Raw genomic sequence first — 144,179 nt, forward strand, 5'->3', positions numbered from 1 at the left:
TTTGTTATTTAGAAGTTCATTAATATTCTGATCTTCTCCAATCTACAGCAATGTCTTAAGGCAAAGGCTAATTATAAAAGCCACATCTCAGATCGTTTGTACTTGAATTAAGAAACCACCTGGAAGAAGAAAAGCATATTGAATTGCTTTGTAGAGGTGATGCTGTTGTTGAGATTCTTATGTCTCCGTGGGACCATGGCCATGTTTAACATATTTAATACTTTGCAACATTCTAACTTTCAGAAAAGCAATTAGAGATCATAATGGAATACTCTGATTAAGTTAATGCTGTATACAGTATAAACATAAGTGGAAATTATTAGGGAAAGGGAAAATTGAGTCTGAAATCTGCCTCAGGGAGTAGTGTATGTGCGACAGAAAGGAGCATTTAGCTTTTAGAATTGTGCAGCATGTGGCAGAACAAGACTCAGAGTGGAATGAATAGCTCGGCCCTGGTAATGTTCTTTGAGTTCAAATCCCAAGGTTCCACAGGCTTTGCGCAACCAATTTGGTTAGAATAGAGAACACATTATGTAGAAGTAAATAATTTACAAGGGTAGAGACCCTTCCACAATCTGGAAATATTAATGCAATAGTGATTCACTTGTAAAGCCTAAGCAAGCTCTTAGTGTAGTTATATCTACATATTTAATAAATTTATTATTCAATGCACATTAGTATTGGAAACAAATAACAGACAATACTGGAAGCATTAATAAATTTAGGACCTTAATGTAATAAGACATGCTCTGTGTGTTAGTGCTAGTTCCCTGTGTGTATTCAATTGTGTTCTCTTCCTCTGAAAAGTTGACAGTAATGTTTGCTTTGGCACAAAATAGAGAAAGGTCCATATTCTTTAGTCTCAGCAGAAATGGGCAGCAGGCCCCCCTTCTGGGACAGATGAGGCGGATGAATTGTCTACTGTGTCTTGCCAGACTGAGGCCAAGTTGCAGTTCAGCTCCAAAGGGACAAGATATTTTAATTACCTGCTTTAGATCACAGTCATGATTTGATGCTGATAACTTCTATGGTGCTCTAATATTTTTTTCAAAAATATTACCAAGGAAGGATTTTAGATTAATTGCTTTCTACCATGCAGAGAAGAAAAAATATGGGGAGCCGTCACTTAAACATATTTGCCCTTTGGAAACGTGTCTAGCGCCTAATTCATTCTAATTTTTGTCCATTGCACGTTTCTTATTTGAATAATCTGTATGTGTTTTGCCCCTCAATTAGATCAGAAGACATTTTGAAATAAGAAATTTCAAGAAAAGACCCCAATTAAATTTACTTATATTGTTTGAAGATGTCCACATTAAAAATCCAGGCTATATTTGAATATGTGTTAGAGGATAAAAAGCAAAATCACTCACACTACAGATATGCAAAAACATAGAGCCTCATTATTTTTTTAGTTCGTCCAAATTTCTTATATCCCCCTTCAGCCGTTTTCCAGTAACTCAGTGTCTATTGTATAAATGTAGAGTCACACTATTTATCCTTCCCCTTTGCTACACTGTCCACAGATGCCCTGGCTATAGGGATTGTAACTGCCAGTACCCACAGGCAAATCATCCTTACTTCAACTCCCACTGATACTGAGAGTGTTTTCAGTTTGGAGCATGAGTTCCATTCATTATTTGTCCTGGGCACCTGCCAGGACACTTCTACTTGGTAAGGTCATTTGTATTAGGATTCTACAGAGAAGCAAAACCAGTAAGATATATATATCTCATGTGCACACTGGGAAACGTGGTTCTGCCACAATCTAAAAGCCAGGGAAAAGTGTGGGTGCAGCAGAAAGATGCACAGGAGTAAGTCCTGGAATCTGAAGTCCTGAATGTCTGGCTCCAGTATCTGGAGGGTAGGAGCAGCAGTGATATCTGAGGTGAAGGAGAGAGAGAGAGAGAGGGAGGTGTGTGTGTGTGTGTGGAGAGAGAGAGAGAGAGAGAGAGAGAGAGAGAGAGAGAGAGAGAGAGAGAGAGAGAGAGAGAAAGCGAGCAAGGGGGATTTGCTCTTCACCCACTTTGCTCTCTTCGGGCCCTCAGTGTACTGGATTGATGAGGATGGATGGTCTTTACACATTCTACTCATTAAAGTGTCATTCTCTTCCAGAAGCAGCACCCCTTTCCCACTGCTCCCCGCTACAAAACAAATAATTTTACTAGCCCTCTGGGCATCCCTTAGCTCAGTCAAGTTGAAACAGAAAATTAACCAACAAACTTTCCAGCCATCGGGCACCACAGCTGATTCTGGACCCTCTGTGAAACATAGGAGAGTTCAAGTCACTCCCAAAGCATTTCAAAGCCAAGGGAGGAGTAAGGCATGTGTGCCACATTCTCTTTCTTGACTATGGAAGCCCATTTAAGTCTTGGCCCTTGGGTGGCAGACTCCTATAAAATTTCAAGTGGAAAACAGGACAAGGCTGATTCTCTTCCCAGTGTTTGGTGGAAGTATTTTATACTGGCTTCACTGAATTTTATCTCAGTGGGAGTAAGGAAAATTTACTCTGATGTCGTTTTTTTGCATGCCTTACTTTGTAACATGCCAAGCTTTTAATCTGTGTGTCTGAATTTTTTTTTGGGGGGGGGCGGGAGGAGTCAGAGGGGAATGAATACAGTGCTGTATCACTAAGATACATCTCTGACCCTTCTTTTAAATTTATTTATTATTATTCTGAGACAGGGTCTTTCCTAAGTTACTGAGGCTGACTTTGAACTTGTTTTCCTCCTGCCTCAGCCTCCTGAGTCACTGGGATTACAGGTGGGTGCCACTATGTCTTGATTGAAAATTCTTTAAACTATTAGCTTCTGAGAGTATTTTCTAACTATGATATAAAGATATTTAAAATGGTGTTCCACTTTTAGGTATAAAGTTTAAATCCCTTGTCTATCTTCCAAAAGGCTGAAGAATTCTATATTGGCCGGCCAATTCTTTATTTGTACCTGGTCCTTTACAGCCACAGATCCTTTAGGTCATTTACTATCTCTAGTTAATAAAGATGATGGTCTCATATATACAAATACCAAAGGAAAAACACATCTTTATATTTCAAAGGCATACAAACACACACATGCACACACTCATATAAACATGTATACATATAAGTCACACATTTATAATAGAAGTAAAAAAGAATAGAAATTTTCTTATAATTTTCAGTCTTTATCAGCATAGTAATGTAAACAAAAAATACTTTCTATATAAAAGAATAAAGGTGAGTTATAAAACAAATAGAACTTTTAACATTGCAAAGTAAAGGGAAACAACCAGAAACAAATTTGCTCCATCTCTCCAAAAGGATCTCATGAATTTTTTATTTCTCTTAGAAAATAAATCAGACTTAAGTTAATTTGTTGTAATGTGTAAATGTTGAAACTCTATTAAAAATTTATGCATTGGTAAAATAGAAAATATCGTATTACTCATAATAATATAATGATAATCATATACTCATCTATCGAACCTTTAAGAAAACCAGCCCTATATAGGTCTTCCAGTGAGTTTTTTTCAAAAAACATAAATTAAAATGCACAATTCATTAGAAATAAAAATTTAATTGAATTTTAAGCTACACTAGAAAACTTCTTGTAGGATTGCATACAGGTCCCAATTACTTAAAATGAGAACCATGTTGATAGGGCTCTCAGGATGCCAACAAGGTACTATTAGGATGAGAACATTGTTTAATATGCCCTTATATTGGGAGCATAGTTTGCAAAACTGAACCATATCAGGGGAATTCTAGGAAATGGATCTGCCTTCTCACTACTGAGATACACACACACACTAAGATACATCATATATAACCTGCTAGGTATGGCCTGTGTGTACCTCACTAATATATTAGCATGCTTAGATAGGGTCATGGAGGTGATTAGGTTAAGAGGTTGGAACCCTTATGCATGCAAGTAGTCTCCTTATATAAGAAAGCCTAGAAAACTGTCTTGCCTTTTACATCAACTGAGAGCTCAGCCAGGAGTTGCCTCATGTGAGCCAGATGCATTCAGATCTTCACCAGACAGGAATCACCAGTGCCTGATGTTGGAGTTCCTGGCCCCTAAAATATGAGAAATAAATTTCTGTTGAAAAGCTACCTGATTTATGTTTTTGTTTGTTTGTTTGTTTTTGTTAGGAAGTTTGAACTAAGACATTCTCCTACCCAATTTAGAAAAACATGGTTCTCTAATTGCTGGAGATGTTGAACATTTTTTTCATATATTTGTTGATTGATTGTATATCTTCTTCTGAGAAGTGTCTATTCACTTTCTTGGCCCATTTATTGATTGGGTTATTTGTTTTAATGGTGGTAAGATTTTTGAGTTCTTTATATATTCTATCGATTAGTGCTATATCTGACGTGTGTGTGATAAGAATTTGTTTACAATTAGTAAACTCTCTATTCACCTCATTGATTGTTTCTTTTGCTGAGAAGAAGCTTTTTAGTTTGAACCCATCCCATTTATTGATTCTTGATATTAAATCTTATGCTATAGGAATCTTGTTAAGGAAGTTGGGGCCTAATCTGACATGATGGAGATTTAGGCCTACATTTTCTTCTAATAAACTTGGTATCTGGTTTAATTCCTAAGTCCTTGATCCACTTTGAGTTGAGTTTTGTGCATGGTGAGAGATAGGGTTTGAAATCAAACTACTCTAAGATTTCATCTCACTCCAGTCAGAATGGCAGTTATTATGAATGCAAACAACAATAAGTGTTGGTGAGGATGTGGGAAAAAAGGCACACTCATACATTGCTGGTGGGACTGCAAATATGGAAAGCTGTATGGAAAATCCTTGGAAAACTGGGAATAGAACCACAATTTGACCCAGCTATCCCACTCCTTGGTCTATACCCAAAAGACTTAAAAACAGCATACTACAAGGGACACAGCCACTTCAATGTTTATAGCAGCATAATTCACAATAGCTAAACTATGGAACCAAGCTAGATGCCCTTCAGTAGATAAATAGATAAATCAAATGTTGTATATATACACAATGAAATATTACTCAGTATTAAAAGAGAATAAAATCATGGCATTTGCAGGTAATGAATGGAATTGGAGAAGATAATGATAAGTGAAGTAAGCCAATCCCCCAAAAACAAATGTCAAATGCTTTCTCTGATTTAAGGATGCTTATTCATAATATGCTGTGGGGGGTGGGGGAATGGGAGGATTAAATGAACTCTAGATTGGGCAAAGGGGAAAAGGGGAGGGAGGGGAAAGGAGGGAGCAAAGACAGTGGAGTGTGATGGTCATCATTACCCTATGAATGAAGACATGTATGAAGACATGTATGAAGACACGAAGGATGTGACTCTACTTTGTGTACAACCAGAGATGAAAAATTGTGCTCTGTATGTGTACTATGAATTGTAATGCATTCTGTTTATATATATAACAAATTAAAATTAAAAATAAAGATATTATGTGCCCACATAAAACTGAAAAGTAAATATTTAAAAGTTAATGACAGAAAAAAAACATGGTTCTCATAAGTATGAAAAGGAAATGTACATGTGCGTGTATATGAACACAAACATTCTTTACATAATCTCATGCATAGTGTATAATGTTTCAAGAGTAGAAAACCAGCTTAATACTGTGAGGACTCTGGTTACTTTAGACTTCAAATAGGATGCTTTATTAGCAAGACATACTGAGAAAATACTTTCTTCAATTGATTTTGCAAACCAGTCAAAATTTCTTATTTGCCTTTTGCGAATTTTTAATCAAAATTACACAAAATTATGAATTCAAAAAAAATCAACAGTCTAAGTCCAATAGGTTATAATTCTACCCACCCCCTCTAATTTGGGGGATGGTTAAGTTTCTCAGCATATTAATTTCATATCACCACTATCCATTTTCCTAGCACACAGTTACCCATTTTCATACAGTGTGGAATGTTCTCCATTTTTTGATTTACTTTTATCCTGAGTGGTATTGTGCTAGAGGAATCAACAGACCTGTCTGGAGGTCTGGAGTCATCTATGTTGTGAGCTACTCTGTCTTTCACTCAAGAAGGGCTTTACTTCCTGTGGTAGAGATCACGCAGTCTTGATATCAGAAGAGGGAAATGAAAGAAACATGTTGAACTTCTTATTTTGTTTTTGTTGTTTGGACAGAGATTGCTGTTCAGAAGTAACTCAGGGAATGAGGTCTGTTTGTGGAATCTTACTTTTGTTATTTAACAACAACAAAAGAATTTGCAAATTCTGAGTCTCTGTGGTGGGTTCTGAGTGTCTGAATCTCAAAGGTCAATGCTAATGCTTGTTCCTAGTTGAGGTTTAAATTGTGGAAAAAAAGAAAACAATTAAACACAGCTAGTGTAAGTGCAAATAATGCAACAGAAGCCCAAACAGAACTAAGTTAACAGAAGAAGCAGGAGTCCATGGTGAAGGAGCACAAAGGGGTGCCAGTTTGTTTGAATTCTCCAACATAAACTTAATGGAGCTTTTCTCTACTCGTTCTTATCTAATAGTTTGTCTGTGGCTCAAGAAAACACAAAAATTAGATGAAAATATTTCCTTGTATGCTTTGTGGAGAGATAATTATCATAGAAAAGAAAAAGACATTTTCAGTGAATTAATATATTGGGCATGTATGCTAATGCATTCTATATAGGTTATTTAACAAAAAATATCATTGAGTAATGAGAATTTTTTTCTGTACCTACAGAGGTTCTGAGTATGTCATTTCTGTGGGTAATTAGCAGCAATGTGAATGATACATAATACTAATGAAAAAGAAAATGTTTGGCACTCAATATTAGTGATAGAAATTGAACTGCTGCAGAGATAATGTAAAAATGAGAAGACGTGATTTGAAAAAGCTACTGGACTCATTGCTGTGTATATATATCTAAGCAGTGATAACATATAAAGTAATAAAAAAACATCATTGGCCACCAAGTATAAAGTCCCTTGGTTCCTGGGGAGCTCATGTGAAATGGAGAGCCAGTGCATTGGGATGGCTAAAGGCCTGGAGTCAGATCTTACTTGTCTGAGTTTGCATTTCAACTGTGCCACCTGTTAGGTGTGTAACCTGACCTGACCGCCTCATCAGTCTGTTTGCATACAAGTTTCCTTGTTAGTACCTTGTGGGTAATAACCATATTTTCCTTGTTATATGAGATGACATATTAAAACACTTAGAACAGAACTCAGAATTGTAACTGCTTAAAAAGAGTGACAGATCAATAGGCCAGTTTTGCCTGATGTATTCAGGGGGAAATAAAAGGAGCGGGGCGGGGACGGTGGAGAATACAAATGATTTTATTTTTACATAATTTCCCTTTTGATGCAGTAGCATAAGTCAGTAAGGACCAGTAAGAATGAGAGACACCTTTGTGAAGCCTGGAGGGAAGCCTGTCTGCAATGACATCTCACCCTGGCTGCATCCTCTCCCTGAACCTCCAAGTGTGCCTCATCATTTTTCAGCTAGGATGCAGGTTATCCATCTTGTTAAGGTTCTCTGGAGCATTTATCACCTAGAAGTCAACGTGGAGAGGCACAGTGGAGCTACTTGTATAGTAGATGCTACCTGGATAACGTGTTTGATGTTGATTATTTACTTAGTGTTCAATGAATGAACACAAGCTTGAGAATTTTTGAGAATTTTTACAGTGAATATATTTTCCTACTACGTCCCTTGATATAATTTTTTTTCTGGTCAGAATGTAAAACAATAAAGTAAAATGTGTGTGCATTCTATATTACAAAGAGGGAGAGAGTTTTGCTATTACAAAAAAAATATTTGGACACATTATTTTAACAGCAAGTTGTACCTGTAAGTTATTGTGGATAGATATATTGTATATTGTGTTGACCCCTAATTTTAGTTCCATAATTAATAAAGCTTAAACATATTCAAATAATTTGGTGAAATGCTCTACATATTATATGAGTATTTCAAGGGTAGAAATGGGTTTTAAAGAGAGTTTAAAATAGATAATTAGCTCTGCAGAGAAATCTTCCAGAATAACTAAGGGGTCATCTGGGATGAGAATGGAGTTTTGAAAACTGTGGAGTCCTACAAGCTGGAAAATTGCCTGGAACTTGCTTAAGCCTCAAGACTGACTCAGATATGAGAGGAAAAGGTGATAAGGGTATGTTAGTTAGAGAACATATGGCAATGTGTCCTTAAGTTGTTTTTTTTTTTCTTTTTTTTAAGAGCAAGGAAAGTAAATGGAAGTTCAGTTTCTAACTTTGAATTATATCCTGCTAAAGATGATGATAATAACTTCCTTAATAATCTATTTTTTATCTCTTATTACAAATTTAGAATTATGAGGATCACATGTTAGATATTAACATGTTTGAAATACTTTCTGTTGGATCCATTCATATGTTTCTTTTTTTCCTTTTCTTCCATGTAGAAGTAATTAGTTGCCAAGTGGGCAAGACCAACTCCATTCTTTGGCAGATTTTTCATTTAGAATATCTATTCTTAGAAAAAGTGACCACAAAAAGCCAATTGCCAGTTAACTTCACAGTTTTTCCCCTCCCCAAATAAATGCCATAAAGAAGAATTTTTCCACCAGAACACTTCATATATAATGTCTGAATTAAGCCATCGATTTCTTCCTTTGATAATGATACAGAATTACTCTAGGAGGGTCAAGGTGAAGAGGCAGGAATGGTGAGCTTAATTAATGTCCCAAATTAATTCATTTTCCTTTTTGTTTTTATCCATTTTGTTTTTCTAGTACTTGAATAAGGAGTTAGGTCTATAAGCCTTTATAAAGGCAAAGTCAAGGAAGTCATGATCATCATTGTTTTAGTAATGATAACAGGTGAACTGTCAACTATTTGTTATATATTTGACATGGTGCTATATTCCTCACATATTATGATTTCAATGAATTTCAGTAGTCTTCTGACTCATGTACTCTTTATATCCAGACTGTACAGATAAAGGTATCAAGAAGAAAGATTTTGGGGCTGGTGTTGTGACTCAGTGGTAGAGTGCTTGCCTAGCACATGCAAGTCCCTGGGTTCAATCTTCAGCACCACATAAAAATAAATAAATAAAATAAAGGTATTAAAAGAATCAGGAGTCATATTAAAAAAAGAAAGGTTTTAAATAATTTTCTTTACACAGAAAAGTTAGCAAGTAGAAAATAATTAAAAATGGATTTCCTAGACTGTTCACTCTACTAGCATAAAAACAAGGTACAATAATGGAAATAAATGCTCATATTGCTTTGATATTTCCTGTTTTTTATTCTTCTGTGATAAATTTTAGGACTTTTTTTAGTTCCATGTAGAATGTCATTGATATTTTGGTGGGAATCACAATTATATCACCATGAGTGATCCTGCTGACATCACAATATCTGATCTCAAATTAAGTATATATGGAGAAGAGATAGCAGATTTACCAAATGGTGCTGGGAAAACTGGACATCCACATGTAGAAAAGTGAAACTATACTTTTACCCCTCACCCTTTGCAAGAATCAACTCAGTGTGGATCAAAGACCTAGGAATTAGACCAAAAACATTGCAAGTTCTAGAAGAAAATACAGGGTTAAACCCTCCAACATATTGGTGCAGGCACCAACTTCCTTCATAAGACTCCTAAAACTCAAGAAATAAAGCAAAAAAAATCAATATATAGGATGGCATCAAATTAAATTCTTCAGCACAGCAAAGGAAACAATTAAGAAGCAGAAGGAAAACAGAGTGTACAGAATGCGGGAAAGTCTTTGCCAGCTACTCTTTTGACAGGAGATTAATATCCAGAATAGATATAGAACTAAAAAAAAATAACACCTAAATAACATAACCCCACCAGTATATGGGCAAAAGTATTAGACAGACATTTCTCAAAAGGAGAAATGCCATTGATCAACAAATACCTGAAAAAGTGTTCAACATCCTTAGCAATCAGGGAAATGAAAATCAAAACTACAGTGAGATTTTATCACATTCCAATTAGAATGATGTCCATTGAGAATACAAATAACAATAATTGCTGGTAAGGATGAAGGAGGAGGTACACTCATACATGGTTCATGGGACTACAAATTAATACGACCACATTGGAAAGCAGTGTAAAGATTCCTCAAAAGACTAGGAATGTAATTACAGTATCCCACTCCTTGATATTTATCCCAAAGTACTAAAATCAGCATACTATAGTGATACATGCATATGACTGTTGATAGCAGCACACTCTACAATAGCCAAGCTGTGCAACCAACAGTTGAGGTGCCCGTCAACAGATAAAAGGGTAAGGAAATGGGGAATCTCATGAAAATAGAAAGAATAACAGTGGAATATAAGGAAGGGATTGAGAAGATACATGGGAAAGAAAAGGAATAGGGGAATTAAATTGACCAAACTGTGTTACGGCTGGCATGAATATATCACAACACATTCTACTTTTATGTATTGTTATAATGTATCAGCTACAAATAAATGTTAAAAAGATCATTAAATTTTAATATAATTATAAATGGTAATATACATCATTCTATTTCCTTTAGTAGATAAAATGTTGTGTTGAATTCTGCCTCTCTATAATCATGAAAGCATTGTAGTTACCATGTCCACCCTTATTTGTAGCTAAGAGAAAAGGTTTAAATATGTTGCCTTTAGGTTACACAGCAAGGAAAAGTTAGCAAGTTGAAAATAATTAAAAATGAACTTCATAAACTATGGAATTCAATAGTACATCTGATATTTTATACATTAAAAGAAAAATGCAAGGAAATGTGTGAAATAAATTTGTGTAAATCACTTTAATAGACTTTATAAACATTGTACATTAAATATAATTTTATTTATTTTGCTTATTATTCATGTTCGAAAATGGAGTTTCTAATTATTATTGGAAGTATTAGAAATACAAAGTGATTTGACATCTTAATGTCTCCAGTATTTATTAGGGAATCATCATGAAAATATTTGTTTTTTTAATTCAATTTTAGACGCTTAAACATTCTTCCTTCCTTCCTTCCTTCCTCCCTTCCTCCCTCCCTCCCTCCCTCCCTCTCTCTCTCTCTCTCTTTCTCTCTCTCTCTCTCCTTCCTTCCTTCCTTCCTTCCTTCCTTCCTTCCTTCCTTCCTTCCTTCCTTCCTTTCTTTCTTTCTTTCTTTCTTTCCCCACCATGACAAAATATCAGATAGTTTCCACAGCTTCTGGGAATTTTCAAATATTAAGATAAACAATCTATTTTCCATTTAATAGAAGACCTTAACTTCACACCCAGGGTGAGTTCTATGTCTTTCTACTGTTTCTGGTTCTCTGGGTCTGGATTGGGGTGGGAAAAGAGAGATAAGGGGCATGATAAGTATGCTGGAGCAATCATAACTTCACAGCCAGTGTCCTCCATGATGACAGGCAGCCGGGTCCTGACCCTCTATCCTAGGGTACATGCATGCATGGGGTAGTCAGAGACACATCTCAAAAACTTGAGGTTTCTGTTGTTCCTTCAGCTGTGTGGCATGTTCTTTGGATGACTGGTTTAAGCTTCCTCCAAGCATCTACCATCTGTGCAACCTTTCTACAGAAGCAATCATTTAATCTGCGTGAAATTTACGCAGCTTTGCCTGGTTGAAGACTGGGACTTGTATTGTCCCCAGCTATCATTGTCCCCTTCCCTGCCAACTCAGAATCAGTCAGCCTTCCTTAGAGCTCTCTGGATTCAAAAGGCAGCAAAACATTCTAAGTTTCAAAGTACTACCTTGTGATTGAGATGTCAGTAGATCCTTTTCCAGAATATCACAGTTCTCATTGGTGGATTGAAAGATAGATACAGACATATCTGAATATATAAAAGGTCACAGAGTTCTTTTCTCCATTTATCTCATTAGCGTCCTTGCCTTTCAACTCTTTGATATCAAATACATTTCACAGCAGACAGGAGAACCTGAAGCTACTTTGTGGGTTTTCATTAGCCTCGTGCACTTATTACCAAACTGTACTCCACAGTATGAAACAGAGTTTTAACCAGAGGCACACTTTTTCATGGTACTCACACTTCATTGAAACTTATTCACATGAAGCTTACTACAGTGATTAACAAAGAACTTGTTTTGACAGAATAGGAAAACTCCATCAACTTTACCCCCACCAGGTATTTTATTAATGAATTCAAAGGAGCTGAAATGTCAAATTCCTAAATTCTTAGGCAGATTTTGAAAAACAATTGCTGTACTCGATAACTATCTTGAAAAATACTCATGTATTAAGTAATTCTATATCACTATTCCACATTAATATGCAGTGAAAAATCAATAGAATTTCTATACATGACTAAATAAAATAGATTGGGATTCATTACTATATTCAGTCAAGAAATATTTATTGCTTATTTACTATGTGCCGGAGACCTTTTTAGACAAAAGAAAGGAACAAGACTGATTCCTTTCCACATACAGTTTACTTTTTAATAAGGAGAGAGATAATAAATCATATATTATATTATACTTATTTTACTATACTATGTTATATTATATGTGATTTGATTTTTAAAAAGCTAAAGCAAGTGTCACAAGGTTGAACAGTGTTCAATAAATCTTTCTGAGGAAGTCGCATCTGATCACTGAACGTAGTGTGAGAATGAAAAATACAAGTGTTTGGGAGAAGATTGTTTCAAGCACAGAACAAGAGACTGAAAGAGTAAATTACGAGTTGGGAAGAGGAAAGAGAACAGACCTCATAAGCAGATAAAAGAAGATAATATGTGATACATAGGTCAGGTCAAAAGTTGATTTATATTTTGAGTGTGCAGTGAAGGCACATACTAGATCACCACATACTAGGAAATAAAGGGGTTCCCATTCTAGCAGAGCATATTAGCCATGATAATGACTCCCTATTATTTATGGAGTGTGCATGTTTTGTCAAGCACTGATTTTGGGATTGGTTTTACATATTTTATTGTTTATTCTGTTTATTCCCCCTCATGTTAAATAGCCAGACAAGACCTTATTTTTTATTTTTTAGATTGCAAACTGAGGTCCAGAAAGATCAGGCAGTTTGACAAAGTTCAAATGATTATTGAAATAAAAGGGACCAAATTCAAACTTACTTCTGAGAGGCTCAAGTACATGCAATGCATAAACTATATTTTCTGATTCCTACAATAAACTTTAAGTGTTTTCTTATTTTAATTATCAGTACTTTAAAGCTTACCTATAAAACTGCATTTTTCTCCTGGGGGCTATTTCAGTACTGTGGGAAATATCTACAAGCATCTACATTAATTCAGACTTTATTAAAATTTACGAAAAATAGGTCATGATTTAAGCTTAAGAAAAAGCTATATGTGTGCAATATCAAATGAACAGATTAAAGAAAAAAATTACTGAAATACTATGAGTATAATTTCTAGGAATTTGTACCTTCTCTACTAGAATTGGATAGCCTTATTCGATATGATTAAAAGTGACAATTTTGGACCAGGTGCAGATGCTCTTTTCAGTGAATCCTGTAGTTGACAATCCTAACATCAACTAATCCAGAACCTGCTTTAAGACATCTGCTTAGTGTTACTGAACACAAATATCATATCTATTCTTGTAGATATTGCATCCTTTATATAAGTTGTTATTCCAAACACACCAGCCTTTCATCCAGGGCAGAACCAACTGTGATCCCCACAGACCCCATTTCTGTTTTTCCAACCTGTTTTCCATGGATTGATTCATCCGTTGTTTATCACACTTTCCAGTTCTGTAGCCAAGATGACATCACCCTGCTTTGTGAACACGATGAGCAAGCCCTCTTGGAGCAAATCACCATCATTGCCCTAAGTACACTTCTGATTTCTATGTCAGTATGATAGAAGTACAAGCTTTCTATCAGTTGATACATTGCTATTCTACTTACAAGTTTTAGCTTTTAAAAATAATTGTGTTCAGCGTTTTTTATGTTTTCCTTAGTTCATAATGATGCTAATGCATTTGAATTTATTGCATCTTCTATCTTCAAATTCAATTATACTAGCTTCTTAAATTGTTATTTTTCTTATCTGATTTTCTCATCTTTTTGTAAAGTAATAATGTCGGTGTCACCAACTTAATGATTCCTAGATCCTTATGATAAAAATAAATTTTTAATTATATAAAATGGATGTTCAAGTTTCAAAGTCTAGAGGGAAAATGCATAAACATTCCACTACCCTACCAAAACTCAAAATGACTTGAAATATTTGATTTTGATTTAAGAATCTATTGCCAATTTGGTTCAGATCAGTCTTGCATGCTATTAATAAAAAAAGGTCATATGAAGCATTTTGAAGAGCACCATATTCGGTGCTTTAATTTCAAACTATAATTTTTGAAGTCCATCTTGATTTGGATATCATAAGGGCCATTATTTACAAGTTGATGGAAATTAAAGTGTTGTGTTGTCTTATAGTATAATATTACCCTAAAGTTTTATGCCAATGGCTTAGCATTTATTTCCTTTACAATATCACAATAAAAGTAACTATTGCACCTCATTTTCTATTTTTAAAAAATGGCACTGAACATCAGTTATATTGCAAGCTGTTAATAGAAAAGGAAATGCTGAGAATCATATCACACTTTATAATATGAGTGGTATGAGTCTGTGTGGTTTATTATAATATTTAAAAAGAAGTTCAAATTTGCATCAAAATGAATCCTTTCACTTATTTCTCATTTTTAGTAGAAATAAAAAATCTATTTAAATTTTTTCATACTTTATACCGGTTTTATAAAGCTTAAATTTAAAGATAAGTAAATGTTGACATGCTTTTCACCATTGTATTTTGGTATGATAAAAGTATATATTCGGTTGCAATATGAAAATAATCTATGAAAAATTCCAAAGTATATTTTCCTGCACCTTTTTAATGTCAAACTATAATATAAAAAACAGCACAAACTTATAATATATAAATCTGAGTAATTCATTTATATCAAATATATGTACAAATTTTAAATGAGGTTTAAAGAGCCTTCTTGGCAAGAATTTTAAAATATCAAACCCAAATGATTCATAGAATCTTTCACAGTCCCGCTTATTAATGTAACATAAATGTCTTTATATGTCTATGTAACCATCAGATTCTCCAGATGATAAATTTTCTCTCTATATATCATCAGGAACCTCACTCATCAATGCTTTATTCTTAATTTGCGGGAATACAATAATTGAACGAACGAAACAACATTGGAGGGTCTGATTCTCTTTCTCAGGTTAGGCAATTAAACACTTTGAGAATTTGCCCTGGATATAATGGGATCTTATGAGGAACATTCCAGTCATGAGGTGGCACTGGCTTGCACTAGCATCTGAGGTCTATTTATGTGCATCTCTTCCAACATTTTTCTTTAAGGACAATGTACTCTCAGGACATCGGAAAACTACAAACTCAGGCTCACCACGCTGCAGAAAGCCAGACCACACGATGCATTTTGCTCAAATGGGCATTAGCACTTTGGGGATTTTTTTTTATGGTAAAAAGTCCTAATTGTTGGAGTGCACTGCAGAACCAAACATACATGCTAATCTTTTAAATCGAGGTCCCAGCTCATTAAGGTAATCAAAATTTTCATCCTGGTCGGTGTCGGTTGACCCTAAGGAGCTCAGGGAGCCGGCCAAGGACCCCAGGCCCTCGAAGGCGTAGGTCTGAAGGGAGTCAAAGGGTGGGGCGCAGGGGTCCGAGTCCGCCTCGTCCAGCTTCTCCAGGATGAATTTCCTGAAGAGGGCGCTGTCGGGGCCCACCTGCAGAGACTGCCTGTAGAGGCTCCGGATCTCCGCGGAGGTGGTCTTCCGAGCCCTGCGTTCCCGCATCACCGTGGTGCTTCTGAGCTCAGCGATGTCGAAGGCCTCTGTGTCTTCTTCTCCACCTCCTTCATCATCATAGCAGAAGATATTCTCTCCCAAGACGTCCCCTTTCTCAGGAAAGAGGATCTGCTTTCTTTGTTGTCTTAGAGCCAACATCAAAAATACAGACCCTGATGAAGAAAATGTATCAGAATATGAATGAACACACACAGAGCATAATAAACTTCACAATCCTGAGCTTGTTACAAGCTCCAGACACAACCTTGATTTTGAAGATAACATGACAGAAAATAATTTAAAACTGGACTTGCAAAATGACATAAGGAAGAAGATAACAAACATTCTGGCTGATGACTTAGAGGGAAAACACTGTGAAAATACATTGAACTGTTTTCTGTGAACAATTTAGAATTCAATTTTTACTTTTCTCAAATATTAAAATGGAACCAAGTAGATTAATAGAGCATTTTTCCAATCTGAATACACTTGGCAAACTTAGTGACCAATGAGTCCGGTTAAAGTAAGTTCAGAACAGGACAGTTTGATATTCCACATTAAGGGGACATTCTGTGACATGATTATTTTCTAAGTTGGTATTTATTGACCACAAAATATATGTCAGTTTCTTCTAAAAATTTATATTTATTGATTGATTTAATTCTTATTAAATTCACATATATGTTATATCCCTTTAAGATGAGAAAAGTAAAGCCTAAAAGCATTTAAATCACATCCCCAGAAAGACCCAGCTAGGAGACAGAAAGGTCATCTTCAAATTAAGAAAGTTGTTTCAGAGCCTGGGCCCCATGATACCACATTAATTTCAGAAACTCCAAACTATCTTGCATTTGAATCATAATACTGGTTTGTGCAGATCAATATTTATTACACAAAATAGTTTTAGCAAAATGTAGAAACAGAACAATTTCAGAACACTTTTTAATTAGAAGAAAAACTGTGTGTGCATATGCAGGTGCATGCTTGTGTGTGAGTGTGTGTGTGTGTGTGTGTGTGTGCGCGCGCGCACATCTAAGCTAACCAACCTTTCTACATCCTTGGATTTACATATCTTTTCAGCACATCAGGGATAGGATTTGAAACACATATGAAGGGATGTTAGAATTTTCACAAAGATAAATATATTGGTACTATTTTATACAAAAAGAAAACAGTGAGGAGTCTCAGGTTAGTAAAATTAGAAATTAAAGATGAGGCATCATAACTGATGTCAGAAAATAAAGGATAATAAAACATACTGTAAACTATCACAGACCAAGTAATTGGAATTAATAGATAAATTCCTAAAAAAATATATAGCTACCAACACTGTGCCAAGGAGAAACTGGAAATCAGGACAGAACAATAAGTAGTAAGCATATTGAATCAATAATCAAAATCTATATTAAAGTCTAGGACCTCATGGTTTCAATGCTGAATTCTACTGAACAACTGAAGAAGTAATTCCAGTACATCTCAAAATCTTCTAAAAAAATTAGGAGAGGGAATACTTCCAGATTCATTTTATGAGGCTAATAACACTTTTTGATACTGAAACCAGACAAATATACTGCAAGAAAAGAAAACTACAGACCAGCATCACTGATGAACATAGATGCAAAAATCCTCTAAAAGGGTTGGGGAAGCAGGAAGGACAGGGAAGGTGGCCATAACCACTGTTACTTCATAAGGTTGCTATGAAGATAAAATTTTGTAACACATGCAGAGCACGAGGACTATGTTCTGGACAACAGAAGTGCCCAATTGTTCTTAGGTATTTTTATATCTTATATTTATGCAATGCATATGTCAAAACATTTATAAACTGGCATACATACACATACTCTTAAAATTGAAGGGTCAGTGATCTTCGGTTTGAAATGTGGATTTGCCCACTCTATTTTTCATTTATTCTATTTGGTTTAAAAATTATAATACATTTAGAATAGCAATTAAACCATACTGCTGTAACATAATTATATATTTATCATGTTACTTTAATAAGTGGAGATATGTTCAGTTCAGCACTACTTACCACATATTACTATAGTGAAGATCAGAATAGCAATTATTACTTCCACCCTGAGTCCCAAGAAAAGCACGAGTTTCTTATCACTGCAGGTCTGTGTATCCCCACTGTCGTCACAGTCACAGACATGTATGGTAAGTGTGTTTGTACTTGTAAGTGATGGGATCCCGTTGTCCGCAATTAAAATGGTTATGAAGAAGATGGGCTCTTCTTGAAGGCTAAAACCACTTCTATTAGTCAAAATTGTAGCTGTGTTATCTAAAACAAGATACCAAAATTTATCAACAATATAAAATAAATCAATCCATCTTGTGTATTAGAGCCACTACTATAGATATGATTAAATAAGTTCAAATAAAAGAGAACTTTTTTTAATTAAAAGACAACTTGAAGGTCTCCTGAAAATTAATTAATGCTTTGACATTACCTAATTGTGAAATGAGATGAATTATTTAAATCAGTTCCAAAACGTTTGTGAGAAATATAGAAAATAAAAGCAGAGGAGAGCAAACATTTCTATAATCACATATGAGCATTTATAGGGGTTACTAGCATTAATTTTATGCAGATGCTACCAGTTTTATTTGGATCAATTGCAGTAATACTGCTTTTTCTAACATCTAGAGCCCATTATTTTCATACATCCTAGAAATACATAGATTTTTCTATTATATAACTATTAAAGCATGTGATCTCAAATAGTAGGTTTTCTAATTAGAAAAAGGAACTGATTTTACTTTTAGGGAAAGATAATAGTAGGATATCTCATTTTGACTTCACTCATTTTATTTTTAAAATTCAGAGAATCTTCAAACAATTTTCATCTAGAGAAGACACTCAAAATATTAATGAAAATGGCCAACACATACTCAAAATGTAAAATTGTTTTTCCCCAAGTCCCAAGATACTCTGAATGATGTTTGTCAATGTGATCTATATTTCCTCTGTATTTTTTTTTATTCAGAATAGTTTTGCCCTACCTAAATATGTCTGCTTTATAAGATGATGAAAGTAAAGTGCAAATAAATGAAATCTTGAAATGCATATGTAGTTAAATTTTTTTTTCCAAATCATCTTTTCAATGCTAAAAAGGTAATGCTCTTGAAGTCCAAAAAACCCATGAAATTTATGTATGAGGCAGATTTAAGTGGTGAGAAACAGTTCTCATCTTTTCAATTCAATGTGTTTTATTAACTTACTTGGGACTACAAACATTAAACCAAACTTGTGTTCTTTAGGTTTTGCTATATTTATTTTGCCTCAGTAATATATTTTGAATTATTATAAAGATGTATAAGACATATTATATTTGATACTTGTGGGATTTTTTTTCTAAATATATTTGAACTACTTTCACTAAGAATTTGATACAAATAAAATAGAGACATGTGTCTGTGCCCTCTCCCACCAAAGGCACCTCTGAATTGGAGACTGGACACAGTGGTGGGGAGGAACGGCTCAGGTATCTGGTCATAGATATTATGTGGCTTATATATTTGAGGTAAAAAGAAAGGTTTAAATAGAAATCTATATTATGGCCAAATATCTCTTCCTAAAGCAAATTTAAAAGGAACAGAATGGTCTTCTATAATTAATCCACTTCTACACAAAAGAGAAATTCTTTCTCTACCCAAAATCCTTCCAGAATATTTTATCCTTTGATTTATAAAATAATTTTGTTTAGAGGGAAAAGAAAAAAAAAACGACTTTCATGTATTTATAACTCCTTATTGATGACTTTAAACATTTGTGAATCAAAAAACTCACCTCACAGTACACTAAAGGTATTTTCTCTTAGACAAATACTGAAGATTAAGATATGAATGAACAGCTAGGGTTGTGGCTCAGTGGTAGAGCACTTGCCTAGCACATGCGAGGCCCTGGTTTTGATCCTCAGCACCACATTAAAAATAAATAAGTGAAATAAAAGTATTTTGTCCAACTACAACTAAAAAATAAATATAAAAGGAAAAAGATAACGAAGGAATGGAGAATCCAGGACTGTAAGGAAGTTTGCAGGGTCAGACAGAAAAGGGCTTACAGACACTGTGACTTTAAAAACCCACCTCTAATTTGAAAAAATGCAGTGAGAAGGAAGTGTGGACAGTATTTTCAGAACTTGACTCTGAGTTGTTTTTTTTTTTTTTTTTTACTTTTTTTATTATTACTCTTTTGCTTTATTTCTTGACCTTATGATATTAAAACAGTGTGAAAAACAATGCCTCAAGTTCCATTAAAATAAAAACAATGATTTATGAAAAATGGGTCAAAAATCATTACGACGGAATGGTGTTACCTTGATTATCTCTGATTGTGAAACTTGAGTTGTTTGTATCTTCTGCAGAGAGAGTGAAATAAAAGTGGTGGTCTTCTATGGATTCATCTCTGTCTACGGCGCTGATGGTTTGAATCACCTACGAGAAGACAGGGATAGACTTTTATCATTGCTGTATTGATTCAGGGCAATTACCAATGCTATTATTATTTTCAGCTTTTATTAAGTATTTTAGCCAAATAATTAGGGACACTACAGATGGGTAATTGTCAAATCATGGAGAAGATTAAACATTTTCTTAGGCAACAATAATTTTTATGTTGTGATTTATAAAGAGGGTTATGATTTTACAAAATACATTCCCATAAATGGATCATGTGGATTCCAGAAGCTAAATTTGTTGGAAGTTCTTCGAACATTGTTGCTATATTTTGACATCATCTCTTACCCTCCTTTCCTACATTTTCCCTTTCCTTCTTTCTTTACTTCCTTCTTTATTCTGACTTCTTCTGAAATCCAGTCATTATGACTTGCTGAATTTATACATTTCCTTTTTATACTGAGTGCAAAACGGGTAGAGTTATTGTCTTACTAAAGTATTTGCTAAAGTAATGAGTTTTTTAATTGATTTGAGGGAATAAGGCATTTAAAGCTTAGGGGCAAAGTATATGATTTTCTTTGACCCATAAAGATTATAAGAAAAGCGTTTTAAATCAAAATATGTTCCACTATTTATCTCAGATCATAAAATGGTGAAGTAATGCAGATATGAACACATAAGTTCTGAATTAATTCTTTTATTTCAAAACATGAATGTATCAGTCAAGTAGTTCATTATTGTCAAAAAAGATATGCTTGTCAAGATAGCATAGTGAGATTGTGATTAATTCTGAAAATTGAAGTAAATTGAGTATAGAAGCTAGTGTTTTAAATTTTCTATAATTAAAGTGCTTTTAACAATGTGTCAGACAAAACCATCCTCAGTTGCATGATGGCAAATACAAATTTATGAAGCTATATTTCAAATAACAGATCTCTCTCTACATGCATGAAGAACATTGTGAGGCTAATGCAATTTGTCTATTTCTCTGCATTCATTTATATTTTTTTTCATAACCTCCCTAAGTAAATAATAAATTTGTGATAACTAAATAATACAATAAAAGAAAACATTTTCATTCAATCCATGTTTAAAATAATAAATGCAAGTGTTGAATCAGGATGGTACTTTAATTTCAAAATATCATATGCTTTTGTATAAGTTGTTTTGTGTAGGTTTTTGTGTAAGGAGAGGACAAGTCCTAACAGTCTCATACTGTGAATCTCAGCTTTACTACTTGCAAGTTTTCTAAGTTTAAAAACTGTAGACACGAACACTTTCAAATTCATCTTTAGGATCCTGTGCTTTAACTTATCAAAGAGTTTATTACCCAATTGGCATATTTCTATTAAGTTTTCTTTGTGAAAACATTCTCTTATTGATATTTGTACAGGGTGGTGTCCTAAGTGATATTAGTAATCTCCTTATATGAATAGCAAGGTAAGATTGATGACATACTCTAAAATTCATTTTTATGACCTCATATTTGATGTCACATACACTCTAGATTTTTAGACACCAGATACTTTATCTTATCACCTGATGCTCCATATTGAACACAAAATTTTGAGTATATGGTGAAAATCTCCACTTTGAATATAAAGGCTTAAGAAGACTGCAGAGGCTTTGAATATATCTTGAAAAACATTTAAAATACTATCCCAACTATAGTATTAGTAGACCGAGAGGGCAAGGATTCAAAACTCTGTCTCCTTTCAACAAACATAATTATACTTCTATTTGCTTTATAAATTGAGCCTCAAATAAAATATGCTTTATTGGATTCCAGTGCTTTAAAACATAAGAATCCAATCAGTCCATATGAGGAACCATTGATTCAATTAAATTAACCTTGAACACGTGACATGTACACTTTTCATGAAAACAAAAAAATCTCTAACAAAGGACAACACTAAAATTTCTTCACTGAGAATATTCATTTTTCCTTTCAAAATAACATTGAAAAGGACTTTGTGTTAATTTTTCAATAAAATTCTAAGAAAATCCTGTTTGTTACATTGCCCAGAGGTCTAAACGATTTACTTACGTTGACTAACTTGGGACTCATTTCTGCCCTTCTATATTCATGAGAGAAGCAAAGACAAGTTGAAAAGTTAAGAACATATAACAAGCCACCATGATTAAAAAGACTGGAAATAGAGGCAATCGAATAATTCCAAATTACAACAAATGTCAAGAGCTCATACTTTTAATTTTCTCCTTTCTCTCTGGGTAGAATTTTGCCCCATGTCTTTCTCATATACTACATTCAATTTCCTATCTATAGTACTGTGAACTCTATGATGGAAATCTATTGTGCCAGCCTAGAGAGTCTTTTAATAGGGATTCATCAATGGATTCAATGCTATTCTATATATTATTTCACCTAATCTTGCCATAACCCTTTTGAATAAATCCTGTTATTGACCCCATTTAACCTTGAGTTTTATGTAAGGAAAGGGCTGGCTCAGAATGACAATGCAATCTCATTCTCGGATGTTTTGAGATAAGAGATTTACAGAAGGATTATCAGGCACATTGCTCTTTCCCTGGGTTTGCTACTGTCCTTACAGGTAGGATATAAAGTTACTGAAAAAAGAAATGGAACAGAGAAGGCCAACTAGGACATTTCTTATGTAAAAGACAGAGACATACAGAGAAATGTATAATGTAACATTTATAATATACAGAGTAGATATAGACCAAAAATAATGGTTAAAAAGCAAGAAAATAATCTGAGGTTTCCTGTGAAAGACAGGGAAGTATTTTTAGGCCAGAAGTAGAGCAAGTGAACTAATTCTTGAGTAAAACATGAATTAATGGGGAAAGTGTCACCCAGACCAAATGCTAGCCCGTGAAAACCAAGAGGGCAGAGATATAATAGGTAGAAGTAAATGAGATTAACGTTTGTGGGTCAAAGATGGTCTAATATTGGCAGTTTCATAAGTTTCCGCTTAATTATTTGATGGAGTAAAAATAGTGTTTGACTCTGAAGATAATCATGGGAAGAAAGATAATCACTGCACTGTGTATTTTTCCAGAGAACAGGCATACGTAGGACCACTTACTAAAATGTCACTCCTAGCTTCATTATCCTCGTTCGAAAAGCACAAATTTTTTGACAACTACACTAAGAAGCTGCTATTGTCTCCAACAATATATTTGACTCTGTTTCCTTTTCTTGCAGATCAGCTACCAATAAAACCTACTTCTAAAATAAGTCTAGGAGTAAATTGCTAAAGATTATAAAATATAAGTTGAATCAATACACAGAAAATGAGCAATAATTTTCATAAATTAATTTTATAAAATGTACTTAGTAAGCAATGTTCCTCAGTACAAAGATGTCAAAGAAAAAGTAGGAATTGCAATAAATAAATGACATAGTTTTTTAAAAATTTCATCTGCCTTTTTGATTATGTATATATTCTATCGATTTGTACCTTGCAGTAGGCTAAAGATGCAAATTCTTTCCCATTGTCAGAAAAACACTATTCATAAATTTGAATTAGACCATCACCTTCTGTACTAATTTACTGGGAAAATGATTATAAAATAGACCCACTCTGACAAAAATAATCTATAGAACTCAAAATAATTTAAAAATATCTGTTCAAAAACTAAAAGTAAAAATTAATACAGTAGTAATAGTTGAGCCAACAAGAAAATATGGACAGTAGTGTTTTTGCTCCAGTTTTGCCTATTTAGCAGTTTACTGGGAAAACATTTTTGAGAAGTTCATGGTAGTATTATATTCTGGTCCTAGACAGAGACAGAGAAATACCCAATTTCCAAAAATGAATCTCACAAAATTGGATTACATACTTTTAATGACAATTTTCTTGTAGAAATAAATCTATGTTCGGTTAAAAATTATATATTATATATTCTTAAAGTTTTATCTCAATGTATAATTTCAATTCCCTTTAGGATAATTTCAAAATTTATAAATGTTGTACAAAATAAACATATGAATGAAAACTACTAAAGTACAAAAATATCTGATTTATGTCTTGATATAATCATTTGATACCTATTCCACTGGCAAGAATATGCCAAGTGCTTCCAGACCCTGGACACGCACTGTCTGTCTCTATAGTTCACATTCTAGTGGAGGAGAGAGAGAAACAGAACTACAAACCTGCAGAGTGTTGAGGAAGAACTTGAAATACATAAAACACCTAAAGTCCATAATGCTCAGAATAAATAGGGTCAGAGGACCTGGGATATATACTGAAATTAGAAAACCTGCTGCAGAGTGAGTCTTGTGTGCATCATGAAATGTTCTAAGATGACATAGTACAGAGTTTAGACTTCATACTGAAAATCACAAGTTCTAAATTAGGGAAAATCATGATCACTAATTTTTATTTCGGGTCCTGTGACCCATGGAAATTAATTAGTTTTTGAAAAACTTTTTCTGAGCACATTTTTAAAGCAGGTATGAAAAAAACTGTTGTCATGATACCAGGGACCCACTGATTGTTATTGAAGACTTCCTGATAAGAGATCCAAAAGGATGCTAACAATCAAAATCACAAGATTTATTTATAATAAGAAACATACAGAAATTAATGAAGTGTTTACATGAATTGAGAATACTCAACATAACTCCAGATGGAGACAGAGCTTGTGAGTCCCACAATTTCCCCTTGGGTACGCTGTGCTTCACATGATGTCACCAAAACAATATTTTTTCCCCATTTCCAAAGGGACTATGTATTATTTTGACCATTGACCAACCACTGAAATATGATTGTCCAGGAAACTGTCTTCATGTGTACAGCCTTGCTTAAAAAATATAATTAAAAATATATAATTAAAATATAACTAAAATATAATTGATTAAAAAATTAGCACGCATTGCCATGTACATGGTGTGATATTAAAAGAAGCAAAGTTTGATATTACAGGAGCATCCCTTTTCATAACTATCTAAGAAGGATCCACTTCAGAAGAGATGTTAGGTCCTGGGTAGTGTAGGATATGTGAGAAGAAAACAGAAATTGACATATGAAAGACAGGGAGGAGATGGAATTAGTGGAACTTGGTGATTTATTGCATCTGGAGAATGAACATAAGAGGAAGTAAGGATGATGTCCATATATCTTTCATGTGCATCTTGATGAGTGTTAATATTTTTGCTAGGAGTACTGAGAAAAGGAGGAGTTGAAAGCAAACAATATAAGCATAGTAAAGTTTTTTAGTATGTGACTTTGATCATTGATTTTAGCACTAGTTACAACAGTTCATTCTCATATTTATTATGTGTGAAATTTGACTTATTTCATGGCAATGCAGAAATTTGGTTCAATTTTATCAAAGAGCTTTCTAGAATGCAACTTTTTGTGTTATTAATTGTTAGAGTCTGTAAACAAGTCTGGATGGCGCCTGGCAAAATGCCAGAGGGAGTGGTTTGTGAAGTAACGCCAGCGAGCCATTAAGTATGGAGAATCCTTATTGGTTGACTGCTGTATCTAGTTTATGTTAATTAGATAAGCTGTGTGGAATGTATAAATACCGCTTTTATCCTACAATAAACGGCTCCTACTCCTGCTGTATCAATGGACACAAGTTGCTCGTCACCCCCCGGCTATTTTGCTGCAGCCGGACTGCGGCAATTAATAAAATGATCATTAGTGAAATTAATAATATAATTACATAATGGAAAATTTTAATAAATTCAAAATATTAAGTTTTGCTACCTTTCTAAAAACATTATGTTTTTAGATATTACCTTTTAATTCTTCATACCTTGTTCTTAATAATAATTTACATATTGTTACAACCATATTTGTAATACTATTTGTGTTGAAATTAATATGTGCAAATGTCTAATTTCATATTTTTTTTTCTTTTTCCATAAGTAAAGCTACTTAAAATGGTTTGGGGGGCTGGAGTTGTGGCTCAACAGTGGAGCTCTCTCCTAGCACGTATGATGCACTGGGTTTGATACTCAGCACCACATAAAAATAAATTAAAAAATAAAGGTATTGTGTCCAACTACAACTAAAAAACATATATTAAAAAAATAGGCTGGAGATCCTTTCTTTATTTTGGGAAAGTTTAAATCCTATGATGATATTTGTAACTTATAATTTTGAACATATTCATGTTTGCAATTCTCTTGACTAAGATATCCCTTAGGATTTTATATCACATGCTCTAATAATCTTAATGGTCATTGCTTTAATTCTCTCTCCTTTGATTTTTTTACAGCATTACTTGAATATTTTATTTTGTTTCATTTCAACCTAATGATTCTCTGAACTGTGTATTTTGAAATAGGTATAGATTCATAGGAAATTGCAAAAATAATCCATAGGCTCTCTTAAACACTTCATTCAACTCTTACTAAAGGGTGGCATCAGATGTAACCTCAGCACACAATTAACCTTACATCCTTCCACTCGAACAGTGGAAGCCAATCTCAATGATGCTACAGAGGGACTCACAACTTTTCTTTTTTCTTTTTTCTTTTTTTTTTTTTTTTTTTTTGCAGGAGGTGATTTCTTTTTTTTTAATTATTTTATTTTATTTTTTTTATTGGTTGTTCACAACATTACAAAGCTCTTGACATATCATATTTCATACATTAGATTGAAGTGGGTTATGAACCCCCAATTTTACCCCAAATGCAGATTGCAGAATCACATTACACATCCACAATTTTACATAATGCCCTATTAATAATTGTTGTATTCTGCTACCTTTCCTATCCCCTACTATCCCCCCTCCCCTCCCCTCCCATCTTCTCTCTCTACCCCATCTACTGTAATTCATTTCTCTCCTTGTTTATTTTCCCATTCCCCTCACAACCTCTTATATGTAATTTTGTATAGCAATGAGGGCCTCCCTTCATTTCCATGCAATTTCCCTTTTCTCTCCCTTTCCCTCCCATCTCATGTCTCTGTTTAATGTTAATCTTTTCTTCCTGCTCTTCCTCCCTGCTCTGTTCATAGTTGCTCTCATTATATCAAAGAAGACATTTGGTATTTGTTTTTTAGGGATTGGCTAGCTTCACTAAGCATAATCTGCTCTAGTGCCATCCATTTCCCTGAAAATTCTATGATTTTGTCATTTTTATTGCTGCATAGTACTCCATTGTGTATAGATGCCACATTTTTTTTTATCCATTCATCTATTGAAGGGCATCTGGGTTGGTTCCACAGTCTAGCTATTGTGAATTGTGCTGCTATGAACATCGATGTGGCAGTATCCCTGTAGCATGCTCTTTTAAGGTCTTCAGGGAATAGTCCAAGAAGGGCAATAGCAGGGTCAAATGGTGGTTCCATTCCCAGCTTTCCCAGGAATCTCCATACTGCTTTCCAAATTGGCCGCACCAATTTGCAGTCCCACCAACAATGTACAAGAGTACCCTTTTCTCCACATCCTCGCCGGCACTTGTTGTTTGACTTCATAGTGGCTGCCAATCTTACTGGAGTGAGATGGTATCTTAGGGTGGTTTTGATTTGCATTTCTCTGACTGCTAGAGATGGTGAGCATTTTTTCATGTACTTGTTGAATGATTGTATATCCTCCTCTGAGAAGTGTCTGTTCAGGTCCTTGGCCCATTTGTTGATTGGGTTATTTGTTATCTTATTGTCTAATTTTTTTAGTTCTTTGAGCAGATACCCTCACACATCTGGCCAAAGACATGAACCTGGGTCTGCTGCCCTCTGCAGTCCATGCAGACAGCGCTGCTTCTATGCAATGCCAGCGCACCTGGCAGCACATTCTAGTCTTCACAGAAGGGAACAGGCTTCCTGCTAAGAACTTGGAGACACAGTCTCATCATCTTGAAAGAACAAGTTTCACTATCCAAAGAATTTTCCCTTAATTATTTGTGAATACAAGTTTAAAAAAAAATCTGATAATCTTGATGTTAACATTAAGGTAATCAGGGAAAATTGATTTTCTAGGATGATTTATTGATTGTTGTAGAATCTAATTGCCTCAAATTGTGTTACTTCAAGACTCATTAATCTGGTTGCTCTATTAATTTAGAAGCCAATTTGAAAGACTATTCTACTTTTTATTGGATTTAAGGTGCTTTATTATGTGAATGGCATTCAAAAACACTTCTTACTTTGGATAATATTCCTAAATTAAGAAAGATCATCTTTTTATACAAATTACATTTTACACAAGTTTTATATACTTTGATGGTAGCAGGATACAAAATCAATTTATTAACATGCTCAATCCCCATGCTATTAACAATAAAAATTCTGATGTAATAGGATATACAGCCATATATCTCTTAATAACAGGGACTTGTGAGAAATGGGTTGTCAGGGCTTTAACCCCTGGGGCATTATGATGGAGTACTCTCACACCCATGAGGTGGAACAGCAGACCACACACCTAGGTGCCATGGGTCTAGCATCACCTATGTTGTCCCACTCTAACTGAAACAATGTTAGATAGTTCATCACTGTGTAATAAAATATAATTTCTAGACGTTACAAAAGTAAATAATATGTCGATTTCTGTCAATACATTTCATGAACAATAAATTGTTCATATATTACTATCTAAATGTAGGAGGGAGAAAGAGATTAATAGCATGTTTGAAAGATTTTAGTGGCTCTTTCAAAGGCTATTTTGTTATTTAGTGTTTGGCTTTGATTTTACTTGAGGAAAACCTAGTCAGAACATTTCAAAACAGAAATCTGAACTCAAGTTAGTCTGAATCTACTATTAACCTCTAAAGAAACACATGAAAGGAACAAGGACAATCTTGTCAACATCATAGCACTAATGCCTAGATTATGAGAATCAGGCTTTTCAATGAACACGAAATACAGTCCTTGTTGTCATGTACAGTGGTAGCACTTAAATCGTCTGCACATGGATTTCAGTCCATCACCTGTAGTGCAGCAGGGGGGGAGACATATTTAGGTTTCCCTTTGGTTTTGAGTGGAGTAACATTCTTTCAGATACTTATAAAACTGATATAATTTGAGAGTGACATCTGAAAGTTCCCCTCATGATTATTTGATGATGTCTGTCCTTCCTCCTTAAAGTAAATTGATTGTAAAATAAGGCTGATCCATGTGACATTTTGAGTTTGAATTATGATTATTCCATACAGGAGGTGAGAATTAAACTGACTCTTGACCTCAACATCATGAATATAATTCTTTCTACAAATCAATAGAGAAAACCTTTATTTTCATGTTTGTTTTCCACTATGAAAATAATTTAAGGATAGCTATTCAGATTACTATGGCAAAAATAGTTACAATTAACTCCCCTCTTGGAGACAAGTACATAGGACAGGCTTGACTTAATCCATTGTAAATTATGTGGAGTTGGAAAGTTAAACCTTTTTGAGGCATGGTATAATCATCTGTAAACTAGAAAAAAGCATGCTCTTTTATAGATATTCCTGCTTAACTTTACATTTAAACTTTCATCAGAGTGCAGGAGAACTCTTATGTCCTTAAATTCAAAAGACATTTCTTCCTTTATTAGTAGGGTTTAATCTTGGCTATACTTTTATAGTATGTTGTACCAAACATTAGTATTTGAATTTTCTTTTGAAAAGTTCTACCAAGATGTAGACGTTGATATTCTAAGGTTTTTTTTTTCCTTTTTCTTTGTTTTTATTCTTACAAGTGTTCCAATGAATAAAGAAAGAATAATTAAGTTATTTTAATTAAAAAATGTTAATTCTTTTTTTCAATTACTATATGGGTACATTGCAAATTTTTAAAAAGTTAAGACACTATGGAAACAGTGATATATGTTTTGAACTTTGTCAAGATATTTCATCATTAAAACAATTATTTCATCATTGCTCATAATTTTTTCAAATGTGCTTCTAAAGAGTTATAACATTTCAAAACTTGTACGATGAAAGGCCTACCAGAATGGTAAAAATGAAATAAATTTTCACCATAATATTCTTCTTTTAATTGTGTTGCTCCTAGTATTAATTTAACTCTCAAAGAGATTTAAAAGAAGACTTGCACACTATCATTTTAGTTTGATTTGAGCTTTCATTGTAAGAAGTTAAAACTTCAGATATTTTTTTTATTTTATCATAAGCACAGGGAAAAGAAAACTGAGAGGGGAAGACATTTCACACATTTTAAGTCAATCAGAATATGAATACCAAATAGAAACTAACACTGTAGGCTCAGGACACTGGTAAAGTTTACCATGAAAGCAAAGATGCAGATTATGAGACTTCAGGTGAAGTTATACCATTTAACTTTTCTCAAATTAAAAACTGTATCTTATCCATATAATTATACTAAGTTAAACAGTATAATTATATGGATAAGATACAATTTAGTGATCATCCTATAAGTCATTAAACAAGAAGGATTTCATTACAAAATATCTTGTTTTGAGCCATTCTGTTTTGCTAAACGTTAAGTGGGATATTCACTTCAGTCTGTGGCCCAAAGCCACCTATGAGCATGGTGTCACTGTCACTAAGTGGTACCCTCATTCTCAAAAAAATGTGATTACTCCTATTTTTTATAAATACACTGACTTCTGAGTTGTAGCTTATGAACCAGAATCTTGGAAAAGAATGTGTCATCCACTCAGGTGGTAGAGCTACACATGAACTCCAATGCAATAAAAAAGGAAAACCCAATCTATCAAATGTATATTTCTCATTTTCACATGGTGCAAAAGTAGAAAAGGGTTACTATTAACATAGCTATTTATAATTTTTATTGTAAACAACAATAGAGGAGTTATAATAAAAAATACAATGTGGTCATTAGAATCACCCGTCTTTAGTCAACAAATATTTATCAGCCAAATCTAATACTCTGGCCTAGACCCCAAGCCTCCAATGTGTAAGTTATGCTGTCTTCCCAAGTCTTCTGCTCAGTGATCTTGGCTCAGCTGAAAGCACTGAAAATGCAGATTTACTTGGTAAATGACTTACCACCTGGGGCATCATAGTTATATAGAAAATGAAGTATATTAAACCACTTTTTAAAATTTTTAGAAATAGGTTTCCTTATAAAGGTGACAATTTAAATACATTCACAGCTATTTTGAAATTATTGCAATATGAGTTATATATTTTAAAATCCTAACATACTGCATATTTCAAAAAACTAGAAAAAAATCTTGTCATTTTCACCATGAAGAAATAATAAATGTTTGAAGACATATGTGTTTAACCTAATTGAAGCATAAAGTGATATTAATTAATAAGCACATTTTTTTGTACAATGAATCAAAATGCATTCTACTGTCATATATACTTAACTAAAATAAATAAATAAATTAATAATAATAATAAAAAAAGACATAGACCACCACACTACCAGCATGTAAACTACAAAAAGTAGCCTTCTTTTTTTTTCTTTCTTTTTTTTCTTTTTTTTTATGTTTTTTTTTTGTTTGTTTTTTTGGGGTTTTTTTTGTTTTTTTTTTCTTTAAAAAAAGTTGCCTTTAAAACATTCTCTAGTATTTCAAAATAGTTAACAGATACTCTTTTATTCTTAATATTGTTGGGAAAATATATTAAAAACACATATTAAAAACAAAAAAAAATTAGAGAATCATAAAAAATGAGCACATTTTTAATGTTTTAGGTACCAATTAAAAATATTTTTTCAATTAAAAATTTTAACTAAAAAGTTGAAATATGTAACTTTAAAATTTAATTGTACTTACAATCATTGTAAAATATGATGTATGTTCAGTGCATAAATTTAATATGTATTGATTAGAAAATTGCAAGCTATGTTGATATTTTCAAATTATTTAAATTTTGAGGAAACAGATTTACTATATTTAAAGAATCATTAATTAGATGTAAACTAGTTAAAGTGATTTTTCGAAGTTCATTAATATATTTGTCTTTCTGTTTAAGAAATCAGACATGTTTAAAATGTTTGAAAATATCAAAATTTATGTACAGCATATAAATTACAAGTGAAATAATCCACTTATAATATAATTTTTTTAAAAAATAATGTAAGCCTAGTTTCCTTGGGAATTGTGAGTTCCAGTACATTTGCATTCTTTTCTTATTTTATTTTAATGATCTCTACCAGTCTACACATATGTCCCTGATGTCTAAATTTGTTAAATTTTATATTTCTGGGCAGTATAGCACAAGGGAGAAACTCAGAACTTTTGTATCTTCCACTTTCTCAAAAACTATGGGTTTTAACCCATAAAAAATGAATAAATTTAAAAGGTTATTTGCATATTTATAATCATGTATTTAAAAAAATATATGCTTAAAATTACAAGATTTCAGATTTTCAGGATAAAATGGTTCAAGCATAAACATAATTGAACATAGTTCACTTAACAGTTTAAAAACCATTAACAATTTCCAGTATCTTATGGGTGAAAAATGAATAACAATTATGATGTACCTATGTCTTAAGATATTCCTATCTGCTACTGTATTAGAAAATTAAAAGTAAAACATAAGGTTGGTTACTACTCCTGATTGGTAAAAAATGTAATTCCTGCTTTTGCAAAATACAAACGGTCTCCAATTCGCTTCATTGAGAAATTTAATGTTATTTAGAATATATTGATTTCTGTATTTCTGAAAGTAAGACTATAAAATTTTTGGAAATTAGGGGCCATTTGAAAAATAAGCTATGGTATGTATCATACAGAGTGTCTTTAGAAATTTTTAAAATAAAATAATCTTTGTTTTTAGAAATTTTTTAAATAAAAAGAAGCATATACTATTATGTTTAGCACAAAACAGAAACATGTAATTAAGATAATTAAAGTGTCTATGAGAGCATTTCAAAGTGGGATAAGTATATATCAAAATCTATGTACAGCATATAAAATATTAATCATGTCTAATATGTGAAATATAGAATCACTATAGTATAATATATATATATATATATATATATATATATATAATATCATATGAATATTAGTATTATACGTGATACGGTCATTATGTATAGTATATAAAACAGTGATGTGTTACTCAGACTTCGGTAATTTAGGAAGCTTTCTTACCTGACCAGAGTCTGCATTTTCACACACATAAGTCTCATAGTATTCAGAGAACTCAGGAGCGTGATCATTGACATTTAGAACTTGTAAGTACACAGGAACTGAAGAAATCTGTTGAACATTGTCTACAAGTTGAATAATACACAATGAAAAAATGAGTATAATAATGTCTTATAATCATGAAAAATTGCCTTCAAGACTATATAGTATATTTCTTTTTTTTTTTCACTTGAAAAACCAAAGAACCAGATCTCTATATGAGGACAGGACTGCAGATGATTCATGTATTTTTCAACAATATAGCCAAGGAAAATTTCTATTTCACACATTCTCCCCAAGCAATATTTACTAAGTGTCTTTCACTGGATGTTGGTCATAGTGGGAAAATAGTAAGTATAAGGACAGCTTGCTTCATTCCTGTAATTGCTGTTAGTATTTATATAAACACACCTAATTCTGATGAATGTAGGTATTGTTAATTTCCCTGACTTCACTGACAGAAGATTGAGAAACCATTTACCATTCAGTATTGCCTGAGATTTCAGTTAATGTAGAAATATTTGTTTAAGAATATACAAGGTAAGCTGGGCACAGTGGTGTATGATGTAATCCTGGGAGGCTGAGGCAGGAGGATTGCAAGTTCAAAGCCAGCCTGAGCAACTTATCGATGCTCTAAGCAACTGAGCAAGACCTTATCTCTAAATAAAATATAAAAAGTGCTGGGGATGAAGCTCAGTGGTTAAGCGCCTCTGGGTTCAATCCCCAAAATATATACCAATCAATTCTCTTAATCACTAAAATTTAGGTGCACCTTTTAAAAACAAAAATTGTTTTTTTAAATGGAATGTTCCAGAATGTACAATAATTTTAAAATTATATTTTATTTTAAAAATAAATATAATATTTTAAAAATATTGATACTTCTATTTCAGATGATCAATTTCAACATTGATGATTTTGTATATAAATTATATATCTACTTTTATTAAATCTCATGTTTTAATTTTTTTCCTTAAATTCAACCTGAAGCCTTACTGTTTTTCTCAGGAGAATTCAAACATTTCCAATTCTTTTCCTTTGTTCTTATGTTATCTGCATTTATATTCCTTATTTTCAAATATATAAGTATAACTGAAAAATAAATGTATTTTGGTTTTATTGTTTCAAGAATTTTTTTTCTTTTCTTTTTTTCCTCCTGGTATCACGATTGAATCCAAGGGAGCTTAACCACTGAGCCACATCCCCAGCCAAGAAAATTGTTTTTTAAGAGAATTTCTAGCATATTTTGGCAAGACAAGCCCAAAGTCTTTAAAACATATTTGGTATTTAATTTTTTTTAAATCCCTTGAATCATTTTAGTATTACTAGATACATGTTTCACTCACTTGAGAACATAGGAGAAACAACATATTGGAGAGAAATGAGACACCTCAGAGAGTAGTGACGGGAATTTGGCTAAATGTTCTCATAAATTGTTCAAGTTTGGTTCTAAGGAAGCCACACAATGGAGGCTAATTGAGACCCTACATTTGAGTCATTCATACAAATAAAAGAATTTAAATATAATTGTCTTGCAAGTTTAAAAATGGAAAAATGTGACTGGTGAAGAGTATAGTGTTTATATTTAATTTAGAAAACACTGAGTGAAACACATACTTTCTTTCATTTGCTCTATTAATATGGGAAAATGTAGCATAGGATTAAGACAACAGGCTTTGGAATCTGATATAATTGTGATTGTTCTATCCATTTATCACTGAGGGTGGGAAAGCAAATTACAGAGGCTGCAGTTTTGTGTGTGTGTGTATGTGTGTGTGTGTATGTGTTTGTGTGTGTGTGTGTGAAATTCAAATAATATTGACCTCAAATTTTACTGTGAATTTTAAAATGATGTTACATAAAATAGTTTAACAAATCGCTGAGATGTTAATCTGTAAAATACTTAATAAAATGTTTATAATATGCAGTTTCACAGAACTCAATCTTTTTAGCCACTAACTATAATTTTTATAAATTAATATGTGAAAATGTGATTCAGAAGTGACAAGATGAAGACATTTTCCCTGATGTGCCTCAAATGATTCCCAGTTTCTGTTATCATTGCTGTTTGGTTATTTTCTTCAACATACACAGCATTATAATATCTATAGTTTCTAGTGTAAGCCATTGGAATATGTCATCTTTTAAACTATAAATTTTATGTTCTATTAACTGAATAATGTACATTACCACACACATATGTAAACATGTGAATTATGCAGAGCATATGGAGCTATTTCTTAATGCTGTAGGGGCTGTGGGTCAGTTGGGGAACAGATGCAGCTTAGGAGCTGAAGTCTTGTCTGAGTACCTGCATTGTACTGTGCTGGTCTTTAAATATTTTAATATCACCCTTGAACAGAATATATGATGACATAATTATAGTGTTTATCAGATTAGTACTTTATTCATAGTACATATGTAAACATACAAGTGTTGAAGTAACGACTTTTGTGGATAGCAGGTATCTTATAACTCAAAGATATGTATTATTGTTTTTGTTTTGTTTTACAATGCTGAACCAAAAAATGCTTAGATAATTTTCCAATAGGGATCTTCTATCATAGAAAGGCATTTGTCTGATAAAAAAGTAATTATATAGCTAATTTGATAGTATATAATTAAATTATCTGGCAATTTTTGTTGCATTCATTTATTTTTTTGATTCTTTTTATTCATACAAGATTAGAGCATTTTATATCTAAAAGTACAAACTATAAATTTTAAAGAGTTTTCCTTCTAGTAATTCACATTATGGTACATCTAAGTTAAGAAAAGAAATTATATATTCTTATAAGCATTATATTAACATACAAAATAAGCTTAAATAGAAAACATTTCTATACATTCAATAAATTTTGATCATCTAATAGCTGAGAGCAATTTTATAGAGAAACATATTTTTTTGAGGAGTCTAGTCTTCCCTCGAACTGATTTGGATTCTTTTTTTTTTAACAATAGCTTTGTAGAGAGTTGACATTATGAAAAATTTGTTCTCAGAAATAAATACGCATTGAATAAAAGCTTCTTGCTCTCGGAATAAACACCTTTGTGCTTCCTGACAGGAAAAGCCTTGGCATTTCTTCTGCAGCAGCAGGCATTTGTTCCATTGGAACATTTGCTCCTCATCCCTTATTGTTTAGTTAGACAGAAAATTCAAATCCTGACCCAAGTCCTGCTGCAACATTTCTGCAGAGTTATTCAACATATTGCAAAAAAAAAAAAAAAAAAAAAAAAACATGTGAGAGCACTTTCCACTTTGCCGTATCACCTGCAGCTGTTCAATAACATGAGGAATAAGGTAGACTAAGGTTTAAAGCCTCAAAGAAATACAAAAAAGTGAATAAGATCGTTAAAATTCTATGTAAAATCGATTATAAGAAAGGATGCCTTCAAGAACATCTCAAATTCACAGCTTCACTCCTGTGCTGTACTACAGTATTACACTAAATTCATGTGCCAAATAATGGCGATGATTTTGACAGTCTTTCCTATTGTGTTGTATTTATTCCTTTATGCTTTGTGTCAGATGATTGAATAACCGATTCACTCATAATATTATGGACACTTTTCAAATGGTAAATTGGTATTATTTTACCCACTTTTATACCTTAACAATGAAATCATCTGCTTTTCGATGAAATAAACAAGCAGACAACTGGTCATTAATGATTAGTAAGATCTGACCATCAGTTCAACTGCAAATGTAAGTTTAGTTAACAAATGGACCACTCTTTTTGGGATATGCAGACAGCTGATGAATATGATTTGTATCCTCCATATTCTGTATTATAATAATATTGAACTATGATTCATGTTAAATGTCTAAATTGTAAAAGAATTAACACTCACATTTTATCCTAAACACAGGAAAAAACAGAGGCATTCCGATTTGCTTTCTGGAAGATTTACTTGTAAACTGATAGACTAAACTAGTTATGTTTGAACTAAACAAATATAAATCATTATAAACCTAAAACTTTAGTTCAAACCTTATAGTTTTACTATTATTTTCATAAAGCAGCATATAAAACTAATTAAGTACTTCTCTAAATTGACAATCTGGAGAACCAATACCATGAATTGAGTGCTACAGTTGGCTACCTGAAACAGTCTTTTCAGATGAATGTTTTTAGAAATTACATAAGATTTTCCTTTTTTAATTAAAATGATAATATAAAAATAAACTCACACAGAATATATGTTCAAAAACTTGTAGAAATGTGTTTTTTGTTTTTAATTATTGAAATGAAAATACTTCAATGCATATGATTGTCAGGGTATAAAATTTCAGGTTTTATATGTTGTGTTTCCTCCAAATTATCTTTGCATTAAACATTATTTATTGTTATATAATAAGTAAAAACAGTTTAGAAAATACTTAGTGGTAACATTTTAAGAAAGCTTTAATAGAAATGAATACATAATAATTTATGATCAAATAATATATATGTATGTAACCTTACATATCTAACATCATTTAACTACAAATTTCAACAACATTTAAAAATAGCTCTGTCCTCAGGTGTATGGATAATGCAATGTCATTAAGACCACCGTGATGAAATATATGGTTTCCAAATTAGTACTTACATCTTTCTGTGGCTGTGACACTTAGGTTGTACCACGCGTTGATCTCCCGGTCAAGTGTGCTAGTGGCAATGATTGTGCCATTGTTACTGATAGTGAACTCTTGACTTCCAGTAATAGAATATCTGCACCAAGAGAAAAGACCCCCCTTGTATCATCATATTTGCTGTATCACATTGATATATAACATGGCTTTATGCCACCAGGTAAATTATTAAAAGCATACTCTGCATAGCTTATGAGATGCCGGTTTTAAAAATGGCACATTCACATATTTAGTGAACTCAGCAGTCATAGGAAAAAGAAACTAATACAGCTTTACATTTAAATTGGTGTATGCTAAATCTGAACACACATAACTCATTATCAAACCCAAGAGAGGATTTTAATATGTATATGACATGGTTAAAAAGAAATACCCTGCCCTCCCCTGCAAAAAAATTTTGTGAGATACAGAGAAGTAAAAGTAAGTAGTAGAAATGAGTGACTGTGAACCTTTTCTTTTTTTCTTTCTTTCCTACACTAGATCTACGGCATGAGAATCTGCGTATGATATTATAATTACTTAATTACTATCATACAAAAGTTACTTTTGTCCATTTAAATAAAAAATTCAATAGGACTTGATAAAAATAACTTCTTTTAGGTAGCAGATTGACCTTTAATTTTATTCCAGAATTATATAATATTTCAAGTTCCAGAAATATCCTAGATCCACTGTCCTTTACTTTGGGGATGCACATATTGATTAATGTACAATGGAGCACACATGAAAGGAAGTCAAGGTGCAAAATATGTCACGCGAAAGTCTGCAAAATTATCTCAAATCTACAATGAAAGAAGCCTTGAAGTTCTCGGCATGTCTCATCAGCTTGCAAATGATGAATAATGAAAAGTAAAGTAAAATACCATGTGGTTTCAATGACGGCTTCTCACTGTGCATATATTCCTGAATATTTCCATGAGACTTCAGTGAGATTTGCCATAATTGTGGCAAAGATGAGAATAATTTAATCTTGAATTGACAGATTTCTAAAAATATTATACTAATTTTTATCATGGTGTTCAAGAAAGAATTAAAATAGAAATTAGAATGAAGACTTAGAGGAGTTAAGTTTTAAATATATTTAAACATTCAGAAGCATTTTATTTAAATAACTACAAGTGATCATATTTCCCACTGAATATATTTGTCAGCAAAATTAAAGAGGATTTTAACAGTTGATATTTTGTATTAAATATCCCATTTTGTTTCTGGAAACACCACTGCAACTAAAACCCACTAAAAGTTTGATAAGGAGTTATAAATTCTTATAAATTAGTAGATAATGAATAGATCTAGATCCCATTGACAAATTAAAATGGAATAAAATCATATGTGATCCCCTAGGAAGATTGGATAATAGTATGTGATTTAAGCAATGATATGTAATATGAATTATTTTCCTTATTTTTTTCTAGAGCCACCGATTCTGATTATATAGATTTTTTTTTCTTTCTCACATCATCTTCACCAGATGAAATCTCCTTGGCCTTGAGATAAATTGCAGCTAATCAAATTTTATATGTGGATGCATTTTCCTTTTACAACATTTTTTAAATTAGGAGAAAATATCAGAAAACTAATCAATAGTAAATTATTTTATTTTGGTTTGTACTATCCTCCTCTCAGTTACACTGGCAATGTTCTCACTAATTCAATTAAATGCATATTTTTAAATAACTTAAGTCTCATAGGACTGTTGTCAACAGTACAAATTTTCCCTTATGCCTCTCACCCAGATTCTGCTTCTAAATTGCTGTGTATGACCATAATGTTATTATTATTTCAAGATAAATTAAATGCTCTACTTTTATTAAATAAAATACAAACTGTAGTATTGGATTTCACCAGTCACTCCACTAATGTTCTTTTCCCTTATTCATAGTCCTGTCTGGGATTATGTAGTGCATTTTTTTTCCATGTCACTTTAGTCCCCTCCACAGTGTATCAATGTCCTTGTTTGGTATGCCCTTTAGTGTATGGGAAAATATTAGTTGGTGATTTTATACAGTGCCTGTCAAATGTCGGTATCTGTCTAAGTCTTTCTCGTGATCAGATAAAATGGGCCTGAAAGTTACAGAGGTATCAATCTTGTCTTAGTAATTGTAATATTAGCTGTGACTCTTGATCAAAGTATCTGCCAGGGTTCTTCACTGTAAAACTACTATGTTTTTGTAATTATTAAAGATTTCAGGAAGATATTCTGAAAACATTTGGTTTCTTTTTATATATTAACCTACTGATTTCAGTATCCATGTATAAATAATGACCACAATATTACCACTTTATTTTGCTAATGTTGATATCTATTCCTTTGATTATGCATTTATTAATTACAATTATTTTACAAGTGATTAAAAATGTGCCTCTTTATTTATCTTCATCAGTATCTATTCATGAGAATTGTTTCCAGTGATTCAAACTAAAACTCATCATACAAACCAAATATTTTAATTCATTTTTTGTTCAAATACTCAGTTTTGGACATTGGGTATTAATTACAGCATGGTTTCTTGGCCCTTTCAACACACTCCTATTCTTCCATTCTTTTATGGCTTCTTCCTTACATTTTTAGAATCACAATGTTCTCCCTGCAATAACTGTGGATTCAACCAATTCTCCAGTCAGTCTCATTTCTTTTGATTGGAGAAGAGTATTTTAAGCAAGATCTGGGTGCAACAGTCTCCATTACTTCTTGTGATTCCTTTATTTTAAGCCCCCTGAGTAAATATCAAGAGCAAATATATGTATGCATATCTGTGGTAAAAAAACAAACCTACCTTTATTATCATATTTATTATATATACATATATAGAAAGACAGTTATTCCTTCACATATGTGGATTCATGTCAGTGTAGTCAACCAACTATGTATCAAATGCATTTGGAAAATGTGTGTTTGTACTGAGTATGTACAAGTTTTTCATTATTTTCTAAACAACACAGATAACAACTATTTAAGTAACATTTACATTGTATAAGGTATTATAAGTAATTAAGAGATGACTTAAATAATATCAGAGAACATGCAGAGTTTACATGTGAATATTATGGCATTTTATATAAACTTCAGAGACTTTAGAGACCAAAGATATTGTATCCCTGGGAGTTCTGGAAGGAATCTCCCAGGATATTGATGGATTTCTGCATTTAGAAGGCTTTAGTGTGTACTGAGACATGAGATTCCAATCCTACACCATGGTGTTCATGTAAGGATTTTCCCATTTCTTTTCTGTATCCTCTTCCTTTGGCTATAGCAGACTTGTTCTCATTATCTGCAGTGTTTTTACGTATTCGTTCAACCCTAGTTTATGTTACATGTATCACTGCAATTACTAAACAGTCATATAAAAACAACAATTCACATGCTGAGCACATTATTTGTTTTTATTTATATATTACAATTAAAATACTATTTCCCAAATCACTTGGTTATATTTCTATATTTACCTCTTTAATTTTCTTATGTTACTTAATTACAATACAGCAAAATACACTTACAGTAGTTTGCATCATATTGGAATATGTCCAAATTCTTCTTGATATTTCCAAAATTTACATGTATTCACTTCTTTAGATAGAGAGTCCCTTGAATTTGGAGAATTGAAAACTTGTGTCCACCATCTTGGTGATGACCTAGAACAATTTGATCACTCCCTCTTTCTCTGCATTACCTTTGTATTCAACCATTTCACAGGTTTTATCTTTTAGTTTTAGTTTCAGGTTTTGATCCATTTGTCCAAAACATGTTATGTGTCATTAAAATAATGTTTCAGTTTGGGGAGTTTATGAATAAAACTGCTATATATTTCTGCCTACAGTGCTTCATGTCAATACAAGTGCACGGTAGGTGAGTTGGATCCACCTAAACACCACAAATTGAGTGGCTAAATATGGCTGAAATTTATTCTCTGAGTCCTGAGAACTCAGAGTCCAAAAATCAAGTGCCATCAAGGAATCATTCCTTGCCAGATGCTGCCATTGTGCTCTGGCCACCCTCCCCTCCTAAACTTGTAGATACCCTCCCTCAATCTCTGCTTCCCTGGTCATCTGTTTCCCCCATTTCTGCTTCCATTGTCACTTGTCTGTCACCCATCCTTGTGCCTAAGTCTTCCTATCAGGACATCAGCCTTATTGGATTCAAGGCCCACACTCCCGCCCTCTGACCTTCTCCTAACTATTCATCACTTCGACTTCGACCAGTCTCCCCCATTCAGGCTACATTCTGATGTAGTTTGTTGGACCCAACATCATCTTTTGGAGACATAATTAAACTCAGAACATTGCACTGTCATTATTCCTGAACCAGTGCCTGAGAGGAGGATTTCTGGGGCTTCTGATAAGTGTATGTAAAACTTTAAAATAATCTTGTATTCTTCTATTTTGAGAAAACTCTTCTATGTGGAAATTAGGGGAGAAGGTAAGAAGAAATACACACAATTGTTTATTTTCTTATCCAATCAGACTATAACTCATACTTTGAATAAAAGAAAAAGAAAATCACAACATAATAACTAAAAGGAGACTATTTTAATATATAACAAGCATGTTATATCTGATTGTACCATGAAAATTTATTTCTAAACCATTGTATTTATATCACTTGCTCCTGTTTACTTCTTCACTTTTTGCATGGCATTTCAATTAAGTAGAATTTAAATGAACCACATATCAATGAAAAGTAATTTTTCTCTGACTTGGTATAGAAAAGGGTTTCATTTCCCACCCCCTACACTCTGATTAAGAGTGCATCAACTGCACTGAATTTTTGTTGGTGATTATCTATTTCTTGCATACATTTGTAATCTCCTATTTTACTGCATCTTAAGCAACATTAAGGATCCCTCTGTTAACTAATTCAATTAAATTGGTACAAATTCATTTAAAAAAAACATGCAGAGAAACATAGGTGAGCTGTTTCCTTGCTTACATTAGAGTTAAACTTTATTTTCATACTAATTGAGTGACTTATTAATGTAAAGCTGACATTCTAGACTGACTTACCTGATGGGCGATTTCCTTTGATCTGGATCTATGGCAGATACTGTGCCTACAAAAGCTCCATGTGGATTTTCTTCCAAAATTTCAAATATATAAGTTGGGAGGAGGAAAACAGGAGGCTCATCTTCATCCTCCACTCGGACCTTAATGAAAGTGGTGGAGACATCAGCGTGGTAGATCAGGAGCTCCTTGTCCACATGCCGGTTCCTAACTTTGGCTCTAATACCGTAGTGGCTCTGGTGCTCAAAGTCCACCTCCTACAAAGAAAAGCAGCGTACACAGAAGAAATGGCTTCATGAACCCAAGGTATTACTTAGGAAAAAAATGTATTGCTTATTAAATAGCATTTGTTTTTCAGTTAAATTTTACTTTTTATGTAAATGAATTACTATTATATTATCATGACACAGGCTTCGGAAATTTATCTCTTCACAAACTTTATCGTAAAGTGGTTTGAAGTAACTATCTTTTCATCTAGAATTAAAATTATATTTTTATAAGCATACATGTCTTGTGGAGTTGACAAATAATTTCCTGGTATTTAGGATCTTTGTTCAAAAAAATCTCCTTTATTTGAAAACCTTCTTATTTATAACAGTTGTACATATAATTCTAAAAGCTCTATAAAATCTCTTTCATCTCTGAACTCATTTTCCCTTTAAACCATAAATCAAGGGTTCACAATTCAATTACTTAATGAAGCAAAAAACAAACCAGATACACAAAATAACTAAGTTTTTTGTTTTTGTTTTGCATATTCTGAGAAGCAAATAATCTAAAACTATACTTACCTTTTTTAATATAACAATTCCTTCTTGAGTCTCATTATCAGTAACGATGTCAAATGTTTTTGAATCATCCTCTTCAATGCTGTAATCCATTTCTGCATTCTCTCCTATGTCACTATCATATGCCATAATTTTTCCAATAGATGTTCCAATGGGTGCAGATTCAGAGACTGTTAGGCGGTAGAAACCTTTAAAAACAAAATTTCAGATTCTTAGGATAAACAATTAACAAACTCCCAATTATAGCATTCTTTGTGTATGGTGTATAGAAAAATCCCTAGTTGTTCTTCTAGTTACTTTTCTAAATTTCAATCTCTTTCTCTCTTTCTTAGAGTGCATGCATGTTTGGGTATGTGTGTGACTGTGTGTAATATATACACACTTTTTACCTTTATTATAAAATCTGAACTTTTCCTAATAACTTACCTGAGTACCTATCATCATCTCATATATTTTAGTGATATCACCAGTATATATAACTCCAGATACCCATTCATATACACACCTTAAATTCTGTGATTGACTTTTATTGCATACTTTGACCATCACAAATTAAATCTGATAACTTTATTTTCCCATTTTTACTTGAACAATTCTTGATATTTGAAGTTACTTATGAATGTAAGTGTAGATTAAGTTTGGGAGAGACTGAACACATAATAATCTGGTTTTGAGTTTATAAGCTTTGATTACATTAGCCATATTTAAAAAATAAAGAAAAATGGACCCAAAAGAGTTAAAAACTTAATAACAATTTTGGAGCTGAAGATGACTAGATTGATTTAGTCAGATGAAAATGATATCATATATTTAAATTATATAGATGGAATTGTAAATTACTGAATTCATTTCTTAATTTTTTTTTCAGAAGACATGTGCATAAAACTAATAGACTATACCTTACTTAAATTATTATTTTTAAAAATTTAGTTGTCTATGGACCTTTCTTTCATTTATTTAAATGCAATGTGAGGCAAGCACTTTATCACTGAGCTACAACTCCAACCGCCCATTCTTAAATTATTATATGTGATTTATTCTGAAATATAAGAAATAATCCTGGGTGTTTATATTTCAATGAATGAGACTTGAAAATAAAATATTAAAATAAAGCACACGTAATAGAATTATTTAAAGGAATTTTAGGTTCCTTTAGAAGTATACAGCAAGTTACTTAACAGCTTGCATTTTGAGACTATACTTTTATTTAAAGTGGGAGAATAGTTACTTATAAATTGTGAATATATTACTCTTTATTTTTGTTTTCTTTGTTCTTTTATTTTTTAGAGTGAATGTAATGATTTAACTGTAGTTCTTTCCTTATGGGAACATTTTTAAAAATAATTGATTGGATTGTACAAATTAAAGTTCCCAACAATTAATCAAGAGAAAACGACATTAACATACACTTCAAAGCAGATGCTTCAGAATTAAATATTATTGAGTTTATATTAAACCACCAGGTTTTAAAATTAGAAAACAAAAGAATATTTTCTACCATCAGTACTCAGTCTCTGCAGTTTATTTTACATTCAAAAATATTTTTTTCAGCATAAATTCTTAACAAGTCCATATTCTAGTAACTGGGATACAACAAGGTAAAATACATAGAATGATGCTTCCCTCTGCTCATATTAGCAGGAATGAAGCATACAATAAACTGGATACTAAAAAGTACTCCGGCTATGTTGTGGTGGATGGTTTTAAATTCTGATGAAGTGGAAAGAACTCACTGTTGATATGGCTCTTGGTTAAGAACTTAAATAGGGGAAGAAATATCTGAGGACAGAGAAGATGAAAATCCATGTTGATTGCCCCAAGTTGGTTTTCCAGAAAGCAAAGGGTAGAGTGACATAGATGAGGTCTCGGAGGTCCTGAACACGATTGAATGGTGTCAGATCATTGAGGAACACTAGGACCCATTGGTTGATACTAAGGGTGCTGACTTTTCATCTGTGAGATGGGAAGGCATAGAACTGATAAGATGTGACATGCACTTAGCAAGATCATGACAGCTGTGTTGAAATAAACTGAAGGAGGAAGATGGTGAAACTCGAGGGCTAGGTGAGAGCTTATTGCAATAACAGAGACTGATGAAGACAGCACCATGATCCAATGTGGCAGGAAGGAGCAGGTGAGAAGCATCCAGATTGTTTTGAAAGTGAGAAACGAAAAACACCTTCAAAAGATTGAGTTTTTGGTTTGAGAAAGAGAAAAGGACTTCTAAACCTTAACAGAATCTTCTCCTCTTAAAAAGTTGAGTGTGTGTATATGTGTCTTTGCTCACAGAAAAATAAAAATCAGAAGGTATCAGCAAATGTACAGAACTGATCATCAACTCAGCTGAGTAGAAATTAAAATTGAACTGGATTTGGCCCAGTTCAATCTGAGTTGGATCATTAATTCTTCACACCCAGTGGCGTTTGAACTGAATAAATGAGATTTCAGCTTGAGCAATACGGAGCCTGGATTTGTTAATAATTGAGATAAGAAAATCCGTAGGAATAAGAGGAATAGCAGGCAGATGAGATCAGAAGCTCAATAAAGAGAATGTGAGCTTTTAAATGTGTATAACATGTACAAATGAAGATGCTGAGTAGGAAGTTTGATGTCTACCTGTGGAGTTCAAGAGAAAGTTCAGAATGGACATGCAGACTTGGAAGTTGTCAGGCCCAGCAGCAGGCTTTAAAGCCACAGGGTTGATAGCATCAAGGATTAAGGGTTTTGGGAAAATAAGTCCAATGACTTGATCCCAGAAATATATCAAAGTTTAAACTATGTAGAGACTGAAAGTCTGAAGACTGGGAAAAGACCAAAAACCTAACCAATAAAAAATAAAAAGAAAAGGCATGGAGGATGTTACAATGAGCATTCAAATTGTGTCAAAAAGGAATTTTTCAGATCCATGATACTATTATGGAACCACTGCCATTCTTCATTGTTAACCAAAACATTTTTTGCTACATAAATGTTTTGCTTGACAAGTCAGAAGATTTGAGAACCCTAATCCAGACAAGAATTTGCTAAGTTGAGCAGCATCGACATGATTTAGACCTGTGCATTTAGTGTGTACATGCACACTAACAAACCATTCTCCCATATACAACTAATGATTGGGAAACCTGATATGTAAAAATAGATTTAAATGTTGCTAACTTGCTGTGGTTTACTGATTATTCTACTGGAAGGAAATGAGTGAAAGTGACTTCTGTTGAGCCATCAACATAAATATGATTTCACTGGACATTGGGGCATGGGGCAAGTCAGGGAGAAAGGGAGAGAAGAAGAAGATGAAGCAATCAACAGTTTTGTTTCATTTTTCAACAGTCAATAATTAGGACATCATGCTCTGGTTGAATATGTGTGAATAGATACAAACACACACATATACAATTTTATTTGCTTCTTCTTTGTTCTATGTTTAATCATAATTTCTTCTTATGACAGTTGCTCATGCTTTCTGGAAATGTTTTTAAATGTATTTGTGTAGCTAAAACAGAGTCTCCTCAAAAAGATATTTCCTTAAAAAAAGAATTTTCATAAATCTACCTTACATTTATTACTTGAGCGATCAAAGCAAGTATCTTATTCTTGCAACAAAATTGAACAATAAAAATAGTCATTTAAATTATTATTTGGGGTATGCAGAAGAATAATCTCACAAAAGTATCCATGTCCTAATATCTCTGATTCCATAAGTTTACTACCTACAGCCGCAAAAGTGAATAAAAGCTACAGATGGAATTCAAGCTGCTAATCCGCTGGCGCTGGCTTTTCAATGGAGAGCTTATTGTGATTTATCTAAGCATGCCCAACATAATCATACAACTTCTGAAAAGTGGAAAAAGGGGCAAAAGGTTTGGGCAGAGAGATGTCAGTGTGAGATGTACTTGATAGGGTTGGCTGCTTGATTCTGAGACAGGCAGACTATGTCGAGAACCAGAAGGAGGCATCCAGGAGTTGAGTGTCCCCCAGCTAACAGGCATCAAAGAATCAGGGACTCCCTTCGTAAAACACACAAAACTAATTTCTGCCAACACTCAAGTGAACAAGGTTGTGGACTCTCCCCTGGAGTTTACAGGAGTGGGGAGAGCCCCATCTACACCTTAATCACAGCCTGGTGACCACCCATACCAACTGTTTTTTAAGATAATCAGTTTGTTTTAAGCCATGAAGTTTGTCACAGCTTGTTACAGCAGTAACAGAACACTGACATTCTACTCCTTCATTTGTATTTGACTTCTCACAGTAACGGAAATTATACCTTAGAACAATCATCACCTTCATTTTATGTAATCCTTGTGGTGAATCAGTGCTTTTAGAATGCAAACTCCAACATCTGTTTATATTCAACACGCTTGCATTTCTATAATAATGATTACAGGTGTTTCTACTTACTTTCCTTAAATACTGGCTTATTGTCATTAATATCTGAAAGTTTAATTAGTACACTTGTTGTTCCAGACAGTGCTCCAGGCTGGCCAATCATATCTTTGGCTTGAATAATTACCCAGTATTCATCTTGTAGTTCTCTGTCAGTTTTGGAAGATATTCTTATGACTCCTTTAAAAATACAAAATAATTCCAGTTTTCATTTCATTATTTATCATACCATCTTCCTAGTTAAATACTTAAACAGTCTCCCATACAGTAATTCTCTTTCTATCTGCTGAATCATTAAACTGAGCTGTCTACATTATTTAGATGTTTGCATTTGATATGCACATGTACACATTCCCAGCCTCTCTGGTAAACCATTCATTATCTGCTGCTTCTGCCTGACATTACCTCAAAGACCAATAATAATAATGGTTTTAACACCAACTCTGCTTCCAGTCTAGAGTGGCCAATGCTAAAAACACTGGTAGATCATTAGTAAACTACATGTTGGTCTAGGAGTTTCAACTCTGCCATGCTATGAAACCCTGTTATATATTCCCCATACCCTGCAATGTCCTTCCCATCTCTCTTCTACTAGGCCACGGGGTCATTTCAGCCTTCTGGATTCAGATACTCTACCTTGACCATGCAGTCTAAAGTTTTACTTCCTTTCTTTGTCTAACGGAATCCTTTGTTTCACTTTAGAGTTATTCACCTGTTCAAAGTATGTATTTACGAATAACCACACTTAATGCCTATTTATAAGTATCAAGAGAGAAAAGTCCATGTTCAAGTTTGCTTTATGTTATTGTTATGCTACAGTATCAAACCTCTAAAAATCCTGTATGCTATGTAACACTTTGTACCTAGTCAGTCTTCAAGAGCCAAGATTATGTGAAGGAATTAAAACCTAATGTTTTAAGGCATCTACTGCTTATAATAAAATAATGTCTCTCCTGGGTATCCTGAAAAATAAAATATATGGACCCTCTATGAGAGAAATAAGAACATAGGCATGGAAGTCAGATTCATTCAAATACAATGCTCTCAAGGACTTTGAGATTGGCTAAGATATTTAATATTTGCTAAATGAATGAATACATTAGAAATACATAAAAATTAATTTTGTTTAATTTTTAATGTAATCAAACTAGAATAATATTTGCCTCTTGATAACAATCATAATTTTACTTCTTTTTGCACGTGGTACATATTTTAGCAATTTGTTATAAACTTCTTTTTTATCTCTATCAATTATTATTTGCTTAGGTGAAGACTCATACAAGTATCCTTTTTGTTGTTTTGATTTTTAGAAGTAGGGTTTTTCTTTTTTGCCCAGGCTGGTCTTGAACTTTTGGTTCTCTTGCTCAGCCTCCCACGTGGCTGGGATTTATGTGTCACTGCATCCAACTCTGTATCTTCTTAATCTTTGTTTTGAATACAAGATTTAATATTGGTTAAATCGTTCAGTGTTATATATGTATATGTATTATGTATCCAATAGAAATGTGTAAAAAGAAAGAAAAAATATGTGTTCTATAGATTTTATAAGGCATTCAAATGATAAAAGAAAATTGGAGAAACAACGAGAGAAAAAGAATCAAATGTAATATTCATCTAAACGAAATACATAAAAACAATACTTTTAAGTGACTCTGTCAAACCAATTCATCCTGTCTTCTACCCTTACTTAATCTCAGTCATTGGGATTGCTATGCAAACAAAGGTATCTCACCATGTTTTCCTGATGACTAATGAGGCTGAGTGTTTTTAAGGTTTATAGTCTTTTTCCACATCACTTTTTGTGATTGTAAATCACAAAAATTGCTTATAAAATTTTCTCCCCATATTTTTCAATTGTTTTGTCTATCTTTTTTCCTAATTGAATTTTAAGAATCCTTACATATGTTTTATAGCACATACATAAATCATTTGTGATATGAATATGGAAAATCCAATCATCTAATCTTAGAAAAACAGCTTAAAGACTAAATGTAATTAAATGTTTAGGAATTGCAACCCATTTATTTATTGAAGATTCAGGTCTACTTCAAAACATGTTTTTAAGCTGATATTTGCCTGCTTTAGAATCATGTTAAAATGCAATTTTTAATATTTAATTTTTTAGTTGTAGTTGAACATAATATCTTTATTCTATTTATTTATTTTTATGTGGTGCTGAGGATCGAACCCAGGGCCTTGCACGTGCTAGGCAAGCACTTTACAGCTAAGCCACAACCCCAGCCAACAAAATCAACAAAATGCATTTTTTTTTTTAAATTAGAAATACCTGTTGTGGGTTCAACAGAAAAATAGGCTTGCCCTTGTCGTAAGCTGTACAGGAGACGTGCATTATTGCCACTCGTGGGATCATCAGCGTCACTTGCTGTTACCTGGATGACGAATGTTCCTGAAGGAAAAGCACATATTGACAGGAAATTAAGACTTCAATATTATTAAATATGAGTTCAATTCTGCAAAGCACTTTTCATTAGCAAGGAAGATCATACTATAAAACAAGATCCTAGTTTACCTGCTTTCTCTGAATTACTGAAGTAATGTTATTTTACAGACAAGGAACATAACCCTATATAAACTAGCCCTGATTCTTCTACGCATTACAGAACTTCAGATGCAGATTCATAACATGTCAAATATTAAGCAGTTTACTATAATGTATAATCCATAATCTTTCCAAGATGTGTTATTATTGGAAAAATTTTAAAAAATACTTGAAAATGCTTTTCATCAAAAATCTTAATGTGGCCGGTACCTCAAACAATTGCAGAATGTTGACAAATATTGATAAAGATTATTGAAATGAGCTTGAAAGAATATCCAGTGGAGGTTAAGAATAATGATTAGGCCTGTTTCAGTTCTTTCCTCTGTACCTATTTGCTTTGAGGAATAACAAAGCAAAACAAAATCTAGTTGATATTAATAAAGTAAGCCTTCTTTCTAACTTCAGTATTAATCAATACAACCATGTGAAATAATTATTTGTACATTTACTATAAATGCCCAAGTGCAAAAATATTTGCATAAAATATTGAGCTTTGAAATCATATCTGTACAAATGAAATTGAGCATTACCAATTTCATCAAAATCTACATTTGTTGAAACACAATATACACTTTCAAAAAGAATGATCATACAATGGTACAAAATCCAATAAGCTCTGTGATTTTCTTTAGAACTAGTATTATTAATTTCCCCATCACTAACCCTGGACCATGGCATGTGCCTGTAATCCCAGGCACTAGGGAGGCTGAGATATGAGGATCACAAATTCAAGGCCAGCCTCAGAACATTAGAGAGGCTCTAAGCAACTGAGTGAAACCTTGTCTCAAAATGAAAAATAAAACAAAAAGGGCTAGGGTGTGGTCAGTGGAAAAACACCCCTGGGTTCAATTCCCCATAGCAAAAAAAAAAAAAAAAAAAAAAGAAAGAAAGAAAGAAAGAAATTTCCAAAACAATCCTGTTGTATAAACTGGGACACCCTAATAGGAATTGCTTCTATACTTCAAACTGGGGGTGGACCTCAGTATTATGCATTTGTCACTATTTGCATTAGTTCTTTTAATGTTACTTACAACATTTATTTTAGTATCAAATAGCATATTTTACCAAAGAATCCCCTCTTTTTACATAACTTTAATTAGGCAACACTTTCACAGGGTTGAAATAAAACTAGAATAATAAAATACATGAAAAGAAAAATTTACCTACCCCTTCCAATACTTAATTATTCCAACCACTTAACGTGTAGACACTTGTTAATTTCATATATTTTTAAGACATGTCTATACAATAATTTTGATGATTTGTTCAAATAAAATGATTCAGAAGGAGCATTACTTTAACCAAACTGAGATAGATTGATTGTTTCATTTACCCTTCTAAGTACACATCCATTGAGTTAAGGAGTTAGATTCTGTTTCCAGCCCTACTCTTTAATATCTCATTTTAAGTTGAAGCTTTCTTTACTTCTAACTGAAACTTACCTCTTGAGCATCTCAATATGTCATTCCCTTGCTCTCTACAAAATGGAAAACCTAGTGTACTGTTGAGAGAGAGAGAAAGAGAAAGTGTGAGAGAGAAAGAGAAGAAATAAAACAGAGGGATCTCATGAAATTAGAAGAAAGACCAAAAAGTTGAGAAAGGAGAGGGAGGGAGGAGGGGGAAGTATAGGGAAGTACTGAGGGATTAAATCTACCAAATTGTCTTATATGAATTATGAATATACCACAATAAATCTCACTTAAATATATAGTTATAAGGCACTAATTTAAAAATAATAATAACAACGATAATAATGCTATAAGGGAGATCAACAGAGTAGAAAAAAACATATCTTGGTGATAGAAGAGGAGAAGAAAAGGGAAGATACGGGGGAATGAGAGATGCATGTGTGAAGAGGGCATAATTAAATTTACTATTATCTATAATTATAAAGCACCAACAAAAATAAAAAAAGTCATCAATAATACATAAACATCAAAATATTTCAGAAACATAAAATCACTTGATAACATTTTATACATTCCTATTTTGCATATAGTTAAGAATCAATTGTTAAGTCCACATGAGAATGAGAACAATCAGTAGGAGACTAACAACATGTCTTTCAATATAAAATATCCATGGTCTCTTAATCCCTTCTTTCTCATATTATCAGTTACATGCACATTAATTAAGCTAGTTAGATATTTATTTGTATTAGTTCTTTTAATTGGACTCTACCAGACCAAAGATTCTCTTAATCTTAAATCTTAGATGTGGATGAGACAAATAAATGATTAATTTCAACACTAATTTCTATAAGAATGCATGACATCCTTCCTTTCTTGGTCAGTAATATTAGAGATGCTTTAAGCTTGAGTCTTGAAGACCTCCACAATTCTTTTTTTATGTACCCCAAGGTTTCTGGGCTTCTAAAACTACTTCTTTTTATGTTGGGATCATTGTTTCCAACTAAAACCTCTGCCAGTAGGTTTATAAGAAATGTGGCTCCATATCCTGATCATCTGTTCCCTAACAGTACCCCAATCATCACTATGAATTGTAATTGTTCTGTAAAATATCTCAGGAACTATTCTACACAAGAACCATTGCTTTTACATGCTCATATATACCTACTTATGAAATTGTTTAAAAATATTATTTCTGTACAAAATTGCATTGTGATTTTTTAAATTCAAATTACAACTAAATATCTCATGCCATGAGATATTTACATGACCTTCACAAAATAGTATATTTTTTGGATGGCAATATGTATTAGCACATTTCATGTGTAGGTACATTTATATTCTAATATTGCCATGCTGTACTGAAGAGTATTTATATTACATACATTTATATTTCATATACATTATAGAATCTGTGTGAATCCTTAAAAAATTAATCTAGATAACTGTTGAAAGGGATCCTAATTAGGATTCTAAAAAAAATTTACAACTATTATTCCACAGAAATGAAGTGATAATTCAATAGAGAATATAAAATTTTAATGAAATTGGATCATTAAACACATGGTTGTTTTACCAGTAGAAAAGCAATCAATATACATTTTAGCATTAATAAAATAAAGAAGGAACATGTAAAATATTACAATAGGAACATAAAGTCATCTGAAAAATTGTGACTTTTATTTGTAATAAAACTTTAGAAAATTGGAAATAAAAGGTACTGTGTAAATCTGAACGTGAACATTTTTTAAACTTGGACTGAGTCATATTTAATTGGAAAGTGCTAGCACATTGCTTCTGAAATAATTTTAAAAAGTGATGCCTCCTATCACAGTTATTTTTAAACATTGTACTGCACTAAAATGTTACTACTAAGTATTTACGAGGAAATGAGGGATGATAGATATAGAAAAAGAATAAGTAAAACTACAACAATTGTAATAATGTTTAAAGGCAAAAGTATTGTACCAGAAAATTAAGCATAAGCTATGTGTATAATAGTTTACAGGAAAATATTAAATTAATGAATTTAGATGATCATGGGCATAAAAAACCCAGGATAGATATGTGTACATTAAATAGCTTTGTCCTTCCTTCATCTTTAATTCCTGTTGTTCTACTTTAGGACATCATCCTCTGATCATATTTGTAGAGTTGATGAAAACTTAAAAATTGAAATTGGCCAGATCCTTGAATCTCATCAGGAGGAATAAACAGAGAGTAGAAAAACCTTTACTTGGTTCTCAAGGAGTCTAAATGTCAGTGTGCATCCCTCAGTGGAGTCAGTATTGTTTGGTCAGAGATCCCTGAGCTTTTAGGAAATAGGGAGAGCTAAATGACTGGACTCTACCAGCCCAAAGATTATCTTAAATCAATGTGTATCTAACCTGTTTCATTGGAGAAGTATAATTAGATGACTGTGGTCTCAGAATCACATTGCGATAAGACTAACTTATCAATTGTCTTACTTGTTCCAATAATAAACATAAAATATAATTGTATAATAATTTTGGTTTCTATTTTTACAATGATTACTAGTATCAGTTGGCTGTATTACTCTTCAGAGACACTTTTTTTTACAATTGAAATTAAAAATATTGGTTATGTCTTTGTAGCTAGCTTCTGAATCATTATAACTATCTGTCATAAAAAGTCCTTGTGAATTTAAGTTTAGCTTGATATTTGGCTATACCTATTCAAACAGGCACTCTATTTGTAGAAACTTATTGTTAAGTAGGTGACACAGGATATCAACCTGCACTGAGTGCTTCAATTAAAAGGCATGGTTTTTAGAAGTCTTTGGAAATTGGCTTTACTAATTAGTTCTGACACAGAAAATTATAATAATAGTATACACACATACTAATGATTGTCGTGTATGTGGAGCGCACTTAAATTACATTTTTGTGGCAATATTAATAAATAATAACCTATATAAAGTTATGTAAATGTTTTTGAAGATTGAATTCATGATAGCATCAATAACAGAATTTCTCAGCACATGAGACTTATTCTGCCATCACTGAGAACAATCTTGTGTAAGGAAAGTGTAGCTCTGTCACTGTTGATTATGTGCATTTTATTATCAACCAAGAGTTTCACAGAAGATTGAACAAGTCTCCTACAAATACTAACTTTAACATTACAAGAAAGCTTTATTGAATGGTATTGTCACATATCACATAGAATGCTTTAATCTCTGGTGATTATGGGAGGAATCCAATAACAAAAGCATAAAGGAGAGGTAATTTTTTTATGAGAGTAATTTGCTATCATGTACGTAATAAGGAAGTCAGCAACCTGTGGCAAGAGCATTTCATAATTAAAGCTTGCATTTATTACAGAATCCTAAATTAAACACATGTGCTATAGTTTTTTATTTTACTATTTGCTGAATTCAAACTGCATATTTCAAAATAACTCATTTGTTTTAGTATGTTATATCTTGGTGTGAAATTCTATGTTATAAAGGTTAACAGACTTCTTTTAGAAGGAAAATATAAATTGTCTAATAGGAAAGCTATTTTAACTTGCAGTTTTAATATGAGTACACTTGAATTAATCTCAAATAAATTTTTGAGATGTTGACTTGTATAAAGCAGCATAGATTAAAGAAAGATTTTTACCTGTACTCTAAGGCTGTGATTTTAGTAATAATCAAAGAGATATAAGGTGAATTAGAAAATTGAGTGGTCAAATTCAGGATGAAAATATTAGTTTCATTGGTTCTCCTGTGTCCACTTTTCAACGGAGACCTGATTTTATCAGTGTGAAGACTATTATTTATTCACAAGTCTTGACTGGCCTATCCTCAGTGGATTTATATTTGAGAAGCAATTACTTTACAACCTACAACCTCCAAATGAAATTCTGAAAAGAGACAGTATTTTCCTACTTGTCACCTTAACTGTGCAAAGTATTCCTCAATTATTTCTGTTTTTCTGTCCATAACTATCTGGAAACTAGGTCATTGTTATTATTTTTGTGTTTTATTTTTGACACCTCAACTTTTTATAATCTGAGATAGCATAATCCAAGTCAAACAAATTAGACTGTGTAAGAAAGCAAAACATTTAGAAAGAATAGGAAAAACAATTTATCCCAGTCTAATTTATTTTCAGCTCATGTGTCTGAAGGCATAAGATTCCTAAAATCTAATTTTGAAATGTGGTAAATTTCAAGAAATAACATTTTTTTTCTTGCGAAGGAATTGAAATTAAATTTACATGCATTTTACATTAATTGAATTTAAACGTTTTTCTTATCGCCACTTATTATGATATACTTGTGCCATATTGATGGTAAAATAATAAAAGTGAGCTTTATATGTGCTATTCCAAAAATATAAATTATGTGAATTTAAATATTTCCTTAATAATCTTAGAATTCAGTATAACCCACTTATTCACATTTCAAATCTGAAAGGTTATAATAATCCTTATTATCTTTAGAAAAACTAAAGTTTTTCTCATAAGACATTTCACTTTCAAAAGCATCCTGACTTTAATAAGTAAAATGCCCATCATAAAGACCAGAAATGTTGGACTCTTGCTAATGTTGAAATTGATGTTTCATGAAAAATTGGGTGGACAAAATTTATTTGATAGTGCTCCAAAACATGGGAATAGAGGACATAAACTAGTAATTTATTCTAGCTATCTATAGGGAGAAAAAAATATAAAACCAAACTTTAAAGTATTCAGGCTTTAAATTTTCTTTTGTGTATATATACATATACATATATGACAAAATTTTTATGTATACATACATATACATATATGATAAATAATTTCAACACTAATTAGCATTTGAGGCATGTGAAGTCTAAATATTTATTGATTATCATTGTTTTACACATAATGTGGCCTAACTTATTAAAGCATGATTCACTTTTAGCAGGATGTTGTAGTGATCTGCAGAAAACAAATCACTTGAGTCTGCATTTTAAAATCCTTCAAGGCAAGAGTTCAGTGTTTAAAACAAACACTTCTAGGTAGGTTTGGGTGATATTGGCAGAACCTGTCAAAGGAGGTTTAATTGCTCATTAAGCAGCATACAAAATCTATTTTTAAATGCCCTTTCCTTTGATGACATGCTAATGTTTTATGTAAAAGCTAATGGCCATCATGGAAAGGACGGATTATCTGTTTGATAGACAATTACTATGGTACCATTAAAAGAACATAAAAAAGAATATGTAGCTTTTGCACTAAAAACTTTCCAAATGATGACTCAGCATTTACAATTTACCTCCAGCTCTTGGGGTATTATATGCCTCCATCCAGACTAGTAAAGTCTTCCTGCATTTCACAGCCACCAGTATCAGCTACCAAACCTGCTCAGTCACTTATGTAGCATTTTTTGACCACAAATATATCCATTCATTCATTTATTTGATCATTCCAAACATGAGGCACCCCATGTCTCCTGGTATTGTATTTTCACATGGAAGGAATACTATGACTTTTGCCAGCCAGGATAACAAGTGGGAAAATATAATGTTTTATATCCATTCCACTTGACAATTGAAGTTTGAAAGTAAGTGCATTTCAAATATAAACACAATTGGCCAAACCCCAACATTATATGTAAAGAAATGTATGTTTAATAAGCAAGTGTATAATGAATATTCTATGGTACTCATAAATATGGATGAATATTGTCAATCAAAAATAATTAATTAATTTTAATAGAGAAAAATTTGTAATGTTTTGGGTTTTCTCTTCTCATGACATTCAAATGTAGGTTTCTTTCAGTAATTCTAACTAAATTCTAAGTTCAAAGCGCAGACTCAAAATCTAATAATTAGTGGTTGACTCCAAAACAAACCAATATATTTAAGAAAAAAAAATTGCACTGGTTAGTTCTTAAAGGCTGAAATAGTTGGATACTGAATTTGGAAACAATGGCAACATGGAATTTGGAAACAGTAACCCATCACTTGGCAGTAAATATGAAAATAAATCGAAAAATTAATGATCTATTTAGTAAAATAATTCACTTTATTATTGATTAAACATTACAATAAGACTGTATAATTATATTATTTGGTTTCTTTACTCCTAATCGAAGTCAACAAAGCTCAGAAATGCTTCAGAGGGCGCTGATGAGAAGGTTAACAGAGCAATAGGTATATCTCCCTATGTTCGTAATGGACACCTTGATGTTACACACTTTGTGGGACTTGGCTTCCAGGGAGGTATAAAAAAGTGCTCAGTGATGTTACTATGAGTCCATGTGCAGCCTGAATCCTGACTGGCACTTTCATAAGACGTCATGATCTATGCAAATTGACTAGAAGATTTATGCATGGACCTCAAACAGGAGTGCACAAGATGAGTATGGCAGTTAGATAGTGTCTGCACTAAACCATGATTTGGGAGTCTCTTGGAAGCCACAGTTAGACTGCAGTGATACCATGTTATCAAAACTGTAATGTATTCAAAATAATCCCCTTGTAAGTGCACCATTCGACTCTGAACAACCCCTGCTTTTTAAAATACTTCATGTCTTTCTCTTCTTCCTACATCACCAGCCAAATCTGCTCTCTCTAATTTGCCAGCCCACCCCATTTTGCTTAGCAGTGGAGTAAGCCTGGGTGTTTTTGATCTCCCTAGCTGCTGCATTCTCTGCTAAAAGGATCTCAGTTATGACCTACATCATTGCCATATGTCAATGACTCACACACTGCTACAAACAGTCTTCATCACTCTAATAAGGAAATCATCCTGGGATAAGGTGTGGCTGGCCTTTTTGCATCACACACTTTAAAATCCACCTTTTAAAGTGCCCCCTATTTCTCCATGCAATTCATCATCATCAATCATTTACACTTTACATTTTCATAACATATCTTGTCAATTATAATCTTGCTTAAAATTAGTTATTTCTTGTTTGTGTACAGAATTAAAATATAATCCATGTTAGAAATTAATTTCTGTGTGTTCTTTCCAATTCTATTCTCAGTTTTACAGAAAAGCCCCTAGTACATGAGTATGTAAGATATGTTTGATGAGAAAGAAGGGTAAGTTAGAAGATTAAGGAAGAAAAAGGAGAAGGATGAGAGGAATGAGGAGGCAAAGAGGAGCCAAGCAGGACAGAGAGGAAGAGGAGGCAAGGAACTATTCCTTTGCTTAGCAAACAAAATTGAAGTATTTAAAATAATTTTTAATATCTAATAATAATTTGGATACATATTTCACAGCTTGATTTGTTTACACACTAGATAAAATACTTATATTCTAAAGGATGTAGAAAGATACCTTTGAATTTCTACCTAGAATATTAAAATATAAGAAATCAGAAAACTATATGAAATAATATATATTTTTGGAATCATTGGATAATGAATCACATATTTAGGTAAAGCAGTTTTAAAACATGTTAGCATCATTTTAAATGATCATTATGGAATCATATTTGTCAAAGTTAAGTAAATTTTTGAATTAAATTATACTATTTATTGTGCTTTTAAAGTATTTTCACTGATTGAATTAAGGGAAAATCTTTGCATAAACATAGCTTTTCCCCTACTAGAAAAACATTTCCAGTTTTCAAGGCAATAAATTCCTATGTCTTATGGAAATCACCCTGTTCTTTATATATCAGATTTAAATCATTAGTAACAATAGCATTGGACTTTAAAAGAAACTTGAAATAGTTGCACAGGGGTTTTCCACCACTTTGCTTCATTTTTAGTCTTTACATTCCTTGGTTTTGATGTCAATAGTAGCTCTTGTTTTTATAAATTGGCTTTCTATATTCTACATATATATCCTGCAGAATTTTATAAATTGCTCAAATAAACATGTTTGAACTTTTTTACTGCTTTCCAGAATGAGACAAATTTAATAACACAGGTAATTTATTAATGCACAGTACCATTTTTTAATTTTTTTTAACCATAGACTAGTTTTTTAAAAATATTTCACTTAAACATGTTCATAGAAGGAAGTATTAATGTAATACTTAGATAATCCACTTCCAAAACATATGCTCAAAAATTTAAAATTTGTTGTCATTGTTAAAATATCTTTGATGTAAATTAATATGCAATACCTTCTGGAGACATCTCTGGGACAATGGCCTCATAAGGTTCATCTAGGAATTTTGGTTCATTGTCATTGATATCCGAAACTCTGATGACAAACTCAGACTCAGGCTCCACAGCCCTTCCAGTGGTGGTGTCTATTACCTGGGCTCTCAGAGTGTAGAGGGACCGTTCCTCTCTATCGAGCTTCTGTATGGCATATAGGTCACCTGTTCTGTTGTCAATGGTGAAAAGACTTCCAGCTCCATCTCCCCAAAGCTTGTATTGAAAAGAGTTGTTTCCATTGTCTAAGTCAGATCTTAGCTATAAGTACAAACAGGTACAACTGAGTTTCCAGATATGCTCAAAATGAAAAATCCATTTTAAGAGTTCATTTTCTTTTGTGGTAATCATTCCTTGAGTTAATAATTCTATTTAATTCCTATATTATTTTAATTCACACATTAATTTCAAATTTAAGATCGACCATCAGAAAGAGAGTTAATTTTTTTAAATGTAAAGAACTACAGAAATTTGATTCTTCTACATAGACAATTCTAGTAATATATTATTACTGAAAAACAAAGCCTCTTTCATAAAATATTCACAACATAGTTGGTCCATGTTTGTTCTATGGTTACATCCTTGGTCACTAAAACCAAAGCCTGGAATATTTATATTTGGTTGGAACCTAGAGAAAATTTTACTTATATCTATGATCACAAATAATTATAACATTACAAGTTACATAATATTGATGAACTCAATCTTTTCTATGCAGAAGCAAAGACAGAAAATTTTAAAAAATTACCCAGAGTCTCAGGTTTCTGGGAAGTTTTATGATTTGGCACAGGACTGTGGATTCCAAGATTCACCCGTGATGATAATTATATAACATGCTTTTAAATCTTTAATTTTAAGCTAGAAAATGCCCACTCTTTCTAACACATTTTACTTGATTTTTAAACATACACTTTTCTTCTTTTTATTTTGTGAAAAATTGCTCATTCATAGTTTTGATGAGTTATTTAGATTTTAAAATTTATATGTCAAAAGGTGTCATTTTGATATGATGTGGTTAAATTGGCTGTCTGGTTTATCATAATTACATCTACATAAATAATTCTCCTTTTGTACGTAAATGATGCCTTTGTTATTACAAATGTGTGTTTTCTTGATCCACCATTCATGAATATACTCTTCTTCAAAGGAAGACTTCCTATGAAAATACAAAGATAACCATGAAATGCCATCCTAAACCAATTACAACTTGTCTGATGGCTGCAGTTAAAAGTTATTATTCCTCACTAACTCATATAACTTTTCTATGCTATTGTGGAGAAATTCTAAACATACCCCAAATAACAATAATATAGTATTATTGTTGTTGTTGCTCTTATTGTTGTTGTTTTAATCTGTATTATCATTGCTACATACTGGAAGAAACAGATTTGGGAAAACTAACATCCAACTTGATGTTATGGTTATAGCTTTTTTAGTTTGATAGTCCTTAATTATTTATAAAGAGAAGAGATTTTCTATGTCATGAGGTTATGAAATTAAGAATAATTAATATATTTTCTAATGAATATGTCAAATGAGCAATGAATAGACCATGTTTTTAAAATGATATCACTTCAGTGTAGTTTTAAAATTTGTTCAATATTGAATGAAGGTAAATTAAATTCAGTAAAGGAGTATACCAAGCTTATTTAAATTATAAATTTCAAAGACCAAGGAGGTTAACATTTTTAAAGACACATTTTTTTTCTTTTCTTTTTTTTTTTTTTTTTTTTTTCGGTACTGGGGATTGAACCTAGCAGCACTCAATCACTGAGCCACATCCCCAGCCTTATTTTGTATTTTGTTTAGAGACAGGGTCTCACTGAGTTGCTTAGTGCCTCACTGTTACTAAGGCTTGCTTTGAACTCAAGATCCTCCTGCCTCAGCCTCCGGAGTGCTGGGATTACAGGCAAGTGCTACCATGCCTGCCCATAAAGAACAATTTTAAGTGGTAAATCACCAAAACTCTTTTACTGAACACTTGCCTCTAAATGTCACAAAATGCATGTGTTAAACTCATTTTGATCTCATGCACTATAGTACATATTTTGAAATTTACTATATTTTTATTTTAAAATATTTTCTCAATTAAGCAGCTGTTAAATATTTGACCAAACAATGTCACTTTATTTTTTTTAACATAACTGCCTTTCCAATTTTTATTTTTTTAAATGAATGTATCAAAAGGCACTTTTGTGGGACACATCTTACCAGCAGTTCTTCAGTTGCATACACCTAAACATCCCCCAAAGTTTCTTCCAAACCAGTTATCTCAGTGTAATGTGAGTCATGAGGTTGTTTAGAGGAAAAACAAGTATTTTCATGGATGTTTGTTATAGAAAGAAAAGAACAGGCAAAGCCAATCATTCTGTGAGATGAGGAAACAAGAGGCTGGTGTAGGTGGCAGAAACGGAGTAGGAAATGTGACAGCCAAGGAGATAGTCTTTGTTCCTGTCACATTGGTACAGTTAAGTACCTTATTTACAAAAAGCCACTGAAGGGTATTTGCCTGTCACACTCTTCAGTGACAGAAGAGTTTAAGTCATTCTGGAGATCACTCTAAATGGAGCTAGATAGACTCAGTTCATTAGCAGCCCCTTAAGATGGACCCTATTTTTGCCACAGGGCATGTGATTTACCTGCAGACATTGTGGAGAATTAAAAGGGTAAGGAGGACCCTGTGGGACACAAACACAGACACACAGGAGTGTTCTGAAGCCTGTTTGCCTAAGATCCTAATCTAAGCCTGTGGTTGAAGGTACTCCTGTGCCTGTGGTTGATAGGATAGAGGTACTTCGATGGAATCCAGATACCACACTAATGCTGAAGCTCCCCTGAATGGGCTAGAAGACAGTTAATGAATTTTGAGTGCTTCACCCTTTGGGCCCAATTAAATTTTAGTGCCAGTTAATTAGCGGTTAAACTTACTTCAGTTCATTCATCTAGAGAAAGAACCTTATGGAAAAGGACATGATATTGTAATTATCTGTGTTTAAAGAAAACCAAATAATAATCAAAACCAAAAACATAAATTGGAGGTGTTCTGTCTCATTAAGGACATTTTCTTAAAATATATTCTTCTAAGAAGGTGAAAGTAACTATTCTTTGCACTTCAACTTCACTAATCAAATGAAGTGTGTGGGCTTCTGACACTCCTTGGCTGCAGAAGGATATAGTATTAAACTGCTTCATTAAAAATGAAGGAGGGATTAATCAATAGCTATTTAGCATAACAGAAAAATCAGGCAAAAAATGTTGGTAGATGATATTTGACTCATTGAGTCTGCTTTGATTTATTACCAAAAATTGCACCACTGAATTTCTAGCTATTGATCAATGAAGGCAGCCTTTTCATGTAGGAGACTAGAGAGAAATTTGAACCCAGAACTCAAGTTTTTAGTGATGTTCAGGATCTTGAAAATTCTAAATAATTAATAATGTTCATGTTTGAGGTTTTCTAGTGGTTCCACTGAGAAAAATTCAGAACTCAGCAAACACCAAAACCATGGACTGGAAGACTTTCAGAAAGTAAGTACCCGTCCAATGTAATGACTTCCATTCATTTCCTCTGGTACAAAGAATTGGTTCCACACCCAGCCTCGCTTCACTCTCCAATGAGAGTCTGCTCGTTTTTCAGCCTTCTCTCTGCTAGAGTCTCCTGCCACTGCAAAGCCAGGCCAGAGGCAGGGGATCCCTAGCACACAAGGCAGCAGCCAGCAAACGTGCATTGCGATGTCTCCTTGGGTACCAGTGTCACTCTTCCAAGGACAGAGTGTGTAGCCCACCAAAATCCTGTGCTTCTTTATTGTCTTTTTTTCTCTCAAATATCTTTTGTATCCCTAAAACACAGAAACAAAACAAAATTTGTCCTTTAAGAAATAACATTTTCTCCCATAATTACTAAAGACAGGTTACAGCTTTTGCATCTGAGAGAAATGGAATAAAATATACATTCAATTTATCCTTTGATTAAGCTAGTGAATTATATTTTGTAGCCCAACGATTGCAACAATTATAAATTTCTACTCAAGGAACACTTGTTGTAAACTGCAATCACAAATCCGCCTGAAGGTTGAAAAGTTACTCTTAGCTATCTCCTTGACTGACAGATGACATAGAGAGTTTTAAAATATTATTTAATTTACTTATGTCCTTCTAGCCATCTCAGAAAAATGCATACTATTCCCTTAAAGCAATGTGCATCAAGTCATGAGTAAAAACCGAGGCATGTATTTATCATCTTTTCATGCAATATAAATAAGATTTATCTTCCAGTTTTGAAAATTATGATGTTTTATGTAGTTAATTAAATAGACAAAGTAATAATTAAGCTTAAAACCCAAGAAATGTAATAATAAGTTAAACTATAAAACATCCGAACTAGAAAGCCTGTGCAGGATATTTACCCTTGTATATTTTGAAAGATTTGGTAAAATTATTTCTCATCGAAAACAAAAAAAGACATTTTTTAGGATTAAGTACAAAATGTGATGCCAGGGTAAAATGGCTCATGGTTTATGATATGTATGATAGCTATGAAATTAAATAGTAAAATCAAAAACTCAGCCTACTGAGTTTTTCATTCAAAACCTATTGTTGAACGGAAGCTGATGTTACAAACTGTCTCTTTCATAATTGGTAATGCTCATCCTTATATGTAATTGAATAACTTCATATTTCCCTCCTCTATTTAGGATTCCGTCAAACTATGTGGGGTTTCTTTCTTTAGCCACCATGAAGGAAAATTTGGTGAGATCCACAGTAGCATTTACTTTCATGAACTCATCAGGAAAGCCATACATCCTGGCTTAGAAGTATTTCAGCATGATCTTGTTTTGAATATTCTGTAGGTGTTTTTTTAATGATTCCTGAGAGAGTTTGGGGTCTTTGGCTCTTGTTAGGAAAGGTTATTTAAAAACACTTAATTAAGAAAGAACACAGGGATTCTGTGTTCCCTCTGTAGTCCCTTCAAGTGGATGTATTTTTGTTACTTGTTTACTTAATGAAGGTCATGAAGAAATTCAGTTGAAATGAAAATTAAGGATAAATTTTATCCTTACATTGAATATTTTAAGTACTTAAAAGTCTATTTTTTTAAATGTTAGTGAAAAATATATTTTGATAGCTAGTAAATAATCATTTGTAACAAATACAGTTTACTTAATAAAAAAGATATTTTGCATAAGTTTGGTAAACTATTACTCAGGGTGATAGGAAAGTATTTGTCTTATTTGACAAAGTGATATTTCTGTTAACATTATATTGTAACCTTCTCATACAACTAAAAATAGAGAAAATAACATAATGAACCACTGTGCATCCCTGTACAGCTACAATAATTACCAGCACAGGGCCAACCTCATGTCATGGATACATACACCACATCCTCGGAGTAAAACAGATTTCAGATGTCACATCATTGTAACCACACCAGACACACTATACTTGAGCTTACATGATACATGTGTATGTGTATGCACCTCTAAAAATCAAAATTGGGTACTTAAAGCTAATATTAAAATTTTGACACAATCAAATATGCATGGAGTGTTTAAATTAAAAAGTTTCAAACATATTTGAATCACATTTCAAATATATTCACACAATATGGTGTGCTGAGATATTTGTTGTCTTGTTGTTACCTCAGTTTCCTCTATTTTTCATTTTCCTTTCCATTTATGTGATATAGTCTTTGGTCTCTATATTGTTCCCCACCCTCTGGATATTGCTAAATGTATTCCCATGTGTGATCAGATATGGTTCTTTATCTTGTGAATTCTCTATAAATTTCTAGTGACTTTCTTCGATACAATTTAAAATACTTGTTAAACATAACCATAACTCATGTTTTACACTTCTTATTGCATGACATCCAGTGGCTGAAATCGCCTGGAATTTTTTTTTTTTTTCATATCTTGTTTTTACTGTAGTGGGAGATGTTTTTTTTTCTCTATATATGTATTAGCAGATGATATACTATCAAAGGAATCATTTGTTATAAATTTCATAGTAAACTTTCTCTTAAGGTTTTTTTAGTTTTTGACAACTATTGCCCAAATTGAATATTTCAGTAACCACAGTGTGAAACAATGAAGAAATATAAACTAAAAAAACTAAAAGTAATCCCCCAAATTTAATAATATGTTATTTGAAAAAAAAATTCACAGGATGATTTTTATCAGAAGGTTGAATAGTGCAGAAGAAAATACCTTTGGTTATGAGGACAATTCAGTAGGAACCCATCAAACTAAATTACAGTGATAAAACTAACAGTACACAAATAATTTTTTAAAATAAAGAGGATTTCAATATCTTTTGGAACAATATCATGTGGCATAGCATATGTATAATTGGAATTGCAAGAAAAGAGTGATAGTGTCAAAAACATTTTTAAAATGGCCAATTATTTTTCAAATATGCCTTACATTATCACATTGAAAAAGAAAAAAAAAACCTCAGTAAACACCAAGAACCCCCCCAAAATAGCAACAAAATCAACCCAATTATGCTCTTGTAAAATACTAAAATAAGATATGTATATGTGTGTGTGTGTGTGTGTATTTATATATATATATATATATATATATATATCTTAAAATCACTGTTGAAAACAGCAAATAATAATAATGTTTGTTAAATGTTCGTCAGATCTGGGTGTGATAGCAGCCTAGGAGGCTGAAGCAGGAGTATAATGAATTCAAAGCCTGCTTTAGTAAAAGTGAGGCATTAAGCAACACAGTGAGACCCTATCTCTAAATAAAATACAAAATAGGGCTGGAGATGTGGCTTAGTGTCTTAGTGCCACTGAGTTCAATCTCTGGTACAAAAAAAAAAAATCATCAGAAATAATGTATGGTAAATGGAAGCAGAATATCATGCCTGAAGTTCTCAGAAAATACACTCCAATTTATAATTATGCATCCCACACTATAAGAACAACATTAAGCAGAAATGCAAGACTTCACCAGCAGCAGGACTTCATGACAAAAATAATGAGAAAATCTTCAGATGAAAGACATATGCACAAAAGTAATGTCATGTAGAAGTATTAAATATGAATGAAATTAAAGGGCATTTTGCTTATTTTTAAATATATTTAGAAATTGATTTAATAACAACAACATATTATGGGATATATAACACATGAAGAAGGAAAATTTATAATGATAGTGGCTCAGATGATGAGATATGAGAAGTGGAAACACCTTCCCTTACAAATGGAGTGAGGCAGCAGGACTTCAAATGATGACCCTGATAAGTAAAGAATTCTAGTTCAAATCTCTGCAACGGCGAGATCTCACAAAAAACAATGTACAAAAGGAATAATATGAATATAAATAAAGTCTTAGTATGACAGTACAAAAGTAAATTTCACCAAACAGAAAAAGCAAACTCAAGATTATACAAACAAACCCTACAAAATCAATCACTGTGATAGAAAGGAATCAGTGAAACCTGACAAAGAAAAGGAGAAGATTGTCACATAAAGTTTTAAAATTCAGCTATGTACTATGCAGAAGGAAAGCACTTTGATTACAAATACACAAGAAATTCATCAGCAGGATGATAAGAAGAGACAGTATAAGAATCATGCCTTAAGATATTGGAAATAGCCGTAAAAGTACTTTGAAGTAAAATCCCATGACCATAAATATTACCTGAATAAGAAGGGACATTTATTAAAGATAAAATAGATACATTCATCCAGCTTTAAGTATGAGTCTAATTATTACAGAGCTTAAAAATACATGAAGCAAACCTTATCAGGGTTAACAAAAAGCAGACACAGTCATGTTCGAGGAGGATGGTGGATTATTTACCACTCTTCTCCTTTATTGAAATGCCAAGAGGACAAAAAGATCATGAAGTACATGAAAGATTTAAGAAGTGAGCCAACTAGCTTCAAGGAATGAAGCCATTGTAGAGAGCCGCACCAACAGAATACAGATGTTTTACAAGGACACATGATACATTTTTAATGGAAGAACATACACTGGGCCATTAAAAACTTTTTTCAATCATTTTCAAAGGTTTCCTTATTACAAAGTACACTCTGTAATGGCAATAAATAAAGTATAAATCAATAACAAAATTATATTGGGAAATAGCTATGCATTAACAAAATTAAAAGTATAGTATCCTTATATAACCAAATTAAGAAATCAGCAAGAGAAGATTGAAGCAATCTCAATGAAAGCAGAAAAAGAAACAGTGAGCTTGAGAATAGAAATAAATAAAGTAGAAATGGTAATGACACAAGGAAAATTAACAATACCCGAAGGTGCTTCTTTTAAAATATCAATGAAATTTATGACTAATTAGTCAGAATGATAAGGGAAAAATGAAGAGGCACAAATTAGCAACTAAAATGAAGGAGAGGATGGTAATGTATCTTCTACAAATTTAGAAGGGGAATGTGAATAACACTGTGAAAATGTTTAAGACAATAACTTTGACAACTTTTATCAAATATTGAAATAAAAATTATTTAGCTGACATAAAGAATATAAAATTGGAATTGTTCAATAGATATTAAATGCATATTCTATAATGTACACTTTCCTGCAAGGAAACACATAGATCCAGGTACATTGGAATACAACATTTAAGGAAGAAATACTACTAATCTTAGATAACTTTCTTCCAGAAAATACAAGTAGACATTTCCCTACTTATTATAATGAGACAAATATGATATGATTATCAAAACAAACAAAAACACAATATACATTTAAACTACCAATTGGCCTCATGGATATAAATGCAAAATCCTAAACATAATAATAATTATATAAATAATAAATAATCCAAAGTTTTTTAAAAGGAAATGCATCAGAAAACAATTTTATCATTTCTGTGAAGAATAAAAGGGATTTTGATTCAGATATTGATCAGCATAATTTTCTCTATTTACAGAATGCAAAGGGAAAACCTTGCATAATCTCAGTAGACACCAGAAGCAGCTGTTTAAGGGCAGTACCCATATATGTAATGCCAACTCATAATGGTAGAAAGCAAAAAGAGCTCTGGTACTCCAACAAAGGACAATTATATAAAATCTACACCCACCATCTTAGTTTAAACTATAAAATGAACATTCTCCCACTAACATCAAAAACATTACAAGGACGGGGTCCCACTGCACTTCTATTCTTACACACTCTATTCTACACTTTTGTAGCAAGTGCCATAAAGAAGGAAAAGAAATAAGTGAAAAACAAAAAGGAAAATATCTTCAATTAAGAACAGTCAATTTCTGCAAAAGAAAAATGGGATGTATTGAGATGATAGCAATATAATGGGAAATGAATCCTTAAGTGTTGTGAAATAGGAACAATGACAAAAACACAAATGTCACACACTCACTATGCAACAGTTATATTTCTACATCCTAGAATCATGCTATTAAAATGTGAAATAAAAACGCCTTAGACAAACCCTTTGAAAAACCCTTTCACGATAATAAATTATGGGCAAGATCTTTATACATAAAATAGAAAATACTGTTGAAAAAAATAAGAATTAAGAGAATAGAAGTATTGCTCAATAATTAGTAGACCAAATTTTATTGTGATATAATTTTTCTAGTATGTTCAGGTTTGTCATTTTTTTACTAAGACAAAGACATAAGGGCTATATTTATTTTTTTTGTTCAAACAATTTAAAACACACAAATAAATAAATACACGCAACAGTGCTTCTCAAGGTATTAATCATCACTCATTGGAGGATGGTGATCTATGAGAGACAAGAAACAGAAGCAACAAGTCCTAAAATTGCCCCAAATTACTGAATGCATAGGAGTCCAAGCAGCAATTTTGAAGGGTAGAGAAGCCAGAGAGAAGCTTACATTCTGAGTGGATGAGGGCTGGAAGCATGGTACCATGGTAGCTATAGGTCACAGCACTGAAGATGAGAGAGTTGTATGATTAGAGAACTTTGGCAATCTGTAGAGTATCTCCATTGCATATTTAGTAGATTAATGTTAAATTATGTATGTGAAAAAACTACATCTTCCCATGGAAGGAGCCACCTGAAAGTATTGGGGGAGTAGTCCTTTAAGTCTGTAATCAACAGTGAAAGTGAGATGCCTCATGGTTCATGGGTACAGGTGGGTTACTCAGTATTTTTCCTAGGCAATAGGAAAGAACTGTTCTAGATAAACACTGGTCTGCTTTTCTCCAGGAAATCTTAAAAGCAAGAACATAAAGGTCAGCATTTCCAGCTAAATTAAAAACATCTCTGAACAGAGTTCAAAAATATGCATAGGAAAATAAAGCCTTCAACAAAAAACAAGGTAAAATTTCGAGTCTGACATCCAGTCAAATGGCCATGCCTATAGAGAAGAAGGAAAGCATGTCCAAGGAGATTTGTCCCAATCAATTAAATCAACCTAGAAACCAATCATGGTATATCCATAAAGTGTAATACTCAATATCAAAAACAAATAAACAAGTGATGCACACAGAAACTGAATGTTGACACTAAGTGGAAGAAAAAATTAACTCAGATTGTATGTTTCCATTTATGCATATAAATTTTTAGAAAGTTAAAACCAATCACAGTGAAAGAAATGAGCCTAGTACTTGAGGCTGGGAGAAAGAGTGAAAGGAATGGATTTCCAATGGACCCCATGAACTCCAGAGAGTATGGATGGCTATGTTCATTACCTTAATTGTACTGATAAAAATAAAATATCTCAAAAAAAAAAACCAGCAACAATTGATCTTGAATACATACAATGTATTGTGCCAGTTATACCACATTATTACACTTAATTATTTTATTTGTCAATCTCAGAAGAAGAAATTAGATGATTTGTGCCAAAATGATAGTAGATATTCTGATATGTTACATTTTAACATAACGGACACATTCTTAAAAGTATTTTTATCAAAAATTGAAAGTTAATTTCCAGGAATTTACCAAGAATAAAGTTAACTAAACCAAATGAAATGTATCTAAATTGTTAGTTTCTCTGGAGATCATTTACCCACAGTGTGATTTATGCAATACCAGCTGGTTGTGAAGCTTGTGTGAGCTCCAGCATTTCCAGATACAGGGACATCAAGTCAGCATTTTGTCACACTACCCTTGAAGTCTGTGCATGACAGGAGTTCTGAACAGCACTGGCACCAGAAAAAGGATCCAGCTCCTTCAATACGTCACTGGTTTCAGAAGAACAAAATAAAAGTAGAGAGATAAGGAATATACTGTTCTAGATTAAAAGAAATTCAAGAAACACAAAACCTGGTAGGATAAAATGATGAAACATTGGTCATGAGTTGTGCTAATATGATTTTATACTTAGGTTTTTAGGATAAATGAAAATTTAATATGTGTACAGTACTATATTAGGTGATAATCAGGATATGCTGTTAATGTGAATGATTGGAAGTTTCTTTGAAGTTGTATAGAATCATGCCATAGTTTTGGTTATGTATAATTCATATCTTGGTGCATATTGGTTTTGGAAAAAACAGGATGCCTAACTTCTAAATTTTTTTAATTAAATATTTTTAATTTAAATATTTAAAAATATTCAAGAATAAAATAGGAAGATAGGTAAATAACCATGGCAAAAACGTGATAACAATTATTCCAATGGGGTCATGAGAATTTGGATAGTTTATTAATTTATTTTTTCAATTGCTTTTAAAAGATACACACACACACACACACACATATATATTAAACCAATAATAAAAATAGAAAGTTTCATTTTAACATTAATATAGTAGTCTGAAATCAATAGTTATTTAAAGAGCAGCTATTAATGAAAATATACAGAAAAAGGAATATTCCATAATACTCATAAAAATGAAAATTTGTAAAGCATTTTGGAGAATAATTTGGCCAAGCAATATTTTAAAGTGTTTAATATATAAGCTAGAAGTTATATTTTATAGTTCCATACCTAAAGAAATGTTCAAAATTGTCTGCTGGTAGAAAAATACAAATCGGGTAAATTTAGGAAAAAAAATGAAAAATAATGTTCAAATTAGGATTCTGAATGATATTCATTATATAAGTATTTTTTTCTAAATTTCAAGGCAATACTCTTTCCAGGAATTTACCAAGAATAAAGTTAACTAAACCAAATGAAATGTATCTAAATTGTTAGTTTCTCTGGAGATCATTTACCCACAGTGTGATTTATGCAATACCAGCTGGTTGTGAAGCTTGTGTGAGCTCCAGCATTTCCAGATACAGGGACATCAAGTCAGCATTTTGTCACACTACCCTTGAGGTCTGTGCATGACAGGAGTTCTGTTAATGTGAAGAAATTATGTATAATTCTAAGTCTGATAATATTCACATGAACCACAATATTTAATATGGTAACTACCATAATAGTAGGAAGTTATGTTGTTTTAATGGTTGAAATTTAGAACCATTTTACATTTTCTTTTCTCTCCAACAATCAAAAGTAAATATTTCAGATATAATGATGCTCACTAGATGCGAATTATCTCTCTCCTATATGATAAACATTTTAAAAATTAAGTTCATATTTGAAATATTCAATAGCTAAATTTAAAATTAACAGCTAACATATCACTTTATAATTCTACATAATAAAAAGCAGATCTGAAAACTGTTCACGGTACTCTCAAATATATATTCATAATGAAAAAAAATGAAATGGAAGAAATAGTTATATCTGAATTATGAAATACTGTGGTTTTGTTTATATGCTTATATATTTGAAATTTTCTATAATGGTCATGTATTTCAGGGTAAGGAAAAAAATACCTTTTCAAATAATGGTGCACTTTTGATTGAAGACTGATGACAGCTGTCAGCTGTGCAAGACTAAGAAACTTTCTGAGCTGAGTCTAGGCATACAAGGAAAAATGCTAACAATTAGTTATATTTGAAATGGGCTCAGGAGAAACCAGTGGTGGCATTTCTGCCTTGCATTTGCAATCCTGGTTATATTTTCCAATCAGGTGAATACATTAATAGAATCTTCATAATACTTCAATATGGAAGAAACATGCTAATACTGTGTCTCATATTAGTGTGGTTTGATTCATTCTCTTATTGCTACTATGTAGGTGCATTAATGAATATTTATCATGTTGTACAGTAGAGTACATTTCAACATATATAATACATATAAATAGCATGAAACTTACAAGGCACAATAATAGATAACTACTATTACCACCTTAATACTATTGGAATAACACTTAACCTAAGCATCATCAAAATACTATCTCCAAAGAGTATCATATGAATTTAGTTTTGAAAAGTTTATTTAATCTAATATATTACATCACACAGGAAAGGATTTATAGTCAGAAGTGACCTGCCAAATATCAAATATTTCTTTGAATGTAGGAAAAGGACTGAAAACCTCACTACACTTTACTGAACAGGAGATAGGAAATGCTCAGACACGTAGCATTGTGACATCTGACACTGACGTGTCCCCTTGTTTACATTGAATCAAGATCTATACACTGAATTTTAACCTTTGGGCCATTCTTGAAACCAGACATAGTAAAATGTTTCCTATTATCCTCTTCCAGACACCTTCTATTCCCCCACCTTGTTCTGAGATTTTCAGGTTAAAAAAAAAAGTGGTAAGAATAAGTCAAAATGATGGATTTGGTGGCTGGTGGGAGAAGATAAAAGTTGAAGCTGCAAAAAGTGGATGGGATAAATATAGAAACGTAATCCTATTTGTGATCTCTTAAAAATCAAGGGAAACTTGGCAGCCTCTTAGAATGACGGTAGGCATAAAGACTTCGAAATGGCTTTCTCAGAAGGAAATATAGAAAGAAATGTGTGTGGAAATAGCTTGCATACATAAGTGCAAAAGAGGCAATATTTCTGGGCCAAAGATTGTTAATAAATGGCATGCCAACTCCTTCTCCAAAAGCATTCACTCCAGAGAGCTAGAATATGAATGATCTTTCTCTGTCCCATTTCTGAACTCTTGTGAAGCTTATGTTTTGCATATTTACTGTCACAAAGAAGCCCTTGGCTGCAGATAAAGTAATACAGAATCATATGTCCTCATAAGACTCTGCATATATTCTCATCAGACGCCCTCTTTGACTTTGCAGAGCCTTCCCATTGACCATTTGTGTGATGCCCTAAGACAGCTAAACCACTTCCCCCACATAACAGTTGTATGACCTTGAGCAAATGGTTTGACCTCTACTGTCTCAGTTGCCTCTTATAAAGACTGATGATAATAACTGTGCTCATACCCCAGAATCATGTTTTTTTATAAAAAGAGTTGCTGCACATAGAATTTTGCCTGAGGTGCTATGTTAAGTGTTGTTAACAAACTACATAAAGATAGCTAAGGATAGGCTAATGGTAAAGATCAGATGTTTTCTCTATTTCTCAACTTTGGAATATTCATCTATTTTTAATCTCTCCAAACAATACACATATACAATATCTTTATAAATGTCTATTGCAACTATAGTCTAGGCCTCTTGAATGTCATTTTTTCTAAGCATGGCTAAGTGACTATGACAAATAAACATTGTCATGCTTGAAGCAATACATGATATTGCATGGACGTATATAAGCTGAAAATGATCCCAGTGTGACTCAGAACAATTATGTTTTCAAAGAAGACTAATTATGACTTTAGGGTGGAAAATATTATAATCTATGCACTTATACAGTTTGAAACTGAATCTAATTAGAAATTGTCTTTTCTATGACCTCTTCTTGGTTACATAAAGATAATTATTCCATCTGTGAAAACTTATAAAAAATATAATGTATTCTGGAAGGCATGTGGAAAGCTGAAATACTGAATGTCACTAAGCTCAGCTTCTCATAGAGAAAAGCAGATGGCAATTAATGTAATGGCCCCATCTTTGGAAAACTATTGACTATGCTTGGCCAAAATGATACATCATAAGACATAATATGTGACGATCTGGAAGTCCCAAAGCTTAAAAAAGAACTAAGGAAGTCTCTTAAAGTTTTCTAAAATATTGCTAAAATAGGATAAAAAGTTTTGCTACATCAGTTTAAAGAACATATAAGCTTTTTATATCATGATCTAAATGTACGAAGCAAGGAAATACTACTATAAGACCTATGTGAAGCAAACAGTATAAGGGGATCTTTTGGAAATAGCAACAGACTTCACTTTAATATCTTCTGATTTCAAGGATTCCTTATAAAAAGCAAGAATGAAGGCTTTGAAGTATCTAATTACAGTTCCTCTTTATTTCATAAGCACATATAATATAAATACATTGCAGAGCAACAATGTGGAAAGTTGGTGGCAGTTTTCTGACTGTGTCTCAAAGTCTGTTTTGTCTTGATATATATGCATACCTCTTGGCTTATCATGTCTGTCTACCTTACTTCTACCCTTGCCCGCCTCCCTGGGCACCCTTCTTAATCCCTCTACTACTTAGAGGTTGTCTTTGTTGTACTTATTGTTAGTTTCCACATATGAGAGAACAAGCAATACTTGTTTTTTGTGTTTTGCTCCTTTCACTGAGCATGCTGTCCTCTAGCTCCATTTATTTTTCTGAAAATGACAGGACTTCATTCTGGATGAATGCTACTACATTGGATATATGCACCATTTGGAGCAGCTAGGCTGACTCCATATTTTAGCTGTGTGAATATTATCACAGTAAACATGGGTATGCATTTATCTTTTATATATTGTGACTTCATTTCCTTTGAACATATTTCCAGGAGTGGGAACCTGGATTACATGGTAGTTCTACTTTTAGTTTTGTGAGGAATCTCCACACTATTTCCACAGCGACCATACTGATTGACTCCCAACAATCAGTAAATGTTCCTTTTTCTCCACATCCTGACCAACCAACATTTGTGATTTATTTATTTTTTTTAAAACAGACGTTCTTATTTGGGTGAGATGGCATCTCATTTTACTGTTAATTTTCATTTTCCTGATGACGAATGATACTGAACATTTTTTCAAATATTTATTAGTCATTGGTATTTTTTTTTTGAAAATTGTCTAGTCAGATCATTTGCCCATTTTAAAAACTGGATTACTGGAGGCCCTTGGAATCTGTTACTGATTGTGTGTGTGTGTGTGTGTGTGTGTGTGTGTGTGTCTGAGAGAGAGAGAGAGAGAGAGAGAGAGAGAGAGAGAGAGAGAGAGAGAGAGAGAGGTATGTATGCTCTTTACATATTCTAGAAATTAACTTTTTGTTAGATGAATAGCTGGTGAAGATGTTCTCTCATTCTGTCTCATTCTGTAGGTTGTTTCTCCACTCTGTCGACTGTTTCCTTTGCTGTGCAGAGCTTTTTAGGTTGATATACTCCCTTTTGTCAATTCTTGCTTTTAATTTTTGTTTTGTTTTGTTTTTTGTACTTTGGAGTCGTATCCAGAAACTCATTGCCTATACCAATACTTTGAAATATTTCTGAGTGTTTTCCTCTAGTAGTTTCAATATTTGAAGCCTTACATTAAGTTCTTTGTTCCATATTGAGGTGATCTTTATACAGTTTGATAGATAGAAGTCAGCCTTTAATTTTCTGCATGTGTGTATCTTATTTATCCAGCACCATTTTTTAAAAAGGCTTTTCATTATTCAATGTATGTTTTTTTGGCAACTTTGTCCAGAATCACTTGGCTGCAGAGTGGATATGGTTTTCAGTTCTCCATTCTGTTTTATTTGTCCATATTTATGTTTTAATGTCAATGCCATGTTGTTGTTGTTTTTTTACAATGGCTCTACAGTATGTCTGAAATCAAGTAGTGTAGTGTCTCAAGTGTTCTTTTTGCACAAAATTGCTTGGGCTATTAGGAATCTTTTGCAGTTGCATATAAATTTAGAATTGCTTTTTTAGGTCTGTAAAGAATATTGGTATTTTGATGGTGATTTGTTAAATATATAGATTTATTTGAGTAGTAGGGGTATTTTAATAATGTTATTTTTTTCCAGTCTATGATCATGGTCTTCTTTGAATCTTTCTTAAGAGTTTTATAATTTCCATTGTAGAGATCACAATAAATTCACTAGTAATTTGTAGAAAAGCTATTGATTTTTGCATGCTCATTTTGTATTCTGCTACTTTACTAAACTTTTTTTTTATCAGTTTTAATAGTGTTTTGGTGAAGTCTTTATTGTGTTGATTTCTGATATTTCTATATATAATTTATTCCATGATATTTTTTTCATGAAGAAATGTTAGATTTTACCAAGTTTTTTTTCTGCATCTATTGATATGATCATGTGATACTAAGAAAATATGTTAAAACATGAATAAAACAATAATAAGTAACCAGATTGACTTGGTAATGAGAAGATTCTCAGCAAAGAAAAGTCCAGGACTAGACAGCTTCACTCCTTAATTTTATCAAGTCTTTCAAGAGGAACTAATGCTGATGCTTCTAAATTGTTTCATAGAATTGAAACCCTTTGACCCATCCTATGAGGCCAGCATCACCCTGCTACAAAAACCTGATAGGAACACAACAACAAGAAAATGAAAAGAAACTGAAGTTCCATGTCCTTCTGTGATGAATATCAATGTAAGCATCCTCAGCAAAATAAAATTGAAATCAACAGCACAACAAAAAGATCACACACGATTGTCAATATGGTTCCAGGGTTGTAAAGATGATTCAACACACACAAGTCAATAAACACGTGGACATATTTAAAACCTTGTCTGTGTACCTAAACATAGATAGAATGATGTTAATAATAGAAAAACATGTTAGGTAAAGAAAAAGACATCCCTTTGTGGAAGTTTTCTGGCTGAAATATCTTTTGGAATCTGTATTACCTACTGTATTATTTCCTATTTCAATACCTATCTTATTTAATTCACATTTTTTTTATTTTACATTATCATTGTATTATGAACTATTTAATATTTTAATATTTATTTTATTTGCATTGTAATCTTAGATTTCAAAGAAATAGTTTGAATTTCTAATTAGTTCTTAGAAGCATTGTAATTTCACGACTTTGAAATGATTATTTTACCCATCAAACACCTTGAGTCCAAGATTAAGTATCAACCACATGAAGGTATTTACCTAAGTGCTCAGGCTAATTCTGGTCCCCAGAAAGGAATAATATGAACAAAATTATCAGTTATAGTATGGAGACAACTGAAAAAATCTACTGACCAAGTGAATGTCAAAAGTAATAGTTTATGTAAAAAAGCATCAATGGGAGTTTAGAAATACTAGCATATTAAGATATATTCACAATTATAAGTTAATGTCTAAGTGGATCCTGGATATTCTATATGAAGATGGAATTTTATAATCATGATATCCTTCCTTCAACCCTATCACTCCAACAAAGGCTTATCTACATTACCTTAGGATTTTGTGCACATCCTCTAATCTCTGAGTGATTGAGCAGCTAAAACTACTGTGACTGGAAAGTAAAAGAGAGGAGTCAAAAAGAACTGAAATCCTTTGTGGCAGAAAACTATTTTAATAATATCCATCTTGCAATTGGACAAGTTCACACAATTAGTTTTATTAATGAAAGATGAGGATGTGTACCCTTTTAGAACAAAGGCATTGAAAGGTTTATGGGTGATGCTCTTTACTTCCATTTCTTTAACTACTACATGCCTTAGTTAGGAGATGGTGGATTCTATGCCAAACTCGCATCACTGAATGACTGAGTGAAACTTAGCACCCCATCTTACTAACTCCCACTATACATTTGTGGTAGGATGTTTTTGAGACCCGGGAAGTCCATAATGCTAGTTCCTGTATTTTCTTTGTAATTCAATAAGAACAATTATTATCTCCATTTCAAAAACAAAGTAGGAAGATCAAAGTGAGCTCATCCAGGTCAACTATACCTAATAACTGGAATAAAACTTTTCCAGTTACGGAAGAGAGAAAAATGCCTAACTTGGAAGAATGCAAAGGGTGAGCATGGTCAGAGCTGCCTTTGCCTATTAATTTCTAAACCATTGTTTTAGACAGCAGTCAAAGTAAAGTCATTCCAAAGTCACATAATGAGGGTAATAGACTGGAACTCCTCACAAACTCTATAACTGAGGTAATTTCCTCTAGTGCACATGTCAGGGCTTGGTTGCTCTTATTCAACTCAACCCTCATTTATCTAGGATATTTCTCTACCACATTACATACTATGTTAATTATTCTGCCATTTTTTCACTATGTGAAAAGCAAGTGCTTAGAGGAGCTGTCAACTTAAGTTCAATTTTTCCGTGTCATGTCCCCATTTGTCAGGTGCATCCACATTTGAGTACAGTCCCTTGACATCTCACACTAGTGTGTTTTACATGTGTGCCCACAATGTATATGAAGTGTTAAGAGCAGTTTGGGGTACACCGTTCAAAAGTTAAAACTTTTTGAGTCATACTTGCTTACTTTTCACACATATGTAGGGGTACGTATATAGTCACCATCATATGTAGTGTCCCCATGAGGTGGCGAGCAGAAAATAACTTTGTTACCTTGTTTTACTTAAAATCATAGCACTTAAGTGTTGAAAATGAGACCAGTGGAAGATGTAAATTATGATAAAGATAAAAGATAGTTGAGAGTAGTAAGTATAAAGAGAGATAAAAATAAAATCTAAAGTACACATCCATAATGTATACATGGCAATTCTTATATTGTAAAAACATTACTAGTTTTATGAATATAGAAAAACCATTCTCATTTACATTCTGTACATGAAGAACTGAGACTCAATCAATTTTAGTAATTTGGTGTAAATAAAGTTTTTTATCATATATACATATATATATACACACAGCATACATATTAAAAACTGAATTATATTTGAATTTTAGTGCTTAACTATAATTTTGATCAGAATATTATCTTGAGCAGAATAAATATTATAAAACTTTCAGAGCTCAACATGTTATTGCATTTTCATTCCGATATTTTATATGTTTTAATCTATCATATCTTAATCCTAATCATACCTACTAACCTTGGTACAAAGAGAATTATTTCCATAAATTGTTGAAAAAATTGTTTATGTATGTTAATATACATATGTATTTGGAATTATTAACCTGCATGCATGGTGTATTGTATATGGTCTTGTTCAATTTGAATATTTAGTCAAGATTTAAGCTTCTGATATTGATACACATAGATCTACATTAATTTCAACTGATATACAAAAATCTCAGTTTATATATCCATGAAGCACTGATGGTGCTGTATGCTATTTTCTCTTTATTTCTTGTAATCAATATATAAAAATATATATAAAAAATGATTTGTTTCTGTTTCCTTGAATCAATATTTAACAGTTTCTCTGTCAAAATATTAATAAAAGAAGTTGATACATTATAGGGTAATTTTTAATCACCTTCCTGGATGTTTTTTTAACATATTCATAAATTATATAGAAGTTTGTTGTTGTTGTTGTTTTTGTTTTTTTTAATCCCTGTCAGCATCATCCATGCATTTTAGTTCAACCAAATTGTTACTGCCATGCTATTACAAATGGCATAATGTTTTACCAATGTGGCAAAGAAATAGCTTACTTATAGGAAGTATGTATTTAACATATGACTTTTAAATTTTATTTCTGTATCCCTAAATTGTGAGATTAAACCTCTTTTCCTAATTATTGTCATTAAAATATTTTATAGACTATGTAGGATATAATTCCAAACTATTTTTATATCCAAAGGTCTTCTGTCACTGCCTCCTTACACTGACATTTGTTAACCACATCTATAATTTAGATTAGGAACTGTGCTATTATTTAAATTTTCATTGGTTCATTTTGATTACACATAATAGTGGGATTCATTGTAACACCACACACACACACACACACACACACACACACACACACACACACGTGCATATGATATAACTTGATCAATTTCATTCCCAAGTACTTTCCCTTCCCCTTTTTCTTTCCCTGATCCACCTCCTCCACCCTGTTGGCCTCTCTTCTATTTTTACAAGGTCCTTCTGCATGCCAGAGAAAATATATGATCCTTGACTTTCTGAGTCTGACATACTTTTCTTAACACAGTGCTCTCCATTTCTATCCATTTTACTGAAAATGACATAATTTCATTCTTATGTATAGTTGAATAAAACACCATGATGTATGATACTGTATTTTCCTTAGAGGTTGATGTATGGATAGGCACTCATGCTGGTTTCATAACACAGCTACAGTGAATTATGTAGCTATAAGCGTTGGTATGCAAGTATCACTATAGTATATTGTCTTTGATCTGTTGCTAGCTAAATACTGAGGAGTGGTACACCTGGGATATATGATGGTTCCATTGGTACTATTTTGATAAACCTTGATACTGATTTCCATAGTGGTTCTACTAATTTACAATCCTACAAAAGGATATGTGTTCTTTTTTATCCCTTTATATTTTCATCAACATTTATCATTACTACTATTCTTGATGACTGCCATTCTAACTAGATTGAGAAAAATCTCATCATAGTTTTGTTTTTCATTTACCTGGTTCCTAAAGATACTGAACCTTTTCATATATTGACTATTTGAAATTCTTCTTTTAAGAAGTGTATATTTAGCTCATTTTTCAATTTATTAATCAGTTTATTTGTCATATATATGTGTGCATACACACACACACACAAAATACCTTCATTTTGTTTATTTATTTTTTTTTGTGGAGCTGATGACAGATCCCAGTACCTCACATGTGCTAGGCAAGCACTCTACTGCTGATCCCCAGCCCCAGCCCTGGTTTATTTGTTCTGTTGGTGTTAACTTTTTGAGTTCTTTATGTAATCTAGACATTAATTCTTTTACTGAAGAGTAGCTAGCAAAGATTTTCTCCCATGCTGTAGGTTTTCTCTTCATGATTATATTCCCTTTGCTGTTCAAATTTTTTTTAATTTGCTGCCATCTCATTTATTCACTGTTGGTATTATCTCTTGAGCTTTCTTTGCGGAAACTTTTCCATGCTGTATGTTGGAACTTTACCCCTGTACATTCTTCTAGCAGTTTATAAGATTTTGGCCCAACTCCTTGGTCTTAAATCCATTTGAGTTGGCTTTTGAGCAGAATGAGAGATGGGGACCTAGTGTAATTCTATACATGAGTAGCCAGTTTTACCAGTACCACATTTTTTTTAAAGGCTGGCTTTTCTCTAATGTCTGTTTTTGGTGCCTTTGACAATAATTCAATAACAATCTAAGTGGGTCTATCCCTGTGTCTTCTGTTCTATTCCATTGGTTTACATGTCTGTTTCTATGCCAGTACCTTATTATTTTTATTAATTTACCACTGTAGTATAATTTGAATTTTGGTATTAGATTTCCTACAGCATTGCTTTTCTTGCTTAGAATTCTTTTGACTATTCTAAGCCTTATATTCTTCTATATGAATTTAGGGAATCTTTTTTTTTTCTAATTCCATGAAGAATGTCATCAATATTTGGGGGGGGATGAATTGAATCTGTTTATCAGGTTTAGTAATAAACTTTTTTAACAAAATTAATTACATAAACATGGGAGGTATTTCCATTATCTAGTGGTGTTCTACTTCTATTTACTTTTTCAGTACTTTGTAATTTTTTTTGTAGATTTCTGCAACCTCTAGACTTATACTTAATGTTTTCTTTTTCTTTTGAGACAACTGTGAATGCAATTATTATCCAGATTTTATTTTCAGCATATTGGTTACTGGTGTATAGAAAAACTATTTTGTCTCTGTGTGTGTGGTGTGTATGTGTGTATGTGTTTGTGGTACTGGGGGATTGAACCCAGGGGCATTTCACCACTGAGTTACATCCCCAAGCATTTTTATTTTGAATTAGGGTATTGCTAAACTACTGAGGCTGAGTTAGCTGAGTTGGCTGGCCTCAAGTTTGTGACCTCCTGACTCAGACTCCCAAGTCATTGGAATTATAGGCATACACCACTGAGCTAAGCAAACTATTGATTTCATATCCTTTTACTTTACTAAATTTGCTTAGCAGCTCTAGAAGATATTTTGGTGGAGGGTTTTGTATCTTCTAAGCATAGGATTGTTTCATCAGCAAGCAATGAAAATTTGACTTCTTTTTATTTGTATGTCTTTTATTTCCCTACTCTTGCCTATTTTCTCTGGCTAAGATTTCAAGTACTTTATTGTTACTGATTTTATAAGAAACAAGTTCAGTTTTTCCCCATTCAGTATAATTTTGGTTTTGAGTATGTCATATATAAAATTTATGCTGTAGATTGAGAGGAAGTGTCCCATTTGAATCACTATATTTTGTTTTATGAGAGTGGAGTTACCTGTTAATTGGACTGAAGTAGATTTTATCTTTATGCTTAACTGGAACAAATCTGATTTTATTTTGTTAAATAGAAACAATGTATCTTGTGTTTCACACACCAATACATGCTCACAATTTGTGTCTCAACAAATAAGAACACTGTATTTGTTTCCAACTTTCTATAATATCTTTAAACTCACACTTTGAAGAGTGTAATATATAGAGAAATGCCACTGCACCACTGATTTGGAAAATATGACACTCACTGTATGCTTCCTCTTAGTATAACTCTAGTCTTAATGAATGAAATCTTGTCAGATAGCATAGGACCAAAAAATTATAATTTGTACTTCCAACAATAACTAACTAAAAAGTTTAGGAAAGTTAAAACTATAGAGTTTGAAAGTTTATGAAACATCACTACATCATTACAATTTGGCAAGTCCATCAATTAACATATATGTAAATACTAGGGAATTCCATAATCACAGAATTGTGCAAACATTGTTTTGGATAATTAACTACTTTCTTCACATGAATATTACCTGACAAGGTTGGACTCACATACTTAGCTACAGAGAACATATGAAGGAAAAATCATCTTATTGTTACCAACAACATATTCTATTGTTTCAAGAATTTCTTACAGCATTTATTTCTTTTGTCTTAAATTTCTGTTATAAAGATGTGTTTTCACTTCTTATTTGTTGAAAATCTTTTTAGCCAACATATACTAAAGTTAACAATAGACAGATTTGTGTTCCATTTGACAGTTTTGTTGTGATACTAGTACATAATACCTAAACAAATATATTTCAACAAAATGTTCTTTTCTCCAATTATTGATTTCTTTCTCACTACATATTCCCCATAACTACAATATCTACAAACTTATTCTGATGTCAAAAGAAATACTTAGTAAGCACCACTGCTAAATGGTGTGTAAAATATCATTTTTGTATTGAAAAAGGCATAATATAAATATGATTTTTCTAAGACCCCATCTTTAGCAAATTGAAAAAAATATAATTGAAACAAGTTGCCATTTTGCTTTTTTTGTGCATAGGTATGTGTGTATGCTGTGTGGAATGAGTATACTACCTAAAATTAATATAATTGTATCTCAAAACCACATGGTATCTAATTCAGATGAATTGGGTTGAATATTAAAAGCATTTCTTCTGCCCCTAAAAAAATCACCATATCTGACAATTGTAAAAGTAATTATTTTGAAATATGAATAAACATGATAAAAACTATTATTATTATACATTGGAATTTTTCATATTTTTTTAGTTTAAAATTTTATTATTCATGTGGAGAATGAATACTTCCATCTTTAAAGTGTAAAAAATCCAGGAACTTGATGAACTCAATCCATCTACTTTGGGGAAATGATTTACACACATAATTCTAAGTATCAACTGAAAAGATAGATTAAAAAGTAGTTATCCCACTCCATAGCTTTCCCTTCATAAGTTAGATACACAAACTCCAAAGGTAATTCTAAGGCAAACAATATGGACATCATCATGTTGTCATTATCATCATCTTGTCTAATGTGTGTCATGTGTTGACTCTAGGACAATGACTACACAAAAACTGACAATCTGACAAACTGATTTGTCTTACTATGATTCTATGGCAGAGGCTCTACTATTGTTAATTTATAAATGCAGAGTTTGAACACATACAATTAAAGTAACTTGGTTTAGCCATATAATACCTGATTGGACTGGAACTAAAGAAATCTACTTTTTCCAGAGAAGGTAACTTGAGCAATGTCTTTGCAGGAAACATTTTATGGAATATGTGTGTTTTTTGAGAAAGAAAAAATAGAGATATATATGATTGTTGGCTTGGGTTTATTTCTAGGGCATTATACCCAATTTCTTACCCTTATACTCTTACAATAAAAAATTCTTAGGATGAATCCCAATATTTGTATCCATATGCATATGTGTATATATACTTATATTTACCTACTAATGATTTGCATGCACAATGTTTACTACTAAGTACAATATTTCATAAACTGTGAAATCTCTTTATCTTATCATACACAAAAATCAAGTCAAAATGAATCAAAGACCTAACTTTTAAACCTGAAGACTACAACACTACACAACAACTGAAGACTACATAACAACAACAAGAAAACAAAGAAGAAACACCTCAAGATATTGACACATGCAAGAATTATTTTAGACAGAAACCCAAAAGCATAGGCAACAGAAGTAAAGATGAGCAAAGATGACTCCATCAAATTGAGAAGCTTCTGCACAGCAAAGGAAATAATCAACAGGATTCAGAGACAATCTATAGAATGGAAGAAAGTATGGGAAAATGGTACATCTGTCAAGAATTTGGCATCCAGAACACAGAAGGAATGAAGGAGATGAATACCAAAGAAACCCATTTTTAAAATGAACTAAATAGACCCTTTTTGAAGAAGACTTATAAATGCCAACAGATACATAAAATTGCTCAGTTTCACAAATCATTAGAGAAATGCAAAATAAATCCACACTGATACCATCATCTTACTCCAGTTGTAATGGCCAACACCAAAAAGGTTAAAAAAATGCTAGTGAAGATAATGGGAAAATAAAACTCTTATAAACTGTTATTTGGAATACAAACCAGTATAGTCATTACATAATATGGTATGGAGATTTTTAGGGAAAAAATTATCTAAAAATACAACTACCATAAGACCCAGCAATTCCACTATTGAGTACATTCCAATGGATTTGACATATTTATATCAAAATGATACTTGGATCTCCATGTTTATTGCAACCCTATTTATAAAAGATAAAATATGAAAGTAACCCAGATGCCCTTCAGCAAATGAATGCATAAAAATATTGTGGTGTATTTATGCAATATATTAGCCATAAAAATCAGGTCTTATCATTTGTACCAACACAGATGCAACTGGACAATAGTATGTTAAATTAAACAAATCAGGCTCTGAAAGACAAACACCACATACTCTTATTCATTTAAGGAAACCAATAGGACAATCTTGTAAATGCACAGAATGAAACAGTGGTTACTAAAGATGGGGAAGTTAAAGAAGGGGCATAGAAAGAAAAGGGTCTTTTTAAAGAAAAGGGTCTTTTAAAAGAGGGTCTTTTAAGGAATGGGAAGGATATTAGAGGGAAGGGGAAAAATGAGAGGACCCAAGACTAAAAGAAAGTTTGTTGGACACAGGACACTAGCCATGAATATACGGAAATGTCACAGTCCATCCCATCGATTTGTATAATTAATGTGTTTATAAATATTCTAATAAAAATAAATTTAAAACAACTCAGAATTTCAATTCAAAAGAATGAGGTAAAGCCATAAATATAAATAAAATTTCTCCTATTTTTCCATGGCTGAAATAATAGTCAGGAGGACCTCCTGCAGACTTTGTAGACTGACCGGCCAGGTGAAGGAGCTAGTCATGACCATTTTCTTCAGGTCCACGTCCCCGTTTTATTTTGATTTTGGTTCCTCATTTCATTCATTCAAGAGAACAAGTTTCACCAATCCTTTGATGATTGGTTTTTACTTTCTATGATCAATCCTACAAGAGTAACTTTAAGTTGCCAGATTAGAGTCAGAATAGATGGTTATTGTAAAGAGTACAAATTGAGAGGATATGATTGTGGACAAATATACATCATGGCATCAAGAACGTGGTCAATAGACTGTATTATTCCCAACTGCTTCCATTTTAATTTAGTTTACTTACATCCTATTAATTAAAATGACCAGTAACATTTAGTGAATAGCTGAGACATTTTAGGAGTGACTCTCAGAAATCAAAAATAATGGATTAAAGATTGAGTGAAGGTCAAGAACGGAATTTCAACAGCAAATGGATCATTTAAAGTAGTTTCTCAGAGAAGAAAAACAGGTTAGCAATGATATCAGGGCTAGGGGTTGAGGAGTGGATTAGAGTTAATGGTGGTTATTAAATAGAGAGAATACAGTGTCTGAGAGGTAGTTTTTGCAGCAGTTAAAAGGTAACATAGATGCTGTTGCATAGAAAATGATAAAGTACCAAAGAAAATACTTGGAAAATTGTACTTATCATAAAGAATAACAAAAATTATAATTATGATATAAGTAGCAATTAATCGCCAATATTTTAATTTCCCTATGACTTAAAAGTGAAGAACAAATTCAGAAGATTCAAAGTTAACTATTATATTAGTATGTATGATATTAAAATCATGCTTGCTCAAATTAATTTCAAAATAGAGGAAAATGAATTCACAATTTGCTATTATGATCTTTTATCATAAACATTTTTGAGTCATATTGTATTAAAATCTTGGGTCCTAAAATGGAATGTACATCTCAAAGAATATGTTTTAAAAATAGAAAAAAAATATATTATTTGGGTTCAAAATATTTTGAAAAAATCCTCCTTGAAATAAAATTTATTTTAGCTTTACATTACATAATGCAAAATTCAGTGCTTTCTAAGTCTCTTTTGAATAATCCTTACAATGCAAATATATGCACCACTTTTTTTCTGTACACTAAACTAAAATAATTACATGAGTTCACATTTTCAAAAGCTTACTTTTGTTATGAAAATTATTATGAAGATAAAATTTAAAATTATATTGGCTGATTAAGCAGAATGTTAAAATAACTTTACATTTTGAGAACATTATTTTATGATTATCTTGTATTAATTTTGCAAAAAGTATGATAAATAAGGCAATTTAGTAAATATGATATTAGAACTATTCCATGAGGGAGGTTGTTAAAACCATTTAACATGAATGGCATGAATAGAAAATAGAAAATAGTTTCCTACTCTGAGATTCCTAAACTTGGAAATGTAGGTACATAACTTAAATTTTAAATAAAAAAAATATTTGTGGGAAGAAATAAAACAGAAGTTATTTTTTTACACACTGTGTTAAGTATATTTTTAAGGACTGGGATTGGTTAAAATCACAAATCAATTTAAGACATCAAAACAGTCCTGAATGTGGTTATTTTGAGATACAGAAAGGATACAAAAAGAAAGATGTCTCCTTTAAGATTTGAATTCTTAGGAGTGGATACCACACAGAAAAACAAACAAACAAAATCAACAAACAAACAAAAACAAGTTTCTTTTCATTAGTCAGTGTGGAAGCATTCAGTACAATTTGGAGGAATGGCTGAATGGATCATAGAATATATGAATGCATCTTTTCTCCTTGAATTCAAATTAGGTGGCTTATAAGCCCATTTTAATTTGTCAAAGGGTAGGGTGAAAATTTATATATTCTGTGGGAAAGAATGATATAAAAATAAGTCCTCATCTTATTCTTTTAAGTCTAGCAACCCTAATACAATTTCTTTTACAATATGTAAGAAGCAGCTAATGAATATCTTGCTGAGCTTTACAATATTTAACATCCACACTTAAAATCTTAAGTGTATTGTTTTTCTTCACAAATCAAAATCTTAGTATGATTAGACTAAGATTCCACATAATCTTGTAAAATTTATACTTTGGATTAAAAATTATGTTTTAGGCATTGAAACTAAAATGTATAGTTAGTTATATATACATGTACACACCCATACATACATGCATACAATTATAACATTTCTTCATATATTTAAATATAGCCTAATGTAAATTTTATAAAGTAACTATAAAATCATATCCTATAAAAAACAAATATATAGACAGGGTTATGGATATATATGTGTATATACATAAGCTTATTTATTATTAACCATAAATTTGAAGTCAAATTCTGATATGCCAATAGAATTAACTTCTTTTAAAGACATTGCTTAGAAGAGGGAAAATATAGAAAGGGAAATCTATGTCCTACAAATCCTCATTGATAAAAGTACTATTTAAAAGAAAGAGATACATGTATATCTAACTCAGAAATGAGAATGTAGCCCACTTCATTTTGATCAAACACTATAGAGAAAGGGTTATATTTTGCTTTACCAGTTGAAGAGAAATTTCAAGCACTGGCAAGAAGTATTTTTTTAGTGACAAATAACAATACTCTTTTCAAGATTCAAACAGAGATGTGTGTATATACTTTCCTCTATCTTTTTTAGTGTAGTTACATTTGATTTTTGTATATTTGGTAGTATTAATTATATTTTTATCAAAGAAGGTCACTGGCTTTCTACTAGAGATTTCTAATAATAAAACAGATACAAAACTCTTTGGAACAATTTAGCTATATTATAGTTTATGGGTAAAAAATGGTAGAATTTTCTATTTCTATGAGTTTTATATACTTTACTCATTTCCACAGGAATGTCATTTCTAAATTTTACACATAGAGAAAATTACCTACATTAATTTAAGGTATGACTTGTGTGTAAAATTCTTCTCATTTTAATATGTTGTCTTGAGAGTTTAAAAATTCCATTTATCATGCAACTGCTTAGAATTAAGATCAGATAAAATGAGATGTATTTATCCTCAATATTTATCTGCTCTAAAATAACTTCAAATTTGACTTGGTACACTATAGTAGGGGTTCTGAAAAACAGGGGTTCTCATTTAATCTTAAGACATACTTTGATGATTCTGAATGTTATTGTTGGGTAACTGACGTAACAATTCTGAAAAAAAATGTATCTTACTAATTCTCAGATATTGACTGAAACCAGACAAACACATGCTAGTGGATCATACCAAAATCTTCCAGAGAAAAATTATTTGAAAAAGAAATTGATATATTATAAACATTGGAAAACAAGTTCTAGAACATTTATCTGAGTTCCCTCAACTGAGGGGTGGTGATAGTGGGTAACAAACTAAGAGGGTGTATTTTGTTTTGTTTTGTTTCTCAGATGTCAAATATCATTCTGGGAAATTTGGAAAAGGCAATTCATTGAGCCTGTGAGCTGTCTTCAGCATTAATAGAAAAGATTCTTGTGTGATTATTAGTAGATTCCACACTCATTTATATTTCAATCTCAATCTGTTACATCAAAGTAAATACATGTATGTCAGGAGACATGGATATTAAAGGAAATCATCATGGAAAAAAAAAGATTTAAATGTTCCATTTTCCCTTATTCATCAGCACCATGCCAGTAGCAACCAATGCTCATGAAAAGAAGGCTATGAAAAGAACAATAATCCTCTCACAGAGGGGAGTACATTATTCCTACTGCACTCACACGCAATTACATGCCAAGTAACACACTTAAACATGAGAACAACCAAATTTAAAGTGCACAGATTAAATCATGATTTGCAAAACAGTCTGAATATGTTTATTTATGGATTATTATTTATAAATTTTTAGGTAGCTGTATTATGAGAAACTCCTCAAGGAAGGGTCTGGGTACCAAAGTATACATGAAAGACATTTATGCACATTAATTTTTTTACTTTATAATTTAAATTAATTTTAACAATTGTATTTCACAAAACATCACTCTTTTATGCTAAAAACTTTCAAAATGAAAACAATCTTAAAGTGTGTTTTGTTTGAAATAATTTAATCAAATTAATTTTTTAAAATCCTATGGATAAGTAACTTGGAAATATTCCAAAATGGAAAATAATTCAAAACAGAAAGTAAAAATGGATCACATATGCTTAAACACTGTACAAATTGTGAATTTAAGTGTGTATATGTATAAGTAGAAAAATAGAAATATTTCATGAGGGCAAAAATTTAAAAATTACTAAAATATTAGGCTATAAAATGCATACTTAATTTATATAATGTGATGTATTTCATTAGTTGTTATAAAACCTTGGCAACCTAGAACACACTTGTAAAGAGAAGGAAGTGAGGTGATTTCTAAATTACATAAATTGTTAGTCTTTTAAATAATCATAGACATTTAATTTTGAGGTGTTTATTATTTTATAAACTTTTTTAGCTATTAAATTTGATAAATCAAAAGGTTTGCATTATTTTGAAAACCCATTTTGCATTCAACTTTCAGTAAAGTATTCATATTTATAACTCAAAATATTTGAAATATTTAAATTTTGCAATATAAATACTCTATAAAAGCATGTAATTTCACTTTACATTACAGAAATATACAAAATATAAAAATATTAAGTTTAGAAATTTTTATCTAAATAATGTCTTCCTTGCAGAAGAATTTATGGAGCTAAAGTAAAAGTTTCTGTAAAGAAAACATTTGTCATTCTATAAGGATTTTTCTTATTTTGATGGACATTTTATTTTATTTTATTAATGTTTTTGTTAGATTGACTATATCCCTTTTGCAAATTTACTTTGAAATATTTTATTAAAATTAGTAATACTAAAGGTATCAGAATTAAAACATGTTTTATGACTCACCTTTTTGCATTTTATTAATTTTCATTTTGTATTTCACATATATGATGAATTATTCTTTCACTACATATAATTGACATGGTGCACATGCATGTACAACAATATGCAAACATGAACATATAGCTATGAATTATTTTGTATTCATGGGACCCAGTATTACATTTTAATTAGAAATATTTACAGAATTTTGAATTACAGATTTTGGCTTTAGAAATTATTGAATTAAATCGAATGATTGGACCAAAACAAACCAAAAAATGGACAAAGATGAATAAAAACAATACATGCTAACTTTGATAATAGCTCATCTTTAAATAAGTGGAAAATATTATTCTGAAAACCTATGCTTCAAAAATAAATTTTAAATTAATATTTTTTCAAAATTAATATTTTCTCTAATTTAAGCAATGACAACTTCATTACTCATAATGCCTGATGGTAGAAAAAAATTCATAGTAAATTAAAAATTAAAATCCCAGAGAAGGAAAAATGTGCAGTAGCTATACATTCATCAAGAAACTTAAGTTTTTTATGTTGTGAGATATGAGCTACATTTTTCCCTCATTTGCACTATCATGATAAAGACTTGTTTTTACAGACATTTGTCCTAAAGAAAGTTCAATACACACATGATTTAAAAATTTAGAATTTTCCCTAATGAAGTACAAACTAACAACAGTTTTTCAAGTATTTTTTACCTTGCTTATCAGTAAGAAATTATCTATGTAATTCAAAATATGTGCGATTATCACAGTCTTACCTCTATAGCTTCAAATGCAGGGCCTCCCTGGAAGCTAAAATCCAAACTTCCAATAGGATGCAGGGAAGCAGGGAAGAAGTCCTTAATTTCTTTCACAGGCGTCTCTGCAAACTTTCCATGTGCCACATTGCTCTGAGTTACAAAAGCTGTGCTTTTAGTACCACAGCACTGTCACTATGTCACTGCTTACTGAATGCTATTTTGGGTTCTCTGCGTGGAGCCATGAACACTGAGCCTTTTGTGCAAAATATCATAAGGGCATTCTAATGTCCCTCCATAGACCAGGGTTAATATGCAGACAACTAAGCAAGTAGATGAGCTGGGTTCCTCTCTCCCTCTCTCCCCCTCCCTTCCTTCCTTCCTTCTTTTTGTCTTTTGTACCTTTCTTTTCTTCTTCTTTTCATCATCTTCCTAACAACAGAAAGAAAGAAAGAAAGAAAGAAAGAAAGAAAGAAAGAAAGAAAGAAAGAAAGAAAGAAAGAAAGAAAGAAAGTTAGTTCTAGCTTGAGTTGACAATTCAACTTATGATAGAGAATTCTGCAAGTGGAAGGACTTGCCCTCTTTTGGGAATTAATTTATGAAAAAAGTGATCTGTTTAAAGCAGACACAGAATTTTACTAAAAGGAGAAAGGAATTTCCACATAAGTCTAGGCAGGTGCAGTCTCCCTCACCCAGGAATTAAGTAAAAACAATAGGAGGGCAGTGTCTAAATTATAACCAATCCTCTCCTATTCCTTCATTTATTTATTCAATTAATATATGTATTAATTTATGCAGAAATAAATCTTGCCATCAAATCATGATTGATTATGAAATATGTAAGTTTTTTCTTCATGCTGTTTATTCAATTTTTTTAAAGTTTAAAAATATTTTGATCAAACCAAGGACAGCTGAAAAAGCAATGTAAACAGTGTCATAAGTCATAATTAATGCCTATAAAACAATATTTTTTAAGGTTCAAATATGTAATTATCGTGAAGAAACAGACTTTCAGAAATATACTTGAGTCTGTAGAACTGGGACTTCGTGAAGGTCCATTGTTTTATTTATCTATTTATTTAGCATTACAAGGGAAAGACAGTAGAAAAAGGATTATATTACATCTAGTGGCTTGTGATGATTCATCTATGTTTATTTCACTTTGGAAAACACAGAAACCAAATTTTATTAGTTACTATTTGCCAAAAAAAAAAAAAGATGTCTTTGCAACATGAAGCAAAAACAAACTCCATCCATTAGCATTATGTACAAAGTGTGTCTTCCTAAAACTCTTTATGTATTTATTTATTTATTTACTTACTGATCATCTTAACATTTATGGACAGGAACAGTTAGCCTAAATTGTGGATATCATTAAAACAGCCACAATTAATCCATTAGTAATTCATTATTTCACATAATTTAACTGCGTATAAATTTTCAGTCACCACATTCCAAAAATATTTTCTTTTCAATCACTGCAACTAAATCTATACTAAGTCGCAGGCACTCAGTTCCACATGACGTGATGTTTATTTTTGACTTTTACAGGCAAATCCTTTTGAAACTAAGGATTCTCTTCCTGCTTTCCCACTAAAAATCTTTCTGAATTTCTGTACCCGTGTGCGTGTTGCCCTAGTCTGCATTTCAGCTCCTGAGGATGGTGCTGGGTTTCTCCAGGACATACAGGTAGCTCCTCACTTAGAAGTTGGCCTCCACCTTGTGCTCCATATGGTAGGACCACTGTGGTTCTAACATCTCAGTGAAGACTTCTCTTCTTCCTTCCAGGCTAAATGGGCTTCTTTGAATTAATTTTAGCCATGTTTAGTCACTGGGGAGTGAGGCATGAGGGAGTATTTTAAGCTGATATTGTAAGTCATAGTTACACTCAGGAATCTCCTTAGCAGAGTCCCCACAATAGCCTGGCTCCTCACACTTCACAGCAATGGAGGGAAAGAAACTCCATTATGAGTCTCAGAGTGTCATCAGTACCTGAGGGGCAAGCAATGCTAATGGGGTCTACCTACCCTAAACGAGGGGAAATGTTTGCAGTTATAAGCATCCCTGAAACTTGGCTAGTAGAAGCAATTCAGGAGAAAAAGCACATGAATTCCTTTCTCTCTTCTTTCTTTCCCAAGCTCTACTCCATCTACTGGGAAGATGTAAAATCTAGTCTCAGCGTCATTATGAACCATTTCTACACTGTGCTCCAAGCTCTGCTTCCCTGCTTCATGTCAAGTTCTCACAAAATTATAAATACTACCCTGAACCTCCTTCAAAGTCAAAATTTAAATGAAGCTAATGAACATAATAGGAGTAAAACTAATAACACTTATTGCACAGCACTAAACTTTTATAAATAAAAATCTTTTTTCTTTCAAAAATATTGACCGCCCAATTTGAGTCAAATGTATGAAAGATGATATATCATGAGCTATGTAATGTTTTAAATAATCAATAAAAAAAATATATTGACCGTTTTGACATTTTGGCATTCCTTTAGACTTCCATTCAGTAAATCAACAGCTTCTTTGTTTAGACTGTATTCACTTCTGGAGTAATAAACATAATGTCTTCAGTAGATCTTAGCCTGAAAGAAAAATGTAATTAAGGTCAAAATGTACTGCCTGAAAATACCCCCCTAATTTGCCAGTATTAGGTACAGAACTGTAAGTGTTCCCAGATTCTTCTGTAAGGAACTGGTGAAGACTTCATCCAAAGTTCTGAAGGAGGGTGTATCTTTACTGCGAATTCCCCCAAATCTTTGCTTCCTCCAGTTCTAAAACTCCAGGCATGTGCCTTGGATAGGAATATTCCTACATAATCATCTTTGTGCCCGCTTTTTGTTTCTGCTTCTTGGTTTTGCTACTATTATCACAGTTTTACCACAAACATTTTCTCAAAATCATCCTTTAATTTGGTGTCATGATTTACTGTTATGAAGGTGTGCAGTGCCCATCAAACCCCCTACGGTGCTGGTTACCTTCTTGTTGCATGGGTAGTAGTTCCTGTGTTCATTTGGTGCTGAAGCTTGTTCTTGAAAGCCAGTGCTCTGTCAGTTTTATTTTGGGTTTTTTAATTATTCATGTATTTTAACTGGTTATTCAATTTGGTGGAAACAGTGAGAAAAACAATTGTTGAACAACTTTAATTCATCCACTGCCCCAGTTCCTGTAGCAGAGCCAGTGTGGTTGTTTTACCTGTGCAATAAAATAAAGTTTAATGGGGCTGGGGATGTGGCTCAAGCGGTAGCGCGCCCGCCTGGAATGCGTGCGGCCGGGGTTCGATCCTCCAGCACCACATACAAACAAAGATGTTGTGTCCGCCAATAACTAATAAATAAATAAATATTAAAAAAAATAAAGTTTAATGTAGGAGCAGGATACTCTACCTTTCTACAAATTCAGATATTTTGGTCCTCTTAGCTTCTCTAAGCTCTCATTTTTAGGCAGTAGCTAGAGGACCTGTACATACACACACACACACACACACACACACACAATGGCACTTCCCATCAGGCCACGCATATTAGATGGTTGCAGTAACTTTTAAACAAATCTTGGAGAGATGGATTTGGGAGAACAGATCTTCAGACAGCAACAGCAGGAATAATGTGATTATTATTTACAAGATAATGATTTTTAATAATGATTTTTAATTGACAAGAGCTTTTCTTCTTAAAATATAAGAAGAAATGAAGAAAAACTCTGAAGAAAAGCTCTCTCAGGTTTCCAAGATACAGTGAACAGGAAGGAACAAGAAATTTTACTAACTGGGGCTGCCATTGTGGCTCAGTGGTAGAGCACTTGCAAAGCACATGTGAGGCAATTGGTTCAATGCTCAGCAGACATAAAAATAAATTTAAAAAAATAAAGGCATTGTGTCTATTTTCAACTAAAACATATTTAAGAAAAAATAAATTTTACTAACAATGTCAGAGGAATGGTTAAACATTTTCCTCCTTTATATTTTTTAAAGTATGAATAAATGTTAAAATACCTATTTAGAAAATACCTCTTTAAATTACTCGCTGGTGAATGGTATATTCTAGAGTTCTGTCAGAATCTAATGTCTTATGGCATGCCATTGCTATCGTGATGTGGACCCAATGCCCAGCTGTGCTTCCATTGCAGCTACACTTTTTTTTTTTTTAACTGAGAGTACAAATTCATCACAATGTCCCCAGGGATAATTTTAAGGCATCGGGGAGCAAGTGCGGTCAGCATTTGCCTCACTGATTATTGCAGTACCACAAAAATGGCAATCAGCAGTGTAGAAGCCACACTGACACTGGATTACATTTTATTCAGAATTTACAACCTGAAACTATATATTTAGTATAAAAATATTAGCAGCAATTTGTGATTTTATTAAATAAAAGCTTGGTTTAAAAGTATCTATGTAAAGTAACCAAATAGATTTGCTTTCAATCATAGCACTAGGTTAGGAAATAATTGCCCTTCTTAGAGGAGAAGATGACTAGCAGACAGGTGGAAAGGCAGGGAGGCTCCACTCAGCTCATCCTCTATGGGTTTAGCTGTGCTGATGGAAACAGTCATCCAACACATCCAGGAGGTAGTTCTATTGCCTTTTTCTCATATTAATAAAAGCATCTGGGATAATTTTCCACATATGGAAGGAGAAACATGTCTAAATATTGAACCAAGTAAGATTGTATAAAAATGGAGAGACATGCTACCATGCATGCCACTATCCATGTGAGAGTCACAGCAGACTCTAAGAGGTATTTGAGGTCTTCATACCATGAAGTAAATGTGAGGCAGGCCAGACAATTCCTGAGACACAACTGCTCCTTTATGTTGAAATACCTATTTTTAAAATGCCTCTTTAAATAACTGGCTGGCATATGATATATTCTAGAGTTATGTAATAATCTAACCTCTTATGGAATGCCATTTTCTATCATGAAAACACACAGAAACTTCTGGTAAGCAATCATCAGCTTTCCCATGCAGTCTGGGAGAATTCTGCAGTGCTCAAAAATTCTAAATCCAGGATAATATTGAGTTAATCCAAATTTTAAAAATTAAAACATTATTCATCAGTGTCCTGAAGAGCCACTACACTTTTTCCAAATCAGATAATTCAGAAATGTAAATCTCATGATGAACTAACAGACAAGACTGGCTAATGAAATTCCGAGCTATCCTAGGGGACAAAAGAAGAAAGTCAAGCATCATCAGAGTTTTCTATTCCACCCCTTGAAAGCAGACTTTTAATCAGAAAGTGTATGCCTGCCTACTTTCCACCACAGACTTTAAGGTGCCACTGTTAGATGCTCAGACTTTCTTCAACCAGCTGTGGTCAGGAAGACAGGACTCAAATGGTTTAGAAAAAGCTTATGATATATGAAGGTATGTATGATATGACTGTATCAGTTAGGAATCTTGTGCCACCAAGCAGATAACAAAATCAAACAGTAAAATGCAGAAGCTGACTTAACAATGAAGAAATGTGATGCACATGTGTACAGTTAAGGAAGGGGAAGGGCTGGCTGATCCAGGGTCCTCATGCTGCTGACACTTACCCAAGTGTATCGGCCGTTTCTGTGTTTCTCTTAAGTTTGAGCAGTTTTCCTTCAAAGCCCGCAAACATTTCCATTTTTGTTTCATTGACTAAAATTATCATTTTTCTAAATATTAACAAATATGTCTAATTAAAATCAATGAGCTATTGCTGATCCCGGGTGGAACTTGGTGGAAAAATCAGGCACATGTAGGGGAACCTACTTGTACACAACACTATTCACTATAGGCACTCATGTAAATGAGCTTTGAAAAGTCTGAAAATAAACATGACTTTCCTTTATGGGAAATGTTTACATATTATTCTTTCCCCATACTCCAATTGCCAGATTTTCTTTTCTGGTTTTAGCAATGAGCATATATCACAATAATAAACCAGAGGAAAAGAAAACAAAATGCATAATAATAGAAAAGACAATAAACAAACATCAGCTAATCCATATTGTTCAAACACTGTAATATACTCTATTATCACACTCAAAAATGAGGCTTAGATTAAAAGAACAGACTCCTGAATATGACAATATTTACATGGTCTTAGGAGATTTATTGATTCAATTCTAGTTACAGCAGCCATTTGTTTAATATAATTAAATCATTGTTGGTCATATACCTATGCATAAATATATATTTATGCATAGGTATATATATTATATCTACTTTAGATTTTTTCTTTATTTTCTTTCTGTGTTGTGTTATTTTTGTTTTCTTCTGTTAGGAGACATTGCTGTGGGCTCTGCACCTAAGGTAAGCATATATATATATATATTTGTTTTTTAATAACCTACAACAAAATTTATCTAATGTAAGAAATCCATTGCTGTAACTGGCAATAAATACATTTATAATAACAAATGTGTCCATTCTCTAAAATTCACTTGTAACAGGCAATTCTCTTTCTTCCTCCCCCACTCCTCTTTCTCTCTCAAATACTTAAATTCAGTTGTAAACAAAGAGAAGCATTTCACCCTTGACCCATGGCTGTAATCCCAGAATTTACCAGAAAGACTCTCACCTAGACAAAAGCCCCTCAGAAACTGAAGATTAGTATTTATTTTCTGAGTCACAAGGAAAATATGAAACTTTAATTTCTGGAAGAGATTTTATGTTCTGTAAAATTTTGGCTTCTTATGAAATTTAGAGTTCATAGATCACAGTATTTAAAAACATTCTTTCTGGAATTATTTAGAATTGTAAAATTATGAGAAGTGCTAATCTATCTAACATGCATCATAGTACTTTAATTCATACAAGATAATTTATTAGATAATATGACAAGTTGACAAACAAGAGTTTTATTAATCATTTGTAGTTAATAATTCTTCTATAATTAAAAATTAAATTTTATTAAGAATTGAAAAAATATGCCTATTATAATAATTTATGGGAATTACTAAACACAGTTCTTGATATATAAATCCAGAACATTTATTGATATACTAGTACCATTATTAAGTATTAATTGGCCTTGCTACTGTTTTTAATAGTGATAGTAAAGATAATAGTGGTTGGTATAAGTACAAATAATATATTTAAAGCAAAGGAATGTTTTTAAATGAAATTTAAATATTTAGTTTTTCTTAATAAATAAAACCTTATCATCTAACAATAAGAAAATTTAAGTATTTTGGAGATCTTTTTCTCAGTATTGTTAGACTCATTATTCTGAAACTGGGTCCACTTTTAGTTAATTTTTGTGTATAGTGCAAAATGAGCATCTAATTTTATTTTTTATGCATATATCCAGTTACCTCAATACCATATTTTGAAGTGATTTCCCTTTCCCCATTGTGTGATCTAGCATCTTTGTTGAAAATCAATGGACCATAAATTTGTGGATTTATTTCTGGGTTCTCTGCTCTGTTCTGTTGGCCCATGAGCCTGTTTTATACTTTCCTATCTGGATTTTTACAGCTTTGTAGAAGATTTTGAAATTAGATAGTGGGATGCCTCTACCATTGTTCTTTTTGTCTTAACATGCTTTTGGCTCTCTGGGGTGTTTTCGACTTTCATAAAAATTTAGAATTTTTTTTTGGTCAAAAATATAATTGCAGTTTTGATAGCAATTTTATTAAATCTGCTGATAATTTGTACAAACATTTTTACAATATCAATTCTTCCAATCCAAGAACACATTGTTGATAAACAGCTACATAAAAAATTCTACATATCACTAATCATTAGAGAATTGTAAACTAAGGTCACAAGAAGATATCACCTCCTCCTTTTTATAGTGGCTATTATTAAGGAAATATGAAAGAAAAGTGTTAGTGAGGATGTAGAAAAAAAGGAGAAAACTTGGACACTATCAGGGGGTGCCAGTATATAAAACATTATGGAGATTCCTCAAATAGCAACTATGTGATCTAGCAAACTCACTACTGGGTATATAGAGAGAGGAAATGAAGTCAGCATTTCAAAGACATTTCTTCACCCCATGATCATTGCAGCATTACTAACAGTAGCAAAGATATGGAAGCAACCTAAGACTCCATCAGCAGGGGAAAGGATGGAATAAATTTGGTATAAATACTCAAAAACATACTATTCAACCTTAAAATACAGAAAGTCCTGCCAACATGGACAGCATATTTATGAAATGATAGATGAAAAATGAGAAGGGTGTTGTAAGAGAAATAATCCAGGACCAGAAAGGCATATACCATATGATCTCCTTATATGTGGAATATAAAAAGGTGAAATCAGAGAAGCAGGGTAAGACAGTTGGTACCAGAATCTTTGGGGAGGGAGTGTTAGGCATATGTTGTCTACCTACTTTCTGTATTGTCTTTGGCTGCTTTTATGCTACAATGGTAGGGACATATATTTGGAACAAACTCTTTTACAGAACCTAACATAGTTACTATCTAATAATTTGCAGAAAAAGTTTACACTAATTTTCGATTCATGTAATACAGTGACTTTCAGTTTCTATATAAAACAAAGTATACTTAAAAGTTGAGCTATGTATGTGTGATCAATATAGTGTATATGTGTGCATGTACATGCACATAAATGGAAAAAATTTAAAAACCATTAATCTATGCAGCACAAATTTTCTTATTTTACAAAATTTTACCTGTCAGTGGGTCAATGAATTAATAGAACTGAATAAAATACTTTAAAAATATGCTGTAGTATATTCTAAAATACACTAAACATCAAATACAGTAAATAGCTATAAACTAATAACTTAGTTTATTCAGTTTTTAAAAGTTTATTTACTTAGATTTTGGTGTAGATTGTCAAGCTATGTTCTCCGAGATAGTATCCTCATATTTTTGCACAACCTCAACCATCATAGATCTGTTTTTCTATTCATTTTAGAAATAATACAAAACTTAAAGAAATATAAAGTGACCCAGATATGAAATATTAGATTTTTAGTAGACTGTTCTTTTTAAAAAAGTTTTAGGTTCAGAGAAAAGTAAAGTATTCAGTACAGAAAATTCCTCTAGACCTGCTCGTACACACTCAAAGCTTCCCTCACTATCAACACTGAACACTGAAGCGCTACATTTGAAATAAGAGTGACCCTACATTGTCATAATATTGTCATCCAAAAGCCATAGTTTACATTAGGACTCATTCTTTGTGTTGTACCTTCTATGGATTGTTGGCAAATGTACAATGGCATTCATGTTATTACAGTGTCACACAGAGAAGTTTTATTCTATAAATATAAATAAAATATATGCTTCATTTATTCATCCCTATTTCTTCCTTAAACCTTGCAACCACTGATCATTTCACTGCCTCCAGTTTCACCTTTCCTAGAATGCCACACAGTTGGACTCATCTGATATGTAACCTTTTAAATTGGCTTCTTTCACATACAAATATGCATTTAAATTTCTTTCATGTGCTTTCCTGGCTTGATAGATTATTTTTAACGCTGACACTGTCTGTCTGGATATCTGGCTGTTTATCCAGTTACTGGTGAAGGACATTTTGGTTGCTTCCATGTTTTTACAATTATGAATTAAGCTGCTGTAAACACCCATGTGCAGGTTTGTTGGGGTATAGGCTTTCAACTCTTTGGGGTAAATGCCAGGAAACACAGTTGCTGTACTTCCTGCTAAGGGTATGTTTGCATTATCAAAAACCACCATGCTGCTTTCCAACAGGGCTTCACCACTCTGCAGGCTCATCCTATGGGGAAATTCCTATCGATCCACATTCTCAGCATCACTGGGCTTCTGTGTTTTGGATTTGAGCCATTTTTTAATAAGTCCACAGTGATCTCCTTGTTTTCATTTGCAGTTTCCTAATGATATATGACATTGTACATCTTTATATAAACTTTCTTCTGTCTTCTTTGGTGAGGTGTCTGTTCAGTTCTTTGCTCCATGTTTTACTGATCAATTTTTAAAATACATTCCTCTATGCTCTCTAATAGTACTTATGTGGAATTTGTCAAGATTTTTCAGAACTCTCATTTTGCTATCTACAGAAAAACAATGACATACTTTTTAGGCATAGTTCATTTGCTATATTTTGTAAAGTCTGTATTTTCAACAAGAAAAATCTGTAGGCATAGTTTCTTTAAAAGGCCACTTATATCATTTTCTATTTTTATTGCTTTTCAATATGAATATTTAAACCCATACAAAATTTTCTCTAACACTTGCTTTAGCTACAACCCAGAAATCTGGGTATGTTTTTTATTATCATTCATTTAAAAATATTTTCTAATAAGTTTTACATTTATATCTTTAAACATTGCACATACCTACATGAGTACATGTACATGCTTTAAATAGCTTATATATGATTATTAACAAAACTAGACACACACATATACACATTATATTTTGTATATTCCATTCTATTGAGATACTAATTTGATATTGAGAATTGACATCTGATAGAGATTTTGCCAAACCATTTATACTTGTCATTACTAGAAAACCTTGGCACTTGAAATTTATCTATATTTTTATTCTAGGTGATAGAAACCAAATTATATAAACTATCATTTATTTTACCCCAGATACTCTTATAAAGTTTTTCCCATGTAGTATTTTACTTACTGCCCACAGCAGGGCTGTTAGGTAGATATATTTTCCCACATCAGGGCTAAAGAGACTGCCACATAGTGAGATCAAGTAACTTCTTCAAAGTTGCATATTTAGCAGGTGACAGAATCAGGATTCAATGGAGGAAGTAAGAAATCAGGATTTATAATTTCAATCTATGACATCTGGGGACTTTATAAGTGTGATTAAGGAGTTAGACATGCTAAACATAAGCACAGGTGGTTTGCTTTCAAATAATTGTACTTGCTAATTATCAGATAAAGGATAAATCTGCAAAAAATAAAATGATATATGTAGTTTGTGGAATAATCATAAAAATAGTGATGTGTCATTTATGTCTGTACTTGGATCTGAAACTCATTTTGCTTCTCTAAACACAATACTCCTCCATGGAATTGTGGTTAGAGCCAAGCTACTGTGTACATTCTCAGAGTGCCCTCGGGGACACTGTCATATCTTCAATTAGAGCCTCCTGGGATGTGCATCATGGTGACTCTGAACAGCTCTATGGTGTCAAAATCCAATTTTAGCCCTCATTATATGCATCCATTCAATAGCAAAGTTGTTTTTTTCATTTTTTAAGTACTTACCTCAACAGAACATATCATGTACAATTATTTTAAAGATTATGATGTGGAGTATAATAAATCAAAATCAGAAAGACAAAGAAAGAGGAGGTAAGGACACTACAATTAACAACTTGTAAAATGCTTTCAAACAGACTTTTTAATAAGCCTGGAGGCTAAGGGTGGGTTCTGTATGCTGCTTCAAAGCAGTGATAATGCTTCAACTCATACCAATTTATTTTACCTTAATCAAAATCAATGACTTTGTTAAAATAATGGAACAGGCCCTGCGACTGCTGCCAATCTCCTGCCCTCACTTTGTCTGGCAACCCTCTCTCCTCCCTGCAGGCCCTGACCTCTGATTGTCCCCAAGTCTGAGCAAGCACTGAAGTGAATGGCGTCCCCTGCTGAGTTTCTCCTGGGCAGCTCCCTGGGGGAGAGGCTGTTCCTGTCACACCCTGCTGCTCTTCCTCCTGGACTGTCCAGCTTCCCTTCAAAGCCGAGTTCATCTTTGCCTGTCCTGCCTTACCCTCTCTAAAGAACTCTTCTTTATGATCTTAGACACTGGCTAATTTCTGAGGAGGGAATATCGTCTCTATTGTGATAGTCTTTCTTCTTGGTAAAGTCTTTTATCAAAATCCACATTTGTTTTTATTTGACATATAAACCCTAAGCCTCTCCTATCTGACCTGAGAGTATGAGTATCCACTGGCCCAAGGAATGTGTAGTCAATAGCTGTCATTGATCTACTTTCTAAGTCTCTTTGTATTTCTTGCCTTAGATATTTATTTATTTCTACTGGTAATTGAACTCAGGGTCACTTTACCACTGGGCTACACCCCAGTCCATTTCTTAGTTCATTTTGAGTCAGGATTTATCTAGTTGTCCAAACTGGCCTCAAATTTATAATCCTCTTGCCTCAGACTCACAAATACCTGGGATTATAGGTGTGTGCCATGGCTACTGGCTAGCCTTCCTTGGATTTCATGTAAAAGGTAAAAAAAGAAGCAACTTTTCATTATGACAACAACAAGTGTTAGCATTTCTTATGTTTTCTCAGTTGAAAGTATGCCTTCTCTGAACACATTTTTTCCCTTAAAAATTTATATACTCAACCTCGTATTTATTTTTGTGATTGTTGGAGGACATATGGAGGAAATATATGTTTATTTTACCTCAGGTTATATCTTTCACTTTTTGCATGATTCATGCTTAATGCACTTTGGCAAGACTACCACAGAAAGAAGCAAACAAAAAGAATTAAATACTCTCTTATAAGTTACAAAGGAAATGCAAACACATTCATCTCTCAACACTTTCTTTTTCTAGCAGAGGTAGATTCTGTCTGTCAGGATAACTAACCACACAGATTCTTCTGTATTAGGATAATACTGAAAACGTTATCCAAGGAACCACATAAGGATATCTAGGACACCCTATAGTATCAAACTAAGTTCTTTTAAGGATCTGAATGGCTTATGAATATAGGATTTCTGGTTTACTAGAATGCAGTTGAGACACTCTGAACACAGTACTGAGAATGGATTTGAGCAATCAGCCAATCAACCAAATCAGTTTTTTAAAATAATGGTTAAAAATCACAGGTTCTGCTTTATTCCTGCAGCATATTTCTTTGTTTTCCTCATATGGAAGTCAGGGACTTTGTTCCCACTGTAAGAAGAGAAGACATCTATGGAATGCATATTTTTTTCTCTTCTTAAACATGTGTGTTACACAATAGTTTCCATCTTGGTGACTACATACCCCGTTCCTACTGGTTTATCAAAGATTTTTTATTAATAGTATTGTTTATTTTCTCTGAGAATTGTGAATACTTTCTATCTATACACATTACACGCTACTGTAGCTCCACTTAAAGATGTGGTCCTTTTTTGACATGGTTCATGAGCACCTGACCTGTGCAGTCCCACAGGGGTCCTTACTGAGAGTAGCTCATTCTCAGTTTAATACTTTGCTATAGGAGGCATCTTTATCCTCTTGACAGTTTTTGAATTTTCATTTTCTACAAGGTCCCACAAAGTGTGTAGTCCATGTGGAGAGGGTATATATTATTTTCAGTAACCATACATCTGCTACCATCACACTCTTGTTGAAAAGTTCTATCTCCACATTTATGTTAAAAAAATACTAAACAAAAAAATATACTCTGAAAATGTATAATATATTTGCAATTTCCAACCATGTCTTCGAGTTGACCAACTGGGCTTATGGAAGCCTCAATAAAAATTTCACTCCTCATATCATACAGCCTGTATTCAAGTTGTTAACTTGCTCCAACACCTTTTAACCCAATTCCATATCTCCAAATCTGTCAAATCCACATCTGAAAGACATTTCTATGTGTTATTAGATGGTCTCTAACTTGAAGAGCAGTCTTCCTACATTAAATTCTCCAGCACTTTTTCTATAGTGAATTACTGCACAGCAATTTCTATGTTGCATTGGAATATCTATTGGTAATTGTTGCTAACATTAGAAGTTTTATTTATGTCTCAAACCACAGGTCTCCTAAGTAGCTCTTTCCCTAGTATTGACTTGAGAATCCAGGATGCTTCAGTCTTGTGTCTCTGCACTCAGAAGGCTGTAAAGTGACTTCCAGAAAAGTAAGAGACAATAGATTGTTATGCAGAATATTTTTTAAGATCCACACCTGGAAGTATCTCATGTCTAATCTTATGCTGACAATTCATTGGTTAGTACTCAGTCATTTGACCCCAACATAAATGATGTAGATGCTGGGAAATATATCCTTCTCTGATTTCTGAGGAAGAGGAAATTTTGTGATGAATTTGTCACAGTCTCTGCCAAACTTGAAACAAGAGATTATATCTAATTCATTTATTTCTCTTTAATAGTACCTTTTACAAACCTTTGGATTGTACGTGTTAAACTGCTAAATGTTGAATGTATGACTCCATGCATCTACATAGCTAACTTTTCTGAAGAACTTCGAACATTTCTTTATTTCTGTTCACTTAGCTAAAATCACAGCCTCCAAGAGAGCAATAGGACTTCAGAACAATTACTTTTATAATTTCTCATTTTAAAATTATCATGAAAAATAATCAAAAGAAAAAGAAAACAGTGTTGAAATTTTATTCTGTATCTATCTTAGAAATTGCGTACTCTATATTTACTATGTGATTACTGTCCTATGTTAGAATAGTGAAGTCTTTTAGAAGACAGAAAAGAAAACAAGATGGGTAGATGAAACTAAGTAACTGGGAAATAAAGTTGATCAAATTATGTTATATACATATTCAAATATGCCATAATGAACCCCACTGTTAGGCATGATTATAATGCACCAATAAAATGTTAAGAAAATTGTGAGTCAGAAGCATGATTTATATAGAGTATAAAGATATTATGAAGTAATAATTGATAGGCTAAATTAAGCAAATTGTGAATTGCTCTTAACATAGATATGAAGGGGAAGACCAAGACACATGCACTGAAAATGTACCAGTGCCTCAGAGAGGCCCCTGAGGCCCCCATATTCATGATGTGCTCTTTGCATATGAAATATATGAGACCACTTCAGAGATCTTATGTTTTAAATCAACCACCTCTAAGTGGAAATAATTTTTGCCTGAAGTAACTTTTACTCAAGAAACACCAATAAAAGCCAGCTAATTGATGGGACCAGATGTCCAAGTCCCGGCTTCCCTGTGATAAAGTGAGTGTGCCTGCTGGTCCCAGGCAGCCTCCATTACCTAGACCCCCTTGATCAATACTCTTCCCCAGTCCTTACTGGCACAACGATGCAAGGTAAGTTGATGTGGCAAAAAAAAAAAAAAAAGAGAAAACAGGGCACGTGGATAACACATCAACTTAGCTACAGTGGTCCTTCTACCACACATGCACCCTATCCCCACCTACCCCATTCATTTCTCCTTGTTTCAACCTGTCTAATGTAAATAGATTTTTAAAATCATGTAAACAAAAACCCATAATTTTGTTTCAATTTATTTTCATTATGTTTTAGTGAACCACAGACTGGTTGGCTTCAATAACAGAAAACATTTTCCAAAGTTCCAGAGGCTGGAAGTCCAAGATCAAGGTGTTTACAGCTTTGTGTTTCATTTTTCTTTTCCTTGAGATCTCTCCCTGGGTAGTAGATGGTCACCATCTTGTGTCCACACATGGGCTTCCCTTGTGTGTGCACATTTTTACTGTGTTTTATGTGTTCTCATTGTTTTTCCTCTGAGGATAGCAGTCATTCTGAATGAAAGCTGACCCTAAAGGACGCATCTTTAACTTAATTACATACTTAATGATCCTATTCCAGAATGTACTCACATCTCATGGTACTGAGGGTCAGGAATTCAACATATGAATTTTGGATGGACACAGTTCAGCCCACAACTGTTACTGTTAGTGGCCTGGGACAGCTTGACTGGTCATGTACTTGTGGGTTATTATTGTGTCATAGTGTTGCTCCACACACCACTATATTTTTAGAAAATGGAACCAGTAGTTAGGAAATAGGAAGTAGACATGTTTCTCAGCTTTTCATAGGTCACAGGTTTCATTTTATTTTATCTTATAAATTTTAAGACGCTACTTCTATTTGCCACAGTTTTAAATATTTTAAAATGTTAATCTCAAAATTATATAACTGGAAAAAAACTCATTTAAAATAATTTTCTGTAGATAAAATTCAGAGACCAAAATCTTTTAAAGGATAAATCTATAGCTAAAAAGATTATTTATAGAGGAAAAATCAGGAAAATATATCTCTTAAGGAGAAATATGAAACTAACTGTATTTGTTAATTAAAATTATTTGGAGTAATCAGGAATAATTGAAACAGGGATGTTGAGTGTATGTGTTCCCCTGATGTGAAATTAATTTTCTAATAGAGAAATCATGTAATAGTATTTTATGATTTTCAAAGTATAGAATTGACAATAAAAACTGCCTGCATACCTGAAAGTTGACAAGAAACTGGTGATTTTAAAAGCATAGTATTGATAGAAAAACTTTAATCATTTAAAAAAAAGTCATAAAGTAAAAACAAAGGAATATTTATTGTCTAAAAGAGCAGAAAAATCAATAAAAAATTTAGTGTTAATTTAGAATACTTTTCTAAAGTTAAATTTTAAAAAGGCAAGAATAAACCAGCAAGAGCAATTCAATCCATTAAAAATAGCCAAACTAAAGGATGCCATTTTGAATTATAGCAAGCAGAGAGGCTTCACATTGCACTGGCCAAGATTTCAGTGAATGAAAGATCAACTACTCAAACCTTCAGGTCACTTAGCCAGGGGGAAAAGTTTGCCAACTGTGAGAGCCACATTGGTCAGCCCCAAACCCAGGTGTTTGGTTTTCTTGTTTGTTTTCCTAGAGTTGTCCCAAATTGAAAATCATGCTAAGAAAAATCTATTAAAATGTGATTTTTTTAAAAAATGGAGATCTAATTTGACAATCAATTATGAAATTGACTATAAGTAACTAAACAATGGAGATAAAAGCCAATCTATATTTTTGTTATGTTACCTTGCAAAAATGATAAGTTTCCCAGACCAGTTTACTTTTTGGTTTTTCAGAGAACTATTTCAGAAAAGGTGGCCTTCATTTATTTTTAAAATGAAAGGAATTCTTTTTTGCCTGGTAAGCATAGTGATGTGAAAGTATAATTAATTGTTCAGCGCAAGGGCAGTCCAAAATGAGGTAGTCGATGTAGTAATTGTCTATGAACCAAATCAGATTTTTCTTTACAGCATACAGAGAAAATATGACTTACATAAGTGGAAAATGATCTAGAATTATGGAGGATATCATTATCAAGACCTAAGCCTCCAACTTTCTTAGTAATCACCCTTCCCATTAACTGTTCTCAGAATTAGGAGCATAAACTCACCATTTACTGTTTTCATACATAAATTTAGTGAATCAATTCCTTTTGTATAAAACACGTTCTATATATGTTATCAGATTGATCCTCATATGATTGGCAAACATTTTATTTATTTGAATCATCTATTTTATTTAGAGACATTATTAGCCAAATTATCTGAATCTGACAGTTTCCGACTTAGTATTTCTCAGAAGAGAAATGCCATCATAAATCCCAAGTGAGGTGCTTTTTCTCCATTTCCAAACAGCAGCCCCTGAGCCTCTCCTGCTAACTGTCCTGAGGTCTCAGCCTGTGCTTTGGCTAAAGCATGTTTGGAGATCAGTTCTATCTGAATCCTCACATCCTGATAGACTTGACTGACATTGAAATGGGAATTTCCCCTTTATCTTTCCCTCTTCACTCTTCCCTGTCCTTTCCTTTTACCTTCACTTAACTCCCTGGAGCCCTGTGGAAGTATCATCCCTTATTAGTAAATTCCATGGCCTCTAGATCTACATTCAAAAGGCCTTCCCCCACCTCCACTCTCACCTCATGACCTCAATCCCGTCTTTACCTTAAGATGAATTCTTTTCCTGGAAGGTCTGCGGTGCATTCCTTTGACTCCTCACTTCCAAAGTCTCCTGAAGCTCCTAATTTTGGTGCTTACTTTCAGGTTCATTGAGGGAACAGATTCCTGCTTCCTGCAGGACCCCAGATTCCTATTCTTTTCAAACTCTCAGCAGTTCCCTATAATCCTGGAAGTGATGGTCCATGGCTAGTGGACTGCTTGAGCTTGAGCTGGGTCCTGCCATATTCAGCCTCATTTACTTCCTTTTATGTGGATGATCCATTCAGTGCCTTAATTGCCTGTTTCCTTGATTGGTTAAATTGGTTAAAGAGGGGTCCAAAGACCTCTCTTCAACACTTCAACCCTACTCCACATTGTATTGAACTTTTGTTCTAATTACCAGCTCTCATTTCATCAATAGTTTCAATCTATCCATTCATTTTCTGTGTCTGCCCAGCCTACATGTATGCTCATGTCTCAACCACAGAACAAGAAAAAAAAACCTGTATAATTCTACCATCCATGTTCCTTAAAAAAAATAGTTTTACCCTTCCATACTTGCTATATATTGATTAACCTGTGTTTTATAATCTGGTTCTTCCAGAGGCTTCAGTGAATTATTGCCAAACCCAGTGGTTTGGTTTGAATTGTTTCTAGTGTAACATTTTTTTTTTTAAATTTGGCTTTATTAATATTTAAATTAAATTTGAACAAATTATGTAATTAGCACCAATCTGGCTTTAATAAAGTACACTCTGATGTATTTGTGTTGTCCTTTACAGAGGTCTTCTTTCCTTGCTTAGTTGGCAGCATTTTGTTTTTCATTTAATCGATGATTGTCTGCTTAGAGAGGCCACTCTCTGGTTTAGATAGGAGGAGTCCCCAAAAGCTTGTTTGAGACAACACAAGAATGTTAACAAGTAAATGATTATATTATGAGAACCTTAGTCTAATCAGTGGATCCATCAACTGATACAGATAACCTGGGCAGTAATTATAGGCAGATAAGGTGTGGCAGGCTCAAGTAGTTCACCAGGGGGTGCCTCTGGGGTTTATATTTTGACCCTGGTTAGGGGATCTCTCGCTCTCTCTTTCTCTCTCTGCTCCCAGGTTACTCTGTCCCAAACTGCTTTCCTCCGCTACACCCTCCTCCATGACGTTCTGCCTCACCTCAGGCTCAGAGCTACAGAGACTGCAGACCACGGATTGAGCCTCTAAAACCCTGAGCCCAAATAAATGTTCCCTTTTTGCTTTTATCAGATCTTTTGGTCACTGTGACCAAAAAGCCAACAAAAACAGGCCACTTGTATGCTTTCATATTTCTCATGTTTGGAAAGGCAGTGTTTGGGGTGATTGGTTCTCATTAACACTTTCTCTTCATTATGACTTCATGGTTGTTAAAACCCATCATCTCCAGTTGAAATGCTTTAAGATCAGGCTGCTGTTTTACCTTTCTCAGTAACAGCATCCCTAGACAACCTGGAGTTAATTGTTCCATATAGTATTTATCCTTTCTTTTTTTTTTCCTGTGTTCACATTTCCATTTGTCTTTCCAATGGGAAGAATCAGTTATTTCTTAAAATTTAGCATCTATACATACATATTCATTTCTATAAATGTGATCTTTGATCTTTGAATTTTTTTTTTCCTATTGATGTTTTGGCATTTGTTAAGGATGTTGTTTGGTAGAATTCACTTTAATTTTATAAACTGCATTTGTTTTGATTGACTGAAACTGTTTTACCTTAAATCTTTCAATCATGGTGGCCCTGTGAATTCTTTCTTTTGATCAGTGATTTGGTTTCCATCATGTGCCTCTAACTTTTTCTCAAACTTTCTATTCTGCCAGGGTGCTGCTGTACCACTTCTCAAGTCGTTACTTTAGCTGGAGTCACTTTCAATTTCACCTTAATTACATTTTAATTTTGAAGACTTGTTTTATTTAATTTGTGCCATTTTCTTTTTTTTTTTTTTTGTACTAAGCAGTACCATAAAGAATATTATTCATGGACTACATCTTTGTCTAAAATCTATAACATAAGATTATGTAACATTCTTTAAACTACATATTTCTGTTTCATCTTTCTCCTTGGTTACGATTCAATTCCCACAGTCACATTACTGTGTGCTCTGTACAGAGTTCCTATGTAAGAAGAGGATTTTTTAAAAAATATTTTTTAGTTATCAATGGACCTTTATTTTATTTATTTATATGCAGTGCTGAGAAACAAACTCAGTCCCTCAAACATGATAGGCAAGTGCTCTACCACTGAACCACCACCCCAGCCCAGAAAGTGAGTTCTCTTTGCTTTTACCTGTGACCTGCTGCTCTAGTGGCTCAGACTGGAAGGACTGAGATAAGAGAGCCTTTCTGATTGTGAGAAATGCTCCCAGGTTATCCCTGGGGATTACTCCATTTCTCTGCTCATGTAGTAAATGCTCTTTCACCAACTTCACTCCATTTCCTCAGAATAAATTGCTATACTCTCAAGTTCTCAGTGATGTCAGCCTTCACATTGCATAAAACATGTATTTTGTGTATTTTTTTTATCTAGTCATTTATTTTGAATTCAGCCTGCAAATGTGGATTCATCAATTTTATCAGAGAGGCTCTTACCAGGTTGCTGTACCTGCTTTGAATTTACTTTCGTCATCTCTCTCACTGGCAGACATTTCTCGTTTCCAACCACCTTATTTAAAGAGAAAAACATACGTGTGGACACTTTGTAGTTGGGTGCCTGTCTCTGTGTGAGCTTATGGTGAATTACCTGTGAGTGGGGGCTCAGACGTCACAGAGGGTGTCCTTGCCTTTCTTTCCTAAATCAGATACAAAAGAATCTCTGACTGCAGCTCTTATCATAGCTGGTAACACAGTCACCTTGCAGTGACAGGAAAATATCTGCTCCCTTGGATGCATGTTAGTTACTCTTCACACAGGGGTTGTTTTGGAGACTATGGGGATATTGTGAGGCAGCACAGACCGCTGTCTCTAACCAAACCTGCAGGTGTTTTAAGAATATCTCCACCTGCATTGGGAACTGCCACAGAGGGGCTGAGCACCCTTAGCCTTGAGCAACTGAAGTGTGGAATTGGCCTCTGCTGTGTGTGAAAGCAGGCAGAACTCACCTCCACTCTGCAGGGGAGTGAAGCTCTGGGAGTGAGCATCACCCATTGGGACTGGCTACACCCCCTGACACCCAATCCCTTGCCTCAATTGGGTGGAACTTTTGAGTGTTTTCTCCTCAATAAATAGCACTTCAGGTGGGGGTCTCCTTTTCTCTCTCCCTCTCCCTCTCCCTCTACCAGTTTCCATTGCCTCCCTTGAGGGAGCTGGGGCAGAGGAGCCATTGCTGAACCCCAAGAAAAAGGTCTTTCCTCTCTCTGTGTGTGATTATTTCATGCCAGCCCAATTCACCTAGAGTGAACCTGACTGGTTTAGTCACGTGTGAGGGTACACCTGCCTCCTTCGTTGCCCTTTGTTTGATTGCTGCTGGTACACTAATTGATTACTTTTGTTTATATTGTTAAATTTCAAGGAAATACTTTTGGATTATGCCATTCAGTTGCATGAAAACCAAAGATTCTGCAACACTAAATAACCCTTACATTGTTAAAGCCCATGGAAAGAACAAATTCAGTAAATTTATGTTGACTAATAAATGAACAAACAAGGCCAGATACTACTTGTTGGTTTTTTTTTTTTTTTTTTTTTAGTTTGGCCCTGGATTTGAATAGCATCATTCCCTTCCACTCTTGCCTCAATTATCTTGTTTCCTTTCCCTCTAAATAGGACGCAAAATAAATTTTACATTTAGTTCCAAGCATGTTCTTCAGTTTTCATACTAAAATAAAAAAGTTCTGGGAACAAAATACCAAATAATCAGACAGTTGTGGAGAATCATCTGGGACAGTGAGTGACAATCCTTTGTTAACATTGAGTGATCCAATGTAACTTTGTAAATCAAGCTGGCTTATTTAATTTGGCTTCCTGAATTACTCCACCTGATAACTAAAATAAATAAAGTAATAATTACTCATTATTTTCCCAGATAAAATTAGCTTTCTTTCTCACTTTCCTATTCTCCAGAGATCATTTGATTACATTTTCTTGATGTCCCAAACCAATATTTTATATATTTTCCTGAATTTCTTTGCCTCAGGTAAGAGGGCAAATATTTCCTCCATCGTAAAACTTCCATCTTGTATAGCTACATGGAAGCCCCTTATCCATATGTGTTTGATTGTTGAAGTGAAGCTTCTGATACTAGGAAGATGGCCATGGTGTGTACCAAGGTCACACAACTGGTACATTCAGCAGCAGATTTTAAATTTCATTGGTCAGATTCTAAAATATTCCAAAATTTATTATGGTCCTATGATTGCTGGCATGCACATTCTCCTCTAAAATTGCACCAACTTGTCTAACCTGAAAGACTGTTCCCATATCCTGTAGTAACTACTGATTCTAGACTCCTCCCAAGAGTTCAGCAGTGAAATGGCTTGGGATTATTTTGATTACTAAATAAATCTAAAACCAGTCATAAAAGATCTAAGAGAAGCAGAAAGCTGTGGTCAATAAGCCTCTACTCAAGAGATCTAGCTGTCCTTGGTCACTAATTTGACTTTGCTAACAAAATTGCACACTAGTTCTATTCTTATCTGACCTGAGCTGCAGAATAAGCTTGAGATGGCAATGGATTCTACCTGGATCATGTAACTGAAAACTACTCCTATTTGAAGCTGCAGAAATCTGTACTAAATCATTTTTCTATGATATTCTTTATTGTGAAATACTTTATCTTGCTAGATTCTATAATTTCATATACTTATAATTCCAACTAAAAACTGTCTTCAAATCCAAAGAATTATTAGACTTAGTGTAAATTACAGTTGGTGCATTCCACAAGAATCTGTGCATTCCACGTTTCCAGTTGAGTTTGTTAAAGTACCCTTTGATTTTTTTTCTGATTGTATTGAAGGTTATAATGTATTTTATCAGTAAATCTATTTTCATTTATGTGGGTCAAATGTTGAATATACTTAGGGCAATATAGAGATTAAACTTATGCTCTACCACACATACAGTGTTGTATTGCTAAATTAAGATTCCATAGAAATAGAAAAATTAGAGTCCACCTATATTTCCTTCATTAACTGAAATATTTCAGGAGCTCTAACAAAATGAACTACCTGTTTAATTTTGTGGAGACTTAAAAAGTCATATAAAAATATATGACATTTTAAATACAACATTCTGTTGTATAGTTAGAGTGGTATGCAACAATTGGTCTTAAAACACTAGAAAAGCAATCATTCTCTTTTATTTAGATAAATATGTACATGTGTATACTTTAGAGTACCATGAGAGATTCCCCTCTCCAGGCTCCATGGCTTTGAAGATGGCATGAAATTGAGAATGTTGGCCTTTTGTAAGACTTATACCTTACTTTGTTAATTTTTCTTGTTCTATCCTGCTAAAAAGAAATATCATATTTTTATTGTAATCACTATGGTCAGCTCCGCATTTATTTTTCAATAGAAGTGTTTGTGAAATAATGGAATTTCTGTATGTATCACTTGCTTGATTTTATATCTTTGAAATATCTAATAGACTTCACATTGCTTGGGATCAGCAGACAAACTTGATAACTAACAAGGAGATGGTGCATAGTAAATGTTCTGTAAGAACTTAAATATACCTTGATGAAAATGAGGCATGCATTTTCCAAATGCACCCCAGTTTTTGGTATTCACACCTCTATTTAATTCCTTCTCATTAAGTGAAGGCTGGACCTAGTAATTTACTTCTAAGGAATTACATATGATGAAGGTGATGGAATGCCTCTTCAGTGCTTAAGTTTCAAAACACTGTGACTTCCTTCTTGATGGGATTTATTCTTGTGTTTGCAGTCTCTGTCTCCTTGTCTGGTCTTACTTGTGTGCTTTCTCTGATGCAGCACACAGAAGAAGTCCATGAGATCATAAATGAATGAGGCCTCTGGCCAACTGCCAAAAAAGAATGACATCCTAATAGTCCCCATGTAGTTGAATCCCATCAACAATCATGGGAGTCACCTTAGAAAGGGACCTTCCCTAGTCAACCCTTCAAATGAGAGAGGTGATAGACCACAGCTGCAATGGCTTCAGTTTTGTGTCCTCTCCAAAATTCATGTTGAAACTGAATCTTCGGCAGAACAGTATTAAGAAATGGGCTTTGGAGAATGATGTCAGGCCATGACAGGAGTCGTGTCAGCAGCCCTATATATTATGAGTATCTTATAAGAGAGCTTGAGGGAGCACATTCCGTCCCTCTGCCATCCCTCCTGCCATGGATGCAGTTTTAAGGTGCCATATGGGAAGCAGGGTCCCTCACCAGATGGAATCTGAAGACACCATGGGACTTACAGACTTCAGAACCGTGGGAAATTAATTTCTCTTGTTTCAAAATTAGTCCATCTTGGGTAATTTATTCCAGCAGCACAAATGAACTGGGACCACAGCCAACCCCTCAGTTGGGCAGAGATCCTGAAGTAGAACACCCAGATAAATCATGTCTGCATTCCTGACCCACAGACACAGGGGAATAGTAACTGTGTGTGATTTCAGAGCATCAAGTTTGGGACAGCTTGTTATACAGCAGAAGATAAGTAAGACAACAGCAACCCAGGAACCCTCTAACTCCTGCTTTCCAATGAAATCAGCTACCACTAACAGATGTGTGTTGGTGATACTGGTCTCATCATATGTATGTAAACCTTTGGTAAAGAGCCTTTCTTAACTCATTTCCAATATGCCCCCATGTTATTAATTATTCACATCTTTATTTAACCTTATGAATGTCAGCAACCCTATATATTATTTCTATATTAATCTAGTAAATATTATGAATATTTATTAAGAACTGAATTTTTAATAGGAAATGTTTTCCTTTCAGAAGATGCTCTGTCTTTTGGGTTCTTTTCTTCTGACCAAGCAACAGTACCATAGGTATTAGAAGTCAGAAGTCATACATGAAAGAGTCAGTGTCAAAGGCTACCCATAAACAGCGGTATTCCTGAGGCAAAATTCTGCTTTACAAGTAACTCTTAATTTGATATTTTCAAAGTGTTTCTCAAATTAATGTGAAGAAAAAGATCTGCATACTGAGACTTAGACTTCAGAACTAGAGGAAAATATTACTAAGTGTAACCAAGGCTATTTAAGTTTAAATGTAAGTTTAATTTTAAAAACTTAAAATTCAGAACTTATACATGATGATGTGAATCTTAAAGGTCTTTTCCAAGATAGCTTAGCAAAATAATTTTCTGTCCTCAGGACATAGATTAATAAATGACAAATCAGTGCTATCTGAAACAAATTTTTCAGGGAATTTTTTGAAATTCTATGAAGGCTTGGTAACATATTTATGTGTTTCAAGGAAACTTACTCTTATTACCTTTCCTTTTAGTAGTTATATTTTAGGTTATTTCCACTAATAAAACAAAACACTCATCACTACAATAGTTGCAAAGGTCAGTAATAGATTCCACACATAGTCCATTGCCCATCAAGTAGCTGAAGACTGAAGAATGTATTCATGCCTGCTCTGATACTGACATAATGAACCAGATTTTTGCCTATTTAAAGTCAAAGTCAGTATGTGGAGGTACAGCTGAGAAATTGACTAATGGTGGGTGAGCCAGTCTCTGAAATGGAGTGTGACAGAGTAGAAAAGCTTCAGAATAACTCATGAATAGATTTCCGCTTCGGCTCTTCCATGTGTAAGATGCATGATTAAGGACAACTCATTGTTTTTTGCTATCTGTAGAGTGGAGAGCATTGCATAAATATTCGACTATAAAATATGAATCAAAGTGTTGCAGGCTCCTTATCATGCTGACAAATTGTCACTTATTCCTCAGCTAAATGCAAATGTTTTGCTGCCAGTACCATGAAAGATTGGATTGTGCTGCAAATTGACTTAAGTCAGTTTGCTTGAAACTCTGTGATGAGGTTGGGTTTCGTAAATGTCCTTCATTGAGAATAGAGAAAAAATACATGGATGAGAACACGTGCGCCAACCTGCTCCCTTGACTCTGCCTCCAATAATAGAACCAAAGAGAAACACCAGAAAGACTTCATTCTCTGAATAAATGTGCCCCACCTACACACTTTCATCCTCCACCATGGCATTGACAGGATAGTGGAGAGAATTGCAGATGCCCACACTCCCTGGAGAGATCTTAACCCTCCACTTCTCCCTTCCAGCATGGTCAGCCTCAGCTTCTGCCTGGGGGGCAGCAAGTCTAATCCCAACTCTGCTGTTTAAACCTGCTCTTAGCACAATAGCCCTAAGTCTCTCAGGGAATCCCTGTCTCTGGATGTCCATCACCACAGAGCTCTGTCCTTCCAAAATCCTTTCTGAATTCATAGTCAATTATTAGAAAAATTCCAAATAATATCATTTATGAATGTATTCTTTAGTTTCTTGTTCTAACCAGACTCGGCTCTCCATGAGTATACAGCTTCACCAATGATCTTTACAGCTTCTATTTGGTTATTCCTTTATGAGAAGTGAAAGTCTCAAAGTCGGGAATGGTTTCTTCTTGTTCCTGAGAAGAAGATCTTGTCTCACTCCAAGTTCCCAGCTGTACTGTTCATGATCCCCTCCTGATCAAAGAAACTGTGCCCTTTTCTCTCACATTATAAGGTCCTAATGTCTTGTAATACCACTATTCTCTCCAACAAGATTATCCAGGTTTTTCCCGGAAGACTCTTCTAACCTAGATGGTCCTTGTGCCTTGAAATACTCTTCTCTGATAGAATTTTTCACTTTGTGTTAGCCATGTATATATCCTAGAATCTGTTGTTATCCAGGACATTTTGTACAATCTTGTTTTTAAGCATTTTTTTTAGCTTTCCAACCCATAACCTTTCTTACATGACAATTTCTCACCACAGAGGGCCCAGGATTCATGTAGACACAACGTGCCCTCATATACTCTATTTCTGCTTGCTCACTTCACTGCACTGTAACCCAGAAGGCACACTGCTGTGCATTGCAAGTACAAAAATCCAGGTTTTAATTGCTATTCCTTCTGAGTGCTTCTTCCTTCAAAGTCACACAAAGCTTGTAAGAAAGATTCCAGGCTGCACAAATTCACTAATAACTTAATGCAAAATTAAGAAATCATATGGTGAAATAAGTAGAGAGTCTTCTCTTATTTTTAGGAGGTGATACATGCAAACAAGTGGTATTTACAATGTGACAGAGTCCCTGGGAGGCATTGAATGTTAGCTAACATCATATGTGGTCCATGCAACTGTCAATATACTTGTCTACTCTGGCCAAAAAAAACCCCACATTCCTTCAACATTAATCATTTCCAAGTCACATGAAGACTGACATATTATTTTAAATTTGCCATGCGTATTTGGAGAGCAACTTCAACATGGTGTTTGTAGCCATCTCAGGAGTGTGCACTTGCCATGGTTTAAATAGTAGGTGTCTCCCTCAAGCTCATGTGGGAGACAATGCAGGCAAGTTTACAGGTGAAATAATTGGGTTATGAGAGCCTTAGTCAGTGAATTGATCCTTTTATAGGGCTTAACTGAGTGGTGATTTGGTGATAGATGAGGTATGGCTGGAGGAGGTGGATTGTTGGGTCTGTGCCTTTGCCTTTGTACTTGCTGACTGGAGTGTCTGTCTGTATCTCTCTCTCTCTCTCTCTCTCTCTCTCTCTCTCTCTCTCTCTCTCTCTCTCTCTCCCTGCTTATTGATGCAATGCCCTGAGCCACTTTCCTCCACTATACTCCCCCATGATGCCATTCTTCCTCACTGGAGCCCTCAGGAAAGGCACTCACCTTCTATGGACTAAGACGTCTGAAACCACTTAAGCCCCAAAATAAACTGTTCCAATTTTAATTGTTTTTGTCAGTTCTTTTGGTCACAGTAGCAAAAAGTCTGACTGAAACACGGCTCATTCTGATTAGTATATGAAACACTCTGCAAATAAGCCATGTTTCAGTCAGATTTTTGTTTTTGCTGCTATGACCAAAAGACCTGACAAAAACAATGGATTCTGAAGTCATATTTCAAAAACTAAGTACTAGGACCCCTGTAGTATTGATTACAGAAACTAACATGTGCAGATAGATACCACACTATGTATAACAAAGCATTTTATGGTAAATGAATCAGGACGGTAGCTTGGTTTGATCTGTACTAGCATGATGTGGAATCAATAACAGTCAATGAAAAGTCAAGAAAGTGTTTGCTTTCATATATTTGCTAAGTTATACATGATTTTTCTGGTACCCATCTTCCAAGATCAAGATGCAAGCAGAAAAACCTCAATTGCAACAGCAAAAGGCTCAGAATCACCCTGTCATGAGCAGGCACCAGCTTGCAGTAGCCTGGGGAAATCATGGACTTAACAAAGATGTGGCAGATGGTGTGACCAGTGGGGTGAGACCTGGGTTGTCAGTAAACTATGTTTTCTGTAATGGTAGGCCATATTAGAGATTTTCATGGCTAACCTCATGACCACACCCAAAAGTTAGCCAAAAATTTATCTTTTCTTTTTCTTAAAAATTATTTCTACTCTAAATAATATTAAATGTCAAGTATGACTTTTGGTAGAACTTTATGAGTTCAGGTCATTTACTTGACCTTAGATGCACGTGAATATCAGGGACTAAGCAAAGAATACTCAGAATGTCCTCTACTTATTGTTCATCCAGGAGGGCAGGACTCCTGCTACTGTCTTTGCTCTCTGCCACCATCTCTTTCATCCAGAACTCTGGTGTACCAACTGTGAACTCTCCTTTTCTGCTGAGCAAGAGGGGAATGGTGCAGTAAAGGCTGATTTCTCCTAAGCTTGCTTGAGACTAAAATGAAAGATGCACAAATACGTCTTTACTTAAAGATCCATTCTATTGTGGAGTTAAAAGGTAGGAATGATGAACATTAAAAATAGAAAAAACAAGCCAGACCCTTTGGTGCATGCCTGTAATCCCAGCAGCTTAGGAGGCTTGAGTCAGAGGGTCTCAAATTCAAAGCCAGCTGCAACAACTTAGCAAGGACCTAAGCAGAGAACCTGTCTCAAAATAAGAAAGGGTTGGGGATGTGGCTCAGTGGTTAAGTTCCCCTGAGTTCCAATTCCTGGTATTAAAAAAAAATAGAAGAAACTAGACATTTTCCATTATCTTTTCCTAAGTAGACCATCTTATGCTTCTTTTATTTCTGATCCAGCCCTTTTGCTTTCAAGATTTGCCTATATTGTAACAGTGTATTTATTATAATTCTGTTAGATAGCAAATATTGTCAAAAGCACTTTCTCTAAAGTCAATGGTACTTCTATCAATTTAACCTGAACTTCATATTAAAATTATTACTGTGCACTTCCCAAAGGTATATATTACCAAAGTTTCTGCATATGTGGATGAATGTCTTAATTCATTAGTTGGGATGTCTGTTGCTTGAACTTTATAACTGAACGAGAGGCACTTGACTTAGTTGGATGATACAAATAACTAAATTGCTTTAGTGGTGTCCTGGATATTCAATAAAATACCAAAAATATGAAAGCTTATAAGACGTGATAAAGACAGTTCTGTATAACAAGCTATGACATTTCTATTATAAGGTTGGCCATGAGCCACTTGGGAAATATTATGAGGTAATTCAACATAATGCACAGTGTTTCTAACATGCTGGGCTAGTTTTCAAGTCGTTTCATATTAATATTAGAACTGATATGAATATTCAAGACTAGAAATAAAATTATCCTTCAGAAAGTTATTTCAAATGTATAGAAACCATTGCACATTTTTCATTCACATTCAAATAACACTGATATATATTTATACGAAAACTAAAATGCAAGATACAATTACAGTCCTGTGAATTTATTCATATACGCTACTGAATCTTAACCTCATTCACATGTAAACATTAAAATACATATTAAATTAAAAGACACTTGAAATCGAGTTTTTGCTGTTAAATATCTGGTCAACTCAGATATTATTTGTCATATGATTTTATTGATAAATGCACAAAATTATTTTAACTAAAAGCTAGTAGTCTCTGGATATACTAAATTTAGCTTCTCTGCTCAAAACTTGTTTTTGTCTGTCTTGGTATATTTTGCTTTCACTATATATTATCAATAATAAATCTAGTTCCTAGGAAGCAACTTACTTGTAAAGCTTGATTTATGGCCAAACACTTTTTTTTTTCCATTTCAGTATGTCTCTTGGAAAATCCCAAGAAGGACATTTTCACGTAAAGGAAATCTGTAGCAAAAGTATTTCTAACCTGAACCAATGAATAGTAGTTGTTTTCTTCACCAATAAAATTGATAGCTACTATGCAAGCTATATTTTCTGTGCTGCTCTCCTGGTATGTATTTTCTGCAACAAGATAACAATTGCTTCACTGATCGCTTCTCTCTGGGATACACTCTTAAATGTAAAATGCACTGCCTAGGTAGTTTCTGTGTCTAAAAACAATGTTGTCATTGGGGGGGGAAAGTATGCAAAATGCATTACTCTGATGTTTTAGTAAAGTTCTACTTTACTAAAGGTACAGAGGAACAGGGATGCATCTTTGCACTGGAATTCACAGTACACCAGGCTTTGCTTCTTTTTAGAAGCTATATTTTTCTTATTAACTCAGAATATGTGTGCTATGTTAACAACTCCTTCTTTATTTAACAACAAATAAATAGTCATATTCTGTATAGAAATGTATCATTAACCTTAATATAATGCCAAAATTTTTAACATGAAATATGATCAGTCAAATTAAATTATCAGTCCTCTCCCAACCTCTATACACATCTTTGTTAAAGGAGTAAAAAGAAATGGTTGCTTTTATCTATCAGGATAGACTAAATAAGCTGTGGTTTTAAATCACAAACATTCTGTGGCTTAAAAAAAATATTCTTCTGTTTTAGGGTTTAGATATGAGCTATTCCCCAAAAGCTCATGTGCAAGACAATGCAAGAAATATTAGAGGTGAAATGATTGGGGTATAGGAGCCTTGTCCTAATCAGTGCATTAATCCACTTGAATGGGTTAACTGGGTAGTAACTATAGGCAGGTAGGGGTGTGGCTAGAGGAGTTGGGTCACTGTGGGGAGTGCCTTTGGGGTTTGTATTTGCTCTTGTTTAGTGGAGTTCACTTTCTGTGCTTCCTGGTACCATATTCTCAGCTGCTTTCCTCCAACACACTCTTCTGCTGTGACGTTCTGTTTCACCTTGGGCCCAAAATAATGGAATTGGACGTCTATAGACTAAGACCTCTGAAACCCTCAGAGAAAATAAACTTTTTTCTCCTGTAAAGTTAGGTATTTTGGTAACAGTGATGAAAAAGCTGATTAAAACACTGCTGTGTGAACCCTCCTCACTCCCCAGCTCCTGGGAACAGGGCAGGCACTGTGGTGAGCTGAACTAACTGATGCCTGCTATAAGGGCCCGGAGAAGGAAAGACTGATGGCTTGTCCACTGGCTCTTAAATTTCCACCTAGACCTGATAGAAGTAGGTTTTACTCACATTTTATGGTCCTCATAGAGGGGAGCAGTGAAAAATGCATGAGATCCACAGGAAGAGAGTAGGAAATGTTGGAGGAACAGCCCTGAGGGTCACTGCAGGAGAACATATTCACTTCCTGTCCTCACTGTGCCTGAACACACTCTCCCCAGGGAACAGACACTGTGTTCCAAGCTCTGCTACCAGGAACTGTGAGCAGTGTTTGTTTTTGTTATAGTTTTTCATGTCCAGATGTGGCAGTTTTGATCTAGAGAATCATGTATTAGAAAGATATATTTTTTTCAAAACCCAAACAAAAATGTTAAATGATAGATTTGGCACAGAGCCCACAGTCTGCTCCTTGGCGTGGACAAATTGCTAGGTGCCATGGAGTGGTCACAGAGGGACATCCGTTATGAAGTTTCCCACTTAGGCCTGGCAGGGCCCTGACGGCTCCTGGGTTATCCTTTAATTCTGGCCCCTAGTTGACCCTGCCCAATTTTCTGTGTAGATGTTGGCATCACATCCTGGCAGCACCTTCAGCCCATTTTCTAACTATTGTTGGGGGGAGAACAAAGAAACATATTAAGTCTCAAACACAATTTATTTTGGTCCTGGGAGGACAGTAGACATTTTGGCAGAGCAAATGGCTCTGAAAACTTGTGGCCTCTGCTGTATTTGATCCCAATCAGATCCAAATGCAAAGAAATACACACAGAGAGCTCTTTCTTAAATCTACCTCCTGAATTTGCAGTGTACTTTTTTATCATCCTGACATGAACCTTGATGAGTACATGTGGTAAGTAAGATTCTCAAATATTTCCTCATATTATGATTGAAATTGAATTCACATGCAAATGGTTACATTGGATTGATATCAAATCCTTTCATGAAATAAGCAGTCTGAAATTAGCTGGAGTAGCAGAAACAAATGAACAAGTATTTTAAAGATTACTTGAGGTTTTCTGAATTCAGCCAAGAGATGTAAATGCTCATAAACCAACAAAGCACAATTATTAATGTTGGATTTTTTTAAAAATAAATATTGTCAGTTTAGGTTGTATAAAGAAATACATTTCAGGTACAAGATTTTCTGCAGTTACCTGTTTGATTTGCACACAGAGTCTTACAGTTTTGCAATATCCTGTTTAATCTTTCAGCTTATTCCTAACAATTTTAATTTGGGCAGGTAACAAACATTGGAAAGTTAAAAAAATAATAACTTTTTCACAAAAGACTATAATATAGTTATAAACTAAGCCAGATACTGAAAGGCTATGACATAAAATACATTAAAATTTTTGAGATTAAAAATGGTACAAATATTGATCAAGTATAACATTCTTTTTTTTTTTAAGAGAGAGAGAGAGAGAGAGAGAGAGAGAGAATTTTTAATATTTTTTTTTTTTTTAGTTCTCGGTGGACACAACATCTTTGTTGGTATGTGGTGCTGAGGATCGAACCCGGGCCGCACGCATGCCAGGCAAGCACGCTACCACTTGAGCCACATCCCCAGCCCTCAAGTATAACATTCTTATGTATGTATTTTTCATTATGTTTAATAGCATTATTGTATTTCAAATGTAACCAAGTTGGCTATTAGGTTTGGGAATTATTTGACTCAGTGAAGTCTCATCACTAAATAGTTTCTCATGAATAAATAGGAACTACAAACTAGTTTAACAGATTGACTGCTCTCAATTTAGAAAATATTTCTCAATAGAAACTTTAAACTGTGTTGAGGAATGTTCAAAAAATGCAATTCAGTTGTAATAGTATTATATTGATCAGCTAAAGTAAATGTAGATGTGTTTGCTCCCTTCAAAATTCTGCAAAGCAATGTGTAGAATTAGCATTATATTGAATTAATTGATTACCAGAATTTTCCTGTGAAATCATACATTGGAGATGTTTGCATATCAATTTTCAAAGTAAGAATTAAGCAACTCTAATTGCTATAAATTTGCCATAATAAATACTTTTTGTCAGTTTATTTTAGTAATTTATTTTGTTCAAAGAATTATTCCTTTTCAACTAAAGAGTTTAATTTACTAGCACACAGTTTCTTATGTTTCTTCATCATTAAAAGGCCAAGACAATATTTCCTTCAGAAGACTAAGATAAATTTGTAAACCAATGGATCCTCAATGCATCTAAAATACTGAGAATTACAAACAAATGGTAGTTATTTTAGTTACTAGATTTATTTATTGAACATTAATAATTGTTTTAAGGAAGGATTCTCAACCTTGACACAAGTGACATTTGGAGCTGAATGATGGTCTGTATGAGAGGGTCATCCTGTCTTTATTGATGTAGGCTTTGCAAGATCCTTGGCTGAGATCCACAGATACCAGCAGAAGCCCCAATGGTAAAAACAAAGCAGGCTCCAAACATTTCAAATGTACTCTGAGAGCAAAACCATTCTTGGTTAACGAAGTCACATCTCCCTTAATGACATCATGTATCTATTTGCAATTACATAAGAGATGCATTGTTACACTCTTTTAGGGGGGAGGTTACCAGGGATTGAACTCAAAGGCACTCCACAACTGAGCTGCACCCCCTGCCTATTTCACATTTTATTTGGAGACAGGATCTCACTGAGTTGCTTAGTGCTTTGCTTTTGCTGAGGCTGGCTTTGAACTATCCATCCTCTTGCCACAGCCTCTGGAGCTGCTGGAATTACAGGCCTGCCCTACTGCACCTGGCCATCGTTACACTCTTTAATCCAATATCTTAAATAAATGGGAGTGACTAACAGAAATGTAAGTTGATAATTCAACTAGTCTAGTCACAAAAATACTCTCATTCTAATTTTAAATTGTTTAAAACAAGAAGGATTTAAAAATGGAATTATGTCTATTTGTCATAATAAGGATAAGATGGATAACTTTTTAAAAGAAAGAATGAGTCAGATATTCGAACAATTAGAACTATTGAACCTTAGGTTGAACTTTCAAAATGCATGCATATATAATGTCTTAAACAATTTTCATGGGAAAATGAAATGTTTAATGAAAGATAAAATATCATAGATGAGTACAGTCAAAAGAGAAAGTACAAGATTTAAAAAATAAAGGAAATTTTAAGGTCTATAAAATTTATATGAAGATGTTTCTAAAATCTGTTATTTATATGGACAAACTCATTCAGACACATTAAATTGTTGAATATGTAATTAAGAATCACATAGCTAGCACATAGAATAAAATTTGACACTACTCTGAAATGCCATATTACAAAAATATAAGAAATTTAGAACTGTGTGGTTCTGGAAGACTCATATTTTATGTATCAATTTAATTTAGATACTTCCATCTTATATTAAATTTTGAATGTATATATTGCATATGATACAAAAGGAAAGTATTTTTGGACAAAATCTAAATGTATTTATTTATATACTTCAAAAGAAAATGATAATAATTTAGCCTAAAATGAATACAAAAAATTTATAGATATATATGCATACATACAGACATACACACACATAGATATAAACATATATATACATATATATGCATATTTATAAGCAAGTTTTAGAGGTAACTTTTTTTTTCTTTTCTAAAAGGAAAGGATATCTTGCTTTTGGTTGTACATGTAATGTAAATTATTAAAATTTGGGAAAATTAACATTTAAAATTAATTGGAGGTACTGGGGAAATTTAAGCCAGGGGCATTACCGAACTGAATCCCCAGCTCCCTACCTCCATTTTTTGTGTTTTAGACAATCTCAATAAGTTGCTTAGGACCTCACAAATTCACTGAAGCTAGCCTTAAACTTGAAATCCTCCTGTCTCTGCCTCCCAAGTTGCTGAGATTACAGTTGTACACTAACCTGCCTAGCAATATTTGAATTCTTTAGAGCCAAAATAATGTTTTTAAATAGAGTGCATTCTTCAAGATGAGATTGCATGGCCTGAATTCCCATAACATTTGAAAGAACTAAAAATAAAGGAGACACTCTAAGATAAAAGGATTTCCAGATATGGGTCATTAAGCCACGTAAGACAATAATCCTTGAGAGACTTGAGAGAGAAGGTAAAGACCTACAATCATTCCAATTTTGTGACCAGCAGGTCACGTGTATCATCAGCCAAGGACTAATGAGAGTGTGAGTGGTAACTCCCTGGTACTCTAAAATTAAACAACTATAGGTATCGCAGGGTTGTCAAAGGTATATATTGGGTGCCCATTCTCAGAAAGGAAACTCACAGTTCCTGGACGCTGAGGAGGGACCCAGAGGACATTGCCTCACTATTAGTATTTTTTTTTTTAAGAGAGAGAGAGAGAGAGAGAGAGAGAGAGAGAGAGAGAGAGAGAGAGAATTTTTAACATTTATTTTTTAGTTCTCGGCGGACACAACATCTTTGTTGGTATGTGGTGCTGAGGATCGAACCCGGGCCGCACGCATGCCAGGCGAGCGCGCTACCGCTTAAGCCACATCCCCAGCCCCTCACTATTAGTATTTAGCCTCTGACTGACAGCTGCCATTGTTGGGGTTAAAAGTTCCTGTGACAGGTGCTCACTTTCTCATTAAAATATAGAGAGATCTTCTAATACACTGAGAAGACTTCATTAGCCAATGTCCTTTGCTGTTTCTCCCCCTTTTTTAATTATCAGAATTTAACATAACCAGGTTTTATGAAGTCATCATCTAAGTACAAGGTAATTGTGATGCTAGAGAAGATATAAATAAGTGCATAAGGACACCATGCTTGTGGCTTTTGCTCTGTGTCCTTCCCCCATCACAGCAGCTTCACGATGATGGCTTATTTTCAATATTGTAAAATAGATGGATTCAATGTGACCTTCCCTACACCATGTGTTCAGAAAATATGATACGCTCTGGGGAATTAATGACATATCATTACCATTACCCTAGCAAACACATCACTGCTGTAATTTGTACAAACCATAAACTTGGTGTAGGAAGGATACTGAAATTAAATTGACATTGAATGAAAGTTAAAATTGCAGCCCCCCTCACATATGCATATGTGCCTGCCTATACTTTAATAAGTCCTTACAAAGGAGCTTTGTGATTGAAGGGTATTTGGTATTTGTGGACCATCTAAAACAGGCAAAAGTTACAGAAAACTTACTGAAAATAGTCTTGCTAGCATGTCATATCTTATATTCATTGATGCACATGCAGAACTTTTCAGATTGATGGAAAGTTAACTGACAGTCTGTCAATTCCCTGTCAGCTGTTGTGAACTTTGTTGAGAATGAGGTAAATGGGACTGCATATTGGCTCTTTAATTCCTTTAATCCTAATAGTTTGGGGGCATCTGATATTGATAGGTGTTTATGTATGGATGTTACTTATGTCTCAAAGTTTTTGTTTTTTTTTTCAGTTACTAGTATTTGGTTTTGCATTTCCATTCAATTTTCTTTGAAATTGAAGCATAGGCATTGGGCTAATACCTGTCTTAGTATAAAAAGGCAATAATGACTTAACCGGGGCTGTGATGGAGAGCTTGCAGCCTCTGTATGCTCTTCAATAACTACAACAGAAGCCAAGCAAATACATCAAGTAGCAAAAAATGTGATGCCAGGCATCGAACATTGCAAGGATCCAAACTCTCCAGAGGACTTGTGTTCACTGGGGTGTGTCCAGCACTCTGCACACCTCTCTTCCTTCCAGGTGCTTCCTGACAGCTGGCACTGAGAAACCACACAGATCATGATGGCCAAGTGCTTCAGAGCACAGCTCTCAGAGACTCTACAAACCTTGATGAATATGGTCTTTATGGCTTCTCAGATAAGCAGCTCTGGAAAGGCCAAGATAATGGAGGGGAGAGAGAGGTCCAGGAAATTGATCATGATATTTGGCATTCCTGAGGCATTCCAGATTAAGTTGTTTAGGAAGAGAGTTTAAGAAGCCAAGCAGCTGAAAACCAAAGGAGAATGTTAATTACATAGTGTTGGAACATTTTAGGGAACAAGGAACCTAATAATTATCGCAGATCCTTGGTTGATACTGCAGAAAGGCTCCCATTTGGGTGAAGGTGAATCAAAGCTAAATTGGTACATACAAACATTACATGCCATCCTGGAATAAGTACGGTCCCCAAATACGTTGAGACGATTTGTTCCAGCTCCAGCAACCCATCAGACAAATGTACACTGAAGGAAGCCATGAATTTTCATAAGAGATGTCTGGCAAAAACAATCAAGATTTTAGAAGAGAACAATTACACTATGCATTTAAGTTATTAGAAATTGACTGACAGCTAGGAACTTGATTATTCAATGGTAGAATAGGTATTTAACATGCATGAGGTCCTGAGGTTAATCTCTAGCACAAAAAAATAAAAAGAGTTTACAAGAGTTGTACTGAATATACCGATATGAGATATAGCAAGATCAATATTTCCACCAGAAAATTGGAATCTAGATATAAAAATACAATTAAAAATTACATATTAGAAAATTGAAATAATTAAAATTGAGAACTTGAATGGATCAAGTGGATTGGGGATAACTGAAGAAATGGATCAATGAATGAGAAAATAATACGGAGAAAATTACAGACTTTCAAGTATGGCAGCAGACGGTAGAAAATACCATTTTGCAGGTGTGGAAGATGTATATCAGGTGGGAAGTTAGTCCTGAATTTCATGGCACTCCTCAAAGAGGAGCAGAGAGGAGAGCCATCCTGGCCTGGACAGGCCGGCCTGGTCACCAGAGTGTTCACTGACTCCATGTCCTATATGATGAGGCCTTTTCCTTCTCCTTTCTTTCCGTTGCTCCCTTCTCCCTCCTCTTTCTTTTTTTCTTTTTCTTCTTCTTTTTTTTTCATCATTTTATTAGCTTCAAGTTGTCTTTTTTTGTGTGTGATGTCCTTCCATTTTGATTTATACTTTCCTAAACTGTGGGTCTCTTTTTCAAGTTTTCTATTCTTTTAAAAGTATCTTAGTCCCAATTGTGTGTGTGTGTGTGGGGGGGGTATGTGTGTGTGTATGCATGCATACGTGTGCACTTGCTCTTTTATTTAAATTGATTAATTTTGGGCTTGCTTAACTCCCTAGATTCAACTAAATTCTTTTCATGTTGTTGCTTTTTTTTTTTTTTACATGTAATCAAATCATTCTGTTACTTAAAAAAATCATTGCAGTGTTAAATGATATATTCATATGTTCAATGTGCCACACATTGAAGTTCCCTTAGACTTGAAATCCATTAAAGAAGAATATGAACAAAAACACATATTGCATGATGAAAATTTATTAGGCTCCAGAAACTATAATAATGTGGTGTATAATTTGTCAAAGGAGAAATTACCTGCTCTTGGTATCCAATTTCATCTCTTTTTTTTCCCCAATAACACTTTCCTAATATCTAAATTTAGTGAGAAGCATTTACCTTAAGGAAATTATATTTCCATTGTTTCATAAATTAAAAATATTAAAATTCCCTCAATACTTAGCCTTAAATAAAGGAAATTAAAAATCCTGTACTATGACTTTGTATTCATACCAACTAAAGTGCAAAAAAGTTGCATAAAAAAGATTTAGAAAAGTGGCACTTTAGGGCTGGGGATGTGGCTCAAGCGGTAGCGCGCTCGCCTGGCATGCGTGCGGCCCGGGTTCGATCCTCAGCACCACATAATAACAAAAATGTTGTGTCCGCCAAATGCTAAAAATCAAATATTAAAATTCTCTCTCTCTCTCACTCTCTCTCATTCTCTCTTTAAAAAAAAGATTTTAAAAAAAGTGACACTTTAATTAGACTAGTTGAGTTACTGTGGCATGTTGATAATTTAGGCATCACTAGATAAAAAGCAAACAATTTTTTGTGAATTTTAATAGCTTTGTTTTATTTTTATACACCCGCTGAAATGATTTTCATTACCATATTGCTGTTTGTTGCTTTAAAAGTAGGAATTGGTCAAATTTTGCAGCTTCATAAGCAATGGTAAAATTTGTAAATTAAAATTGGAAAATAGATCTCCAAAACTCTTTTCATTTTATCTAAATCATCAGTCACATGGATAAATTTTTAATGTGTTTGATGTTATTACATAAAACTATTTTATCCACACTCACAGAGATATATTTGAAAGATATAAGAAGCATATTCATCTCAATATTGCTTTATTATTTGACATCTGTCCATCACCTGTGCCCACTCAGAAACACATAGATTCAGGATTGAGCCAGGGAGAAACATGAAGCTTCATTCCTAAGAGATGTTCAAACACAACCATAACACATAGATAATTTCTATTCCCTCATCTGTACAGACACTTCAGTCTTCAACTTTATTTTTTAATTGACAACAATGATATATATTTATTGGGTAAGATTTGATCCCTTATTACATGTGTGCACTGTGGAAGGATTGAATCAGGAAAATACACAGAGGATGAAAAATGGGGATGGAGGTTTTCAAGTTTAAATAAAGTAATATTTGACATATTTGATTATAACAAATATGTCAAACTCCGTTTCCCATTTTCACTCAGAAGTAGTGATTTTCCTTCCTATATTATTGAACTTCCAGGACTCCACCCTATCTTGATTTTCTCCTTGATGTCTGGCCACTCCTCTTCACTTTAATTTGCCTGTTCCTGTTACATGCTGACCTTTATTAAGGAGTCTCAGGTACCACTCATTACATGTTATCATTTCTATCTATTTGCTTGTTTGTTTCTACTTTTATGGATCTAAGTCTTATTTGATAATGAGCTAATATTAGCATCCCTATATTGAACTTTTCCTTGACATACAAACATTATAGATAAGAAACTTCTTGATTTCTCTAGGAGGATGACCAAATGACATTTCAATATAGTGCTTGCATATATGATCCCTTGGTCATTTCTTGCATACCTTTTTTTCCCGTAGTCTTCCTTATGTCAATTTAAATCCTTTCTTGCCACTATTTAAGCCCCAAAGCTCATGTCATCTATATTATCACTCAGTCTCTCAAAAACCTGGTTAATGATGTCAGTATAGCCTTCAATATGTATCTAGAACTTATTTTGCATTACACTGTGAGTCAGAGTGCACTGTAGAAAAGTCTCAGCAGGTGCACAAGGAGACGGACTTGCAACATGTCATGAGGATGAAAGTGACCATCAGAAGAATCATCAGATCTCCATAGAAACCCTGTAGGTAAAGTGCCTGGGATAGATATGTATATGTTTATTACACATATATTATGTGAGGACAGAAGAATGATGCATTTTTCAAAATATTTTTATTGAGCTCAAATTGTGTTTCAATCACAATTATTAATAAGCAGATGATGAGGAAACAATGAAAATTAAAGACTAAGTATACTAAATATATTAATTATATGATATGTTAAAGGATTATAAAAGCAATGAGAAAATGAAAAACAATATATGGATGAGAAATGAGAAGGGAAGCTTTCAGATTTAAATCAGGTGATCCACAGATCGTAACACACTGGAATACCTGTAGCAGGGAACAAAGGCTATCATTCACAAATAAAATTTTCATATCTTAGATATTTAATACTAAGTTAAGTAATCAATATATATCATGATATCATAACCAAAAGTTCAACATAAACATGCAATATATAATATACATATTATATATTGCATATATATAATAATTATGATGATCTTTGTATTAATTAGCTTGTCATTGCTATGTAAAAAATACCTGGCAATGGCAACTTAAAGGAGGACAGGTTTATTTTGGTTCATGGCTTCAGAGTTTTTAGTCCCTGCTTGGCTCACTCCATTGTTCTGGGTCTAAAGGAGGCAGAACTTCATGGCAAATGGGCTCATGGCAGCCAGAAAGCAGAGAAAGCAAGGGGTGTGTGGGGGGGAGTGAGCAGGGGAGGGGTGAGGGATAGTTCAAAAAACTGCCTTTTCAAGGAAAACCAATAGTGACCTACTTCCTTCAGCTACATCCTACCTCCTCCTATAATTTTCATCACCTCCTTTTAGCCTATTCAAATTATCCATCCATGAACTAGATTAATCCACTGATGAGGTTAGGGCCCTCATTGTCCAATTATTTCCTAAGTGCACACTTCTTAACACTGCTGCATTGGAGACCAAGTCTTAAACACAAGAGTCTTTGGAGAATACTTCATATCCAAACTGTAACAATATCTATTATAAATAAATATATATTGTAAAACTGTATAGAAAACAAAATTAAAAACAACAATATGGTTGGCAAAAGAGTTAGGAATGTGGCTCAAGTGGTAGCGCACTCGCCTGGCATGCGTGCGGCCCGGGTTCTATCCTCAGCACCACATACCAACAAAGATGTTATGTCCGCCGAGAACTAAAAAATAAATATTAAAAATTCTCTCTCTCTAAAAAAAAAAAATCAGTCAATGCTTTCTTAATTTGTGTATAAATTAATAGATGTTGATCTTATAATTTTTCAAAAATTTAAAAATACATGATTGTTTATATCAAATATTTTACTTTTAAAATATAAAAAATAGGTTTCATGATAATCGGCATAATTTTGTATCAGCTCTTTACAAACTAAAGAAAGTATATTGTCATAAACATGCCTAAGGGTGAAGACAAAAAAAACATAGAAATGGGTAATTTCAAACTGTCAAGAGTCATTCCATTGTCTGGGTGGATTTTAGGTCACCTGGAACTGACAAACATTTTTGCCAAAATGTATTTTTTAAAATAATAGTGTTGAGTCATTTGTAGTAAGAAAGAAGCAATAGTCATCTGTAAAGAAAGTTATATTGCTTTATAATTAGAAGCAAATTCTGAATAGACCCTTCATGACTCTAGATAAACACAGCAGAGTGGTACTTAGTTCTTACACTGATGACAGGAAGTCCTCCACACTCAGCTTGCTCCCTGTAGCAAGTACAGTGACATCCCACTCATTATCAACCCCCACCCCCAGCTGCTCCTCCAATGTGCCAAGGGTGTTTCCACCTCAGAGAGAGCATTTGTAATGCTGATGTTAAGCTGTTGGAATGCTCTTTCCCTGGGTATTCACATGGCTCAGCCTCTCTAGTTTTCCAAGTGTTTTTGAGTGATCAGCTTGTAAGGGTCTGGTGAAGCGTTGGAGAAAGAGACCACAGGAGACTAGCTTCATGCAATGGCAAGGGGGATTTATTAGGGATCCATTCCAGTGCGCTGGGGCTCCGTGCTCACTCAAGAAGGGAGAGCAGCCCAGAGCCCAGAGCAGAGGTCAAACAGAGCTTAAGTACACTTTTTGGAGAGGGCGGGGGGCTTTGCATGCATCAGAACAAATCATCATGAGGCGCGGGAAAATTGAACAACAACTCTGAGACATGATTAGTCCATTCATTGGCGGGAACAGTTTGGGCAGGGGTGATTGGTCACTTCTAAACGGGGTACACATTTAAACTGATTGGTTCTGGGGCCTATATGCTTAATTGCCATGCTACCTGGAGCCCTTAGCTATTAAACAACCAGGGAATCAATGGAGATATTTACTGGGCAGTTCCCGAATTGTCCTAACAACTTTATAGAGATTACAGGTTCCGGGGATAGCAGAGGAATTGTAACAATAGACTTTTACCTTTTAGCCCAGGCCTTGTAATCTAGAAGCTTTACAATGCCCTAGTCTTTTACACTTTAACTCAGACTTTTGCAGCTTAGAATCAGCTTAGAAATTTTACCTTTACAAGCTTACTTTGGTTGATTTCTGGTGTCCACTTGACTGGATTAGAGGATACTCAGACAGCTGGTAAATGAGTTTATTCTCAAGGTCCAGTAGGTATTTAGCCCATCTCTGTTCTGCTGAAACAGAAAGTCAGCTGCTTTGCTTTTGGTTAGAATGACTGGTCTTCCCCAAGTGTGTCTGAGAAGGTGTTCTGTAGTAGACTGATGAGTGAGTGAGTCAGTGGAATGAGTTGTTAAGACCCATGCACACCCATCTTGGAGTGGGTGGCGTGTCCAGTCAGCTGGAGACACACATGGAACATGAAGGTGAGGAAGAGCAAACTCTTATTTGTGTTTTGAAGACAAGAAACCATTTTCTTCTTGCTCTGAGGTATCAGAACTACAGTTTCTCTGTTCTTTGGACTCTGGGCTCTCCCTCTCCTATCTTTCGGGAAGTCTCAAGCCTTTGGCCTCACAATAAGAGCTTCCCTGGATCTGAGGCCTTTAGGCATGGAATGAACTCTGCTAGCAGATTCCCTGGGTCTCCAAGTTGGAAGCAATTTGTTGTGGGAGTTTTAGCCTCTATAATTGAGGGAGCAAACTTTCTTTATAAATCTCCTCTTCTTTCTCTTTTTTTTTTCATCAGATAATTTCTATGGAGAACCCTAAACATAGGCCATCTACTGTATCTGAATTGTCTGATAATGAGAACTGTAAGTTGGTACTGTTTGTGGAGGACATTTGCCAATTCCTTTCATATATACCCAAATTTTTCCTACACATTAATATGATTGCAGTTTTCATTGGAACATTGTTTATAACAGGAAAAAAAAAAAACCCTGGGAACAAAGTAGCATCTGCAAAGAAGGCTGTTGAGAGTGGTATATTTTTGTCTGGGCCCATGTGTGTGACAAGTCTGCAATGCACAGAATAAGGATTTTTTCTGCCAGTTTGCACAAAATATAGACCATCCGAATATAAATTTTGTATTTTGAGTCTTGAACCTTACTCTGTTTCGTACATCAGCACAAATAAACTGTTCTATGATTTAAGACTCTGAAATGCAAAATTGTGAAAACAGAAGTATGATGATTTTATTTAAATAATTCTCAAACTTTTTATCATTTCACAGATATACATCAATAATAGTAATATCCAGGTTTTAGAGCAATGGGTTTTTTTTTCTGTACATTTAGTACTATTATTAATACTGAGCTTCTACTATGGCTATATAGAATATTTTTGTACTAAAATTCAAAGTTTTATAAATAAATTTTTCTTCATTTTCTTTTCACAGTTAATTTGATTTCACTTTTTGACTTACTTTTGCATGTTTTCATAGATTATTTTATCAATGAATTTTTTTTTCAGGCTACAAAATGGTGTTGCAATTTTTTTTTGTTTTAATTACTCCATATCATAGGGAAAATAAATGTCTTATCATTTGTTCCTCAGACATCAGTGATTGACTTTTTTGCAAACATCAGCACCATCAGAGAGGACCTTAGAAAAGTGCAGTCTCAGGGCTCACCCACAGACCTGCCTACTCCAAACCTGCCTGCATACAACAGCACACAGGTGTTCCAGCACTATTCTAATCCATCTATTTTCCTCCTCTTCCCCACTGAGTAGTTTCATGCTTTATATTTCATTAAGGATTCTACTCCCTTCACTTCAAAAACTGTTTTATGTCCTCTTATTGAGGTCCCTTAACTTTGCTATTCTTCACTTTTCCTTCAGATATCTGCTAAACTATATCTTCTTTAAGAAAATGGTTTTTTTTAAATTTATTATTTTTATCTGATATTTTATTCAAAAAGATGACATGTTTCTAAATTGTATTCTTTTTTTACTGACAGACCAGATATACTAATGGGTAATGACAACCACATATTGTGACAATAAAACTTGGCCATGGTCTTCACAGTAAGCACTGAGAAGCCAGGAAGGTAAGAAACTTGATTAGTGACTGACAACTTCCTAAATTTTTGTCTCTGTTTCTTACTCAGACCCTCTAGAGAAAGCCACAGAGAGAGTCCCATTCTGACTAGTCCTCCTCCAGCTCCCTCACCATCCACTCAGAGCCCACCTGGACCTGTCTCTTTGGCTCATTTGGAAGACCCCTTCCTCTCTGCCTCTGAGTTCCTGCTAAAGGCAGGTGGTTTGGGTCTCCTCTCCTATAGAGCAAACTTTCTGCATCTCCTTTACTTTATTTTGGGTGTTTTGTTTGTTTGTTTGTTTTTCCCTCATTTGGGTCATCTTTGCTTATTTCTAGATTATTAACTTAATGATTTGAAAACCATTTCTTTATTTTTGGTAAAATTCATGCAATGGGGGTTGAAATAACCACTGAAGTAATAAAAAGGAGACGTTATTTTTCTTCCAACCTTTCCCCCCAAAGTAACCTCCCACTCCAGAATTAGACTGTCTTTAAGCACCTGATGAATTTTTGGTATGTGGCCAGAAGCATGGACACATCAACATAATATTATGTTAAATACATTTTAAAATTAAGGAAGATATAATTTCTTCTCATTATTCCAGCATTATTCTTTTTTGTCCATATTTGAAAATGCATTGTCTTTGCTTATACAGCTAGATTGTTGAATACTAATAAACAAAAAAGACTATTTCTAACCCGGGGGCAGTCATTTCTAGTAAATTAATTTTAAAATAGTATGCTGCTGCCTTGTATTTGTGTGCAAGCCATTTTCATAGGAAACTGTATCCCAGTACGTTTGACAGAGTTAAATAATGCAATTATGGAATGCAATGATAGAAGTAGAAGAAAAAGATATGGTTTTAGATGAGATTTGAAATGGCAGCTCCAATAATGCAGAAAGATAGATAAAGTCTGTTCCAGATGTCAGTCAGCGCTGCAGAGAGGACTGGGAGCAATAATTCTGTGTGAAGTAACATAGAAGAGATAAATGGATTCCATGTATTTTGATGCATCAATTTTTATTATGCAATTTCAAGCTATAAACTAAAGATTGAGAAAAATAACTTTTTATATCTTTGAAATAGAATACACGTGGATTTATTGTGAATTGATATATATGTGAACCTACTGTGTGCTACATAGTGTACTAACATTGTTAACATATTAATATCATGAAATGATAGTGAAGTGCAAGTGTAAAATTTTTAAAAAAGTTGCCTGTGAGTGAAAGCAAACAAAAGACACCAGAGTGCAGAGCACTTGTAGTAATTGTACTCACAAAAGGATCAATTCTAAATCATATTTTTTAATTTTTTTTTTTAAATTCTGATTATAAGAATAATATGTTTATAGTGAACAAATGAAGATAATGGTACTAATTACCTATAATTCCAGTGCCCAGGGCTAACCACAATTAATATTTTTCACAAAACTCAAAAATTTTGTTTATATGTTTACACATTGAAAACATGTGTGCACATCAAACCAATAAGTTTACATACACGTGTTTACAAATGTGAATACAGTATTCGTATTATGTGATATTTTAAATATTTCAGTTACATCTCCTTGGGAAACCACCGAATTTACCATCTCCCATTTGAAAGGAGGGACATGATTTTAGATGATTCGTGTGGGCTCATTGTGCAGTTTGGAGGAGTACAGGTTGACTAAACCAAAGAGCTAACCTCCTTCTGGTGTCCCCCCACCCCCACATGCTGAGTCCCACCTGTCTGGTTCCATCTGGGGCCCACTGTCCTGATAGGCTATGCTAACCCATTTACATTACTTCTGCACCACCATCTGCTGCTTTATGAAGATCCCAAAGGTCCTTCCTTACTGCAAACTCTGGCCACACACGCAAACTCTGGCCACACACGCATACTCCGGAAAAGCCAAGATTTTCCAGTGCCTTAACAGCCAGGGCACTTCCCAGAGGCGGTCTCCTCTGCTTCCCCTTATTCTGGATGAAAACTCCTAGACTGTGTGGAGGCTTCAGGACTCTGGCTTTGTACCAGGATATCTGGTTTCTTTCACTCTGGCTTTCCTGGGCTTCTCTCCACCCTATTATCATATCACTATACTAATATACTCTTCAGTTCCTCAACTGCAAGATTAAGATGATGGTTTATAATCAATCAGTATTTTTCCATCATTCCAACTTCCCTCAAATCCCACATCTTCCATGAAGGATCATGACCGTCCAAGAACTTGTCTTAATTCATCTGCACATCTGGGGATGTTTTCCCCTTTATCACTTACACAAGAACACTATAATGACAATTAATCTCTATTTTAACTAGGCCTCTAATTAACACATAACAACCATAACAGGCTTTCTATCTTTATCAGACCATTTTATAGGGTTTCTTATATAGCGGTGTGCTAATCAGGATTTCCTTCCCTAGTGACCAAGATCCAAAAAGGACAAGAATAATTATTTTGTTCACAAGGGAAGGACACAATGTATTTAGCCTTGGTTGTCTTTACATCACCTCTGTTTTTGTGGTCATGGACCCCTGTTTCCTTTTGTTGTGTAAAGCCTTGAGTGGGTTTTTGTAAGGATGAAAGTGTGTGCAAATACTGTCACAAAAAATATTTCTACATTACTACCTTATATCAATATTGCCAGAAAATAATCCCCCCCACACACACTAGGGACTAAAGCTAGAAAATTCTGAAAAAGGAATCGACTCCCAGATGCCTGATCCTAGGTATATTTCAAAGTGATGGGTAGGAAATGTAATTATTGTTAGATACTTTGCATAATTTTTCTATCCCAGTAACTCTAAAGTGTGAGCCCATGATTCACATCTTTCCTAAAAGCTGTGAATCTGCTTATAGTCAAAAGGGTTTACAAAGGTAGTGCTGCATATTTTCCTGATTATGAGGAAATGTTTTACCCCAATTGATTATAAACTCGATTATTATTAAGTGACAATAAATTATTGTAACTTTTTGTAATGCTAAATGTACATTATAAAAACAAAAAATTCTTCAGCAGTGTGTGGTGGCCCACACCTGTAATAGGGAGGCTAAGGTAGGAGGATTGCAAGTTCAAGACCAATCTCAGGAAGTGAACCCCAGTCTGGAAAAATAAAGCAGTCTGGGAATGTAGCTCAAGGATAAAATGTCTCAGGTCCAATATCCAGTACCAATAAAAAAAGAACAAAAACAAATGCTTTCTGTGTTAAGAAAGAGGCATACAAAGGCAATGGGAAACATGGCTTTGGAAAGGAAGAATGTGAAGACAGCACAGTAGTTATTAAATGTGGCTTAGCTGGGGAATATTTTACTCAGAAAATAGTTTTCATCAGGTGCTGGTTATTTCAAAAATTTTCTCTGTTACATTTTTAATGAATCATGCTTGATAATTCCCTGTATGGACTCTGTTATACACAATACCAAATAAATAAACCCAATATAAAATTAGCAATTGTCTGACACCAAATTAAAATCTTTAAAACTGTTTAAATATCAACTATGTCCAGTATAGCAACAAATCTTTTAAGAAGGTTACAACGGTAATCAACAATCTCTTTTTTCATATAATCCAGAGATTTCAGTAATATGTTCAACCACTGATATTTAGAGATTTTTTTTCTTACTTCTGTATGAACTCCAAATCTCACTGTTTGGTATAAAACTGCAATTATTTTTAAATAATTCTACATGCAATGTTTATAAGCACTAAAATTTGCATGACATTTGTAGGATTAATCATACAAATTCACTTAATTAAATGCTAATCTTATTTGTTGAAGTAAACAATATATATTCTAGTAAAATTTATTAGACTGACTATTATATTACAGAATGTATACAAGTATATCTTGTACAATATTCATGAAACACAAAATATTAATTCCACTTTATAGAGGAGAAAAATTGAGTTTCAAAGGTCTTGTAAGCTACATGTTGTCTTAAAAGAGACTCAGGGAAGAGACACCAGCTTTAGCATTCAGAACCCTCCTAGCTGCTGTCTCCTGGCCTGTCAGGGCATGCTGGTGCTTGCACCTGGCTCAGTTGCAACACCAGTTGCTGGGTACCATGGAATACACTGAATAATTAACATGCATATATGTGAGATATAAGGATGCTAACAATGAAGACTGAGTTTCCCAGAGGGTCTGTATTTTTCTTTTAGAGCATATTTCTTGAATATTTACTATTCTCAAAGAAATTCTAAATAAAAAGAAACTACTACAAAAATAACAAAATCACTATATAAAATTATTATAATCTCAGGAAAATCTTAGTCATACTTGAATTTTCTGACATTTGGGGGAAAATAAGGAGAATAACAACTGTGAGATTTCTAAGAAAATATGTACAGAAGACATACATGATAAATGGTTATTCAAAATGAAAACTTTTAAATTCAACTGTATGAACAGAAAAAAAACCCCTAACTATAAAAGAAGTCAAAATTCTTCATAGACACCTCACCAAAGAAACTTTACAGATGAAAATAAGTACATGAAACAATGCAGCATACCACGTATCATTAAGGAAATGCAAATTAAAATTACTATGAGATACCATTATATACTTATTAAAATGGCCCAAACTCAGAATGCTGTCTCGGAGATGGGAGCTCCCATTCATTGTGGGTAAGAGGGCAGCACAGCACATCTCTTTGAAAGACAGGTTTCTTGTAGAAGTAAACATGCTTTTGCAATCCAGATGACTGCTCTTTTTGGTATTTATATGAAGATGAAAACTTATGTCTACACCCATATTTGCATAGGGATGTCCATGGCAGCTTTATTCATGGTTGCCCAGACTTTGAGGCAACTAAAATATCCCAAAACAGGGGAATGGATAAGTAACTTTCATGAAATTTATATATCTATACAATGGAATATTTTTAACATTTAAAAGAAAGAAGATCTCAAGTCTAGGAAAGGTGAGGAGGAAACTTAAATGTTATCTATTGCAAGAAAAGAAGACAATATGTAAATGCTACATACTGTGTGGTCAAATCAAATGACCACCTAGAAGAGGGAAAACCATGAGACAGGGAGAAGGCAGTTGTTACGAGGGGTAGGAGGATGGGAGGGGTGAATAGGTAGAGCAGGAAGGCTTTGGTGGACAGTGAAGTCACTGGGTGTGTTACCACAATGGCACATATCTACCATTATACATTTGTCAAAACCTGTAGAGCATATTGCACCAAATATGAACCCTACTGTAAAGTACGGATTCGGGTGGTAATGACTTGTCAGCGTAGGTTTGTAAGTTATAATAAATAAATAAATAAATAAATAAATAACCCTATGGTGAGCAATGAAAACAATGGAGGAGTCTATAAGTGTCTATAGGGGACAGCTATGGGAGATTTCTTTACCTTCTAATCAATTTTGCTGTGAAAATAAAACTATTTTTAAATAGTTCAATGAAAAAGCAAAATAATATGAACAAATCAACTAGACAAACAGCCATAACTGATAAAACTAATTAGACGGAAAAGTGCAGTGCCAATAGTGTTTTTAATTGTCTGTTTTTTTATTCTTAGTGCATTAAAGTTATATGTAATAGAGGGGTTCATTTTAACATACCATGCTTGAAATATAAGTTGCTCCAACTCAGTCTCCACTATTTCCTCTTTTTCTCCTCTTCTCCCTACCCCCATTCTCATTTATCTATTCTATTGTTCTTCTTTCTATTTATTTTTAATTGGTACTTTATAATGAAATGTAAAGGTGGGCTTCACTGTGGCATATTCATTCATATATATATATATATATATACACACACACACACATAGTATAATTTGGTCAAATTAATTCCACAGTTCCTCCTTTTTTTTTCATATTTTCTCCTTACCCACCAATCTTCTTTCTCTACTGATTTCCCTTTTATTATAATGATACTCCCCTTTCCCCCCATATTGTGAGAGAAAATATTTTATCCTTGACTTTCTGAGTCTGGCTTGTTTGACTTAGCAGGATGTTCTCCAGTTCCATCCACTTACCAGTAAATGCCATAATTTCACTCTTGTTTTATGAATGGATATAAGTGTATATGAATATAACATTCATAAATATATATGAATATAAAATAAATATATATAATATATTTATCCATTCATTTGTTTATGGGCACCTGGGCTGCTTCCATAACTTAGCAACTGTTAGTTGTGCTGTTATAAACATAGATGTGTCTGTATCATTGCAGTATGCTGATTTTATTTCTTTTTGGATATACATCAAGGAGTTGGATAGCTAGGTAATGTGGTGGTTCAATTTCTAATTTTATAAGAAATCTCCATATTGTTTTCCATAATGTACTAACATGTAGTCCCAACAACAATGCATGAATGCATCTTTTACCCCAAATTCACTCCAGCACTTATTATTTGTATTTTTGATAATTGCCATTTTGACTGATTTGAGATAAAATCTCAGTGTAGTTTTGATTTTCATTTCCTTAATTGTTAAGGATGTTAAACATTTCCTCATATATTTGCCAGCTATTTGTATTTATTCTTTTGAGAAATGTATATTTAACTTCTTTTCCCATTAGTTGGTTGAGATTTTTTTTTGTGTGTTTTTGATGCTTAGTTTTGTAAGTTCTTCATATTTTCTGAATATTAATCCCTTGTCAGAGAAGTGGCTGACAAAAATGTTCTCCCATTCTGTAGACTCTCTTCAAGCTCCTAGTTGTTTACTTTGTGAGCAGAAGCTTTTTAATTTGACAAAACCTCACTTATTGATCTGGTTTTATTTCTTGGGATTTAAGGGTCTCGTTATGAATGTCAGTGCTTGAACCACTATAATAGAGTGTTGATCCTATATTTCCTTCTAGCAACTATAGTGTTTTTGATCAGTCCTAAGACTTTGATCCACTTTGAGTTGACTTCTTCAGGGTGAAGACAGACGTCTAGTTTCATCTTTTTACATATTGATATCTGGTTTTCCCAGCACTATTTGATGAAAAGGCTATCTTTTCTCCAATGAATGTTTTTGGCACATTTGTCAAGGGCCAGATGACTGTATCTATGTGGGTTTGTCTCTTGTATATTATATCCTATTCTGTTGGTTTTCTTATATGTTTTAATGTCAATACAATTTCAATATCCACTTTGTTACTATTGCTCTGTAGTGTAATGAGATCAGGTATTGGGATGCATCTAGCATCAGTGCTTCTAGTTCAGAATTGTGGTTGCTATTCTGGTTCTCTCGTCCTTCTAAATGAGTTTTA

At 33.4% G+C, this 144,179-nt stretch overlaps 1 protein-coding gene and 1 long non-coding RNA gene across 4 annotated transcripts in view; one reads left to right on the top strand and one right to left on the bottom strand.

Annotated features, from left to right (window-relative positions):
* Window positions 1-11,122: 11,122 nt before the first annotated feature.
* Window positions 11,123-92,693, bottom strand: CDH19 (cadherin 19). Of its 3 annotated transcripts, none has more exons than XM_081262724.1 (13): window positions 92,351-92,693; window positions 72,821-72,903; window positions 63,601-63,903; window positions 60,031-60,325; window positions 50,291-50,410; window positions 48,019-48,183; window positions 43,624-43,808; window positions 42,836-42,975; window positions 37,792-37,913; window positions 33,163-33,284; window positions 20,100-20,217; window positions 17,810-18,061; window positions 11,123-15,947 (listed from the first exon to the last, which is right to left on the bottom strand). In XM_081262724.1, exons 3-13 carry the CDS (start codon window positions 63,790-63,792, stop codon window positions 15,457-15,459), a joined length of 2,202 nt encoding a protein of 733 aa, XP_081118850.1. In that variant the 5' UTR covers window positions 63,793-63,903; window positions 72,821-72,903; window positions 92,351-92,693; the 3' UTR covers window positions 11,123-15,456. The 3 variants fall into 3 exon arrangements, with proteins under 3 accessions (XP_081118850.1, XP_081118848.1, XP_081118849.1); XM_081262722.1 differs by having other exon boundaries at window positions 42,836-43,089; window positions 92,351-92,692; XM_081262723.1 differs by lacking the exon at window positions 72,821-72,903 and having other exon boundaries at window positions 42,836-43,089; window positions 92,351-92,692.
* A 42,592-nt stretch (window positions 92,694-135,285) lies between these two features.
* LOC308631954 overlaps window positions 135,286-144,179 on the top strand; it is a 14,939-nt gene continuing 6,045 nt past the window's right edge. The window contains exons 1-2 of the long non-coding RNA XR_014018400.1: window positions 135,286-135,358; window positions 136,891-136,980. This is a non-coding gene — a long non-coding RNA (uncharacterized lncRNA). The remainder of the gene's footprint in view (window positions 135,359-136,890; window positions 136,981-144,179) is intronic.

This window comes from Spermophilus citellus, assembly GCF_964194105.1.
Source record: "Spermophilus citellus genome assembly, chromosome: 12".
NCBI classification, from domain to species: Eukaryota; Metazoa; Chordata; class Mammalia; order Rodentia; family Sciuridae; genus Spermophilus; species Spermophilus citellus.

Coding starts and splice junctions, on each gene's coding strand:
- CDH19 (XM_081262723.1), bottom strand. CDS start 63,792: ATGCACGTTTGCTGGCTGCTGCCTTGTGTGCTAGGGATCCCCTGCCTC. Junction 60,326..63,600: donor GAAGTCATTACATTGGACGG/GTACTTACTTTC, acceptor TTGTACTTATAG/CTAAGATCTGACTTAGACAA. Junction 37,914..42,835: donor CAAAGGAAATCGCCCATCAG/GTAAGTCAGTCT, acceptor CTCTTGGTGCAG/ATATTCTATTACTGGAAGTC.